Source organism: Bactrocera dorsalis, chromosome 3 (assembly GCF_023373825.1).
Source record: "Bactrocera dorsalis isolate Fly_Bdor chromosome 3, ASM2337382v1, whole genome shotgun sequence".
Classification (NCBI taxonomy): domain Eukaryota; kingdom Metazoa; phylum Arthropoda; class Insecta; order Diptera; family Tephritidae; genus Bactrocera; species Bactrocera dorsalis.
The window spans coordinates 90652135-90774030 of NC_064305.1; the positions used below are offsets into that span (position 1 = coordinate 90652135).

At 39.5% G+C, this 121896-nt stretch overlaps 14 protein-coding genes and 1 long non-coding RNA gene across 28 annotated transcripts; 8 read left to right on the plus strand and 7 right to left on the minus strand.

The window, feature by feature from the left end:
• Positions 1 to 16390: 16390 nt before the first annotated feature.
• Positions 16391 to 17852, minus strand: LOC105225440 (MIP18 family protein galla-1). Its single transcript, XM_019989952.3, has 4 exons — positions 17342 to 17852; positions 17154 to 17266; positions 16751 to 16901; positions 16391 to 16679 (listed from the first exon to the last, which is right to left on the minus strand). Exons 1-4 carry the CDS (start codon positions 17559 to 17561, stop codon positions 16582 to 16584), a joined length of 582 nt encoding a protein of 193 aa, XP_019845511.1. The 5' UTR covers positions 17562 to 17852; the 3' UTR covers positions 16391 to 16581.
• Positions 17853 to 18266: 414 nt separating this feature from the next.
• LOC105225443 (maternal protein exuperantia) lies at positions 18267 to 24429 on the plus strand. Of its 5 annotated transcripts, XR_007422336.1 has the most exons (7): positions 19362 to 19506; positions 19615 to 19724; positions 19910 to 20155; positions 20629 to 20781; positions 21019 to 21928; positions 22001 to 22295; positions 23156 to 24429. XR_007422336.1 is itself a non-coding variant. In XM_029549865.2 (6 exons), the coding sequence occupies exons 3-6, from the start codon at positions 19973 to 19975 to the stop codon at positions 22240 to 22242; spliced, it is 1488 nt and encodes a 495-aa protein (XP_029405725.1). In that variant the 5' UTR covers positions 18268 to 18433; positions 19615 to 19724; positions 19910 to 19972; the 3' UTR covers positions 22243 to 22952. The 5 variants fall into 5 exon arrangements, 4 of the variants coding, with proteins under 4 accessions (XP_029405726.1, XP_029405725.1, XP_019845506.1 ...); XM_029549865.2 differs by lacking the exons at positions 19362 to 19506; positions 23156 to 24429 and adding an exon at positions 18268 to 18433 and having other exon boundaries at positions 22001 to 22952; XM_019989947.3 differs by lacking the exon at positions 23156 to 24429 and having other exon boundaries at positions 19363 to 19506; positions 22001 to 22952.
• On the minus strand, positions 19047 to 19306 carry LOC125777502 (uncharacterized). The gene is made up of 2 exons (XR_007422337.1): positions 19138 to 19306; positions 19047 to 19086 (listed from the first exon to the last, which is right to left on the minus strand). It is a non-coding gene; the product is annotated as an uncharacterized LOC125777502 (long non-coding RNA).
• A 399-nt stretch (positions 24430 to 24828) lies between the features above and the next one.
• On the plus strand, positions 24829 to 36531 carry LOC105225439 (protein fem-1 homolog B). Of its 2 annotated transcripts, XM_011203896.4 has the most exons (10): positions 30262 to 30376; positions 30459 to 30555; positions 33641 to 33923; positions 33989 to 34341; positions 34416 to 34805; positions 34865 to 35047; positions 35172 to 35401; positions 35471 to 35573; positions 35638 to 35770; positions 35837 to 36531. In XM_011203896.4, the coding sequence occupies exons 1-10, from the start codon at positions 30357 to 30359 to the stop codon at positions 35998 to 36000; spliced, it is 1956 nt and encodes a 651-aa protein (XP_011202198.2). In that variant the 5' UTR covers positions 30262 to 30356; the 3' UTR covers positions 36001 to 36531. The 2 variants fall into 2 exon arrangements, with proteins under 2 accessions (XP_011202197.2, XP_011202198.2); XM_011203895.4 differs by lacking the exons at positions 30262 to 30376; positions 30459 to 30555 and adding an exon at positions 24829 to 25280.
• LOC105225437 (uncharacterized) lies at positions 25643 to 27274 on the minus strand. The gene is made up of 4 exons (XM_011203891.4): positions 27043 to 27274; positions 26380 to 26891; positions 26157 to 26319; positions 25643 to 26086 (listed from the first exon to the last, which is right to left on the minus strand). Exons 2-4 carry the CDS (start codon positions 26884 to 26886, stop codon positions 25905 to 25907), a joined length of 852 nt encoding a protein of 283 aa, XP_011202193.2. The 5' UTR covers positions 26887 to 26891; positions 27043 to 27274; the 3' UTR covers positions 25643 to 25904.
• On the plus strand, positions 27666 to 29754 carry LOC105225438 (uncharacterized). Of its 3 annotated transcripts, none has more exons than XM_011203892.4 (4): positions 27666 to 27779; positions 28547 to 29042; positions 29107 to 29272; positions 29335 to 29754. In XM_011203892.4, exons 2-4 carry the CDS (start codon positions 28551 to 28553, stop codon positions 29559 to 29561), a joined length of 885 nt encoding a protein of 294 aa, XP_011202194.1. In that variant the 5' UTR covers positions 27666 to 27779; positions 28547 to 28550; the 3' UTR covers positions 29562 to 29754. The 3 variants fall into 3 exon arrangements, with proteins under 3 accessions (XP_011202194.1, XP_049308561.1, XP_049308562.1); XM_049452604.1 differs by lacking the exon at positions 27666 to 27779 and adding an exon at positions 27856 to 28364; XM_049452605.1 differs by lacking the exon at positions 27666 to 27779 and adding an exon at positions 27896 to 27913.
• A 302-nt stretch (positions 36532 to 36833) lies between the features above and the next one.
• Positions 36834 to 38259, minus strand: LOC105225436 (uncharacterized). 2 transcript variants are annotated; one of them, XM_029549853.2, is made up of 4 exons: positions 37750 to 38259; positions 37422 to 37643; positions 37316 to 37363; positions 37086 to 37250 (listed from the first exon to the last, which is right to left on the minus strand). In XM_029549853.2, exons 1-4 carry the CDS (start codon positions 37880 to 37882, stop codon positions 37156 to 37158), a joined length of 498 nt encoding a protein of 165 aa, XP_029405713.1. In that variant the 5' UTR covers positions 37883 to 38259; the 3' UTR covers positions 37086 to 37155. The 2 variants fall into 2 exon arrangements, with proteins under 2 accessions (XP_011202191.1, XP_029405713.1); XM_011203889.4 differs by lacking the exon at positions 37316 to 37363 and having other exon boundaries at positions 36834 to 37250; positions 37750 to 38212.
• Positions 38260 to 44150: 5891 nt separating this feature from the next.
• LOC105225435 (uncharacterized) lies at positions 44151 to 86193 on the minus strand. Its single transcript, XM_011203888.4, has 8 exons — positions 84684 to 86193; positions 47377 to 47872; positions 47116 to 47311; positions 46757 to 47042; positions 45979 to 46690; positions 45759 to 45905; positions 45426 to 45511; positions 44151 to 45364 (listed from the first exon to the last, which is right to left on the minus strand). The coding sequence occupies exons 1-8, from the start codon at positions 84716 to 84718 to the stop codon at positions 44833 to 44835; spliced, it is 2490 nt and encodes an 829-aa protein (XP_011202190.2). The 5' UTR covers positions 84719 to 86193; the 3' UTR covers positions 44151 to 44832.
• LOC105225432 (lysozyme) lies at positions 50751 to 54610 on the plus strand. Its single transcript, XM_011203885.4, has 4 exons — positions 50751 to 51351; positions 51517 to 51605; positions 51736 to 51799; positions 54066 to 54610. Exons 1-4 carry the CDS (start codon positions 51201 to 51203, stop codon positions 54197 to 54199), a joined length of 438 nt encoding a protein of 145 aa, XP_011202187.1. The 5' UTR covers positions 50751 to 51200; the 3' UTR covers positions 54200 to 54610.
• Positions 56798 to 67169, plus strand: LOC105225433 (lysozyme c-1). Of its 3 annotated transcripts, none has more exons than XM_049452608.1 (5): positions 56798 to 56943; positions 59003 to 59160; positions 59228 to 59380; positions 59472 to 59620; positions 67149 to 67169. In XM_049452608.1, exons 2-5 carry the CDS (start codon positions 59013 to 59015, stop codon positions 67152 to 67154), a joined length of 456 nt encoding a protein of 151 aa, XP_049308565.1. In that variant the 5' UTR covers positions 56798 to 56943; positions 59003 to 59012; the 3' UTR covers positions 67155 to 67169. The 3 variants fall into 3 exon arrangements, with proteins under 3 accessions (XP_049308565.1, XP_049308564.1, XP_049308563.1); XM_049452607.1 differs by lacking the exon at positions 67149 to 67169 and adding an exon at positions 59699 to 59881; XM_049452606.1 differs by lacking the exon at positions 67149 to 67169 and having other exon boundaries at positions 59472 to 59692.
• On the plus strand, positions 63232 to 67105 carry LOC105225434 (lysozyme-like). The gene is made up of 4 exons (XM_049452610.1): positions 63232 to 63374; positions 66462 to 66619; positions 66687 to 66839; positions 66931 to 67105. Exons 2-4 carry the CDS (start codon positions 66472 to 66474, stop codon positions 67077 to 67079), a joined length of 450 nt encoding a protein of 149 aa, XP_049308567.1. The 5' UTR covers positions 63232 to 63374; positions 66462 to 66471; the 3' UTR covers positions 67080 to 67105.
• A 4183-nt stretch (positions 86194 to 90376) lies between the features above and the next one.
• Positions 90377 to 92285, minus strand: LOC105225431 (DNA methyltransferase 1-associated protein 1). The gene is made up of 7 exons (XM_011203884.4): positions 92041 to 92285; positions 91856 to 91959; positions 91514 to 91799; positions 91117 to 91447; positions 90793 to 91051; positions 90575 to 90729; positions 90377 to 90512 (listed from the first exon to the last, which is right to left on the minus strand). The coding sequence occupies exons 1-7, from the start codon at positions 92136 to 92138 to the stop codon at positions 90423 to 90425; spliced, it is 1323 nt and encodes a 440-aa protein (XP_011202186.1). The 5' UTR covers positions 92139 to 92285; the 3' UTR covers positions 90377 to 90422.
• Positions 92286 to 92423: 138 nt separating this feature from the next.
• Positions 92424 to 110734, plus strand: LOC105225430 (midasin). The gene is made up of 14 exons (XM_011203883.4): positions 92424 to 92696; positions 92762 to 92988; positions 93046 to 94000; positions 94064 to 94227; positions 94286 to 99647; positions 99716 to 99881; positions 99947 to 101781; positions 101845 to 108405; positions 108468 to 108594; positions 108654 to 109122; positions 109188 to 109293; positions 109361 to 109966; positions 110032 to 110109; positions 110182 to 110734. Exons 1-14 carry the CDS (start codon positions 92580 to 92582, stop codon positions 110359 to 110361), a joined length of 16953 nt encoding a protein of 5650 aa, XP_011202185.3. The 5' UTR covers positions 92424 to 92579; the 3' UTR covers positions 110362 to 110734.
• Positions 110674 to 113561, minus strand: LOC105225479 (peptide-N(4)-(N-acetyl-beta-glucosaminyl)asparagine amidase). Of its 2 annotated transcripts, none has more exons than XM_049453784.1 (8): positions 112771 to 113561; positions 112568 to 112707; positions 111974 to 112486; positions 111588 to 111910; positions 111445 to 111529; positions 111283 to 111379; positions 111102 to 111224; positions 110674 to 111032 (listed from the first exon to the last, which is right to left on the minus strand). In XM_049453784.1, exons 1-8 carry the CDS (start codon positions 113228 to 113230, stop codon positions 110743 to 110745), a joined length of 2031 nt encoding a protein of 676 aa, XP_049309741.1. In that variant the 5' UTR covers positions 113231 to 113561; the 3' UTR covers positions 110674 to 110742. The 2 variants fall into 2 exon arrangements, with proteins under 2 accessions (XP_049309741.1, XP_029405717.2); XM_029549857.2 differs by having other exon boundaries at positions 112765 to 113559.
• Positions 113562 to 114151: 590 nt separating this feature from the next.
• Positions 114152 to 117952, plus strand: LOC105225429 (uncharacterized). Of its 3 annotated transcripts, none has more exons than XM_011203881.4 (4): positions 114152 to 114449; positions 114506 to 114609; positions 115530 to 115657; positions 116223 to 117952. In XM_011203881.4, exons 2-4 carry the CDS (start codon positions 114567 to 114569, stop codon positions 116832 to 116834), a joined length of 783 nt encoding a protein of 260 aa, XP_011202183.1. In that variant the 5' UTR covers positions 114152 to 114449; positions 114506 to 114566; the 3' UTR covers positions 116835 to 117952. The 3 variants fall into 3 exon arrangements, with proteins under 3 accessions (XP_011202183.1, XP_011202182.1, XP_049309742.1); XM_011203880.4 differs by having other exon boundaries at positions 114152 to 114435; XM_049453785.1 differs by having other exon boundaries at positions 114152 to 114435; positions 114510 to 114609.
• Positions 117953 to 121896: the final 3944 nt, after the last annotated feature.

The window sequence follows — 121896 nt, forward strand, 5'->3', positions numbered from 1 at the left end:
TTAGTGACAGCGCAGCACAATGGAATGCTGGCAAAGCATATGCTGGCTAGCACTCTACAGCAATGGCGAGGCGAGTGTGTGAGTGAATGCGGCCTCGTGTTTAAAATTGCACGAATATATTTGGGTGAGTGGAGTTTTTGGTGCTTAGCATACAAAGAGACGCGCTGCTAGTTAGAAGTGTAATTTGCTTTCCAAAGTGAAGGACCTTAGAGCATATGACTAGATGAGGTTACTTTAGATTAAGAAGGTTTCTGGCGAATATGGTCCATCCGTTGAGTTTAATTTTCGATGACTCCTTCGAACATTTCTACTGGTAACAAGCGAATGGCACGCGTGATGTTTTGCTCCAAGACCTGAATCGACGCAGGATTATCCGCTTGAATTTAGACTTTATCCCTCCTAAGGAAAAAGTTTAGCGGTGTGAAATCACACGATCTTTGTGGCCAATGGACTGGCCCAAAACGGGAAATTATCTGGTCACCGAAGTGTTCTCTCAATAAATCCACCCATGTAAAAAGTGGTGCCGTCTTGTTGAAACCAAATGCCACCGAGATTACGAGCTTCAATTCCAGGTATCAAATGGTTGGTTATCTTGTCGGGATAACGATGGCTATTAACGGTTACCTCACCGGCATCATTTTTGAAGAAATATGGACCAATAATTCCACCGGCCTACAAACTACATCAAACCGTTGTTTTTTCTGGATGAATGACAGATCTAGACTGTCTTCAGGTTGCTCTTTCGATTTTTTGGAGCATTTTAAGAGCCCATAGAGCGTAGCGATGCCACTTGGGAAGATCGAGCGGCTTCAGTTCTTGAACAAGCTTACGCTTTCAATTTAAGATCTCGACGTAAAATGCGTCAGGTCATTCCATACGTCAGTCCGAGTTGCTGCGAACGGAGCCGAATCGACTCTGCTCGGTCTTCGTGTACACTCTCAGCTACGACTACTATATTTTTTTCACTCCGTGCTGGACGTAGTCTATTCGGTCGAATATTATCACACGACTCACAGGTGATCTGTCAAAAAAAGGCTATTGAAAAAACTATCTCTACTTAGGTCACCCGAAGAAGAGAGATATATTCTTTAAAAAAAATACTTACATTATTTTTATTCGAGATGGTCGCTCACAACCTGTCTTCAATCATAACCCCTCTCTAAACAGATATCGAATCAGCGCAAAATTCACCTTGGATCTCGAAAGACGCAAGTTTTCACTCACTCACTTCATAAAGTTTTGGTGACCCAGTTAAGAATATTCTCAAGCTTTAATTAACACGGATTAATTTTAGCTCGTAACTCAGGTCTCGTGAACCGATTGCAATCTAAAATGTCAACTTCAGCAATAGCCTTGCCGTAGTACACTCTTGTGAAGATTTATTGCCGCTCACAGTTTGTGCGATTTCAATCAGTCACCTGAAGTTTCTCCATTCAAACTTCTGTCACTTTCCTCGCTATGCGAGTGAATATTGAATAGAACACACACATGCGTAATCTCTGTGTTGCGCTTGTGGATTTCTTTGCACACTCGCAATCCATTTAATATATTCGGCAGGTAAAACTTTTTTAATTTCGATTATTTATTGCCAGGCGCGCAAGTTGCAGCCAATCAAATGTGCGTTGGCAGCTGGCAATTGCCGCTCAAGGCAATTCAAGACGGAAATATCACTCGCATGCAAAGATAAACCCGCACACACACACACAGGCACTTGCTCGCTTATGAGTTCACAAATATAAAAATACACTCATGATTTGATGGTTGTGTGTGTGTGAGTGTGTTGTGCCAGGTTGTTTTACTTACCCTATGCACTCTATGTAATTGACGAAATTCGGAACTTTGTTTGTTGTTGACGTTGCATGTAGTTAAATTCGAAATAGCAGCCGAGCAGCTGGGCTTTTGGGAAACTCAGTTTCGCGTTTCTGCCAACAGCTGCCAGGTGATGAAGTGAAGGAACTCAGCTGCGCGAGCTCTTGTGTTTCCGTGTTTTTATTTCGCCCTCATCAACTGAGCCATGAATGGAACTTTGGTGCGCATTACCGGCAAGGAGTTAAGTAGCAGGGTTGCATGTGTGTTTTTGAATATCAAAGTAGCAAAGCGCCCGTTACACTTACATTAGTACTGCGATGCATGAAGCGTTATTGAAAGAAACTGCATCTGCAGTTGTTCTAATACAAATTCATTATACTTGACTATCCGCCAGGCTGGCAATATACAAAAGACTGAATTCGTTAACTTAGATTAAGAATTAAAGCTGATCGCCCCGACGGAGACCACGGGAATTTTACTTGGATCTTTGTATACCGATCCAATGTGATTCCAAAAAAGCTCCAAACCCTCATACAACGACAAGCTACTTTGAGTCTTTCACAAATCTGCTGAGGCTGGTGATTACGATTTCGGCCATGACCCCATGGCATGATTCTAGCTAATTTGCTGGATTTGCGGGATGACTGAAGATATGACTTTCTAAGTGTTTCTAGCTTACTTTGGCGAAAACTGGTTAGTGTAGGTTATGAGGTCGTTACTGATTAGAATCACACTTGGACAGCTTAGAACTTCGGTCCCTTGTGATACCAAAAGACTCCTATATACTGGATCATAAACCCCTTAGTTTAGATTAGATAAGTAAGTGAGGATTGCACCGCGAGGGTCTCTTGTGCCCTTTTTTAAGTCTCATCGTCTCAACTAGCCGCAGCAAATTGATAAGTTCCAATGTATTGCTAGGTGCTATTAAAGCGATGGGCCTTAATCCTTCGCCTACAGACTGCTGTGCAGTCCTTTAGCAGGTGTTCTGATGTTTCAGAATCTAAGTTGCAGATCCGGCAATTTGCACAACAATCTAGGTCCATGTTAAATAAGTGCTTCTTGAGCTTACAGTGGCCAGTGTAGAAGACGACAAGTGGCCTGAGTTTTTTGCTTGGGAGTTTGATTCCATATTTAATATTCTTTATGGTGTAGAGTCCAACCGCAATGAAAGGTTCCGGTCCTACCAAGTTGGAGGATGCTGCAGAGCGGGCAAGTTCATCAGCCAGGTCATTCCTGGCTATATCTTTGTGACTTGGCACCCAAATAAGGTTCACTTGGTTATGTTCTGATAAACTATTCAGTCGTTTTATACACTCCTCCACTAAAGCGATTTGACTGCCCTTATAGGTATGGAGAGCTTTGTGCGTGGTCCTGCGACCTCTGCGTCTGTACCCTCCAACATTTTCGAGCCGTCCGTGTACCACTTCATTGTATTGTGTGCGCATGGCACCCGACATGAAGACGCTGGCAAGTCTTTGCAGCTTCGATAGTTGAAGTCCTACCGACGTCTGTGTCTCCATAAGTGAGAATCCTAGGTTTATACCCTCAGGACTTACCAGCAAGCCGATTGCACATCAACAGTGCTTTCATGGCCTTGACCATGATGGTCATGTCAACATGCTGCTTCCACCGCCACGTGGAATCCAACTTGAGACCAAGACATTTAACCATATTAGTCATCTCTATCTCTCTGTCCCGGAATGTTAGGTTCCTGAGGCCAGGCAGAACTCTGCGCCTCGTAAACGGGACGATGGTCGTCTTCAAGAGGTTGAGGTTTAGTCCACAAGTCCCTTATAAGTCGAGAAAGCGCTTTGAACCTGTCGCAAATCTCGGATCTCGGACCTCTTGTGATCTACTCTGAAAAGTATTTTCTATAGCGCTAACGATGCAGGGTTGAGTAGCAGTATCAAAGCGCATGAAGCCAAAGGAGCTACTAAATGATTTTCGATGGATGACATTGAAGTAAAATATAAGGAACAAAATTGAAGTTACCAAAATATGAAAAATAATAATAAAGAATGTTGAAGAAAATATTGAGAAAAGGACTGTTCATTCAGTTGAGGTGATTGCGGTTTCATTAGTTTTATTATCATCACTTAATTCTAGAGATCCCTAAAGAAAAAGAAGTTTTTGAAGAAGAGAAAGCTATTGAAAATAAAAGTTGTGATACTTCATTGCATTTCAGCACAATTCAAAGCGGTATACACACGCGTGATTTCTATAGGCGGGCTAATGATTGTGCTCTGTGCTGATTAGCCACTACTTGCAACAGCTCAATATTTCCCACTCATTAATAAGCCTGCCACATTCATACGATTGCCAATATAGGAGATCATACACATACACATACACCTATAGTATTACTGAATATAGGGCCGAAACTTTGTTGCAGAGTAAATCCCCTGCATGTGGGGGCTCCCCACTCTCATGTGCTTTATAACAAATCGCGAATTACCATGACCTAATTAGCATAATTGAGTTGATGATTTCACCATAGCTCATTGAGTTCAATTCTTCGTTAATTGACAGCACACATTCCACCGCCGTTGGCATTACGGTTCATGGCCGCATTCATTGATCAACGGAGCCATGTTCAAGTTCATGCTTCAAAGGGCCCACTTAATAGGCTTTGCCGAGAGAGAACATTCAGGGGCAACTTGAACAAGTCGAGATTTTTCCATGGCACGCTTTGTGTTTTTGTGGCCGCAGGGTGATTTTTTAAGAGCTTGATAACTTTTTTTAAAAAAAAAACGCATAAAATTTGCAAAATCTCATCGGTTCTTTATTTGAAACGTTAGATTGGTTCATGACATTTACTTTTTGAAGATAATTTCATTTAAATGTTGACCGCGGCTGCGTCTTAGGTGGTCCATTCGGAAAGTCCAATTTTGGGCAACTTTTTCGAGCATTTCGGCCGGAATAGCCCGAATTTCTTCGGAAATGTTGTCTTCCAAAGCTGGAATAGTTGCTGGCTTATTTCTGTAGACTTTAGACTTGACGTAGCCCCACAAAAAATAGTCTAAAGGCGTTAAATCGCATGATCTTGGTGGCCAACTTACGGGTCCATTTCTTGAGATGAATTGTTGTCCGAAGTTTTCCCTCAAAATGGCCATAGAATCGCGAGCTGTGTGGCATGTAGCGCCATCTTGTTGAAACCACATGTCAACCAAGTTCAGTTCTTCCATTTTTGGCAACAAAAAGTTTGTTAGCATCGAACGATAGCGATCGCCATTCACCGTAACGTTGCGTCCAACAGCATCTTTGAAAAAATACGGTCCAATGATTCCACCAGCGTACAAACCACACCAAACAGTGCATTTTTCGGGATGCATGGGCAGTTCTTGAACGGCTTCTGGTTGCTCTTCACCCCAAATGCGGCAATTTTGCTTATTTACGTAGCCATTCAACCAGAACGTAACCAGGACGTAAAGCGCGAAACACATTTCGAACCGAACACTGATTTTGGTAATAAAATTCAATGATTTGCAAGCGTTGCTCGTTAGTAAGTCTATTCATGATGAAATGTCAAAGCATACTGAGCATCTTTCTCTTTGACACCATGTCTGAAATCCCACGTGATCTGTCAAATACTAATGCATGAAAATCCTAACCTCAAAAAAATCACCCGTTATATGAGAATAGCTGTGCACAAACAACGAGCACACGAGCAGAAATGCGCCACTTGCACATGTTCGCATCTGGTTCCATTTCAAAAACTACTGCCTAAATATTAATATTTAATTATTTGCTGCAGTTTGCGCAGAATTTTGTAATCATAATTCTCACTCGGCAAAGTCATTAACTGTCGGGCACTATTTTAAAATTAAAATTAGATTTCAAATTCGGAAACTATTTTGCAAGAATGTGGAATGATAGTGCGCAAATGGAAAGTGCGAGAGCAAGACGAAATATCTCCTGTCATAAACAAACAGTCCTCGCACTCGCGACTAGACTCCCACGTCACTGTTGACAGTCATAATTTTGAAGTCGTAGATAATTTCGTCGATCTTGGAACCAAACAGCAACGTCAGCCTCGAAATCCAACGCAGAATAACTCTTGCCAACAGGCGCTACTTCGGACCGAGTAGGCAATTGAGAAGTAAAGGCCTCTCTCGGTGAACAAAAAACACACTCTTATAAGTCCCTCATGTTTCTCCGTCCTGCTATATGGCGCAGAGGCTTGGACGATGACAACATCTGAGGAGTCCGCGCTGCGAGTTTTCGATAGAAAGGTTCTGTAGAAGATTTATGGTCCTTTGAGCGTTGGCTACGGCGAAAATTACATTTGATGGAACGATGAGCTGTACGAGATATACGACGACATTGATATAGTTTAGCAAATTAAAGAACAGCGGCTACGCTGACCAAGTCATGTTGTCCGAATGGACGAAACCACTCCAGCTCTGAAAGTATTCGACGCAGTACCCGCCGGGGGAATCAGAGTAAGAAGATGACCTCCGTTCCGTTGTAGGGACCAGATGGAGAAGAACCTGTCTTCGCTTGAAATCTCAAATTGGGGCACCTTGCGAAAAGAAGAAACGATTAGGGCGCGGTTGTTGACTCGGATATACTGTCTATGTCAGTAAAGAAGAAGAAGAAAAACCATACTCGTGACATTTTCCATTGAAAAGTTTCAGTATTTTACACTTTCTCTTAAAGCCAGGGGCTTAAAGAACACGAATGCTGTGCAAAACACGGTGTTTTAAGCTGGTCATTGTTGGCGGGCCAAACGAGTTGGCGTGTGGTTGACCCACTTGCAAATACCCAAATGCAAGAGCAAATGACCGAACAGCCGACGACGAAGTGGCCAATCCGAAAGGGATAAATGCACATTACGGTACTTCCGAATTGCAATCGTGTTAAATTGCACAATAAGTTATTATGCTGGCATTCTGCTAGTGTTAATAAGCGGCAAGGAGGTGTGTGACGGCAGCGAAAGCAAATAACGGCAACGTTGCCGAAAGGCAATGTGCTTAACGACGTTACAATACAATAAAGCAACAAATAACCTTATAGGAATTGTGTCAACAGCAGCAACAACAACAACAACAATGGCGAGTGCAACACAAAAGCCAAGCCGTTTTGCGAGAACAATGTGTGCCATGCGCGATTATGTATGTATGTGTGTATGTAGTATGGATGCGCGTATGTCGGTATGTAAGGGTGCAATCGCAGGCATGGCTGTAAATACATACACATACATATATGTATATGAATTCCCAGCATTTCTCGCATACATATGGTACATGTGTACATTTGTTGCCATTACGCCCTTTGTTCTCGCCGCTGTTGTTGTTGTAATTCGCACTGTTATTATTACAATATTATTGGCATTGTCCGCGCAGCGCAACCTCAGCGCCCATTTCCCCACTTAACGCACACACGCACACATGCGAGTTTTATATAATGCATACATATGTATATATACATGTGTTTGTGAGTGTATTGCAGTGACTCTGAATGGCGCCGAATTGAATGACCGGAAATTGCCACAAGCGACACTTGACTCCTTAATTCCGAATCTCGAACACGCACACACATACATGCGACAAAATTAATTCTGCTGCGCTGCTGTCATTATGTCGTCCGCTTGAAAATGTAAATGCGAGAACGACAGAAAATTGCCGCACTTCATTTTTGCTCACGCAACTTTGGTTAGCACTCGTCGGCCTAGCTGCCGCTCAAGCAACGCACTTTATTTTAATGTCCTCAAGCATATTTACTCTCCTGCTTATTGCACAGCTCAAGGTAGTCATACATCGGCTCACACATGCGCCCACATTTGTTAATTCTTTATGTGTTTGAGTTAATTTTCTTTATTGCTGTCTCAGCAAGAGGTGAGCGCCACAGCAACAATAACAACAACAGCGACAGTAATGCCACAGCTTGCCGAATTTACACTTTTCACGCTTCCTGCCACGTTTCACAAATGCGGCTACAAGCAATTATTGTTGGAATCGGTTAATGCTGGCAAATGAGAACGAATTTTAATAATAACGGTATAAAGTGTGCAATTACCGTTTGTAAGAATACAAAAAGGTGCACTCGGAAACCGCCTAGGACTAATTCCCAGGCCAAAACTCTCCTTTTCTGTATTTAGTCGCTGTAACTAGCGACATCCGGTCCGATTTTTCCATTTCTCGAGCTCTGTTGGTGTTGCTGGTGTCCGGTGTTGCCAGCATGAATAATCCGCTTGCGTTAATCAATGAACAAACATTAATTTGACTTGATTTTTCTACATGCGCTGGACAGGTGGCTACATCGATAACTTCGTGGGTTGGTCTGCTGAAAAGGGAGTCGCGTGAGCGGCAGACGCCACGCGGCCGCACTTAGTCCATAATTAGACCCATTGTGCTATTGGGTGGGAAGCAAATTTAGCCTTAACCAGCAACTCAGTGTATTTTGTAAAAACCGGATTCTTTTCCACCCCGGCTGCCCAATGTCCCTTAAGTTTGAATATTGGGAACCGTGGAATGTGTCTCCCCTCAACTGTCAGAAAGCAGAATGTTCCATCATCCTCCACGCATGCTCTGCATTCTGCCGAATTCACTTTTCCCTTTCTCTTGAAGTAGGTTCTATGGTTAGGTGCCCTGTGATGACCCCAACGATGTTACTAAGCTTCCTTTTGCCTAGAAGTAAGAGCTTTTTGGAATGTCCACCATCAACACCATCCCAAAGTAACTTTGCAGTATGACCTATGTTGCCTGTGTTCCAAGACTTGAGGTATTCCTCTAGGGTTCACTGCTTCAAACAACCCTTGAAGGAGCTGGATGGTCTGCGGCAGCTTAGAGAAATATCTCCATCTACGTAGTAACGCTGTGTCTGGCTCCAATGGGCTAAAATTATAAACCGGCTGGTCATAAGCATTGCCTCACACTTCATTTGGATGTGTATTGATCTCTAAAGTCTTTGTTGAGGTACTAATTTTCATTGCGCTCGTAATCCTCAACATCGACGACTTAAATTCGAGTTCTTTCGATCCATTGAATGGTGGTGCGCAACAAATGTTAGTGTCAGTAGAGAGCAAGAAAAACTGGAAACTTATGGACCACATGATATTACCCAAGGATTGATTAGTATTGACAGTTTGTCTTATCCCTTGGGTTTCGCTCCAAGAGAAGAATACATTCGAAGACATGGACTATCCTAATCGTTTACTCGAATATCTTAAAGTCAGACTAAGTACTAAACTCTGCAAACCATATTATAGCCTCGGCTATATTGCCACCTGTACAATCGTCATGTATGAACAAGAACAAGCCAAAGGCGTCGCTGGTGCTAAAGCATCGCTGTAACTTTCACACTGCTCAGCGGCATACCGCCAGTTTAAAGAGAGCCATGAAGCGGATATAATAAAACTACTCAGCTGCCTCAATTTTTATTGCGCAGAATAAACCAACTTTAGATGGCGTTGTGTGCGTGGGACTTGCCAAATCTCCCAGTAGAGTAAAGTTGAACTGGTAATTTCACTGAATGATTCAAAGACCAGGACCAACATGGCAAAATAAAAGTTTATACAGATTTTCAAGCCTTATTCTATGTAGCTGCTCTTCCTTTTCTGAGCATCTTTCGAGCTGGTCTTTCCAGGATCTTATAGCTTGTAACTGAGTCTCAGAAGTGTCATGTGGGTTTTCAAATTTAATTGGATGTCTGATACCGACATTATTTGATTGGCCATCTCTACCAAAAAGAGTAAGAAAATCATGAAAAAGAGCATGAAATGACTTCTTTGGAATTCTACCGAATTTCAATCTGTCCGAACCATTATCAGACCAGGTAACCAGCTCCACTTCCACCTGCTGTTGGGGTAAGCGTGATTCTTCGCTTAACAATTCTGCTTCTTAGCGCAGCATATGTCGCATAACTTGTGACTTGTGGCGGGTGACGGCGATGGCGACGGCGTCGTGGCATTTTCAGTTTCGCCGACTAAACGTGTTTCGCCCATTGTTCTCCGTTTGGCCGCCTGGGCGCACGTGTGCCTGCAATTACACTTAACTGTTATTGTTTCGCGTACTCATTGCTTTGTCGCTGCTTCTGCTGCCGCTGCAGTTGATTTAACTATTGTTGTTAGTATTATTGCCGTGAGTAGTCGCTTTAATTACTTGTGTCCCATTGTAATTGTTAACTCTTGCTCTCCTTTGCAGGCAGTTTCATTTCCGGCGCTTTTTGACTTTTAATGGCATGTTTATTTACTTTTTTCTCTATTTTTCACAGTGTCCGGACGTCCGCCGCCGCCCTGCTGGTCACACACCTGTCCCGGCGCTTGTCAGAATTATGGCGTTTAAAATGTGAAAATGCGAAGAATGCTGAATTGCCGTGGAGGTTGTCGATCCGCTGAGCGCCATTGTCGCGAAACAAGCAGACCAACGGGCAGACCGACAGACAGGCAGTCGGGGAGACAGGCTAAAAGACATGGTAATAAAGCTTTTCATAATAAGAAATGCTCAGCGGAAATGAGCCAGATGGAAACTATGTTGTGATAAATGAAGAAGAAACAGGTGGTAGGAAGCCTTAAAGCGTTGCAATTGATAAGCAGGTGGAAATTAGAATGACCATATTGTGCACAGAATTGTGCGAGATTCATTTCAAGCTCACGGCACTCACTTCGAGGTATCACAGCAGTATGATGAAGTCTTCTTCCAATTGTTATTAGTGCGTTAGTTCCTCTAGAAGAGATCACAAGCCGCATCTTTATATGCCACCATCCTCCTCCTTCCAACAGATTTATAAATGAAAGGAAGGACCAATTATTACTTTTCTGAGTCTACAGGGTTTTGTCTGGAAAGTAATTGTACTGAATCGATATAAAAAAATTTATTAAACCAACCGTAATAATTCCTTGAAAACTTTCAAAATAGACTCCTTCCGCGTCGATGCAGCGCTGCCAGCGCGTTTTTCAAGCATTTAAGGCACCACGGAAGGCATTCTCCGGAATAGCCTTGAGAGCCGAGGTGTATGCTGCTTGGATCCCCTTTCATCGGCCTTTGCAGACAAGGAAACAAAAAAGTTGGAGGGGGGTTGGACAAATCTGGACTCTAGGGTGGCTCAATGCTAGGGTGGCTGCGGAAGCATCGAGATGCCGGCCTTAGTTAGGTAGCTGTTCACAAGAGAGGCGATGGGAGCCACGGCGTTGTCATGGTGCAATTTCCAATCGGCTGCGATGTCTAGTCGGACCCGATTGAAAAGAAACCTTGATATCACAGCGATTCGCCAAAGATGCTGAGTCCCGACGTACGGAAAAAGTCAAAACATTTTTTCTCGACAACAACTCTTGGAACTATGGGTTCAATCCGAAAATAGTTACCTGCCTTCTCTCAGGTCAGCAGACAGCAGATGCTAAGAAATGAAGGAGGTAGAGGCAGCAACGGTCAGCTCGGAGGTACACTCGAACTGACTGTTGCGCACACACACAGCGAGTACAAAAGGTCATTTAAACATTTAGAGCAAAAAAACGGTAAAAACTAGGTTTAAGTGTCTTCAACGGTACTAAGTGCTTTCACACACTCACACACACACACCGATGCAGAGGTGTATGCTGCGCGCCATTAGGAAACGAGAAAAAGCTGAAACTGTGTGCCCAACTCTGTGTAAGGAAAAAGCTGCAACGGTGTTGCGCACAATAGGAATACAATGAAGTGCACGAAAGAGTGCAAAGAAAGGGGCACAAAAAGCACCATATGCTTGCGCTGCTGCACTCATTACGCTAATTGGCGTAGCAATCAGAACGATCCGTGTTCTTCGCTGCCACTTCGAACGGCCGCTTTGATGTCGGCACTGTTTTTGCCCCCTTCGCCGCGGTGTCGCTGTGTCGCGCCAATACTCGATTAGGATGTGTACACGCTGCCATCCTGTGCGCCCAGAAGTGTGCCTCATTTATGCGAAGCATCGACATTTTTTAGTTGCTACACATTTTTTATTTCCTTTAACCAATAATTTCTTTGCCGTTTGGATGAAGTGCCATTACAGTCCACGTTCCTTTGCGAGCCCTTTCGTTCGCCGGCCAGCCGCACTGACTTGCCGTGGTGGAGCGCCTGTGTCCAGGCTACTTCATCGAAGCACACACACGCGCGCGTTCGCGGAGAGGCGTAACTGCGTTGTAATAACGAGCCCAATAGCCTTGAGTCTTCGACGAAGGACATCGCGCATAACTCGTGTCAAGTAAGGGAAGTGTCATAAAGTGGAAGAAACGAGTTGGTAAAACTAAAAAGTGCATTGAATATGCAAAATTGAAATAACAAACGATGCACAGTTAGTTAGGGCTACTTCTGTGTAGGTGTGTTTGCATATAGCAGCTCAAATGAACCGGTCCATTAATAGTCGCTGGCCCCTCTTCCACTTACCTATGAAGGCACTCAGTAGCACACACAGTCTCTTTAGGTACATGTGTCCATTTATGCTTCCGTATACACTAGGTAAAGTGTGGAGAATGAGAAGGAGCGCCACCTTGAGCCCGAATGAGTTGTCAAATCATCAAAGCGGTAAATTTGCATTAAATGTCTTGATTATTATTTTCAATGGAAAATGTTATCGCTAATAGATCTAACATAAATTCTATGGAAAAACAGTGTTTCCTAGTAGAAATAGTTGAGATTTCTGCAAAGCTTTTTGGGGCAACCAAAAGCAATTAGAAAACAAGTCTCTATCGAGCCCTGCTTCATCCAACCAATCCAAATTATAAACTCTGAGGAAAAAATAGTAAGACTTTGTTCATAACTTTAAAATTCTTAATCAATTCTTTAGAATCCATGCCGTCCTTCTCAAAGTAATCCCTCTTGGACCAATGTTTTTTCCAATCTTCGAAACAATTGTTAAAGTCAACTTCCGGAATAGCGTTCAATGCGTGTGGCGATTTACGTCTTCAATTGACCCAAAACGTTTTCTGAGGAACTGTTGTTTGAGTTTGCTGAATAGTCACAAGAAGATAAATCCGGCGAACACGGTCGTTGTTACAAGATATTAGTAGAAAAAGTGACGAAAAACTCACAAAGAATCAACGCAGTATGCGACTTGCTTTATCGTGGTGCAAAACCCAAGAGTTTTTGGCCCATATTTCCGGCCTATTTTTGCGAATAGCTTCGTGCAAGAGACGCACAACACTCAAATAGTACTTGTATTCCTTGTTGACAGCTTGGCTGGTCGGGACTAATGCGGTTTACACCACACCTCGATAATCGAAGAAAACTGTCAACATAACCTTGCCTTTTGACCTGCTTTGAAAGACTATTTTCCGCTTCGGTCCACTTTTGCCACGATATTCGGCCGATTGATGGTATTTTTTCGGGTCTTAAGCATAGATTAAGAGTTTCGTCGTTAACGAGTTGAATAATTTGTACGAATCAAAAAAAACTCACTCACGACAACATTCTGAACCTTTCGGGACTAGAAAGACCATACCTGTAATCTCAAAAACTCACATACTAAACACCATCCAAAAATTTTCTACAATAAGGTTCACATCCTCAATTTGGATATTACAAGTGTAGCCAGGTCCTTCTTCACCTGGTCTTTCCAACGAAGTGGAGGTCTTCCTCTTTGGTTTTTGTTCGTCGAGAGAGGACTTTACTTCTCAATTGCCTACCCAGTCCGAAGTAGCACCTGTTGGCAAGAGTTATTGTGCTTTGAATTTCGAGGCTGACATTGTTGTTTGTGTTAATGCTGTTTCCAGGATAGACGAAAATATCTACGACATCGAAGTTATGGCTGGCAACGGTGACGTAGAAGCTATGTCAAGAGGACGACGACAGTTTGATATCAAGAGATATTCCGTCTTTCTCTCGTACTACAACATTCAGATGGTTCTACTAAAGCTCTATCTACTCTAGTGAATTACGCAACTGTTTAACATTTTTCTAAACTTTCTAACCCCCAGATCATAAGAACTCGCATAAATTTCACTCCCCTCATTCCACAGGTCTTACTCCCAGTGCTTTCACAACATTGAGGGAAGAATAGACACACGCCCTATAATTCGTGAGAATGCCCAAAAATGAACACATGATTATCATAATTTGCTGCTCGTTTTCGCTATAAGTTATGACCGTCGGAGCCAAGCTGGTTTCAAATTGCTTACACTCCAAAGTATCGAAGGAAACACACGCGCAACGAGAAGAAATATTGTTACGCACTTAACTGCAATTGTTTTGTCTCGATTAATTCATGTTCTTGCAACCAGTTCGTGCGGTCTAGCCATTGACAGAGTTTTTCCCGGAATCCATTTACCGCTAACTCATACATGGCTGGCTTTGCACTATCCTTTGATTATGTTAAAAGCTTTCGGTAAAAATTTCTTCGGCATATTTGTACCGTTGCGGCGCTTCCTTTTTCATTTAAATACAGTTCCACAACCATTTGTAATATTCATTATTTCTCGTGCATTTCTTATTACTTTTACTGTTATTTGTATCGTGATAGTTTCGTGTGCAAAAGAATATTGCCAGCGACTTCAATTGCTAAATCGCTACAATTTGATTGTATGCATATGTGCATGTACATATCTATGTAGAAATGCACTTTCTACTGTCCATTTTGGAGGTTTTGTAAACCCGTTCACTGTACAGAAGGAGGCTTGCAATAATATGCCCAGAGGGCCACGACGAGATCTTTGCTCAGGTTACTCCTAACATAGTAATAGAAGTTATTCGAGCCACGCACTCACATGAGCTCTGATGAATTCCAGGATCTTGCTAAGCGCCTGTGAAGCAATAAGCTTCCTATTCGGATATAGATCCAAGTGCCTTATTCCAGCGACTCCAGTTTGCTGCGTAATCAAGAAGGAGGTACTCCAGAGCTTCTGACTCTTGGTCGCTGAACCGGCAGCGATTTAATCTCGTAAGATGGGATGGATTTGGGTGTCGCCTGCAGGCAATTATTTCAGCGATCTAGCCCTGTTTGGATCAATAAGTAGTAAAATTCATCGCCGTCATACAATGGTAGGCTCAGGAAACTTCCTGTTCCAACGGGGTCGGATTAAAGGAAGAAGGGTGTCAGATGTGTAGGGTTAACAGAGCATACAAAGAGGTGGCTAATGTCATGCGAGGACTCATTACACGCTGGACATATGTTGAATATATCAAGGTCTTTTCTGGATAAGTAGGAGCTTAACCTGCTAGATTATCCAGAACGAAGCTGCGCAAGGGTCACTCTCGTTTCTAGCGGCAACTCGAGCTCTTCGTATGCAATGGATCACCCATTTAGACTCCAAGTATGCCATTCACTGAGAGCGAGTCAAGTTAAGGTCAAGTCTGCCTTCTTCCGTCCAATTTGTGAATATGGTCGCTGCGGATTTAGTGGAGGAGAGTGTTAAGTTCCGTGCAGCCAGAAAGCGTGAAAGGACGGAGAGATAGCCGATTACGTTTAAGCACATGCCATCGATTCCATTGCCCGACGTCAACAGCGTACGAGGGGATTGAAATTCTTTCTGGTGGTTGCAAGAGTTTCGGGATATAGAAATTAAACAGGGGGGAGAACACCACTCTGTGGAATCTCTTCTGTAATTCGTCTCAGTTTGGAGTTTTTACCACGAAATAGTACGGATGGATGATGACCGCTCAGGTAGTTCTGGCTTTTGACAAGTACAACGCTACGAGGATTGTGTTCTCGCAGGGTGGTTTTCGGTTAAGGGCATGAACTATCTGTGCGTTTATGACGCTAAGTGCTGTGGTCGGGAGTAGCAAGGCCTCAAGTGTCATCACAATTGGAAGAGGAGGACGATTGGACTCCCCCTTGTCGACGGGTTTTCCAGGTTTCAGTAGTGGGACCACTCAACCGATTTTCCACACATCGGGTATTTAAAGAGTCAGCGACAGGTTGAGAATCTTGTTGTCAATAGCACTCTAAACCTCCTCATTGGTGAAAGTAAGTCAAACTTGGTAGTGTGTAAGGTATATACTAAGTATTTCACCATCTAAATATGTACTTATGTATGCTCGTGATAACAACTATAGCAAGTGTGAAAGCAACCACAGATATATATCTACATAATATGTACAAACATATGATATAGTATTCCGAAAACTATTTTCAAAGATAATTATTGCATGTTGTTGGTGTCCGGCAAGTATGTATGGAGTTAGATACTCGAACAATACAAATATATTGATCCACCAAGCATACACGCATAAACATACATATGTACATATATGCTATAGGCAATATATAATATATTGAAAGCCGGCCATATTGGAACTGCACACGAACCGCTCTTATCAGTTGGGACGTAAACAAATGGCCATATCGACAGCACAGATACTGAAATGTCGACTACAATATAAACAATGTTGAGCTAAGAGCTGATTTATAAGCAGCTCGTGCCAAAACTTATGTATGTACATACATTAACACACGTGTATATAAACATATGCGATAACTTCAAAATGTATGAGTGACTAGATTTTCATACTAGCGTGCCTAAGAATTATGAGGTATTAAGTATATTAAAAGAACTCTTTGTCAGTTTGCGCTTTTTGTATGCCTACTACATTGATAAACTAATTAGTACATACATTCGTACATATGTATGAACCAACAATATGAAAAAAAATGCAACCGAAAAGGAATTACAACTAAACATAAAAGCACAAAATTTTGACTCCAAAGACAGATTAACAATAACCAGCTTTTGAACGCAGTATATTAAAAAATTGTATGTACATATAAAATATAAATATATACATTTTGTGAATCCTAATTACTTTGTGTTAGATTTCTTACTTTAAATAACCGTATTACACACTACATTAATTTTATTTCTGAGTTTAGTTTTTAAGTCCTTCTTCATTCTTCTTCTTTTATACAATTTTCCACTAGTTCCCGCAAATTTGGATTTTCCATAGCGGCAGCAATGCGCTCCTTATCGTTTATTTGCTTATTTACTAAAAAGAAACAGAATTAATTACTTTGAAGCATTCTTCATAATATTAAAGCAAAACGTGTGTTTAATTACTTTCATCCTCTGTTGTATGCGCGCCCTTCTTAATGTATATGTCCAGCTTAATATTATGAGGCAAACTGCGTTCGACTTTAACGCGGATGCATAGTCCAATGAGTGTGGCCAAAGAGCAATGTGGCACAGTGGGATTAAATTCAATGCGAACCTGTGAAAAGAAAAACTTATTAACACTCCAAAATAAAGAGAAATATGGTAGTGAGCGGATAGATGTTTAAATAAAAGTAACACTTTCACTAAGCATTTATTCAAATTTACACTTTAAGCGTTAAAGCAACGGTAATCATCAACGATATAAAAAATGTATATATGTATGTACGTATGTATGTATACTTACATACATATATCTAAATAATTCTTTAAATTTTATATATGCCATAAAATGCGGTTTTAAACATACCACAGATACATTTGATTTTGTTGACGGCTGCACGATGATCCCTTCTTCATAGACTACGTTCAGGTCTTCTAGTGTACATGGCTTTTCTGGATCTCTTATTGTCCGAAGGACATCTAAAAAAACACTCAATTATTGTAAACATCTGCACAAAAAAAAAATTATATATTTTTTTCCCCTAAAATGCTTACCATATACAGTTTCTTGCAAATCATTTGCGTTTTTATAGCCCAACTCTTGCAGCAACGCATCTTCTCCAATTGGTATGGGTTCATTGCCCAAAGACATTTGATTCGTTTTTTGTGCGAGCATATTGTCTACTGTGCGGGCTGTTGAAGAGTTCGAAAGCATTGTACTGCTGCCGCTTCCCGAGTCCGTCTCCGATAGTTTTCGTCTGATGAAAGACAACATTATCTATTTGTGCCAATCAACAAATATTTGAGCCAATCGCTAATGTTCTGCTCAGCCGCGTTTGCTTATCTTTTTCACGCTCAGCGTTCGTTATTCGTTATTGTCACTTATGCAAATATAACTCACTAAATAAAAGTGTATATAAAGACAATAGTTAAGTAAATATTAGACTATCAAAGATTACAAAAATTTCGCTTATTTTGTACTATGTGCAAACAAGTTTTTATCCAAATAGTTTTGTTTTATGTTATTAAATAACTCCTGATTTCAGCTTTTATCACCAAATGTCACATCACAACAAAACGGTGATAGCGATGGTAAGCACAACAAAAGTAATAAGGCAGTTGGCTAAAGAAAGAAAGAGATTATTTCACCTTTTCACCACATTCATGGCCTTCTGAAAAAGTTGCCACACCACTGAATGAAAAACTCTGTATTTATGAATAGCAATGCTCAATTTTGATTGAGAATTTGTAGAAAATGAAGTTAATAGCAAAAGAAATATCGCTCACAAGAAATCATTGCGATATTACTATGAATTTTGTGTATATAAAATTGTTTTTGGTTAATATTTACTCTCACCTTTGCGAAATGTCTCTGAAAATTCTGCATTTAGAGAAAGGTATACATCAGTTGTAGATATTGCCATATCCACAATTGCTTCCAATTTTCCTCTTATCAGTTGAGAGAGTATGGTGCGCAGCCGTTTCTAGAATAAATTTGTTGTCTTTTTAGAGTTTTTACCTTTTTGGTTATTGCATCGTGGCCTAGAAACGCATGCAATAGGACATTACATTTAAAAGTGATCATTAAGATTATTTCAGATAAAAATAAGGCATTTTGCAAATTTCAAGCAATTTAGCCATATCAAGGTGGGTATTTAGTGGTAATCCCAATAGTAAGGAACTGTGGTAATAGAAATATAACACCAAATCTGCAGTGAACAACTAGTATTATAATGTTATTCTCACGATGTTCATAATTTCGTATCTACAACTGCTTAGAATTATTTCATATAAGGCATTAATACCATCTTGGGCCGTTAGAACCTTGCACTGGAGTTCATTTGTGTAATATATACATATATACAAACTTCTTTTATTTATTGACGTGGTTAGATATATGTAACTCTTCTTACATCCCTATGACTTGCACTCATTCAGGGAGTCGAGATTATTGGTGCAATTTTGGAGAGTAAACCCATAATCGAACTATATCGTTTGGAGAAGAGCGGACGGCTAAATGACAAGATTGGCTCAAGTTGATATTACAACAACGTAAGCAACATAATTCTGTTTGTCCGATCAACCGGGAAATGCACCGTTTTGAGTGAGGTTTTTAATTCTTATGTAATTATAAACAGTATTCGCAGTAAAACTCTCCACCACAAATACCCGCTTTAATCCTTTATTATACCCTGAACAGGGTATGTATATTAAATCCTCCTTATCGTTTTTTTTCTCCATTGCCCATTTGTCGGAATCGCCAAGATCGGGCAACTATTTCTACCATATAACACCATGTCCTAGGGAAAACTTTTTTATTTAACTAGATATTTTCGCTAAAATTGGCTTACATTAAAGTAATGGTAGAACCTCCGTAGGAATTGTTTAGATGCGACCATTATAGCATACAGCTGCCATACAAACTGACCGATCAAAATCGGTTCTCTAGAGACTTTTCGGTGAAACCGAAGCTAACTCTTTTTCTTGTTTTCTTCAAAGAAACAGCTAATTCACTTCGTCTGTTCAGTAGGTACATCTTTTTTGTTGCGATTTTCAACAAAGCTAACTGATAACGAACTCATAAAACGCACTTCCAACGGCTGCATCCGAGTTCCACTAGTTTATTTGATAATTGGAATTCAAACTGCGCAGACCGCAAGCAATATCGAAGTTTAACCAATATTAAAATTCTACCATTGGAATTTTATTCATTATAGCAAGTATACTTTAGTATTTAAATAAAAAAATAAGTTTTGCAATTCTATTCAAATTTTGTGAGTTTTTAGAAAAATACTTGTTAAATTCTGATTCACTTTGTACATTCACAGGATTAATTGTCTTTCGTGAGGTGCTAACATCGAAATTTAAAAAATTTCAATTCAGTTCGTTCAGAAAAGTTCGTTTTGTTAGCAGAGAAAAAGGAGTTCAGCTGCTTCAGGTAAAATGAAAAAGCCCATTAAAATAAACGGTATATAACAAAATATGCAAAGCTGTTCAGGCGAAAATATTTGCAATTAAAAAAATTAAAAGTAATTTTAGTTTTTTTTTTTGAATTTTGATTTAATATTTTTAGACGATCTGACGACAGCAGTTATTAGATTATTCTATGTATTTCTATTTCAGCGCATTTAACTATTCGAATTAGTCCGATTTCGCTTGGATTGTTTTTATTGGAAATTTTGCAAAATGGTCGCTTCATTAAATGCTTGCCAGAACGGCATAGTAAATTCCGCAGCCGAGGGCGCCGCTAATGGAGTAATCACCAATGGCACAGTCAATGCAACCAATGTGAGCAAGACTTTGGCTAAGGGCAAGTACACTTTGGTGGGAATCGATATTGACACAACGGGACGTCGTCTCATCGATGAAGTAAGTATTCATCATAAGAATATGTACTTCAAATAAAATAAATTTCAAGAATTCCCACAAAGACATATTTGAGGTAAAACTCGGTCACACAGTGATTCGATAAAAAAAAACTAATATTTGAATCGTGCTGTTCATATTTGTTGTGATTTTAACTCCTCATATCTGCACAATATTTTGTTTTAAAGTGGAGGAATCGAAACACAAGATTATTTTGCTTCGGTTTTGCTCCTAATCCGTTTTACTGTTATAAATTCATGAACTTCTAGAAGGTCCATTATTGTTTGTGTAATTATAACTGATTTTTTTTTTGTTTCTTTTCCACTTGAACTTTGTTTTCCAATTTTATACTTGTTGTATTTTTGTTGCCTTGACTAGAAGTCAATGACCTTTGTCTTTTTTTTCATTTTTTTTTTTGAACAGGATTAAAATATCTAAATAGATATGAAAATAATGTTTTTTTTATTTCTCCCTAGATTGTCCAGTTGGCCGCATATACCCCAAAAGATCATTTTGAACAATATATTATGCCATACATGAACTTGAATCCTGCCGCTCGTCAACGTCATCAAGTGCGTGTGATCTCAATCGGATTCTATCGTATGCTGAAATCAATGCAAACATATAAGGTAAGGTTGGAAAAATTTAAATTGCTTATTTTTGTTAGTGTAAATAAGAATGTGAATACAGAGGGCAATTAAATATAAAAGAAATCGTCTCAAGTCACTATCATTATCGTTTGAAAATTTTTTTTTTTTTATTTTGTGAAATTTAAGAATTTCTTTAATGTTGAATATGTTATCTATAGTTTGTTATAATATTTTTTTAGTATTGAGTAATTAATTTTCAACTTCGGCTTTGCACAGATTATCAAGTCCAAATCGGAAATCGCTGCCTTGAAAGATTTTCTTGATTGGCTAGAAGCGCTTAAAGCCAAAGATGCAGCATCGCAAGGTATCATTCTAGTCTATCATGAGGAACGCAAATTCATTCCATATATGATTTTGGAATCGCTTAAAAAGTACAATCTGCTGGATAGATTCCTCAACACTGTCAAATCTTTCGCTAACGGTTTTAATTTGGCCAAAAACAATGCCAACGAATCATTGCAACACTATACATTGCGCAAACTGTCCAAAGTCCTGAGCGCCAAAACACTCGAGATAAATAATAATGCTTCCGAAGGCGAAGCAAACCACAATATAAGCTCAACGACTGTGACAGCCGAGAGTCAGAGCCCCCAAAAGTCGTTGAATAAGGGTGCACCAGCACAAGAGCGTGAGTTGTTTGACGGCAATGCTAGTGTGCGTGCTAAATTGGCATATGAAGTAGCACTGCAGTTGAGCAACCACGAACAAAAGTTGCCCATTGATTCGTCTGCTGCATTGGAGCAAATGCTCACCGCCTTGCAAACGTATGCACAACCCATCGAATGCGATTTGAATGAACTACAGACACAAAATGAGAATTTAGAGCGTCAAAATTCATTCCGACCGGTGTTTTTGAACTACTTCAAAACCACACTCTACCATCGGGTGCGTGCTGTCAAATTTCGCATTATACTTGCCGAACAGCGCTACGACCTGCAAACACTGAATGCAATTTGGAGTGAGAAACAGAAAGAGGGTCTCTCCGAAATACTGCAAGTCATTGAGGAGCTCAAGGCAGAAGATAAGGCGGAGTTGGCCGATTTATTTGACAGTTACTTCGATCCAGCAAAAACGACTATTAAGCCGATTGTTAAGAACAATAATCGTCGCCGAAATAGACGCGGAGGTTGTACCCAAATCACTTTCATTTACTTGTATTTATGTAAAATAAACTTCTTTATACACTATTTCTTTTTAGTACGCAACATTAAAAACGACGGTAGCAATAGTGCTCGACCATGTAGCGAACAAGGCGCAGGCGGCGACAAACAAGTCGCAGCCGGCTTGCTGCCCGATTCCACAACTAAGTCTTCATCTCCGCCTAACGGTGGCAAGCCTCAGCGCGGTAAGCGTAACCCCCGCTCCCGTAATAACTCCTTAAAAGCACAGCTACAAAGCGCCGTCGACACAAACAACATAACGGCAGCAGTAACCAATTAAGCATCAATGTTGATAGAAATGAATTCTACACAGACGCTGTTGCAACAAAAAAAGTAATGTTTTCTAATAGTATATTTAACCAGCGTATGTTTAGACATATATAATAAACATATGTATTATTGACCGTTAAGATATCAGAAATATTTACTAATGTGAATTAGAGTTTGATGATTTTATATTTATCTTTTTTAATACATTTATGCATTATATTAGATTATCCATACATACATACATTATACATTTATATTTGGCAGCATAAGAAAAAAGGAAAAAACGTAAAAATTTGCTTAACGCTTGCAGCTACAATACACAATTGTAGATAACGTTTAAACAAATGATTACTGAAGTTAATTATATAATTACATTAGTTTTTTCCTTTGCCTGCTATTAGTACAATATTAACTTGTTAATGTATTATCACGCTTTTGTCAAGACTAAACATTTGCCTTGTAGTTTCACGAAAGTTGAAAAAAACAAAAGAAAAAAATTATATAACAAAATGTTAGCTATTCTAGTTTGACATCTTATAGAATTCTAAAAGAATTCAAAAACTTGTTAACTTATTTGCACAAATCGGAATTTTGAATTTTAAAAGGTGCCTTGAAATTTGTTTTATTAATCTTAAAATATTATTTATATTTACATTATTTTGAAGTCCATGTAAGAAATGTACACAAGAAATATACAAACTAGTACTTTTTCAAACCCAATTTATTTTTACTTTTACATACATACATACATACAAACATGTCGGTAAATCTGCTTAGTAAATTATACAAATTGTAGAACCATTATAAAGCTTGACCCTTAGTTAATATTCAACAAGTATAAAGAGTTCTATTAGCAAATGTAGAACTAGACATTTGGTAAAATATATTTTTCGGCTTTTAAATTCAAATAACTCTCTTTCCAGTTTTCGCTCAAATTTAATACCAAAAAAAGCTTCATGTGCAACAAATATTTGATTGGTGCATTGCAGTTTGTGTTAAATTGAAAAATATCAACTCACTAAATATAATCGAGGAGTTACGAGGAAGTAAATAGAAGAGAGTCGGTTCCGTAAACTCCTTGCACAAAATTTCTGTGAATAAAAAAATTTAAAATGTGTGTTTAGGTTAATCACAAAATTTTTACGAAAAAATGAAATGAAAGAAGCTCGACTTTTGAAATGCAGCAACATCTCATATATATTGAGTTCGTGAGATTTATGCTTTCAATGCCAGTGAAAAGGATAGATTTGCCGCAGCAATGCAAGTGAAATTATTGAAATAAATATTGAATTTATATACATATAAATATATGTGATCGTCCAAAGAAACGTGATCAAATCGAAGTAAGATAAGAGCAACCATTTGGTCGCGCTTTGAATTCAACATACATATACCGTCTAATCGAGTCGCAGCAAGCAGTTGCCTATCATCTATGCCTGCTCAGTATCGTTAAGCCACCAGCTGTGGAGATGGGAGAATATTTTCGTTTTTAGTTTAATACAGACCTCATTTAGTTGAAAAACGGGAGGAACCAAAAATACGACTGATTTATTGTTAAAACATATAGCAAATATTATTGAGAACAATTATAGGTAGTTACCATATAATTATTACTTTTACGCTTACAAGATTGTTCGAAAATCAAGGAATCTCGAAGCTGATTCTTACAAGACCTACTCAAATCCTTCAGTAGAACCATATCGGCACACGCCAGATTCCACTTACATTTTACTTCAAATGAGCTTCATACACGAAAATTAAAAGAAATAACAAAAACAACTAAACTGTTTACCTCAACTTAAAAATAAAAATAAGTAATTGCTAAAATAGAAAATGATGAAATAAACAAACTTGTATAGATCAGATCCCTCACGCAAGCGCCAATAGCAACATAATTTCTAAATAATAGGCATAGCCGATTCGCATGTGCCTTTATTGTTCTTGTATTTGCATTGAAATGCATATGAAACGCAAATGCACACAATTATTTTTGCACACACTGAAATGTTATTGCATTTCCCCACATAATTTTCTTTATGCGTACAACAAAAAACTGCCCGAGTTCTAATTAAAAAAAAAATAAATATTCGTAAATTTTTTTGTATTGTTTCTGTTTAAAAAGCAAATTTGATGATACTTTGTTGTGACTTCTTGTACATTATTTGAAATAAAAATTCAAAAATCAGTTTTAATCAAAGCCTTTCTCTTACATACATACATACATATGTCTAAAGCAAGTTCCTTCTGCCGTGTATGGTTCAGATGTGACCATTGGGGGTTGGGGCGATTACATCGCGATAGGTTTGAGTAGGATATACTATGGAGGTAACACAAGCTATTTACTACTGCTGCCTTCAAAATAATTATTATAAAACATATTTACTCCTTGATAAATGTGTATTAGGGCATATCATTTTATACGGATAAAGAAATTATAATTATACACGCACATATATAAACAATTACAAGTTTGTAACGTAAACAATTTTATTGGGGCTCTAATACATTTGTAGCATACTGAAAATTTTAATTATTTTGACGTATTGGCAACTCTACTTCTGGTCAGCTGAGCTAGTTCTGTGAATATTTTCCCGAACTTTGCCAGTTTCCAAACAGCTGCGGTCGGAAAATCATTGTGAAAACTAATAGGAAGGAATGGGTGGGAGTATGCAAAAAGGCATATAAAAAGTGCGTGTAATTTATATTATATAGCAATAAAAACGCAATATATATCAAAGTGCTAACCTATGCAAAAAGAAAGAAAAAATAAGAAATAGTGCTTATAATCGGAATTTTTATTTTGGTGTTATTGGTCTAATAAAAACCAAGTGATCATAATTTTCTATGTGTAACGAAGTGCGTGCATTGTCGATCGCTATGATGGAAGAACTAGCTGAAGAAGTACAGCTCCATTTTCCGGGGGAGAAAGTTAATGCGCCTCTACTTATAACTATTTACTACGCCGCCAGATTGGATCATGCCAAACGGCTGTTAGCTGCCACAAATGATATACACAATAAAGAGCTGGTCAATTATTTAGTAAATTTGGTGAGCAATATTCTTATTACACTTGTATTTCGTGAGTTTGTATTTGACTACGTAAAAGTGATAATCAAAGACAAATAAACAGATCTATCGCGCTAGCTATTTAACATAATTTTAATAATATTAGGCATAAGTGGTATGACAAAGAGGTATTGTGCGCCTATAAAAGAATTTTTCAAAGCATTGCTCACTTATTTATAATTAGAGTATTGTTTTCATAAATTTCACTTACTTTTTAATTTTTTCTTCAATTTCAAAACAATACTGTTATAAGAAGTTAGCAAAGATCAGTTAGATTCAACACTGCATCATCGAATTGTTGAATATCACAATTTAAAAAATATGTATTACAAAAAATATGTACATATATAAATGCATTTTATTTTTAAAGCGTATCCAGTCATCCAATATAAATAAGATTATCAAAACATCACATCACACAAATGTAGTGTGCGCTTATTTATAAATTAAAATAGTGGACAATATTTTATATAAATTATACGTAATATTTAAAATCAGGTAAGTTTGATTGTTATTTTGTAAAAAAAATGTGTGCAACATATACATATATTTTTGCTTTGGCAAGACTGAATATATATACAGATATAATATATGTTTCGACGTTTTTTATTCGTCATCCATGGACTCTTGTACAACTTCAACTTCTTGTGCCTCAATTGGTTTTTCTTGAAGTTTTCGCTCTTTTAGTGCAGCTTTACGCCTTTGATCGCGTACGTATTTAAAGAAACGCATGGTTCGTTCAATGAAAAATTCCGCATCCATGTGTTGAAACCGTTGTAAAAATATTTCTGCAATGAGATTGGTGGTAAATAAAACATAATTTTATTAAATAATAATTATTGGTAACCGTCCACACACCTTTGAAAATATCTGTAAATATGTAGTCTTTGATTGCACGTTTGTCCCGACCAGTTCCTCTATATGAATAGTGGTGAGCAGCATCATTATGGAAGATATTACGCCAAGTTTGTATAACATACTTTTCCGGCTCCTTAAAGTTGCCCTGCATTAATTCCACTCGCTATATAGATAAGTCTGAGTTATTTTAAGGTAATAGTAATATTGTGTTAGATATACTTACCAGCTGGTCGCGTTGATCTTCGTCGTTTCTTAAAAGTATATTCCAGTCTTCAAACTGCTGCGCATCTCTAAATGGTTGTGTGGGCATAACTCTAGCTTGTATGTTAAAAAAATCCAAAACCGGTCGGGCTGTGGCTACCATTAAACCCGGCTCAACCCTCTCCACTTCATTTTTCTTTGTTTTCGCTTTTGAATCGGTACACTTCTTTAACTTCTTCGATTGTAAGCTTTCAGTTTCCGTGTCACTAATGCTAATATCAACTGTATATGTAGACTTTTTACTACATTGAGCCTTGTCTGATTCTAATACCTTTAATGCTTCATCTGAGGGTAATGAATCCTTTGTTTCGGAATTACCTACCAACACATCTATAACTTCACGTCTCAGTCCAACTATTTCTTTTCGTAATCGATGAAATAATTTTTCAAAACTTATGCGCATTGATAAAATCTCCTCCATAACATCATCACAACAGTTACAGCGTGGTGTATCACTTGTAATAGACATTTCAACTGAAAAGTAAAAAAAAACCTCTAATTAAAAACTCAGCATTAAGGGTATAGCATTTATATGTAAATAAGTGCGTTCGTACATATACTTCTGTACATACTTATATTAGGTATTGTAATGTACGCTCAACATTACGCATAAACTTATACTCACTATTCTGTTATGAACCTTTTCTACAGATGTAATCGCTAATAATTAGATTGTTATTTATATATAATGAAAATGATTTCAATAATATGCACTTGTTGTAACAAAATTATATATATTTGCTGTTTGGCGCACAATATTTACTTTAGGAACCCGCTCAAAATCTCCACACGTTTTTGTTTAGTCTCTCACGGTTTCCCTACACATTCGGTCGTTTTCGTATTCTTCTTCCATTCATTCTATTTTGCAAACAATCGCGTTGCCATCTACCTATAATGCAATATTTTCTATGACCTTTGCCTTTATGCTGAATAATGTGCTAGAAGGATTTTGAACTTCAGTATCCGCAAACTTATACAAATTTCTTTATTTTTTTGATAATTATCGTCTATATATCATCTTTTGATACATATATTTTTGAATGAAAACGAGAAACAATCCTATGTATCTGCGTTCTTTTTCGCAAATATATATATAGATATATTTTAATTGTATAAATATATATTATAAACAAGTTAGTTTAATTATGAGAAATTATATGCATGAAATAGTGAAAAATTATCTCAGTACGACATTACAGCTGGTTTTTTATTTAATCGTTACGTTATAGTTGGCAACGCTTATGTTGCCGACAGAACGCGTGAAAAGGGAATGAGAACTAGAAGTACATGTCAGTTTTCATAAGTCATTAGAAAATACTGAAGAAAAACAGACTACTTCGTATATTCACAATCAATACTGAGGTTGTATACAAAAGAAAATAATACTGATCCCATAATAAGTGAAAAGAAATAGATTTTTAACTAGTTGGTAAATTGGGAATTTGGGAATAAGTGGTTGTAAAAAAACTACTGAAATTACTTTTCTTCGGTAAAATGTAGGATGTTCGAACTCGTACTTTTGTGTATATTTTATACGAAAATATGCTGATAGGAGCATTTATGAATTTAAAAATGTGATTGATATAATTTGCGAATTAGATAATCTTCTAAAAGACGATAAATTTACAACATATAATTAAAAGCTGGGGTTTTATTGAATTGAATATGTATGCATACATAGAAGAACACCCAAGTGCATGTGCATTGTGCATATGTAGAAATATACAAACTATTCTAATATATACATACGTATGTATATTCTCATATATGTGTTTTATATTAAAAAGAAAATGTGTGATGAGAGTGCGGCTATTGGTGTTCCACTCTCACAATGCCGGTGTAAAGACCACTACTGCTCTTCATTTGTGCCTATATGGTTTAAGAAGAACTTAGTAATAGAGTGTGTTTAAATTTAGACAAGTTTAAAATATTATGAAAAAATTGAGAGTAATAGTTTTCGTAAATTCAAATTAGTTTCCTATTAAGAAAATTTCCTTTGTTCTAATAACACTTCTTTAATATCAAATATTACTTTGTTTAATGCAAATACAATTATTTATGATTACATGCAAAATGGAAGGAATGCTTATAATATTAATTTATTAACAATTGCTAAATTATATAAATAGAAAAATGCCAAGATCAAGCGGAAATCCACGCTGCAAGTGTTGCGATGAAGTTATGGAAGAGCTTTTGACTATGCGTCAATCTTTTGAGAAACTTTTCCACCGATTAACAAAACAAATTGTGGATTTGAGGCGCGAGGTTACTGAAGGTTTAGGCTCTGCCTCCAGTGGCACAGCTTTGAAAAGGGAAAGCAGTTGTAGTCCGACGATATCCTCACCGCCGTCGAAATTTAAGCGATATGATAACAGTGAAAGCGAAACTGAGTGTATTAAATTGAAAACTGACAAAAAGTCCTCCAGATCGAAAAACTTGCAAAGGAATAAAGATGAACTTAAGGATCCCGTCGAGGTTAAAACTGTTAACAAAGTTAGTCGTCCTATATTGGACTTTTTTAATATACAGGCTCCAGTGATGCCTACACAGCCATTCAAAACAGCGCAACAATTTGAGGATTGGAATGCTATTTTCAAAGAAGATGAAGATCAGTGTGATCAATTGGTGTGTGGTGGCAAATTTTCATTCAAAGTAATTATGTTTATACTTAGTAAAATTAACATTACAGAGAGTTGAGCTACTCCAAGGGCATTTTGATGAACCAGACAAATATATCAAACATATATGGCGTAGTATTTTCAAAAACGAGGCTGCTGAGTGTTACTCCTACAGGGGTAACGGTCGCTGCAAAAAACGGGCCATTAAAAATTATATATTTACAGATATATTCCGAGGTATTTATATAAAATGCTATTCATTGATGTTATGATCCCAAAAAGTGCTCCTTTTTTCGTAGAATGCTTCCTTCAGCGTTTCCATCACATGGACGCGGTATTTTTCATGGAACGTACAATGCTCTTTTTTAACTACGTTCACAATCATATGAGAAAAAATTTACGAAATCAGCAAAAACGGCTTGAAATTACAAAGGCTAATAAGCAAACCGAAGAACCAATGGAAAACGAAACAACAATGCCAGAAGAGCAAAGCTTCAATGGATATGAAGGAACGATGTTACAATAGTAAATAAGAATCTGAATGGCAATTTTGATAAGATTATAGTTATGCGGGATACATATATATATATATATAGAGCTCAGAACTTACAAAGATATAAATATATTTTACAATATACATATAAGCATGTATGTGGATAGTTTTTATTACATTTGGGTATACTCTTCAAAATTAATAAAAGGTGAAAAATATAACACAATTTGTATTTTTTGTTATTTAACTCTGTGGGTTTGTACATTATAAACGGTTATACTTATCATTGTTTTCCTTTGGATATCTTTACGAAAAAGCGACACGCGCTCCAGAAATTCACACTTTTAGGTATGCGTACGTGCCGAAGCTAATGCTTTGCTCTCTCGTGTACTCACAGCGCGGTAAAAAATAACATATCAGCTGTCCGTTTAAGGTTACACGAGCCAATTCTGAATTTTCCACCCCTGAGTGGTACCCTCTGACGTCCTTTCGAGTCATATTAATAGATGTATGCATTCTCAAAGCTGAGTGCCACTAAGCATATATTGACGTGTGTTTGTAGCAGATGGGGTATGCCACAAGGGACGCATGCAAAATAAGGGAGAGTGCGCTTTGTGTGGCTAGCTCAGGATAAAGCATATGTTGTGGCAAAAGGACTCGTCAAATTCACTTATACAAACACTAGGTGTGTGTATATTTTTTCGAGCGCACGCTCACAAAATGTTATTGAATTTTCCCAACTCCATGAAGGATATGCGTAGACTAAAACAGTTGGCTTTTTATCCTTGTGCCGTAGTGTGACATTCTTGTACGAACGGAACGAAGAAAATGAATTCAGAGCGAATACGGTACTAAAACTAATTTGTAGTGTATAAATAAAATCGACATGAAGCTATAATGTTTATTTCTTAATTAAAATTGCAATTTTAGAACGCGCAAACGTTTATTTGAGTCGGCTTGGCCGGGTGCGAAATTTTGGAGGGGCACTAGTACGACTCCCATTTCATCCTACATTTCATATCCTGCGGTGAGTTTTTTGCACAAAAAGTTATTGCTATTGAATGACTTTAATAAAATTGGTTGCATTCAAGTATTTCCACTTTCTGAGTTAAACATAATATTATTGTCGTGACATACATACGTGTATGTATGTATGTATGTTTTAAATTTTCCTTTTAGGTGTTTCCGCAATTAGTAAATTATCATCTCGATAATAATCTTACAAATTCGAATTTTTAGTTAAATATTTATGTATTATGCGGGTTGTGTTTAAAACATACATACCTTCAAATCAGCTGAGTTTAATGTTTGTAACTAAAAAAAAAAACAAAATACAATAATAACAAATGACAACCCGGATTTTTATCCAGTCAAGGACTGTCGACTCTACATAATTCTACCGCTGCAACAACAAAGACAACAACAACAAAAAATATAACCGTGACTCGTATATAAAATGTTATGTATATGTATGTGTCTGTGTAATTAATTATTATATACATATGTACATATACACTATACAATACTGTCGTGTTAATAAACACATTCGAAAATATTCGCTTAGCGATGTATCCATAACAGATTCCGGATTTATTATCTGCACAAGACATTATCAAAAATATCCGGAAACTGTTCATGCCCGGCACATTCGAAATATATGTTATATGTATGTGTGTGTGTTCATTTTGTACTTGCATTCCGTTGCAGAGAATTGGTGAGTTGCCGTTTATTGTACGCTCGCAAATTAGTAAATAAATTCACTAAAACTAAATAAATCACAAAAGAGTGAAAACAAAGAACGAAAAAACATTGTTTGTGTCCGCTGTTATTCCCATACGCTGCAGCTTTTCTTGTATTTTCCGCCTGCAAAGCTTGAGGCAAAATAACTGACAAGGAAGTCAACTTTTTTGGAATAATGAAAATCACTTAAGCTCAACTTTTTTAATGATTTCTATACTGTTTTTTTTATACTTCGAAGACACTTTAAACACACCGTTACGAGCTGTTTCGATGTGTATCTGGTTTCCTGCCCGTGGCTTTGTCCATCTAGTGACGTACTAGGCCTTTAGTTAAGATGTGGATATGAAATTTTTTACACGCCCTTTTCTCTCCAGAAAGCTGCTCACTTGTCGGAACCACCGATATCGGACCATCATAGGTTGTTGGACAACTATAAGTTACCATACAAACTTATGGATCAAAATTAAATCCTGGTACGAACATTTTTTTTATTTGACAAGATACCTTCAGACAATTTGAGATGAATTATTTGTAAGGCCGAACAAATTGTTCAGATCGGACAACTATGGTGCAAATACGTATATCTAGGCCAATAAGCCGATTAATTATGATAAGTTTAATATTTGCAGGAACAATAGAGCATCCGCTATGATACGGAAAGTACTTTGAAATTACTATTAATAAAGGTGTTTTTGTTGTAATACATTAAAATGTCCGCTTAAGAGACCATTCGAGGGCACACCGTAACCTTGACCGAAGTGTTCCGTTAAAGTGGCTGTTTTGACAGGTTAGATGCTGCGTAGCTGACAAGAAATGTAAGATCTAAATTTAGAGCTCATTGAACATTGCAGTTTGTTGACCCATACCTACATATATGTATGCTTAAATTTTGTAAATCATTACCCCGGCCTAAGCAAGATGAGAAAGGAAGGTGATGTGTAATATATTAACAAACAGCTGCGGTCAAAATAATAGAAGTGAAACAAGTCAAAGTCCACTGTTTTGAGGAAAATACTGAGAAAAGAGATAATTTAGCTATGGTAAATAAAAATGGCTATATTTGGTTTATATCTATCCAGCTGATGTTAGAGTACCTGATTTCCGTCTTATTTTAAATCGTGGATTTATAGTTATAAAACTTTTGGTTCTACTATTATTATGACCATAGCTGTATAAATATTTATGTATGTATGTACATATGTAAATTGGTGAATCATTAAATACATATGTACATATGTGTGCAAGGTCCAATATTGCCTTTGGAGCTATAATGTCCATTTCTCGCCTACACACGACAAAGAGATGCAGCCATCACATATAAAAATGTATGTCAGAGAATGTACTACATATGTACATACATACACATAAGACACAATTTGCTGGTCATTGAGACCTATTCCTATGAATTCATGCGCCGCTACCGTGAGGGCGATTATGAAAGAAAGCTGAAAGATATTTCTTAGCCATTTGGCCGAAAGGCGGCGTGTCTGCTTTGTTTATCTCTTGTAACTGTAAAGAGCGGCGAGGGAAAAGCTAGAGCATAGACCTTGACCATGATTTTGCATTCTCATGTTTAATTTTATTTGAAATTTGAATATTTGCATATATTTTATATATGTATGCATATAGTAACGGTTTCTTCTAGTTAATCCTACTTGTGTGGAATTTCTATTCCATATCATTGACGGATTTTTAATTCAATGGATGCCATCTCATTATTTTCTTAAGATAAAGCTTTCATCAGAAAACCCTCTTTCCTCCACTTCTATTTGGTATGGTAAAGACAGAAAGTATGGGAACTTCTGAAGGCTCCTAAAGACAAACCGGGTCAAAGCCCATAACAATCATGAAAAATATACAATATTTTTTATAATAATTTTTATATCACGAAGACGAATGATAATTAAGAAATGGAAATATGCTTTTCTTAACATTCCCAATTTGATGAGATTTTCCTGTACGTGCATGTGTGTGTATGTAAAAAAATAAAATTTCATATTATTTATGTTTTGCAAAAATAAAAATTTGCGATGATTTGTTGCATGCTCACACCTACATACCTACATACATTAATATTCTTTGTTTACTTTTCTTAATAAAATTCGCACTTAATTTCGTGTGTTTCGGCCGAAAACTGCGTGCTAGCCGAAGAACGACGGAATTTGTTTGAAATGTCGTCGTAACTCTCTGTTTATAGTGTAAATTCTTACGGCAATTTGCGTATATGTATATGTATGTAAATACGTTGCGGGCGATTGCCTTGTAGATTAACGTACATATTTACAAATATATGTACATATGTACATATGAAATTCCGCTTGTTTGTATGCACCTTTGCAATAAAATGCATGCCTTTCGCTTTACCTTTACAGAAATTCGATGAAGTCGATGGGCAGTCGGTTACACCCCTCACCATGGCGGCCATGATGGGCAATGTGACGTTCGTGAAGACGCTACTCACGCAGTTCGACATCGATTTGGAGCGCGAGTGCACCGTCGTCTTCGATGGGCTGCTGGTCTATGGCGCAACCGCGCTCTGGGTCGCCGCGGGCATGGGCCACATGCAAGTGGTGAAGATGTTAGTGCAGCGCGGTGCCGATGTTAATCACAACACAAAGGCGCAATCGTCACCACTTCGTGCCGCATGCTATGAAGGTGAGTTGACCAAACCAAATGTTAAAATTCTACCGTTACACATTTTAACTGTGGCACCTTTTCAGGACGCCTGGATATCGTTAAATATCTAATTGAACATGGCGCCGATGTGAACTTGGCCAACACCTACAACAACACATCTATTATGATTGCCGCCTACAAGGGGCACGCCCATGTTGTGGACACACTGCTGAAGAACGGCGCTAATCCGAATGAGCAAGCGCTTTGTGGCGCCACCGCACTGCATTACGCCGCCGAGTGCGGCCACCTGGACGTGTGTCGCCTGTTGCTCGACCACGGCGCTCGCATGCAAAAGAACGAGCACGGACTGACGCCCGTTCTGCAAGCCGCCGAACGGACACACGAAGCGGTAGTGGAAATGTTCATATCACGACCGGGACTAATGACCAAAGAGGAGGTGTGTGTGCGCTCGCGCAAAATTGTTGGTTTTGTATACAATTAATCATGTCATGTCTTAATTTGTCGTCACAGATAATAACGGCAATCGAGTTGATGGGTGCCTCATTTGCCAACGATAAGGATAATTACAACGTCACGAAAGCCTATCAGCACATGATGCGTGCTATGGAAATGCGCTATGAGGACGAACAGAAGGTGATACGAAAGCGCGTCATGGCGCCGGTGCCGGCCTATGACGATTGGTTCGAAACGGAGAACATACCAGAGCTACAGGCTATACGACTGAATCATCATTCGATACATATGGAGGCGTTGACGATACGAGAGCGCATTTTAGGCAAACACTATCCGGATCTGCCGCAGCCGATCGTGTATCGTGGCGCTGTAATGGCCGATCAAGGACGTTTTGCACAGTGCCAAGTGCTCTGGAATTATGCTATCGATCTGCGCATGATCAACAATGTAAGCGCTCACATATTGGCTTCAATCTCTTTACACACCTAATTTGCATGTATTTCTAGGTTTCAGTGGAACGCGACTTGCTGCGCTTTGCTCAGCTATTCTCACAAATTTTGCGCTTGGAGAAACAAACATTGGATCTTTCGCTGGTTTTGTCGGTGTTAGTGAAGTGTCAGCAGGAAATAGAGAATAATAAATACAAAATAGCGCATCCGGGACCGAAGGATGTGCCGCAGATGTTGGCGGTAAAAGCTCAATCTTGCCCTCTCTCTCCTCATCCATTTCTTTCTCTCTCCTTATCTCTATCTCTTCTCATCTCTCTCTCTCTTTCTTTTCCTTGTAATGCAAAAATCTCTTTTTCGGTTTTAGGATCAAAACGAACAGAATGTCGTCACTGCCCTCTACCTCATCAAGATCATCACGAAACTGTTAGCGCACACCAATATCGACATAGAACGAAATCAAATCGAACAATTATACTCAACGATATTGAAATTCATTAAATGCGATACTCGCCTGGCAGACGGCCAGACTCTATTACATTTGGCTGTGAATGGCGTAACGCCGGTTGATGATTTCTACACAAGTGATATATGCCGGTAAATGCCACACTCTGCAGCATCTTCTCCTCATTATATGTAATTAAAATGTTATGTTTACTCTGCTAGCTTTCCTTGCTTCCGCACTGCATTGCTGCTGGTCCATGTTGGCGCCTCCGTTACAGCTGTGGACCGTGACCGCAATACACCCCTGCATACGCTCGTCTCAAGTGTAAGTTTAGGCAACTATTTTCCACATTCTGAACTGTGTACAACTTTTCTCTGCAAATTTACAGATCCAGTCCCCACGCGACAATCCCCACGTACTAGTGCAGGCCGAAAAGATTGTGAAGCTCTTCGTGGACGCCGGCGCACACTTGGACGCGGTGAACGCGAATGGCTTGACGCCAGCAAGAGTCGGTAATGCAGGTAAACAAGGCTGTGCAATGCGAAATATATCAAACTGCAATTAATGCTCTTGTCTAACTATTGCAGCTGGCATTAGTAATCTGATACTAAGCTACCAGAATTCGTTAACCTCCCTGAAATGCATCGCCTCACGTTGCATCGCCTTCCACAAGCTCAAATATCAGGGTTTCATACCGAAGGCTTTGGAAGCCTTCATACAAATGCACAGTGCCGAAAAGTTTTGTGCGTAAACGCGTTGCCATTTTCGATTTGCGGAGAGTTGTGTTGAGTAGCGTGAGCGGCGTGTGGCAGTGGAAACGTGCGGCCTGATATTACACTATCAACTTCCTTTCTGTATATTGTAATTTTGTATATTTGAGATCGAATATTTATTTTAGTTATTAAAAATGCTAGGCGCTAGTTAGCTAACAAACAATAACGGTATTGAACGACGAGTACGCAATACATATTTAATAGCCAATTGAATTGAATTGAATTTCATGCTTGGGAAGTTATGAGATATCTAATATGTATTTGATATTATTGTGGTACAAAACTTGTTCGCCAAAAATAAGTTTTTAAATAAATTTTGTTTGAGATAATGCAACCAAATATTGTACATTAAAAATGTGGACTGAAAAGTTTAATTGTAAATACATGCATACATACATAAATACTAATTAAAAAACGACCGAAAGCGAAGTCTCCAAATGGACACGACTTAAGTCTCCTAATGGATAAAGATGATAAAAATAAATAAAAAAAAAATATTTTACAAGCGACCGCCACTCTTTCATTTACATGTATTTCGCTTGCTAAGTTAATACAAATGTTTGGTACTGACATAAGTTAGGTTAGGTCGCATTTGAGTTACCCAAAAACTCTTCAAAGGTGGTTCGCTAGATCCTTATCGATCGATGGCGCGTTTTAGGTACTTAAGTGTGTATGGGAAATAAAAACTCAGAATTTTTGCAAAATAACCTCAAAATAAATGGTACCGAATATTCGATTTTTTTAAATTGCTTTTAACTCCCCTTCTTCGCACCCTTTATACACAGCGCGACAATTAAAAACAGAGGTCACGTAAAGTGGCTCTTAGAGGGACAATAAAGACTTCGTAACCATTTATTATATATATATATATGTATGTATTTAAACCACGTTTGACATTTATAAAAATTAAACTTGTATTATATTAAGTATAAAATCACAGCTGAAAGTTCTATGTACAGGCATGTGTACGTATGTGTATGTACATATTATACGATGTATATGCAGGCACATGAACCACTCGTTCCAGATTCGCACCACACTCAGAGGCAGCCCACAAGTTTGTCGGTTGAACACTTTGTCCCGCCAGTGAAAGCGAAAACGGAGGAGAGAGCAGCGCGGCGGACGGGTGGCGCTTAAATATTCGCGTCGCTCACTTTGCTCGCGCTTTGGTGTACTTTGGGATACACCTCCGGTTGGCGCATAACTTCCTCATACGAAGGCGGTGGCGCTGTAAAAGAGAAAGTTGAGGAAATTGAATTTGGCTTGTTGCATTGCTACTTTTGTTTGCTTTACTTTCCACGCGTGAGTTAACTTGTGTTTGTGCGTGTTGTGTGCAATTATCTGTAAATGCATACTTTTAGGCGTCGTGCCTTGTTCGAGCATGAGTTTTCATAATTACCATTGATGATGTACTCCTCGTCGTGCATATACGCCGGATTCACAACCGCATCTGTGGGATATGTGGTTTCTATGGTGCGCTCGTCGGGCAGTGCCGAGCGTTGCGAGCGATTCGAATGCCTGCGCAAGCTGTTACTCTGCTGATGATATGAGTCCAAATACTGTTCTTCGTTATCCATTTCGTCCGGTGGCAATTCTATGATGTGCACCGAGGGACGACGACCTAGCAAATATTTGGAGGAGTCGAGTCAGTAGAGCAACATTAAACGGGTTTATAGATAATACTTTAATGTGTGTGTGTGTGTGGGTGAGTGGAACCCAAAACTCACCCGCCGCTATTGCGTCCGTGTAGTGCTCGGTGAAGGCGAGATGTGGTGTGATCGACTTTTTGCACTTGAGAAACAACACAATCAGTATCCAGCCGAGTATCAAGAAGAGATACACGAAACCCAGCATACTCATAGAAGAACAATGTGTGTGGCCAACACTGTCTCTATTCTTTCTAAAATTTCAAAAACACTTTCTATGCTACTTTTTTGAGATTGCAACGGCACAAAATGAATTTCGCTATTTAAGTGTGCGCTAAACCACTGAAAGTCGAAATGGTCGCCCATAGAGCCATAGAGTTCGGACGGTGGTTTGTTGGTGATTTTTAATGGCCACCAGTCAAAATTATTAAGTGAAAATCGATAATTGGCAAAGTTATTTGGCGCGCGCGACATGCAGCGACATTGTTGTGGCTACGCTAGAATCGTGACACGAACTGAGCTGACCACGCTGCCGTACGCAAGGATATTTGGCTTGGCCAGCGCCTCCCGAGCGCTACTCGCGTCAGCTGCCATAGTCACTAACTAGGCTACGCTGATAGCCTTGTGTGGCCACAACAATAAAAAATGCGAAGAAAAATTAAACAAATAACTGTACAAATGCACACACACATAGCAACAAATGCGCGTGGGCTTATGCTTATGTCAATGGTTCCTTCAGCCGAATGTGGGAGTGCTGCTTACATACTATTTATATAATATATATATATATATGCATGTATGTATGTATGTATGTTTGTATGTATGTAAGTAGGTGGAAATGTCCATAATTGCGTGCGACATGTGAAGTGCCGCTAATCGCATTTAAATGCTCAGTTATGTGTGTGTGTAATGTGCCAATCGCGCGGCACGAGGATAGCCTGCTTGTGGTTTCCTTGAAATGAGCGCACCCACAAACTGACAAACTCACCCATGAGCATGTGAGCATTGGCTTGGCTTTCCCAGACATTTGCATTTACATTTTTAAAATTAGCAAATTACCTTTGAAATGGAAATTGAACTGGCGGCAATGAGAGCACTTTCACTTTTCATTTCTGTGTGTGAAGCATAAATAAATACTCGTGTATGTATGTATGTCAGTTGAGTTAACATTTTAGGGCAATTTAATAGTTCGAATTTCGAAATATGTAGTTCGCCTGGTCTCCCAGAACCACTTTTAAATGTATGTACGAGTAGTGTCTGTTAGGAAACCTAGGTGTTGGCTTTGTAGGAGGAGGCTTAAAGCAGACAAAAGCCAAAAAGAGTCCTAATAGTTCACGATATCCAAATTTCTTATTGAGAAATCAAATATGAGAAAAAGTTGCCAGTTAGAGACAATTTCCTGAAATTCAATCATAAAGTGGGCATGGAAGGGTTTACTCCCTTTAGAATGTTGCTCATAAAATTCAACAGTTCGAAAATAGTACACGCCCCTGCAGAGTGGGCATAATTTATTTAATATCATAACCATTTAGAAAACGATCGAATGTGCTGTCACAGAATTAGTTTTGGCTTTTTATCGCGCCTACTTTACCCTGACGAAATGATGATGCCGCTATGCTATGACGTCACCAGTTTTGGTTGCTTTCGTAATGCTTGGATGACCCTCCCACACATACCGTATGCACACCTACTTATTCTAAATTCATTTAAAGGGTGATCCAAGTAGAGGTATCTTTTACAACGTTTACAAATCCTTCAACTTTATTACGAAAATTCAAGTTCTATAAAGAATGTTTTTTGCGCGTGCCCTCAACTTAGAGCCAACATAATCGGCCTACTCAGCATACTATTCGCAACACCATCACCCATCTTGAGACCCAGCATACATTATTGGATAATATTCGATCGAATAGACCACGTTCAGCACGCAGTGAAGAAAATATACCAGCCGTAGCTGTGAGCCTACACGAAGGCCGTGAAGAATCGATTCGGCACCGTTTGCAGCAACTCGGACTGAAGTATGGAACGACTCTTTCACATTACACGACGAAATCTTAAATTGAAATCGTAAAAAATACAGCTTGTACAAGAAATGAAGCTGCTCGACCTTGCTAAGCTACATCGATTCGCTCTATGGGCTCTTGAAAAGTTCCAAGAAGATCCGACGTTTTCAAGCCAAATTTTGTTCAGCGATGAGGCTCATTTCTGGCTGAATGAGTATATAAACAAGCCAAATTGCCGCATTTGGGACGAAGCGCAACCTTAGCAGATTCAAGAGCTGCCATTTTATCCAGAAAAAACAACAGTTTAATGTGGTTTGTGAGCCTATGGAATTATCGGATTATATTTCTTCATTTGGAAGAGATAATCTTAAAAAACTAAATTACAAAGAATGTTCTTTCGAATGATAATAAACATTCCTCATTAAACTTGAAGTTTCTGTGTTTTTTTCTTTAAGAAAGAAAGAAACCTCGAAATGGATCACCCTTTATGTACACAAACAAGTACTTTATCACAAAGACGAGTGCATTTAGGCAATTGTTACGTCCAGTGAACGGGAAAGCAAACTAAAGAAAATTTGTATTATTTATCAATAAATTGATGGGTCAGAGGGCACTCATACTATACCTCCCCTGACCCCGATATCCCTGTCCCCTCTATGGTCATCGTAACGTTTGCTTGCTTTTATTCTCAATTCTTTTCTGCGCTGTTAAATATTCAAACGTCACATCCTAACACCAAAGAATTAGAGCAATAACTGTGAAAAATGTGAAAAAGGTAAACATGCATTAGAGTATTAATTATAGACATTAACGGTACTTTGTGAATATCACATTTGACGTATGTAGCCCTTTTTAGTGTATACAAGTTTCTTGCCTTGTATGTGTCGATGTATTTCTTTGGTTATAAAGTTGTGTTCTCTTGATCGGAGACAATATTTTTTAATAATGGGGAGAACTGAAAATGACATGATGGTTCATTATTACCGTTATATAAAGAAAACTTAATATTTGTAAATAATTACAATATATTGTGAAAAGATGATAGTACCCTTTTCCATCGGGTCTTTCCAACGGAGTGAAGGTCTACCTTTGCTTCCGTCGGCAGGTACTGCGTCGAATACTCTCAGAGCTGGAGTGTTTTCATTCATTCGGTGACCTAGCTAGCGTAGGCGCTATCTTTTAATTAGCAGAACTATGCCAATGTCGTCGTATATCTCATAGAGCCCATCGAATACGAATTCTTCTACAGAACCTTTCTCTCGAAAACTTTTAACACCGACTCATCAGATCTCGTCATCGTCCATGTCTCTGCACCATGTAGGAGGACGGGAATAATGAGTGACTTATAAAGTTTGGTTTGTTGTCTTCGACTTCGAAGGAATGTCTGCTTACAGTGGTGTGGGAGCCTAGATGCGAGGGCGATGACTGTTTGTTTGATGACAGGAGATATTTGGCTTGCCATCGTTCTCTAAATTCAGACATAGCGGAATAAAGATAGCTGCTTTTCGTGTTGTCAAAAGCATCTTTAAAATCGGCGAAAAGGTGGTGTGTGTCGATCCTCTTTTCACGGATCTTTTCCAAGATTTGGCGAATGGTGAACATCTGGTCAGTAGAAAATTTTCCATGCCTAAAGCTACACTGATAAGGTCCAATCAGTTTCTTGACGGTGGGCTTTAATCGTTCACATAATACGCTCGATAGAGCCTTATATGCGATGTTGGGGAGGCTTATCCCACTGTAGCTTACCCTTCCTCCTCCTTTTTTGTGGATTATGTAGAGCATACTTAAATTCCAATCATTGGGCACGCTTTCGTCCGACCATATTTTATAAAGAAGCTCGTATTTGAATAGCTCAGCCGCCAACCCATCAACCCCGCCGCTTTGTTGTTCTTCAGCGCTTTTGATCACCTAAAGAGAGGCTTAAATATATCGTATGTACTATATCTTTCTATTGAATTTATGAAAGTTGTTGTTCCATTTGACACTTTTCACTTCGACTATACTGCTTATGTATAACCAGAAAAGGACTAGGATTGTTTCAAACTGTCTTTAAAGAGCCAATCGAAAGTTTGACTAAAATAAAATCATTGCTGCAATTTTACGACATTTTTCATTTGACTTTAATATTTCCACTTTAAAATGATGCGATGACTAGCGAATGACGTGCGTTTATAAATTAATCATGCCGACGGCGCAAGCATTCCGCGGGTCAATGACTTGCCATCACCGCTATTTGAATAGGTGAAAAATCTAAATTTTTTATTGAGTTAAATGAAAAATAAATCCGTTTGTCTGAAACAAATAATAATTATATAATTGGCACCTTCATCGGAGAGCACACATAATATATTATTTGTTCGAATACGCTGCGGTGGTGGCAAGAATCGGAAAACTATCACCAATAAATAAACAACGAAAGGACGAAGTGAAAAATTGATTAGCGTGTAATCAATCGATAGCCTGACGATTGAACTAATATCTTTCGAGCCACTACGCCTATATGTATATGTGCAGGTAGGTATCCATGTGTATTTGAATGGAGTGGGTTTGTTGCTAACCTCTATTATATTTTGAAAATGCAGTCGCTGGCAACGTTAGTTACGTTAATAACAAGAATTTATAACTAATTTAATCACTGCCAGCAATTAAATCAGTTTTATTTATTTTTACATATTTGATGTATAGTTAACCGCGCTCACTAAGGTGTATATCATATACATATATACCAACTTAGAAAAAAATATTTCGACGAATGGGTTTCCACGCGAAATTTAAATTAAAAAGTCTGACCATTTTTTGCCCACAGTGCTTGTAGGTTAACTGGATGTCATTATAAAACCTACTTATCAGAAAAATGATATCAAGCCTCGATTACCAAGACTATTAAGTTTATTAAAATATTGCACTCATTTTGATAGACAAACTACTATGAGCAAAATTTATTAATCTGTGTCGTCCGCCTCAAAGTAATCCATATTGTCCGCAATACACTTGTGTTAGCGTTGTTTCAATCCTCGAAACAGTTGTTAAAAGCATTTCCTTGAATAGCCTTCAATGCGCGTAACAATTCACATTTAATGACTTCAATTGACTCAAAACAGTTTCCATGAAGCAGTCGTTTGAGTTCGCTAAATAGACAGAAGTCATACGGAGCTAAATCAGGCGAATACGGTGGTTGCGGCAAGATATTGATTGTAATTTTCTCGGCCCATATTTTCGGCCTCTTTTTACCAATAGCTGCGCGCAAGAGACGCACAACACTCAAATAGTATTCTTTTCTGACCGTTTGGTCGGTCGGAAGAAATTCGGAGTACACCTCACCTCAATAATCGAAGGAAATTGTCAACATAACCTTGAGTTTTGATGTGGGTTTTTCGGCGTCGGCTCACCGTTGCCACGATATTCGGCCGATTGATCGTCTGTTTGTGGATCTTAAGCATAGATCCAGGACTCATCGCTGGTATAATATGTTTAATGACTTCCTAATAGTCGGAATGCATTGGTTCACAGACGTTAATGCGGTGCTGTTTTTCGAAAAAATTTAGTGTTTTTGGAGCCAATCGTGCATTTACTTTTCTTAAGTCCAAATGTTCTTTCAAAATGGTTTCTACTGATCCTTTAAATATTCCAACGATGCCAGTACGATCTCTGATTGTTAATTGTCAATTCTCAAGCACCAATTCATTTATTTTTCAGTTGATGCTGCTCGCCGTTTTGGACGTGGTTCCTCGTCAAGGAGTGAGTAATAACTCGACGACAAATGATCCGATCGGTATCTAATTTTCTGCATGTACAGGGTTTCTCCGGAAAGTAATAAGACTGAGTCGGTTTAAAAAAAATATTAAACCAAATGTTACAATTCTTTAAAAACTTTCAAAATAGGATCCTTCTGTGTTGAAGCAGCGCTGCTAGCACGATTTCCAAGCATTGAAGGCATTATCCGGAATATCCTCGGGAAATGCTTGCCTTTCATCGTCCTTTTAAGGCAAGGAAACAAAAAAGTCCGGGAGGGCTACATTTGGACTGTAGCGACTGCGGAAACGTTGGGATGCCGGCCTTGGTTAGGTAGCTGTTCACAAAAAAGGCGGTGTGAGCCGGGGTCTTCTCGTGGTGCAACCTCCAATAGAATGCGATGTCTTATTGGACCGATTGATCCTTCGTTTGAATCTCTTGCCGACTTAAACGTAAAACTTGGCGTTGACGGTTTTTCCAGGGGAAATAAAGTCTTGGTGGACGATGTCTTTGATGTCAAAAAAGACGTGGTGCTACTCTAATTTGTTTATTGATTTTCAATTAATGAAAGAAATATATCACTTTATCTATTCTTTTAATAAAACTATTTGGTGAATTTAGGAAGTAAGGAATTTAATTGATTTAATTGAAATTAGTTTGAATCCAAAATGGTAGTAATGTAACCAATCAGCTATGACTACCTTCAATTGACCTTTTAATGAGATCTTAATTTTTGTGTATTTTGAAATAAATGCTCGCGCTTCGCTTTTGATAAATAAATATTTTCATTTATTCAAACAATTAGTGGTAGTGTGTTAATAAATTAGTTAATATATTTATATGCGTATGTATGTATGAGTATGTGCTAATCAAATAAACAAAATTACATCGGAAACATTTAGTTTAAAAAGTTATGAACGTGAGAGGCTAACTTAGGACTTAAACAACTAATAAATTAGAATGTGAGTACAGGAAAGGACTATCAACTATGGCACAAGGAATCGAAAAATGCACAATATATAATCAATCCGAGCAGGTCTACTGTGCTCTTTAACCAGGAGAGGACTTAACCTAGAAAAGTAAAAATCGAATGCACTACAGCTACAAGATTACTATAAAAGAGGAATTAACAATTTGTTTATATTTGGCTTAGGTGCTATAGTGTTAACTTTACAACTAGAAAATCGCTTGAAAATGAAAAAAACCGTACTTTAATGCATTGGTACAAAGATTGTACTATCACAAGAGTTGCTGATCCTTAACTATAATAGGTAGCAGCAACTCACAATATTTTCGGATCCACAGGTATATAACGTATATGTATGTACAAAAGTATATACACATATATTTCATAGGGACCGAATCCACGCGATGAACAAATTGGTGGTGAGAGTTGGATGTATTATAATGGAACATCGATCGGGGTTCCTCAAAGACTGGTCGTGGCCTGCAACTTTAAATAGCGCGTGCCATTTTCAGCATCTGCTAGGCGCGCTATATGCTCCGAGGCGGCATAGCAGGTGGTTGCAGTCGGAGTGCTCGGCCGGCTGTTGCTCGAACCTTGTCGTATGCGTGTGGCGCCCCATATAAGTACCACCACCGATGTTACGAGTATGCCAACGCCCAAGCCGGGCAGGAAACTCTTATTCAGCGAATCCAAAAAGCTATATGTATGCTGCGGTGTTGTTTGTTGTGACTGACTTGCCTCTTCGTATATTGCATTGTGATTTCGTTTAGAATTCGTGAAATTCTCATCCATTTTATGCGCGACAATGGGTGCATAACTGGTTTCGCTGTCGCTATATGTGGGCAGCCCCGTTCTGTATGGACGCCTTTGGTATTGGCGTACTTCTGGCACCGAGCCCGGGCTGCTAAGTTGTAGTTTTGTAATGTTGGAGCAGCCTACATTCAGATCGGCATCGTGGTTTTGCTCCTGCACCATAACTAGGCAAAAACGGTAACTGTACGGAATAAAAAATTGCTTTAGTTAACTGATTATTTCCTTATTTGATTGCTTATTACCTTTCTCCGATTTCCAAGGAAGAGCTATCCGGTACTATAACACTGACAGTGTTCTGACCATTCAGCACCTTGCTCTCACAATGGATCTGCAAAAAAAATTGTGTTTCTGATCAGGACAAGTATTTTTAACATATAATAATATAATAGAGACGACTCATTCAATTTAGAAAAAGTGTTATTAATCTTGGGGAATAATTACAGATTTTCCAAGGAAATGAGGTTACCAGCTGCCCTTTGTGGGAACAAAGCTTAAAGGATTTTATTTCAATTCATGAAACCTGATTTCGAATGCTTTAGTAAGTTTTGAGAGATACAATTTTACAGATAACCTACCGGTGAGTTATCGATCAGTATTTCGTTGATATTCTCTTCTTTATAGACAAAGATGGCATCACACATATAGTCGTTCTTGCTCAGGTTAAGTATCCAGGTTAGTATCAGCCCGTAATCGGCTGAGAAATGCAGTTCGTGTAGTACAATCTGCAAAAGAAAGGATATATGAATGTATGTATAGTATATAACGTATTTTGGCGACGGCTCTCTCGTGACTTACCTCTTCGGAAAGATCTTTAATGTGTGTGGTATGGTTTTGTCTCGTTATCGCCTCCAACTGCTCGATTATGTTGGCATTATCCTTTTCCACATTGTCCATTTCGCAGTTTAAAGTTTCCAATGGCACTTGTATGAGAGGTGCGCCCTCCAGGCGAGGCGGCGTCACGCAAGTAGCGCTTATTAAATCGCCCGCTTGTATTTTGGTCACCTGCAACCACTCGGCGAATGAGCGTATAGTGCAATCACAGGACAGAGGATTGTCTTGCATGGAGAGGCTCTTCAATTCGCGTGCGCCATCCAAAGCATTTTTCGCAACGATAGAAATGTCATTGCCGGCTAAACGCAAGACTTGTAGGGAGGGTAGCGGTGTGATCAGATCAGAGGTGAGAGCACGCAGAAAGTTATGTGTAAGATCGAGTGTTGTGAGGCGTGTCAGATGTTGCAGTGAGGCGCTGGAAATAGCGACAATGCCATTGAAACTGAGATCCAGATTTTCTAAGTTACCGAGTCCGTAAAAGGCGTGATCTTGTAGCACGTCAATTTGATTATGACGCAGCGAGAGACTAGTGAGGCCAGAAAAATTTTGCAAAGCTTTGTTCTGGATGCTTTTAATGAGATTACGATTTAACTCCAATGATTCAAGGCTTCGCAAGCCGGGCAAGGTGGAGGCAGTTAATGGGCCATTCAGATTATTGGCGGAGAGATCAAGTTGTCTGTTTAAAGAAATTTGTTACAGTCAAGCGTAATTTATAATACTCGTATTGGTGTGTAAAGTTTACCGTAAGTTATAGCAGGCGGTTAGTGCCTTCAGGCTTGTTGGATAATCTCCCAGACGGTTGCCACCCAATTTCAATACTTCCAATTTCCTTAAATTCATAAAGGTACGTTGTGATATACTGGATATTTGGTTATTGCTCAGCTCAAGATAGACGAGATTAGACAGTCCGGCAAAATCTGAAGTGCCCAAAGCTTTAATTTTGTTATTGGACAAATCTAAACGTTCGAGTGCTGTTAGTGTGGATATCGAATTCCATGGAACACTTAAGAGCGCATTTGCTGGTAGTCCTACAAGTTGAAGCGATTTTATATATAATCGGAGTTAAACAGAAAATAGTAGAAGTAAGTGTTGGGGACTCACCTAAGGCTTGTAGAGGTCCTTTTATGCCCAGAAACGCCGATTTATGGACGCGCTTTATTTCGCCGGATGAAATTACCAAACCATACAGCGATATGCCTTCGAAAATCTTCGCATCACTCAAGAAGGTGACATTCCGCAAGGAACAATCCAGTAGCGAGATGGTATAGGGAGAAACCCTCAAATTGCTCGCAAGCACCTGAAGTATTTAAAAATGTACATATATTGAGTCTGCTGAAATTTCTAAAACACCGCTCATCTTACCGTTAAACCATGCAAATCGCCGGTACAACGCAGTGTATGCGGCAGGTCACAACCGCATTCCAGGCTGCGCGAGCTCGTGACGTTCGGACACTTCCACTCCACACTGGGATCGTAAACGGGTATGGCGGATATTTCTCCTGCCTTTCGTCGCTTCGGCAAGCTCTTGTTGAAAAGCTTTCCCGTCGTCTTTATGGCTGGCGGTGGATGCGGTATCATAGACGCCGGTGTGGGCTTTAAGGATGGACCGCCACCAGCTAACATTATTGCATTGGACATGGCATCATCAGTGTTGCTGCGGTTCGCCATTGTTCTAGCGGGTGTCATATATGGGGAACTCTTCGTCAGCAGTGTGATTGTTGTAAGCGATGATGTCGGGTACATGGCTGGCGCAACTGTGGTTGTTGCTGTATCGACACGCAAATTATGCAAATCATTGCCAAACGCCGCACTGATTGAAGCGATGAAGATTAAAGTGATAAATTGTTGTGAATGTGGGCTGGAATCAAGAAAAGAAAGCGTGGATGCATAAACATTAAAATACTTCCTTATTACATACATATGTGACTAATAACAAGGCATCATTAAGAGCACATGTGATGGCGAAGTGACAAATAATTCATTCTAATGTGTGTATGTGCGTATGTTTGTGCCGCTTTTCTGGCGTGTGAACTCAATTACCGTAATCATAACAAATTTAGTCACATTTTGATTCAGTCGCACATTTATGAACTCAATTCTTCAACTAAGAAAATTATGTTAAACTAAAATGACTTGCTAAGTGTTCATTATGTCAGTAAAAAGCTAGATAAGCTGGCGTCTATTAGCTTGTTAGCTCGAGCTTCCACACACACACACACATACATAATTTGTGATGAGAATATGTACATGCATATGTATGTTCTTGGGAAATTCCATAAGGCAGGAAAGCAGCCTAAGCACTTTTATACCTAAATTTCGGAGACTGTACTGAGAATCTCCGAAATTTAGGCACAAATGTTCATAGGTTGCTTTGCACGCTAATATTCGACACGTAATGAGGCTATGTGGGATCCATATTTTACTTCTCTGTGGACTGCCTACGACTCGGTGCTGGCTGAAGAGACCATAACATAATATAATAATCGGTCTGTACAGGTAAAACCCAGGCTCGAGAGAAAGATCCATCAAATACCTAGCAGGCTTGAATTAATTCATTATTGATAGAATTTTCAGCAAGAAAACACCAATGGTAGCCGAAGCTGCGAAATATTTATTTTATTACATTTCTTCCATTCTCGATTTAGTCTTCCATTTCAGTAGTGTTACTTTCAAACTAAAATTTCTTTAAACAGTTATTAATAGAGATGAGTGACTCTTCAACTGTGTTGCTTTCATTTCACCTTTCAACGATTTTTTTAATATTGAATCAATGGCATGACATTTCAATATACATATAGAACGTATACAGGGTTTGTCTGGAAAGTAATAGGACTGAGTAGATTTAAAAAAATGTACCTAACCAACCATTACAATTCTTCAAAAACTTTCAAAATATGCGTCGATGCCGCGCTGCCAGCGCGATTTCCAACCATTGAAGGCGTCGCGGAAAGCATTCTCCGGAATATACTTGAGAGCCGAGGTGTATGCTGCTTGGATCCTCTCTGTCATTTCAAAATTTCATCAGCGTTTTCAAGGACAAAGAAAAGTCCGCGGGGGCCACATCTAGGCTGTAGGGTGGCTGCGGAAGCGTTTTGATGCCGGCCCTTGTTAGGTAGCTGTTCACACGAAAGGCGGTGTGAACCGGGGCGTTGTCGTGGTGCAACTTCCAATCGGCTGCGATGTCTTCTCGGACCCGATTGACCTTTTGTATGAGTCTATTGAGGACTTCTACGTAACACTTGGCGGCGTTGGTTTGTTCAAGAGGAACATGACGATGCCTTTGATGACAAAAAAGACAATGGTCATTGTTTTCACTTTGGATTTGCTCATTCTACTCTTTTTTGATCTTCATCAGCGACCTCTTCCCGGCCCTCCAAAAAGGTCTAGTGCCTCCGAAACACACTACTTCTTGTTAAAGCAACATCTGGGTAAACCTGCTTGATCATGTTAAACGTCTCTCTAGCTGATTTACCGAGTTTCACACAGAATTAACGAGAAGAGAGAAACGCGTCGCGCGAAAATGTTTGTCCTGGCTCTCCAGGTGCTCGGAGACAACTGAGCAGCCGCCCCTTTGATAAAAACGTCCTCTTCCGAATCCAATCGGTCCGCACACGCTCCGAAGTAGAGTCGCGGCGGAACAAAAGCAATCCTATTACTTTCCGGGCAAACCCTGTATATACATGTGAAGTAGTATGTGCATTGAAGACTTAGAAATTCTCATGATTTTCCATTGCATTATGGTTTTTGGGTCAAGACGGAAAACGTCAACAATTTGACACATAAAAACAGAATGATTGTCAGATGCATAACAAACAGGCAAAATAACTGCATTAGATGCAAACCAATTTGCCAATTAGTGACATTAAACCTGACTTGACGGAAAATAGTTTCCATTTGAATCGAAAAAAGCTATTACACGCTAAGTTTTAATTTCGGATCGGCGTATTTTTATACTTTGGATTATAATTTGAGTCAGAAAACAGTTCTTCTTGTAGAAATACTTTATGTTCTTTCCATGGTTGATGCTATAACGGACCAGCTAATATTAGTCGAATCTTCAGAAGGCCGTCGTCGGTCGTGTCAGGTTGGAGTTCCTAAAACACTATTGTTCGTTTATTTCTTTAGGAGGACCTCCTTCAACTGAATTAGACGTTTCAATGTTTATCGAGGGCAAATTCTTGGTAGTGAAATTTTATACATAATCCCAAAGCTTGTTCGTGCTGCCATTTACACGCTTCGTTGTTCCAGTGTTAAGGCGAAAACGAAAGTGAGTCTCTAGTGACTTCGAGAACACATACAATTGAAAGTTAAGTTCTTCTAAGCCCCATGCATTCGCGTGTGTCTATTATTTAATTCATAACTTTATCGCTGCCATCACCTCCATTCAAATCCAATTATGTTTATTTTTACCGCCTTCGATGTCGTCGTGATTACTGTCTGCGATCGTACGCTATCGCGGCACGGCTGCTGAAGAAGTTGACTTTATGCTAATGATTCAGAGCAGTGCCAGCACACGAAACGAGCATTGATTAGTCGAAATGGATGCATGCACGAAAAGTGGCAAATTATGTGGCGACACCGGCGGAGCATCGGAGCATCGCGAAAAGTGGAAAATTTACAATTGCCACAGCATGCGCGGCATATCCCGCGACGGAGGTGACGCTGTGACGCTGCAGTGCGCAGTGGTCCGGCCCCCGAGGCTTTAAAAACCTTAATTCCTCTGGCTGTTCGACAGTAGTGCGGTAACACTGAAGCGTGGAGCTTATTTAACTGTGGAAGCTGTGGAAAGTGAACGCATACATTCGCAATCCTTTAGCGCGGCCTAGATGCATAGCAAGGTGATCGCAATCCTTACACACATCCTCAAGGCTATACGCAGTTCAAACGCATATTTGCAAAGCACCGTGTATTAGGGAACGCGAATATCGCATACAAGTGTTTATATAAGTGCATACGCAACAACAACTTGTGTTTCCAGGAATCAAAGAATTAATTAACCTGGAGTTATTTTAGTCTGACCGCAAGCAGTGCAATAAATTCATAGTGTTGACTTTGTATAATTATTTCGAATTTCAATTACAATTACTGGCGCACACACACAAACGTGGAAATTATTTTTAAACGGTTCTAGGAACCGCCGTTCTTATCAGCTTTTTACACGCATTTCACTATACGGAAAATACAAAATGCGCTTCAAATCGAAAATAGCGATTTTGAGTCTGTCGGTGGTGTTGAGCTGTTGTCTGTGGACGCACAGTGAAGCAAAAATGCTGACGCGTTGCCAACTGGCCAAGGAATTGTTGGCACACGATTTCCCACGAAGCTATCTCTCGAATTGTGAGTATTTGAGTTTAGGAAAGCAACTTTTTTTTTAGTGTTGTGATTTAAGTTCATAATATGATAATCCGCCTTCGATTATAAAATTATAAAGTGGATTAAACGAGATTATTTCTTCGATTAAAATAATGAAAAAGTATTCAAGTTTCATTTCTTGTTTGTTAGGGGTGTGTCTGGTGGAGAATGAAAGCGGCCGAAGTACTTCAAAAGTTATGCAATTAGCTAATCACAGCGTGAGCTATGGACTTTTTCAGGTTAGTTGTGTTCCTATAAGGCGCTTCAATTTATCTGTGCTAGGAGTTCCTTTCGTTTGACAAGCCATCGTCTAGTGAAACAGTTAGAATAACATATTTTTTTTCTTTTATTTTTTGCTCTATTTTTTAGATAAACAATAAAAATTGGTGTCGGAAAGGTCGAAAGGGTGGAATATGTAATATAAAATGTGAAGGTAAGTTGTATGCTATAAAAATTTATCAATATCTACAATTTGAGAGTTATATCTAGAGAATCCTTTCTTTGGAACTCTCCTTGGAAGGCGATTTTGCAAAAAGATCACTCACTTGCTCTCACTTAGTTCACTAGGCGTCATAATCTTTATATTACAGGATAATATCTCTTTATTTGCTGAAAAGCATTATTTTCACTCAATACTCTATGTCAGCTACTTAGAGAAGTGGTAAGATTGTTGAGACCTTAAGTGAGCGTAAACTGTAATTAAGTTGTTCAAATTTAAATTACGAAAATGATATTTATGAATAGTTACTAGGAGAAGTATTCACTTTTATTTACAAATTACAAGGTGAAGTCAGATCCTTACACATTAGCCCACATATACTATATACCATCTTAAACATATAATGACCCGTCCCCGTCTGGGATTAATGTCAAAGGACTAACTACAGTTTTTCTAAAGAAGTTATTTTACAGAAATTAGTCGCTAGCGAATTAAACCTCCTAATTTTTAACTCTCTAAATTCATCGAGACTATTAAATAATCATCGATCCCGCCTCACTCTCAATGAAATTAACTCAAATAGTCCGAATACTTCACAATATGCTACAATTGTCGGTATATGATTTCACACATAACAAACCGTTATCTACATTTCTAGCAAATAATTTGCAGCAAGAAATTGTCGCAAGCTTTAATTATCATCCCTCTAATTTGTTTAACATATTTATGTTTGTGAATGCAACGAACGTTCTGCCTCGACTTCGAACGTGCCTGCCGATGAAGCTGACGCAAATCAGTGTTTTCCGATCTCTCGTTTAATTTCATGAATATTTGTATACCCCGAACAAGGTATAAACGGGCCAAGTAATAAGTAACAATCAGCAGGAAACTTCGAGGACATACATTTATATTAATTTTTTTTCTCATATAAAAAATTCAATGTTTTATTCTAATTTTTATACCCCGTCCAGGGTATATTAAGTTTGTCACGAAGTTTGTAACACCCAGAAGGAAGCGTCGGAGACCCTATAAAGTATATAAGTATTAAAATGATCAGTATGTTGAGTTGAGTCGTTTTAGCCATGTCCGTCTGTATATATACGAACTAGTCCCTCAGTTTTTAAGATATCGTTTTGAAATTTTGCAAACGTCACTTCCTCTTCAAGAAGCTGCTCATATGTCGGAACTGCCGATATCGGACCACTATAATATGTAGCTGCCATACAAACTGAATGATCGGAATCAAGTTCTTGTAAGGAAAACTTTCACATTTGACGTGATATCTTCACTTAAGGTAAAAATATGATCTCTGAAAATATTGTTCGGATCGGATTTCTATAGCATATAGCTTTCATACAAACTGAACACGTAGTTACTAAAAGAAATGCACCTGTGAAGGGTATATCTGCTTCGGTGAAGCCGAAGTTAATATTTCACCTTGTTTACTGTTACAAACATACACTATAAACAAAGAAATTCTGAAATTTTTTGAATAAATAAATTGCGACGTCATTTCCGGTGACCCTTCGAAATAAGATACGCCCGGGTTGGAAGGATAACTCAATACAGGAACGTATAAGTGAAAGAATACGTATTTTAGTTAAAACCTTAACTCAGAACTTGGAAAAAGGAATAAAACAAAATTTGGATTTTTACAAAAAAATGGAAAATTTTATATTAATTTTTTTTTCAAATAGTAGTAATCGAAAAAAAATCTTCGTTCAAGTCTTTAAGAATTGCATCTTCTCATGAAGATCGGTTTGAGTAGTTCTCGAGAAATCTTTGCAACCGACTTCGAAAACACGGTTTCGAGAAAACCGCGTTGCTTAGCTAGCCTCGAGCGCACAGGTTCTCAAAGCTGTATCTTCGAAACTATTACTTGGATAAACTTGAAAATTAGGAAAATATTCTAATATTGTTGTAGAATTTAATAAGACAATAAAAAAGTTCGGTTTTTTGAAACCCGTAAACCCATATAACCCCTTAAGTACACCAATTTTAAACTAAAATTTCGTTAATTATTATTGCAAATAAAACCACTGCTTAAAAGCTTCGAAAAATGCAAGAAAGGCGCATTTTGTTTACATTTACCTATATGCCATAAATAAACATGCCATTAAGATTGCCTTATCTCACCAATATACGGGCACAAGTTTTTTAATTTCAATTATTAAACTCTTAATGACTATACAAACACGATTATATATTGTAATTCAGGTTCAATTAATTGTTGCTTGATTTATTTATATCTTTTCTATAGATTTTTTGAACGATGAAATCTCCGATGATTCCCGCTGTGCCATGCAGATTTTCAACAGGCACGGCTTTCAGGCTTGGCCCGGTTGGGTCAATAAGTGCCGTGGACGTACGCTGCCCGACGTCTCCAGGTGCTGAGTCCACCTCTTACATCTATTTGCCATTATGCGCATCTGTTGCTGCTGAAGGAAATTAGAAAGCGCCTCTAGTGACTCTTGCGAAAAGCTGCAGCTCAGCAAGGACCTCTAAGGCCAGAATTGGAGTGCATACCAGCACATAGCATAAACATACATATATAATGAGAAATAATGACTTTTTATACAAACAAACGATTTACCCTTAAGCTTCACATGGCATACAAATCAAGCACATCAATTGTTTTCGAATTTGCGTTGAAGAAAGCGCTTACAAATTTACACATACAAAGATACAAACATACATATGTACGTAAATAGTGATTATGCTAAGGAAAAATATTAAATTATTTCTAAGTTTTATAAATTCGATTTTAAGTAGCGGAAATTGGCTCAATAAATTATATCACAAATAAACACACATCACACATCTATAATTTTTTTATTTTAAACTATTTGGTAGAGAAAAAGCCACACTGTGCGTTATTAAAAAGGCAATTTGATAATGTCAGTGGAACAGTAGCTCAAAAATAATTTTAATTACTTTTGATTTTTATCTTTAATACCCTCAACCAGAATTAAAAAAAAAAATATATATATACATATACTATTAATAAATAATATCAATAAGGTGCGCAAAACACAGGCATTTATAAAAATAAAAACAGTCAAATATATACAAATATGCGCTGAACACTTCGCTCCACGCTCATTGGTATGCAGAGGAGTCCTCAACTTACAATTTCCGCTTTAGTGCATTTATTGTTTTTGTTTTGCAAATATGGCAATCTCTTATCATTGTGGTTGATAAGATGAACATTGAAACGATAAAAAGACTTTATCACAGCGAAGTATTTGAGCAATCTCTTGAAACTTGCAACGCTGATAAACAAAATTTTAAAGTCAATATCTAAACAAACACACATGCATATGTATATACAAGTTGTTCTTAAAATTTTAAGCGCTTGATTTGCATACATACACACACACACCTATTATTTGTATTAATTTCGGCGTTTTCGCGTCACTTATGTTTTGAAACCCCATTTCAGGAACCAACTTTACTTCGAAACAGCTGTCACCCACGCTCGAAATAGCTGCCATTAACATATGTATATACAAGTACAAGTTTATTTGTATATACTCTAAATGTGTGCACGGCTCATCGGTAGTTTGAGAGAGCGTTTTGAATACAAAATGCTTTAAAAGTTGTGCTTAGCCGCAGTCTAATGAGAAATTATATGCTAATTGTACTCGAATCATGGCAGTGGGTTTCTTGCGTTACCCTACAACCGGTATAATAATATAATCCAGTAATAATACCAGTATCTGTGAAGGAGTGTATATGTCTCAGTAGCTTATAATTTGACTTTTATCAAATTGCCGAGGCATACTTTCACTTTTTACTGGCAGTTTCAAGTCCTCGAATAGATGGCAGTGTCGAAGCATTACCAAAAATCGTATGAAAGGACGGAAAGACTAAAGGAAAACTAGAAAAAACGGTTCTCTTGCACCAAATGTATAATTCACAAATACAAAAGATTCCTATCAAAAACTTTGAACGGTCAACTTTCAGCTTTCTTTACTCGATCGGATAAATTTTTCGGAGATTGCACCGGTTACTTTAAGCAATAACCCATGTAAAATTTCGTGAAGATTTCTCGTCAAATGAGATGATTTTTAATACAAGCACTAGATTCCGATCGTTCAGTTTGTATGGCAGCTGTATGCTGTAATGGTCCGATATTTGTCATTCCGACAATTGGGCAGCTTCATGGATACGAAATTATGAGTGCAAAATTTCAGACCGATATTCCGAGAACTGAGGGACTTGTTCGTATATAAACAGAAGAACGGACCGATGGACGGGCGGACATGGTTAAACCGACTTAGCCAGTCACGCTAATCGTTTATATACTATATACACATCAATCAAGTTTTATCAATGTGGTTAATCAATATATAGTACACTTTATAGGATAAATGTCAGAGATCTTTTAAGTATTACAAACATCTTGCCAAACTTAATACATCCTGTTCAAGGTATAAAAAGGCTTCTCAGTACCCTTTTATGTAAGTTTCGACTATAGCGTGCTTCAGCAGTGTCCTATGCCAGCAGGAATTAATAAACGAACACTCACACGTACAAAGACACAAAGTTACCAATACACCTTCTGGCGCTTGTCGCTCACATAGTAAACAGAACAGTGTGTTCAAAATAAAGAACACAACAAAAACAAAAGACCAAAACATGTTTCATTCACGATTTAGTTACCGCTTTGGGATCATTAAGCGCACATCGCTTCAGTTAGCCGCACGATCGGTTCGTCGCTTGTCGCTATCTTCAGAGACACTTTTGTTGTTGGCATTGTTGCGCGCGCACAAAGCAAAACTAATTAAAAGTGAACACGAAACCATGTAAACAACAATAACAAACGCCAACTAATTAATAAATCATCTTCGAATTCAAACTAACAACTAAATAATCGCATCTAATCAAAGTCGCGCTTCGCAAAGTGCAACAACAATTGTATTAACATATATATGCAAAGATTATTTTGTAAATATTTTGAAGGAATTTCGCCGAAAATTGTGTTATTGTAGTTGTCACGCGTTTAAGTGTTAAGACGAAATCGTGCTTTATATTTAGAATAAGCACTCTGTGTTAAGCCAGCGCTCACCTGTTGCCTCTCTGTGTGTGTAAGTGTGCGTTGGGGCGCATGTGAGATTATCGAGCGGCTTTATTAAGTAAGCACTTTCACCTGTCCGCAGCTCCTAATATTATAAATAGTAAATATTACGTCTTACACACACGCACACACTCACACACTTGCATCCATATAAACAATCACCAAATTAGACACACACAAACATGCACACGCTCATTAAGAACAAGCCGGCGAAGAGAAATTAAAGATTAGCACTAATTAAAGATTGCACATAATTGCGTTTCGCTCGTCAAACTGATTTGCCTGCTCGTTCTTCGGATTTATGCGCGCGTCGTTTGTTTTGGCTTACATTGGTGTTGTTATTTGTGTTTGACCTTGAATTATTTTCTGTTTGTTACTTGTGTTTTTGCTGATTTTCAGTTACGTAGAACTATGTACATATGTATATTAATTCTGTTCCGATCAATTGGGGTAGCCTATAAAACTTGTCAGTCTCCCATAGATTCCGTGATTTGCCTACATTAAGGTAAACAGCTGACATTGTGGGGGCTTCACAGCGCAAAGATACTGTTCGGCAGTCGCCCTACTAAGCTTATATACACACATACATACATATGTACGAGACTGCGGGTGGTTTACGTGAAGTCTCGGTAGTGTACAACATTTAGTCATAAAGTGGGTGGGTTTTTAGCGTTAAATTCAATTTTTAAGCCGAGTGAACTAATTTGAACAATTGACAGTTAGTAAACCTTTTTACTTATTTATTAAAATTTGGAAAAAATAAATTAATATATAATTTAACTGACAGCTGTAAAGTAGAGGTCTCAAAAAACTGGCTTGTGACCATTCCTACGATTTCAACCGAGCTATCTGAAATCCAAAAAACTTATTATTCTAGAATAACGTCTGGAAATACGGGAAAGTTGGAAAACAAAATTCATGAAGTGACGATTGATAGAAAACAAAAAGAATTTTGTACCAATTTTTTTAAATCGTTTGGTTTTTTAAGTAGTCAAAATTGGGATATGGATAGTTCTGTAAACGGTTCAGTCGAGAAAAACGCGTTTACAGTTTCGCGAGCTGGTCGAACTAGTTTGGATGACGGTTTAGCAAAATATCTACATATATCTCCAAAAATAATAAAAATTTTAAAAAGCCTGTGACATATTCTTGCATATTAAAAAACAGCCTTTTCAACAAATTCTTTCTCATATAAAAAATTAAACATTTATTTAGAATTTTTTATTGTTACAAACATACATTAATAGAGAAATTCTGAAATTTTTGGAAAAAATATTTTAAACTCGGTCATTGCGATGCAGGATAACTCTTTACAGGATCATCTAATACTCAAAACTTGGACGAAGGAAAAAAAACTGATTGCTGGACTTTGGCAGACATTTTTACAGAAAAATTAAAATTTCGCAATTTTATTTTTCAAAGAGTAGTAATCGAAAAAAAAAATCTTTCGTCCAAGTCTTTAAGAATTATATCCCAAAGACCTGTATAAAATTTCATGAAGATCGGCTTGAGTTCTCGAGAAATCTTACCAACCGACTTCAAGAACACAGTATCGAGAGAAATGCGCTTAAAGACAGCGCACTTAGCCTAGCTAGCAAAAGTTCTCAAGGCCGTATCTCCGAAAAAATATTTGTAGAATTTAATAAAACAATAAAAAACCAATTTTTGAACCCCTTAAACCCATGTAACCCCTTAAAATTTGAAAATATAAAAAAAAAGGATTTCTTGAGAAGAATTTATTGAGATATGCTTGTATATATTTTTAAGAGAGATATAGAAGTGAATTTTTTTTAGCTATGAAATTTTATAAATAGTGAAACATATTTTGCAAGGGTTACTAAAAGCGCAAATGGCATTTCTTGTTATCAGCTGAGACTTATTTTTGGAGCTGAAGCCACCATAGCTGTTACTCTATGTACATAATTCTCTTCGAATTATGATAAGTCTTTTCATGTCTGGCATACGACGGGAGGTTTGACAAAAGCTTTAATCCTAATTGAAACCGCCTTGAGGTCCTTAAACCACAGAAAAATTATTATATAAAATTCCTGCCCCAATCAACTACAGTTATCTCTAACAGTATTATTGTGCCTTATGCCATACAATATTCCTTACAGAGACTTAAATATGGCTCGCCTTACTTTGCTGTTAGCCCCACTGCTGCTGAGCTGTCTTCTGTTGAACTCTCGTGTGGATGCTAAAGAATACATGCGTTGCCAGTTGGCGAAAGAGCTTTTGCTAAAATACGGTATCAACAAAACGTTTCTCTCCAACTGTAAGTATCATTATTCACAGGCAACAAATACAATTAGATTTCATTGAACTATTTTCCGCTGCGACAGGGATTTGCTTGATCGAGCACGAGAGCAATAGGAGCACCAAAGTGGTGAAACGAAATCCTAACGGCAGCGCCAGTTACGGACTCTTCCAGATAAGCAGCAAGGAATGGTGTCGAGTTAGTCGCAAAGGTGGCCTTTGCGATAAGAAATGTGAAGGTAAGCCGGCTGCTCACATACATACATAAGTATAATTACTTTCAATACTCGCCGTGAACTTGACTAATTTTGAGTTTGAACTCAAACACAGACTTCCTTGATGACAACATAGACGACGATGTGGTGTGTGCGAAGCGAATATTCGAACGTGATGGCTTCAAAAATTGGCCCGGCTGGAGTGCATCGTGCCGCAACACCCAGAACCTGCCAAATCTCGGCCTGGCGTGCAACATACAGACAGTGAGACCGACCCGATCATTGAGACTTAATCAGAAATCTAATTATTATATTATTGTATGAAATTTTAATATTAAATAGGTGTAAACGATAGTGGAACCGGGTGGAGTGTAGATTTTGTAACTAACAGCAAAATGCTACACACACATACTCGTATACCATTGGCAACGCTACTTACTGAATAAAATTACAGGAAGGGATGAACAAAATATTTTTGGAAAAAAATTTAGAAATCAAATACATACATATAGTGTTTACAATAGATTTATTTTGAATTCTCTTTTGATGTTAACTTAGTAGTTCTAGGAATTCTAGTGGTGTTAAAAGTGATAAGTTGATCTTGTGAATTTCGTTCCAAAATTTAAAAAATATATTTGTTTTACTCTGAATTCGGTAATTTAAGTTTGGGACGAAGTCCATGGCCGTCTGTCGGCATATATTTTGTTGTTGTAGCGGAAGAAAGCATTCCTGACGTAATTTCCAGGCATGATGCCGACTTGACATTCCTTGGCCAGATAAAAATTCGGGTCCGTTCCGTTTACAAGCCAAACAAAATCCGGATTGAAATCTTTTTATACCTTTAATGCTATAGTTTCCAGGTGAATGGAGGGTATTCTAGCTTCGCAACCCAAATCTATTGTATTTCTTTTGTTTTACCTAACTAAAAGCAGACAAGTCAGCGAATAATTCCTGCATATATTGAGCCAGGGGTGCTCAAATGGAAAATTTATTATTTAAAATTACAAAATTTTATATTTGATTAAATTCTAATTCAGTTAGACTACAAAAAAAAATATAATATATGGATGTTTAAGGAAGTTCCAACAGAACAAAGTTCTTCTGAAGGCCGAAAGTGTTGCGGAGCAATCTTCAAATTTCTCTGTTTGAACTTCTGCCGCCAAAAAGCGCCTCAAAGCAAATCCAAAACATTAAATATGTTTCTATTCCACATAAGTAGATATATATATACGTACATATACATATATATAAAGAATGTTTTCGTATATAGTTACTAAGGCTTATCAAAACAATTCATAATTAGCAAGTTGTGGAAGTTCAGAGAAGTGGAAAGAATGAGTCGGGCAAAGAAGGTAAGAAATAGTTACTTCAGTGATTTCACTTTTCGAAATATCATTCATTAAGATATACTACTCAACTGTTGTTGTTTTTGCTGTTAGTTTAGTAAACAGCGGCGATAATTGGCCATAATGAAGCCAAAGCCACCGACAAGCGAACACCAAAGGAGTCTGTGAGAAAACCAAAGGCGTTAAAAGTGCCATTTTATTTGTCGATTATTATCGATTATATATTATATACAATATCTAAGTATTATTGAACATATTTTATATATGTAAGTAGTACATATAGCAATTTTTCAAAAATACATATGTGAAAAACGTAAAAATAAAAAGGAAGTACTTAACGGGTTACATGGGTTTACGGGTTTAAACAAATCGATTTTTTGTATTCTTCTTCTTCTTAATTGGTGTAGACACCATGCGATTAACATATATACAGGTACAAGTTTATTTGTATATACTTTAAGTGTGTGCACGGCTCATCGGGTGTTTGAGAGAGCGTTTTGAATACAAAATGCTTTAAAAGTTGTGCTTAGCCACAGTCTAATGAGAAATAATATGCTAATTGTACTCGAATTATGACAGTGGGTTTCTTGCGTTACCCTACAACCGGTATAATAATATAATAACCTGTACCTATGTAGGAGTGTATATGTCTCAGTAGCTAATAATATAAGTTTTCTCAAGTTTCTGAGGCATCTTTTTTTTTGCTGGCAGTTTCAAGTCCTCGAATAGGTGGCAGTGTCGAATCATTACCAAAAATCGTATGAAAGACTAAAAAAAAACTAGAAAAAAAAAAACGGTACGGTTGCACCAAAGGTATAATTTACAAATACAAAAGATTCCTTACAAGACCTTTGACTGGTCAGCTATACGCTTTCTTTACTCGATCGGATAAATTTTTTCGGAGATTGCACCGGTTTCTTTAAGCAATAACTCATGCAAAATTTCCTGAAGATTTCTCGCCAAATGAGATGATTTTCAATAAAACCACTAGATTCCGATCGTTCAGTTTGTATGGCAGCTGTATGCTATAATGGTCCGATATTTATCATTCCGACAATTGAGCAGCTTCGTGGTGACGAAAGGATGAGTGCAAAACTTCAGAACAATATCCCGAGAACTGAGGGACTTGTTCGTATATATGTATACACAAGGACGGATCGGTGGACTGGCAGACATGGTTAAACCGACTTCGCCAGTCACGCTAATCGTTTATATACTATATACACATCAATCAAGTTTTATCAATGTGGTTAATCAATATATAGTACACTTTATAGGATCTCTGACATTTTCTTTTAAGTATTATAAACATCGTGCATCGTACAAACTTAATTCATCCTGTTCAAGGTATAAAAATACTTCTCAGTACCCGTTTATAACTATAAGTTTCGGCTATAGCGTGCTTCGGCAGTGTCCTATGCCAGCAGGAATTAATAAACGAACACACACACGCACATAGGTTACCAATACACCTTCTGGCGCTTGTCGCTCACATTGCAAACAGAACAGTGTGTTCAAAATAAGGAACACAACAGAAACAAAAAACCAAAACATTTTCCATTCACGATTTAGTTACCGCTTTGGGATCATTAAGGGGTTAGGGGTAGTCAGAGGCACGAAAAAATGACAATTTTCAGTATTTTTTTGCTATTAAATCGTTTTATTTTACAAAAGTAGTAATATGGCATTATTATAGAATGTGTTGACTTGAAGTCACGAAAATTTCAAAAAAAAATGAATTTCCAAAGTTATAGTTGTAAGTCCTTGGAGATTCATCTAAAATCAATCGGACAAAAAAAATTAGTTTTATAAATAGATAATCCTAGGCCTGATCGAAGAATTTTTGTTTTTTTTTCAAAAATTAGTAAAATAGCGGCCGCAAGAATTTTTTTCTAAATTTTTGGGGAAAAATCAACAGTTAATTGGTCTTAAAAAATCGAAACTTTTGAAAAAATAAAAATCCTTCGATCAGATCTACTGAGCGGTTTTCGAGTTACAGTTGTCACCAGTACAAAAAACATAGTTTTGAGAAAAACGCTTTTAAAGTTTCACACTAGCGCTTTGAAGTGAACGAGTTCCCTTTGTTATTTGTCGAATAACTCAAAAACTAATTATCGGATCAACGTGAAATTTTCAGATAACATTTTTAAAATATTACACTTAACGAAAATGCAAAAAAAATTATTTTTTTGAAAATTCTGACTACCCCTAACCCCTTAAGCGTACATCGCTTCAGTTAGTCGCACGATCGGTTCGTCGCTTGTCGCTATCTTCAGAGGCACTTTTGTTGTTGGCATTGTTGCGCGCGCACAAAGCAAAACTAATTAAAAGTGAACACGAAACCATGTAAACAACAATAACAAACGCCAACTAATTAATAAATCATCGAATTCAAACTAACAACTAAATAATCGCATCTAATCAAAGTCGCGCTTCGCAAAGTGCAACAACAATTGTATTAACATATATATGCAAAGATTATTTTCTAAATATTTTGAAAGAATTTCGCCAAAATTGTGTTATTGTAGTTGCCGCGCGTTTAAGTGTTAAGACGAAATCGTGCTTTATATTTAGAATAAGCACTCTGTGTTAAGCCAGCGCTCACCTGTTGCCTCTCTGTGTGTGTAAGTGTGCGTTGGGGCGCACGTGAGATTATCGAGCGGCTTTATTAAGTAAGCACTTTCACCTGTCCGCAGCTCGTAATAATAAATAGTAAATATTACGTCTTACACACACACACTCACGCACTTGCATCCATACAAACAATCCCTTCCAACCATCAGCGGGTAAAAAACTAGATAATAAGTGGGTAACATGGGGGTAAACGTGGGGATAAACATATAGAGTGTGTCTTAGGCCGAGCGAATATTTAACCCACTCACGTACATACGTATACATATATACAACAAAAAATAACCCGAAAATGTGCGTTGGTGTTAGTGCTAGAGAAAAAATGTGTAGTTGTATTGAAATATTTGTCACAAGCGGGTAGCTGCTACACGCTCATTAAGATCAAGCCGGCGAAGAGAAATTAAAGATTAGCACTAATTAAAGATTGCACATAATTGCGTTTCGCTCGTCAAACTGATTTGCCTGCTCGTTCTTCGGATTTATGTGCGCGTCGTTTGTTCTGGCTTATATTGGTGTTGTTGTATGTGCTTGACCTTGAATTATTTTGTGTTTGCTACTTGTGTTTTTGCTGATTTTCAGTTTCATATAAACATGTACATATATACATATGTATATTAATTCTGTTCCGATCAATTCGGGGTAGCCGATAAAACTTGTCAGTCTCCCATAGATTCCGTGATTTGCCTACATTAAGGTAAACAGCTGACAATGTGGGGCTTCACAGCGCAAAGGTATTGTTCGGCAGTCGCCCTACTTAGCTGACATACATACATAAGTACTCGACTGCAATGCTTGTGCGGCTTACGTGAAGTCTCGACAGTCTACAACAGTTAATCATAAAGTGGGTTGGTTTTTAGCGCTAAATCCAGTTTCCGAGTCGAGTGAACTAATTAATTTTCCTATAAAACTCATTTTATGCTAACGATTCTTCGATATTTTCTTTAAATATCACAGATTTGTGGTTGTTGTTATATGTAAAATGCATGACTCTCAGCGAGTTTGGAAGAAAACTGAGGAAACCGCAGTTGGCAGTCTTAAATCCGTTGCGATCGGATTCGCATTATTTTCTCTATCTACAGATTAAAGTGTAATTGAACAACTAATCAGGTGCAGAAGGCTCACCTCGGTCCTTGATAGCTCAATCAATATACTTATAACTCTATTATATCTATCTCTATTGTATTCTAGTCTAGAGAATTTAACAAGAAATGCAGGAAAAAATAATTAAATATATAATTTAAAAAAATTCCAGCTGATAAAGTGGCGGTCTCAAAAACTGGTTCTCTGACCATTCCCGAGCCATCTGAAATTCAAAAAAATATTCTGAAATAATGTCTGGAAATACGGGAAAGTTGGAAAACAAAATTCATGGAGTGGCAATTGCTAGAAAACAAATACAATTTTATACCACTTTTTTTGAGTTATTCGTATTTTTAAAAGTAGTGAGAATTAAAATTTAGGGATATGGATAGTTTCTAACAATATCAAGACAATCGGCTCAGTCGAGAAAAACGCGTTTACAGTTTGGCGAGCTGATCGAACTAGTTTGGCTGCCGGGTCAGCAAAATATCTATATCTTCAAAAATAATTTGAGTTTTAAAAAGCCGCTTGTAGACATATTCACACATAGTTATGGTGTTACATGGGTTTCCTCGGGTAAAAAATGTCTTTTTTCAACAATTTGTTCCTCATTTAAAAAATGAAATATTTTATTACAATTTTTTATTGTTACAAACATACACTAGTAACAAAGTAACTCAGAAATTTTGGAAAAAAATAATTTAAATTCGGCCATTGCGATGCCGTTTCCGATGACCCCTCGGAAAAAAGATGCGTCCGCGTTGGGAGGATAACTCCTTACAGGAGCATTTAAAGTGAAAAAATACGTGTTTTACTTAAAACCTTAACTCTGACAAAGTAAAAATACTGAAAAGTGAATTTTTGGCACACATTTTCAAAAAAAAAATAAAATTTCAGTGAAAATTTCGAAACATCTTTTTTTCAAATAGTAGCTATCGAAAAAATCTTTCGTCCAAGTCTTTAAGAATTGTATCTCAAAGACCTATGTAAAATTTTATGAAGATCGGTTAAGTAATTCTCGAGAAATCTTGCCAACCGACTTCAAAAACATAGTTTCGAGAAAAACTCGTTCAAAGACGGTGCACTTAGCCTGTGCTCGAGCGCACAAGTTCTCAAAGCTGTGTCTTCGAAACTATTATTTGCTTGAATATTTAGGACAATAGACGAAGAAAATCAATTTTTTGAAACTCGTTATTCATGTAACCCCTTAAACTTTGAAAATATAAAAAAAATAATCGATTTTGGTCAATTTTTATAATATCCTTTTAACCCTACTTTGTTCTTTAGTGCTGAGATCGCATTTAGTGGTTCAATAAGTCAAATTTTATGGGCACCCCGGCCAAAGAACATCTCCTTGGCTCTAAGGTGTGCTAATGACGTATCCAACAAAGATAATATGCTTAAATAAATGTGTGAGTTTCATGAGAGTATATATTCAAAATTTTAATTGTTGACTTTAGAATTAGCTTATCTACAAAAAGTACTTATCTGAAAATAATATTGTGTGGATTTCCTAAAATTGTTTACTCTCGACAAGATACTTACTAAAATCATTCTGAGAATTCACCGGTTAAGTTTTTGGTTTTTTTTTGTGATGAGTACTAAAGTTTATATGTTCGTTTGTATCAAGGCTCTAAGTTCAACAATCTAAAATATTTTTCCTAATTTATTGAGATGTGCTTGCACATATATTTAAGAAAAAATAGAAGTGAATTTTTCTGGCTATGTAATTTTATATATAGTGAAACATAGTTTTGCTACGGTTAGTGAGAGCGCAAAGGGCTTTTCTTGTTACCACCTGAGACTTATTTTTGATGCTGCAGCCACAATAGTTTTTATTCTACATAATTCTCTTCGAATCATGATAAGTTTTTTCTATGTCAGGCATACGGGGGGAGGTTTGACAAAAGCAGTAATTGTAATTAAAATCGATTTGAGGTTCCTAAACAACAAATAAATAAATAGATCATATAAAAGTCCAGCCCTGACCATCTACAGTTATTCCTAACAACATTATTGTGCCTTATGTCAGTCAATATTCCTTACAGAGACTTAAAAATGGCTCGCCTTGCTTTGCTGTTAGCCGCACTGCTGCTGAGCTGTCTTCTGCTGAGCTATCGTATGGATGCTAAAGAATACATGCGTTGCCAGTTGACGAGAGAGCTTTTGCTAAAATACGGTATCAACAAAACGTTTCTCTCCAACTGTAAGTATCATTATTCACAGACAACAAATACAATTATATTTCATTGAAATATTTTCCGCTGCGACAGGGATTTGCTTGATCGAGCACGAGAGCAATAGGAGCACCAAAGTGTTGAAACGAAATCCTAACGGCAGTCGCAGTTACGGACTCTTCCAGATAAACAGCAAGGAATGGTGTCGCGTTAGTCGCAAAGGTGGCCTTTGCGGTAATAAATGTGAAGGTAAGGCGGCTGCTCACATACATACATAAGTATAATTACTTTCAATACTCGCCGTGAACTTGACTAATTTTGAGTATGAACTCAAACACAGACTTCCTTGATGACAACATAGACGACGATGTGGCGTGTGCGAAGCGAATATTCCAACGTGATGGCTTCAAAAATTGGCCCGGCTGGAGTGCATCGTGCCGCAATCCCCAGAACCTGCCGAACCTCCGCCTGGCGTGCAAATACAGATAGTGAGACCGACCCGAGCATAGAGACTTATCTAATTATTATATTATTGTATGAAATTTTAATATTAACGAGGTGTAAACGATAGTGGGAACGGGGTTTAGGAATCAAATATATACATATAGTGTCTGCAATAACTTTATTTTGAATTCTCCTTTGATGTTAACTTAATAGTTCTTGGAATTATAGTAGTGTTAAAAGTGATAAGTTGATCTTTTGAATTTCGTTTCAAAATTTAAAAAAATATATATTTTTTTACACTGCATTCGGTATTTTAAGTTTGGGACGAAGTCCTGCCGCCGAAAAGCGTCTCAAAGCAAATCAGAAACATTAAATATTTTTATTGTTTCACATAAATAGATATATATACACATAGATACATATGTATATACATATACATACATATATATATAAAGAATATTTTCGTATATAGTTACTAAGGCTTATCAAAACAATTCATAATTAGCAAGTTGTGGAAGTTCAGAGCAGTGGAAATAATGAGTGGGGCAAAGAAGGTAAGAAATAGTTACTTCAGTGATTTCACTTTTCGAAATATCATTCATTAAGATATACTACTCAACTGTTGTTGTTTTTGCTGTTAGTTTAGTAAACAGCGGCGATAATTGGCCATAATGAAGCCAAAGCCACCGACAAGCGAACAGCAAAGGAGTCTGTGAGAAAACCAAAGGCGTTAAAAGTGCCTTTTTATTGAGTATTTAAGTTTAATTTAACATATTTATGATATATGTATATGTAAGTAGTACATTAAGCTTTTTTTTCAAATAAAAAAAGGTAAAAACGTGAAAAATCTAAAAGAAAGTAAGTTAAGGGGTTACATGAGTTTACGGGTTCCAACAAATCGAACGGTTTTTTTTGCTTTATTACATGCAACAACACCTGTAGAATATTGTCCTAAATTTTCAAGTTGATCCGAGTAATAGTTGCGGAGATAGAGCCGTGAGAACTTATTCGCTCGAAGCTAGCTAAGCTAAGTGCGCCGTCTTTAAACGCCTTTTTCTAGAAAGCGTGTTTTTGAAGTCGGTTGGAAAGATTTCTCAAGCCGATCTTTATGAGAAGATAAAATTCTTAAAGACTTGAACGAACATTTTTTTCGATTACTAATATTTTAAAATCAAATTTAGCGAAATTTTCAATGAAATTTTAAATTTTTTGTCAAAATTTCAGTCAAAAATTCAATAATCAGCTTTTTCCGAGTTAAGGTTTTAATTAAAACACGAATTTTTTCATTTTATGATTCTGTAAGGCGTTATCTTGCAAACGCGGCGGCACCTTTTTTCCGATTTCACCGAAAATGGCATTTAAAATGTTTTTTCCAAAAATTTCAGATTTTTTTTGTATGTTTTGAAATGGATATCGTTTTAGAATATGTTGTAACAATAAAAAATTCTAGTAAAATATTTCATTGTTCATATGAGAATAAAATTATTGAAAAAGGAGGAAATCCATGTAACCGCGTAAAGGCGAAATTAAGGACTCAAATTTTCATGCAAAATTTTTTCTCAACATAAGAAATAAAACTTCATGAATCTACGAAGAAAAAAATGATGTAAATGAAACACTTTAATGAGTACAAATTATATTTCAGGTACAATCCAAACTCATTACTTAATTTACATATACATACACTGACTTGAAAGTTATCAAAGAAGACCAGTAGACGTCGTCGCATCCACCACTTTACTTATATCTTCCCTTCATCTCTCAAATTTTCATACACTCTTCACCCAAAGCATTAGGTAATATAAAGAAGAGAGGCCTCAACTGTAACGATCTACATTTCAAAGCAGTTTTTTTAAGCTTTCTTCATAAGAATTCATTTCCTATTTTGCTCGCGGGTAAAGCAACTTCGTGCGATCACCAACGCTTACACCTTGGCTCAGAGCACAGCGTAAAATAAAACAAACGAACGGCGCATTATACAACAAGTAACCATAAATGTCAACCGTGGGCGTTCTCAACATGGCCCGAGGAACTCACAACTATTGGAACGACAACAAGCGCAAACGCAAACGCAATCAAAGCGATCTGCGAAACAATGCAGAATACACCAAATGTTTATACACATTGGTATGTACATATATACGCGTACATATACATATATATATATGTGCTTGTGAATGTGCGTGCGTGAAATAAAAGTTTACTCTCAATTGCGTTTTTATCTGTGCATGGGCGCAGGTTGGCTGTTGGCTGTTGGCTGTCTGCCTACCTTCCTGCCGGCGCTGGCATGTTGGCTCCGCGGCCAGCTGACAGCCTACGGTCTTTGTCTGCTGTCTGGTGTCTGCCACCAATTTTCATTTCTGCCATGCCAACCGAAATAAAGCCGCAAAGTTGGTTTGGCGCGCGCAATGAAAGAGTCATAAACAAAAACAAAAATAAATACGTTTTCAATTGGCTCGGCGATGTGGTTGACATGCATGGGCGTCGGTGCAGTGCGCGCAGAATCGACAAAGAAACGTCCGTCAAACGTCCTCGCAAGCGGCAAAAAGACCAGAGTGTCAGCAGTCAATCTGCGATTGCGTAGGAAAACGAGCCGAAATGTATGTATGTGTCTGCTACAAATACAACAACACATAAGTACATAAGATGCGAGTATATTCATATGTATATGTGTGTACGCTTACATTTCCATAAATACGAAGTCTGCAAGAAATCCACCAGTGAATATATAAATATCTATTTCAATTCTTTGGATTCGCGCTTTTGGCTCACAACAACCACCGAGGAGTGTGTTCCACATATTTACGAGAATTCACACACATCTATGTCGTATGTATGCAGTTATTTCCTGTTTGCAAGCAACGCTGCAGCTTCGAATTTCGAATCACCCAGATGAGCACAAGGAAAGTGCGAAGGCGTTCGGTGCTTTGTAAGCTGTGGTTTCGGTGAATCACCCACCGCAAATGCAAATTTTTATTGCTAAATTGTCATTTGTACCCGCGGGCGTTTTAAATTGCATGTAGAAATATAATATGGCTGCATACCTGACTCGGATGACTATATGTAGGTTGTGATTGGGAATATTCGAGGGCAAAGGAAGTCGGATATGCACTTTATCTCGTTTCGTATTATATACGGAGCAGTAAAACTTAATTAAATGAAATATTGAGGATATCGAGATCTTAAAGTAATTATGTTATTTATACAAATTGCAGAATAATAACAATGCACAGTGGATTGGAGTACAGCTGCAACAGTTTTGATTCAATCTGACTGTCAGCCTCGGGAACCATCTAACTCGCTTCAGATCTTTTTGAGATCTAATAAGCTGACGATTAATAATTTCTATCAGATTGATCTCCAAAAATCAATGTTCGAAACGATCACGACGCGCATTGACTTGTACTTTCCCTTTCACAGAGGTTATGTCGAATAAAGTGCTAAAATCATTATTTCAATCGGTTTTTAATGAAATTATTTGTTTCTGTGAAAATACATCGGATGCCATTTCCAGTAACGTGCCGGTCTTGAGCAGCACGGAAGAAGTACGGTCCAAAGACGCCGCCTGCCCCATATACCGCATCAAATCGTATTTTTTTCGTGATGCAATGGTAACTCATGAAGTGCGTGTGGATTGATGCCTGACCAATAACGCATATTTTGCTTCTTGACAAAGCCATTCAGCTAGAAATGAGCGTCAGATGATTTGTTGAAGATGATTTTTCGATGAATATCCGGATCATTTTCACATTGTTGCTCAGCCCAATTCACAAACATACTACAACGATTATGGTGGTCAAGCGGCTTCAGCTCTTATTTCAATTTGATCTTGTAATGATGATCTTTTCACAAAATTTGGTACAACAATGTCACAGAGATGGCACGGGAACATTTTCACCTGTGTCTGTGGATTCAAAATTTTTCTACTAGACGACCATTAATTGGATATAGCGCTCTTAAAGTTGAGGCCCACTGACTTTGAATTTCGGTAGTAAATTTTAATAATTTTGACTAGTTGTTGGATCGTATGTACGTATATCTTTCCATGGTGAAATGGCTTACTGAAAATAAATGTCAATTCGTCAACGTTCCGTAGCGTTTCCATTGAAAACCCTGTTAGTTGCTATAAAAAATGTTCTTGGGAAGGGTACTAGCTTCAACGCAGCCAAAGTGAAGGTTTTTCCTTGTTTTTTTTTTTTTAATTTTTAATTTTTTATCACTAAAAACAAAAGCACTTGTATTAGTATTATTTTCAAAAAAATTTGAAAAACAATACATTTTCTTTCTTTACGTTAAAAAATACTGGTATTATTATGTAATATGTGAGTCTAATAAAACATTAGATTTAAGAACGAAACCTCTTGAAATTTTAACACACTTTTCAAATGTTAAACGTACATATATATGTATGTTTATTTATGTGTATGTATGCATAATTGTATGTAGGTATGTACATACATATATGTTTGTATGTATGTATATTTGTATGAACAATTAAGCTTTTGTTCGCAGTTTCAAACACAATTTTGTAACTTTTAAAGTTTAGCCATAGTATTTATAGTATTAAGAGTGTAAGATATATTTACATATAAATTTGTATAAGGTAATGTAAATATGTATGCTGTGGATAAACACACATGTACATTTTATAATTTAGGCGCTTAAAAGCGAACATAACAAGATTGCTTGTTTGAACGTGTGTGGGACGCACACACGCCTTCGCAAAGTAAATTGTAACTGTAAGGTAGGCGAGAGCAATGAAGGCATGCATAAACACATACAACAATGATCTTCGCGCAAATAGAGAAAATCAACGAAAAGTCTCTAATTGAGCAAAGGTTAGGGAACGTCGGCACAGAAGTACAGTTATGAATCCATTTCTATAAAACTGTGTTTATGATATCTTCAATATACTTATGTTCGTATTTTTGCGCACTGAAGGCGTGCTGATGACTGACTAGAAATATGGCAACAGCTTCGATGGCGCTGCATGCCACTTCCAAAACAAAAAAAAAAAACAACAACGATGCTGCGAGGCCTCGCAACTGCAAAACAGATGGTATCGTTGCGATATGATAATGAAGCCGCCGACGCCACGACTGTGACAGCAAATGTTCAAAACCTTAATTTGCTTAGTTTCACTGCACCAACAACAATAACAATTTGGTATGAATGAATTTATATAGCTTTGCCGATTTGGCGGCGAACTCACTTTAACTGGTTTTTGTTGACAGTTTTTTATATATTTAAGTACATGTTGCAAAATGTTTCGATGAATTTATTTGAAAATAACATAGAAGAGCAAAACGTGTTGAACTGCTAAAATAGCGGTTAAATTATAATTATTTTTGCAAGCTGTGCATCTTAAGCCTCAGGCGGGCAACGGCTTGTGCTGCAAGCCCCTCAGTGCTTGGTTTAGCGATTTTCGAAATTGTGCCACGCATAGTTTTATAATTATTTTTAAAATTTATTTATATAAAGCACATTTGAAACCTATTTTTACAAAAATCCAATTTCATTCCTTGAGAGTCGAGTCAATTCTCCGATGCTTACTTGCGTTCTTGGACCTACCTTTGGACCTCCAGTGAATCTGCCAACAGAACTTGTGCGTTTACAATATCTTTCTGGCTCATCTGAACTACGCCCCGTCAGCTAGATATAGATGTTATCTTGTCATTTCCTCCTTTATTGCCCACCTTTTGCCAGACTGAGATTGAAGGATCTCGATAGACACATCTTTGGCGAACTTACCGAAGTTGGTATTGATATTAACCGCCTTATTTTGAGTGCAGAATCATTGCGAATGTAAGAAAAGACACACATTGATTCGGTCTTATCAAAAACACAAGCCTACGAGTAGTACGAAGCCTTCAAAGACGGTTGATAGATCATTGAAAACATGCCTTGTTCTGGGCTACTTACCACCTCTTTAATTGATGAAAATATTAAAAAAGTGAAGGATATGGCGCTTAAAAATCATCAGGCAAGTATTAGAGAGATGGAAAGAGAGCTCTACATCTCTCTCGAGTCCGTTCGAATGATTTTGGTGGATTTTTTGTCACAATAAAATGCATTCTTGCTCAGCTCGTCCCGATATAGCTGCTTTTTTTCAAAAATAGTACGATTGTGACCGAAAGCTAAAAACGCAATGAGTACCATCGATCGACCACCGTATTCACCTGATTTGGCTCCGTGTGATTTTTCTCTTTTTCTTCAAACTGAAATTGCCGCTCTGCAGAATCCATTTTCAGTCGAAGAGATAAAACCAAACTCGCTGAAGGCCATCTCAAAACGTCCTTATGAAAAGTGTTTCGGGGATTGGAAAAATCGTTCGCTTAAGTGTATTACACCTGAGGATTACTTTGAAGGCGACAAAAGGAATATTAAAGAATAATTAAATATTTTGCATTTTTTTCCACAATTTCCGGATACTTTTTTGTCACAATATATGTTCGTTGCTACATTTTATAGCATTTCCACGCTCAAATATAAAATATTTGAAGGAAATCCATTCTAAAACACACAGCTATGCTCTAGAAGTCACAAATAATTGTCTGGTTTCATTTTGTTCACATTTGGCTTAAAAGTATTTATGGCACTCAGGCTCAAAGCATTGTAATGCATATGCATGACGCTGTGCATTTCCGTTGCACAAGTGCACTTCCGTTTCATATGCAATTCAACACTTTTGTGCCGCAATGACAACATGTAACCCAACAATTTTGATGCTACCGTTTAGTGTTTGTTGTTGCTACTATATAAATATTTGTATTGTATGGCAGCAAAGAGTGCTATAAATCAGAGCGTAACCAGCTTAAATGGTAGCAAGTGGTTCCGACAGACTGCATCCACTCACCCCACACATACAGATACACATACATAAATACAACGGCTCATTCCATAAATCATAACAGCTGCCCCCCATATATGCAAGTAAGTGTGACAAATTTATGAAATCTACGAAGTACGCACTTAAAAGCGCCTCCAGAGGAACTAAAGTGTATGTGCGCTCCACTGTTAAGCCCTGAGCGGATGTGTAAAATATTTGAATAATAATAAAAATTACCAAAAATTGATTTCTGTAATAGTCTGACGCTTCCTCTGGCAATTAATGTGCACAAACATACACACACTTGCTTGCGGATAGCTCCGGAATAATGCATTAGCGCGTCGTGCATTGACACCTTGGACTTAAAATTTTATTGCGCATAAAATGTTTCCTATTCGTATTGAAATTTCTAACAACTCGCGCCCAACACCCATCCCTCCAATCGGTGCATCGACCCATTGACTGACGACTATCGACGATTGTCACGGTGCTTGCATGCACACTCTGCCTCCCTTGGGCACCTGTTTCATTTGGCTGGTGCGTTAGTTATTGTTGTTGTTGTTTTCGTATTTTCAGCAACAGTTTTTGAAACGTTTGAGTGCGCTTAATTTCCGGTTGCAGCGCCACGCTTTGTTACTATCAACAATGTTCTGTCATTTGTACTTATTTTGTATGTACTTTTGGCTCTTTGTAAGTGTATATGCTATACACTGGCATATTTATGTATGTAAATACAAACATCTGTTGTTGTTTTTGTTTTTTTAAATTGTTGTATTGTTTATTCATTTGACTGTTCTGTTTGTGGTTTATTGTTATAGCCAAGTGAATTATGTACAGGTAGAAGTTCCAACCGCATAAACGACAACAGAGCCCACTAACCAACAAGCGACCCTGTAGGAATATTTTATAGTTGACTATAACTTCGATGCTAACTTACTTATCACTATTTGAGTGGGTCTGTGGTTCATGCTCTTGCTTCAGATCAGTCAGTTTGAGCAGCGGGTTTGAGGTTTGATATTACAACTTTTGATACTAGTTGAGAACTAGTCTTATTTGTAGTGGTCCTAGTGCTTGATATTATTAATTCTTTAAACTAGTTCAAAACTAGTCTTGTTTCTATTGGTTATAGTGTTTGGCCTAAGTCACAGATTTGTTTGAAGAGTACACTTTAAATTTTTCGATCTTTGTCGAGGAGATTTTCGACTCTCATATAGTTAAAAATAAAAAAAAAATGGTTGCGAATAAAACATCGTATAGGGTCTCTCCATAGGTTAATAGAAGATTTAACTCCGAATAATTACCACAGGTGTGTCATAGGTCCGAGGCAGTAACAACAATATACAAAACGACTATTTCAGTAGAAAGCATCGGAGAATTTGCAAGACTAAATCTTCTTCTTGGATGACATCGAAACACTATACATTAGTTAATTAAATCGTATTCTAGGCTAGAAAGGTCTCTTCAGCTTAAACATTTTGGTACTGGAACAACCATAGAATCTACAACGAAGCTACAAGTATAACCTCTAAAGAAAGCTTAGTTTTCAAATTCAAATTATTTATTTTCCGATTTAAAAGTTTACTAAAGTACTAATAATATGCCGCTAGAACAGTTTAGTAACAGCTGCAGCGGCAACAAATGCTCAGTCACAACAAATATACGCAGACAGTTCTGAGTTTCGACACCATTCATTCCATCTGCGCGACATAAATTGCGACGCCTTAATTACGAATTTCAAAGACAGGCAACATTAAAGCCCCAGATCTCACAATTAATTATTCCATTCCTCTGAATTGCTGAAAAGTCAGCAACAGCGCATAGCTTCCAACAACTTTTTTTATACTTTTTAATAAATATTTCGACTTAACGGCAATTCTACGGAGCAAAACGAGTGAAAAACAATTTACGAGTGAGTAACAACCGATGAACGATCCATATTTGGCCAGCAGCGTGAGTATTTGCAGTTGCACTTAACTAACGGTGACACCACCACGAATACGCTGGCATTAAAAGTCGCCACGCAAGCGCCAGCATTTGCCAACAATAATAACAACAACTGTTGCGATTGTCGTTTTTCCCTAAAATGGTGAAAATCTCTGAAAATCAATGCGCATTTTTCGAATTCGAGCGAAGTTGTGAAAATGACTTGAGTGTTTTTGTGTGTGAAACGGTTTTAATCCGAGAGTTGTGTTTGGCGTTGCTGGTCCAGCGAGCTTAACAAATTATCTGGGGAAAATTGTCATGTACCAAACTTTTTATGAAATTCCAAGAAGCTGTGTTCATATAACTTTTTCTCACGACTACCGGAGCTGGTGGGCTGAAAATTTTTCACTTTCCGTATGTTTTCAGAGTTTACACGAAGTAAAGAGATTTAAAATTGGTCCACAGCCCGACCATGAAGAAGTTCGAATAGTGATTGCCCGCCTGAAGAACAACAAAGCGGCGGGGCAGATGGATTGTCGGCCGAGCTATTCAAACACGGCGGCGAAGAACTGATAAAGCATAAGCTTCTTTATAAAATATAAACCGACGAAAGCATGCCATATGCTGATTGGACTTTGTCAGTGTGGCTTTAGGCCTCACCAAATCTCGATAAGCCGAGTTTTAAGAAACTACTAAGGAAGGTAATCATTACTTTAAAGTAAAGCCTGACTCCCAACGAAGTACTATACAAAATCAAAAAGGTATGGATTGAGAAAAGAGAAAGCTATACCTTATCTAAATGACCTGAACCTGACCTGGTTCAATTTCCCTGCTGTTAAAGGCACAATACCTGATAAAATAAAAGTAAAATCGGCTGAAAGTCAACCAACCATTTCTAATTCACTGAATTGGAAAATTCGCACATGTCTAAAAAATTTTACACTGCCGAGAAAGAAAAGCGTAGATTTTCATTTTACACGCGTTAATGAAGCCGCTCATAATCGTGCTCATGTCGATAACGTCGGCTCGATAGTAAAAGTTCGTATTGCTTTCATTATTTTAATTCAATGAAAATTTAGCAATAAACATAAGTTGCATGAAAATCACTGACGTACTAGAAAATTAGGAGCAAGCAAAAAACAACAACATCGCCTAACAGCAACATACAGCAACATACGACTGACGCGCGGACAACAGCTGCTGTCTCGGCTGTGGCCTCGGGTAATTTTCACTTCGCTCATTATTTGTACTGTGTGCGCTACATAGGCAAGAAGCAGCAGAAGAAGTTAAATCTTACTTTTGAATAAATACATAAAATCAGCGCAAATATTGTGAGCGCACAAAAAGACCAAACAATACCAAGCCAACAAAGCCAAATCGTCTTTGCCTTCGCCTGCTTTCATTCAGCAATTACAATGCGAGTGCACGCAGCGCTTAAAGCGAAAGAAGTGAGAAACTGCTGTGGCCGCGTGAGGGTACAACAATGGATTGACCGACAAAAATCGCAAATACTCACGTATGCATGTGAAGTGTACTCCACGTAGAGTCAGAGAGTGGTCCAAAAATAAAAGTAAATATAAATATACATGGGAGAATCATACTGTATACTCGAACTCTAAGCATCCGAGTACTCTAGATCACTTCCATAACTGCTCTGTGCGGAACTAATGAGGTATTTGTGGAACATTACTTTCGAGACCAATTTTTTGTATTAAATGAAAACCTTTAGGATATCTATAAAATAAAATATTTATATTAAATTACTATATATCGGATCGTCATTAAAGCACGATTAATGATCGCGTAGCAAAAGATGAGTGTGGAAACAAAAAGCTGGTCCACTACCGCACTACAAAGGAGCATTTTGTGGGCTACTCTAACAAAAATATTTAGGGTTCGCCAACATCGTGGCGTCCGAACATCAATGTCAAACATACACACACTCAATCGTATTTTCATTCATCCATTGGTTTTGTTATCGCAGTTGCTTTAAAATTATATTTGCCGCTCTTCAATGGGACTACCTTTCGTCCTCTACGCCGTTTTCATGGGCTGCTTGTGAAGAAATAATTGAATTTTAAGTGTTTTGTCATTTGAGTGAGGGAAAAGGGATTTTTCGTTGTGCAGGAGGAATGAATATGTGAGTGTGCTGGACTGCACTGGTATGCAAAATGCCTTGCACTGATGGAACATTTTCGCTGACTCGAGGTTCGGAATATTTAAATGAAATGCAACGAAATGATGTAGCGGTCGTATTTGTTTTTGTTGTGAGCCTTTGTTTCATTAAGACGGAAGTGGACGTATGTGCATACATACAAAGAGGATTTTGTTTTCTATAAGAAGGTACGAAAATATAAGCAAGAAATACATATATTATGAATGAATTAGGAATAAGTGAATGAGTTTCCAATACTGGACGGATGTTCTTAGATATTCCATTCATTCATTTATATATTCCATCGCGCATTTAAATAGATTTTTGTATTTTTGGGAAAAGTGTAATAAAATCATTATGCTATTTTTGCGATAAGTCTCGTCCCAAACTATAACATTGGAAAATTCCCAAGTCAAATATCTGTACTATCAAAGTCCACTGTGCAAATTAAAAAAAGTTTATTCTCTTTACCTGAGTTTGGCAGTTTCCGATTTTAAAAGTTCATCCGGCACATTACCATATTTAAGTAAGATTTGGGTTTTAGAAAGCTGTGTCCACAGCAATGTTGGAAACTTTTCAGAGTATTTGCGAATTTATTTCAAAATCTCATTAGTGTTTGTTTAAAAATTTTGTGCACTTCACTAGTTGAAGGAAAAAATTTGTGAAGAAATACCGGGTTTGCAGAAGAAAAAAATCTTTTTTCATCAGGACAATGCACCGCTGGATATACTGGAATTTTTTACACAACCTTCTTAAATATAAATATTTTTAAGGTAATGATGGAAGAAAGTAAGTTTTGGCAATCATTTCTACTTCTTAAGCCATGCTGAAGTGAAATTTTTTCCACAAAAATCTATTTTTTTTTTTGAAAGCCGCCATTTTGTAAAAAATCAAATTTTTAACTAGTTCATCAATACCTTTATTCATCTATAATAATAATTATTTTTTATTTTTGGGTTGGATTTTCTGGTCACCTTTTTTCCTAGGAACCCTTAGAAATCGGCTGCAAGATCAAGGAAATCCAAATTTTTTAACATGAATCGGCAATTATTAAAGTACCATGCATGAAATTCTGTAAATTTATATATTTTTTTATATATAAATATTTATCAAATAAATGCCTCTTCCAAAAATAAATTAAAAAATAATCTAGTTTTTTATTTGCTAAACCGAACAATAGATAAATCACCTTTAGAATATGTCATAGGATAAACTTTTCCATTAATCCGTTAATATTAAGTACAATAAAACTAATTTTCAATAGATATTTTCATTTTCTAATGAATTTTAGACATCGAACTTCGAAGTTAATTCAAAGCAAACACAATTAAGTATGCAGATTAATGACGAAATAAAATAAATACACAATTTGCCTTCGCCTACACATTTCCGATACGCATACCAGCCTCTGAACACATGCATACATACATACACGTGTGTGTGTGGAAGTGTCGCTTGACAGTTGTAAAATATATTTTTGGTGGAGGCGTACGCCATCAACCGCGTAACCAGTTTCAAGCATTTAATTTGATTTTCTCTTAAACTAATGCGAGCGTGTTTGTTTTTGTTTGTATTTTTTAGCTAAATTCATTGCAAGTGAAAATGCTGTAAAATGCAACATTTTTGATTTAATGCTGGCAACGCCAGTGAAAACAGATCAGCGCGAACATTTAACAGCCGTTGAAGAGGCAGTTGAAGTGATTGGTAAGCCAGCGCTTTCGTACGCCACATCGCCATTAAAAGTCTGAAAAGTGCAAGCATTAAGCATGATTTGCATAAGGCGCTCTGCCGTTCTGCCGCTCAGTAATCAGTTGATTTTAATTTTCGAAATTTAAAACTCAAGTTCAAAACCCACACAGCGCGTGTACAGCCGGGGCGCGGCGCTGCGGCGGTGGTGGCGGTCTATTAGAGTTGGCGTTTTGGTTGGCGCAGTGCGTTGGTGTGATGGCGTTGTTAATTGGAGGATTTCGAAAGCGTTGCTGATGTACTGCCATTGTTGGCCGTGTTGATGATGTTGACGCCGTTGTTGTTGTTGTATGTACAAATACGTGTTGGTGTCTGCTTTTAGCAGCGACTGTTGCTGTTTGCGCCGTTGTTTGTTGTGCGCTTGTTGATGGCGCGTTGTAGGCGTTCGTCAGCCGCCAGATTGGATATGACATGTCGGTGTTACGTGTTGCCACATATGCAGATACAGGGTGTACACCAGTCGCTTGAAACTTCATTGCTCAGAAGCCAGCGCAACTTTTATGAATGTTTTTGCAGTCACACACACTTTTCCGCTGCCGTGCGCGTGCCCATGCCACAATTCAAAAGTCATTTCATTAAATTAGTCGCTTACAAAAGCTTGAGTGCCAGCTATTAAGTGTCACCCACGGCGGCGCGCTGTGACTGGCAATTCCTGCCTTCGAGGAAACTAGAGAGGCGCGCGCGCACACACAATGACCACAGTGCGGTAAGGCGCATGCGCGCACTTGCCACACACGTGCCAGCCGGTACGAGTAGCGCAAGCGTAAGTGAGCGGTTTACAGTCACCTCATGGGGCTTAAATGCAAATGAGCCGATTTATCAAGACAGTCACAAGGGACAGGCGGTAGGAACCCCACAGTGTCTTGTACATCGCTGCCACAAAGAGCGCCACTGCTTTCTTACAATCAGCGTCGGGTTTTTGGGCATTATTTATGACAACTATGATTATTTTTTATACTAAACTGCCGAGGAGTTAGAAAGAGTTAATTTCTCACTTTTTACAGTCTTGGAAGTCTGTTTATGGCCTCTGTTAGAAATTGAAAATGAACTTCAGTTAGCTTCTTCATTCTCTAATCGTCCTCAACTGCGATTGATCGCATATATAGGGTAGTCGAAAAAGTCTTTTCGTATTTTGTTAAATTTAATGGAGCCGAATTAACATTTGCGATTCTTTGCTGAAACGAAATGAAATCGAACCATTTCTGAAGCGAAAAGTGGATTAAATACAACAATAATGTTCGAAAAAGATCATGGCCCAAGCATGGTAAGCCTCGACAAATGGTCACAAAGCCAAAATTGACGCCTCGAAAGGTTATGCTAAGTGTTTGCTGGGATTGGAAACGAATCAACCACTATGAGTTTCCTCAGCCTGCTCGGCCGATTAATTCTACATTTTACTGTCAGCAACTGATGAGATGAAAGCAAGAAATCGAAAAAAACGACCAGAACTGATCAACAGAAAGGGCTTCGTCTTCCATCAGGACAACTCCAGACCACACACATCTTTGATGACTCGGCAAAAAGAGAGAGAGCTTGGCTGGGAAGTTTTGATACATCCACTATGTAGCCCTGACCTTGCACCATTGGACTACCAATTGTTTCGGTCAATACACAGATCCCTTAATGGAGTAAAGTTGGCTTTAAGAGAAGTCTAAAAAATTACTTGTCGCAGTTTTTCGCCGAGAAAACAGAAAAGTTTTACACTGATGGAATAATGTCTCTAGCAGAAAAATGGAAAAAAGTTGTCGCCCAAATTGGTACATATTTGGTTCATCAAAGTTCATTATAAATATAAAAAAATAAGTTGAAGTTTGATTAGAAATACGAAAAGACTTTATCGACTACCCGATAAAACGACTCTGAGAGGAAAAGTTTACTTTGATTGTAAAGTTGATGAGGCTTCAGAGCACTTTTTGCATTCCAATGAGTAATGTTTTGATGAACGTTGTCACACAGCTGTTTTTAAAGGAAGTTTCAAATTAGCTCGGCGAAGAAAAACTTGTTCAATAACTTCAGATCTTGCTTCGGTCAAGGTTGGAGCCACTTAATACACCACGAGGCTGGCACTTGTCTAGGGCCAACATAAAGCAAATTTTATTTAAAATACAAATGTATTTACTATATGCGATTAATAATATGTAAAGTTGTCTACAGCGTTTATTACTCACTTCCGCTTTAGGGATTTGCTTTCGAGAAAACGAAACGAAACTTTGCATTTTGCTAATTGGCGCTTGTCTAGTCGCCCCTCCATCGGAATGGTGCAGAGTACATGCATTTTTTGTGTTTTCCGTTTTTGCCACCTTCAATTTCGCCATTGCGAAAGCGGCTAAGAACGCGCTAATTATGAGTAAAAACTGTCTGAACTTGTTGTTTGTTGTCAGCGCCCAACAACACACACTCCCAGGCGTAGGTTGAATAAACTCGCCACTCTGACTCAGATTGCTATTTTTGCGCCAAGCTTCCCAATCGTCTACATGTACATATTGTATGTATGTGTGTCAGAGCGTGTGTCTGTCCATTGCTGTTGAATCTGCTAACTGACAAGCGTGGACCATTTCGTCTGGGTTCCATTGCGCTATTCAATTTGAAATGTAAATCCACTGCAGCACAAAAGACTTAGTCAGCGGCTGAAGCATTAATATACCAACAAACGATATATATTAGTATATACATACACACACACATATGTATGTGTTAAGTGTTTGAGCGCACATTTATATTGAGGAATGACGCTCAAGTTCGCTGTTGTGGCTTTGAGCGTCTGCAATTAGCATTCGGCCGGCATACGAACAATAACAACAACAGGGGCCTAACGCAAACTTATATGGAGCACTGCCAGCGACGTGTAGCATCGGAGAACAACAAGAATTGGGGCTCACGGCGTGTTAGTATTGGAAAAATGTGAAAGGTCATTATGAGGTGTGATTCTCTGTAGCTTGTAAGCACTCTTCCGCTGTTACGGTTACTTTCTTCATGTTCTTCATTCTATTTTACGGTGTTTGTTTTCACTCGAACGCCACGAGTTACACCGAACGCTAACGAATGAAGCGCATTATGGACCACACAGCCGCACAGCCTCGGCCACAGCCGGAGCCGGAGCCGCAGCAAATGACAAATATTTAGCTTAATCTAGCCCAAAAAAAAACCTGCGCAGCGCTCGTCAAGCTCAAGTGGTTATGTGCCAACACTGGTACCAACGCTGTGAACGAGTGAAGGCAAACCTGCTGCACGGCCACCAACCGCCGTCGTCAGCGGCTGCGACACAGCAATAAACGAATTTGAGAAATAATTAAAAAAAATTAGTGTTGGCCTCATGTGGGCGTTCAGGTGGGTAGATATGGTGAGCTGGTGAGCTGGTGAGCTCGTAAAGCGCTGGCTGCTGTTGCCACTTTTTTCTTCATTTCTTGAGCAAATACAAAGCGCTCGACGCGCACAAAAGACTTAAGGCACAAACGCCGTCGCGCCGTGTGCGAGCGAAAGACTAAAGCGGGGAGGAGGGGGGATAAGTCAGCGGCATGTTGTCATTCGACAAAAACGAAAATAATGGCTTTCAGTAGCCCATAAAAAGTTGAGAATCCGAAAAACAAGCGAATATGAAGGCCAAAGCATAATATGATAATATTGTTGCGCCGCACAAACGCGCTCTGTGTATGTATGTGTGTGTAAACACATGTAAATGTTTGAACCAACAATTAGATGGAATCTGTTATTACTCTCAATGTAGCTCCCAACGCTGCACAAAATTGAAGCTGCCAAATAATAATTAAAAATATTGAAGAATCACTTTGTGTTTGTGCTTTGCGGGAAATCCCTTAAGAAGCTGCTTAATTAATTAACTTCTCAGTCATAATTAAGTCAAAATCGTTCCGATTTTTTCAAAAGCAACACATATTGCTTAAAATAATAATAATATCAATTAAAATTTGTTAATTGTGTGAACTTTTATTTTCTTTAAATGCCAGAATTATAGAAGGGTTTCATATATTGATGTACTCTGGATCTGCTTTTATGAAAAATATTGCTGTATGATCGAACTTTTGTCTGTACAGTGTCTCAATATTTCCCAAAAACTCGGCTATCGCTTGAATTTGCACAAATAACGCATTAAAAAATAATTTAATTCTCATTTAAAGAACTTTTTTTATTCTGTATTTCTGAAAATACGAAAACCAAATTTTTAAGGCGGTCTTCAGTATAGATTTTTAAAAATATTTAAAACTTTTTTTCTATATTTCGGTAGCTTAGATATTCAAAAACATCTCCCTAAAAGGATTTTCCGAAATTCAAATTATTTCCGAAGTTAAAGCCGTTTTAGTGGCGAGGCAACCGAACAAATTAGAGCGCTTTTTGCAAATTTATTTGAAATTTGGCATGAATATTCTTTAAATATCTCTCTATCACATCAATCAACAAAAAATGTTACTTTTTTGCACTGCGTGATGGCGGTGATGTGATTCCTGTCCATGTTGATCCAAGGGCTTTGAGTCTGTTTCTTTAAATTGCTGGGCAATCTTGAATCAAGTGCCCTGGAGTTTCCGGTTTCAAGTCGCAAAATCGGCAGTTTGAAGAGACTATGCCCATGTTGGACAAGTGTTTCTTGAGACTACAGTGCCCAGTATAAAGCGCGACAAGTTGACGGAACTTATCTCGATGGAGGTTTATTATATCTCTAAATCTTGCTAGGTTGTAACATTTTAATAGTAAATAGTAATCATGTTAGGCACAGAAATTGCATCACGAGTCAGGCTCGTGGAAATACGTCAAGGGGTTAAAGAGCAACAATTTTGCGCAAATATTATATTATGATAACCTACGGAATAAGCACATATACACAGCGTTATTGAAATATCAGTCTGCGGTCTTTATTAATCATCGCTTTAAGCGACTGCAATCGAGTCTACCTCGCATAGCAACATGAAAACCCCAAAAATAAGCATAAATAGATACACATCGGTCACCAGCTACGGCCGCTTATAAAAGCGTTGACTTCACTTACCTCAAAGGAGCCGGTGCTCGGATGTCAGCCGCCATGCCTGCAGCTACCTTAGGCCGCCAGGGGTACGCTCGGAGCAATTGGACTTGACTTGGCACTTCACTTTCTCAGCCGAACGACGCGCAGCCTTGTCCACAGCGCGGCTTATCTACGCGCACTGCAAACACTTTTGTGTGTGAAAGGCAAACAGCGAATTCGGAAAACTCTATTGAGTGCTTAGGTGACACAGAGCAAACAACAGCAACAAAAATAACAACAACAACACAGCTAGAAGACCACAAAGCAAATGCTAGTCACAGAACTGTAAGGTGTGTGGTGAGTGTAAGGTGGTTGGGTGTGTGTGTGTGTATTACGGACGTGTTGTTTATTCACTCGGAGCGATTTGTAAGCGTGATAAGCATCTTATCTGCGACTCAAATGCGCACGTTTATCTCCGTTACGCCGAACACTTCCCTATTTGCGCAACGCTTGTATGTGCGTGTGTGTGTGTTTGTGTGTGGTACGGCTGAATGCACTTGCGTTGTTGCGTCGTTTTGTGCGACTGCTCCTTTCACACGGCGGCGCGGTGCGGAAGCGGGTAGGCGGGGTTCCAATTGCTCTTACTTTTCGGCAGGTAAATGCGCTTTGCTTTGTCAATGAATGAACGATTATGTCACGCTGTTTACCGAACTATTACTTTACTGCCTTTCGCAGAGGTCTGTCTGTGTGTGTGTTTTTTATCTTTGTGCTCCTTTTGCCTTTGCGCTCTACGTCTGTTTGATCACTCAGCTAGAAGGCACTGCTACTGATTCATTCATGGAAATTTCAATTGTGGTTGCACCAGCACACTCACATTCAGCTGTGTCTGTGTGTTATTAGAACAATGGGCCGGAAACGGATGCCCGTCTGCAATGCAACTGAATAAATAATTGATTTTTTTAATTTTTACTTTATTTTTATTTCTTTTGCCGTGTATCCTGTCGCGCCGTGTCAACAGGCAATGTCTGCCTGTTTTGCTTTCAACTTTTTGTTTCTTGCCTTCAAGGCGTTCAAGAAGACTCCTCAGAAGGTTTGTGTTGTCACGCACGAAGCAACAATTAATGACCGGACTATTTTTTTTCTATTTCGAAGCAACTTTTTTGGGTTTGGTGGCAATTGCACTTTGAGTTTAACTATTATCTAGTAGTTTTGTGGCCGACAATTCCACTATTCGCAAAACTGGCTTTCGAAAAAATTATCGCCAAAATGCTCTCTCCAGTATACAAAAGACTTAAGCCACGAACCCGCTGACTTTACACTGAAACCACCGTGGGTTTTATGAATTTCTCAAAAATTGCAGCGCGAACTGCATTTGTCACACAAAATGATTGAGACACAAATCCCAAAAATGCACACAAAATATTCACCGCGACCAACAACAATTTGAGATCTTCCGATTTCATTGACTCGACAGCGCGGAAACCAAAACTCAACTGAGCACACCAACAGCCAACATGTGGGCTTGGACCGCGCGCCGACGTCGGTTGTGTTGATTCGCCTACATGCACACCGCGGCCGACTGCCGACTGCTGCTTGCTGGCTAGTGGTTGCTATTTGGTGGTTGATTGTTGGCGTTTGGCTGGCTGACTGGCTGTCGACAGCTGTTGTAGATTGCAACAACCACTGCGTGCTTGGCTGACGGCACGATCATTAAGCAGGAGTGCCGTTGTTGTTGCTGCTTTTGTTGGCGAACGTAAACCTACGCGCGCGCCTCAATGAATTCATTCACAAAAACAGACGCACTCAACCGGTAAGCCCCGCTGCGCCGCACACACGGCATCGCACAAAACTACTCACAACATGTTCGAGCGTCCGTCCGTCCGGTGTATTGGTGCGCGCTGGCTCTCACCTGGCGCACTCGACGCCTGTGTAGGCTGAGTTGGCTGAAAGCACCGGGTTAGCACACAAATTTATGAGCGAACAAGCTGGCCGCAATGAGCTAATGCCTCCACATATGCATGTATGTATGTATGAGTATGTGCGTGTGTGTATTTATAACTAAATTTGTGCTAATCTTAGCATTATTGGCGAATTAAGTATCGGCGGCGTATTGTGTTACAAAGTAGGCAAGAGCCTTTTCATTTCGCCATTCTTATTAGAAGCGCTAATGTGTCGCCCATTCAAGTGGGTGAAGTGAGAGCTCGCCTTTATTTGCATTCATTTGCACATTGTGGCAGTTCGCAGATCATTCACTGGCTAAATGTGCTAATTTATCGCTGAATTAGTGAAGAATTTTGTTCTTCATTCAAATACATAGACATATATATAAGTATATATGTAAAGATATGCTTTAATCCTTCGCTGACTTCGTGCAAAAGCTTTGCTTGAGTTAATTGAGCGACTGTGAATTGGTGACTGCCTCACACCGCCGCAAGCACTTTTATGCAAATTGAAATTGAAATGTGTGTGCGCATGCGCCGCCCTTTGTTCACAAATTTTTGCGGTTGCTGCGGTTTCCTTGGGCCCCAACCATGCCAAGGCGGTGTGGCCGCTTAAAACACAAGTCGGTTGCATATGAATCTTACATTTTAGCAGAGCTCTAGTACAGTGTTTTCAATAATTAAGTGTTTTAGAGGAATACCTTGGAAGGTTAGAGCTTCCTACAGTCTGAAATTAGTTACTGAAGTATATGGTCTGGAGAAGTATTGGAAACAACTCCTGAGCAAGCGCCAAGCCAAGTTGCTAATGGGTGGTTACAACCTTCGAAGGGAAACTCAGGCTACTTGTTGCCTTCTACACTGGCCATTCTAACCTCAAGAATGAAATTGTGCGAATTGTCGGTTCTCAGACTTGGAGTCTGAAACTCCAGAACACCTGCTAATTGACTGAACAGCAGTTTGTAGGGGCTGGCTAAAGAACCTTGGATCTATGTTTCCAAATAGGGATCACATCGCCTTAATAGCACATAGTAGTATATTGGAATTTATTAATGCTGGGGCTAGGTGAGTCGCTGTGACTTAGGAGAGGGCATAATAGACTCTAGGTCGCGGTGCGATCCTCATTTACTTAACTAATCTAATCTAAATGTAATCTAAAAAATTATGCTGGAAAAATCAAGTTTCTAATTCCTAATTTCCTCTAAGACAAAGATTGAAATGAGTTGATTGATATCCGCTGCGTTAGGCTCTTTTGACATCGGTTAACTGTGGACCTCTGAACTTTACTAAGCAGACGCTGGTCAACAACTAAATTCTGGGCGACTGGGAGATCATTTCAACCCATTGCTTCTACTAAACTACTTGGTCTCAGTAAAGTTTATCTTGCCGCAATTGCAGGAATCTTTACTGGTGATTGCTTGGAAGCATCCAGGCGCGTTCTCTTTCATTGTTCAGCTTTTCCAAAGAATATCAACTTTAGTATTGAGCTGTTTAGTCGAACAGACTGAAACCCTTATCGTCGTCTTGCTCGGATTCCGACTCCTCCTTTTTGTCTTCCTCCTTCTTTTCGACAGCAGCGTCAGAGGCAACAACAGCAGGTTGAAACATCCCGGTAGTCTAAGTTTCGGCGTACCTGTCGAAATAACCGGATTTGGTATCAGCTGCCGCAACAAATTTGTTGAAGGTTCAAAGCGTAAAGTGCCGATTTTTGAGAGTCTTTGCAATCAATACTTAGGTACCATAATGGAGCGAAGTTCTCAGTCGTCCACGTGGAATCGGTTTTTAGATCGGCCTTCTGAACTAAACCAACCTGTCACATAAAGTCAAAAGGATCCGGTATTTCACTTGTCCAATACCTCCCTGTTGTTGTTGTTATAATAACGGGTACTTAGTTCCCATTGGCCCAAGAAACGTGCTGTTTGGACGGGGTCGGACCAAAGGGAGAGGGGTGTTAGATGAATGGGGTTGTTGGGGCATACAGAGACTCATTGCACGCAGGACATATATTAAATATGTCGGGGTCTATTCTAGATAAGTAGAAGTTTAACCTGTTACAGTATCCAGAACGAAGCGGCGCAAGGATTACTCTCGTTTCTCGCGGCAACTCGTGCTCTACGTCTACGTTGGGTGGTGGTTTGACTCCAAGTACGCCATTAACTGGAAGGGAATCGATGAAGATGTTGATGGCTCCACTGTGAACTAAGCAGCGTAACTTGTCGATTAAAGTAACTCGCGTACTTCTTCGGGTCCAACGAATTCCCGAAACTTATTGGATAAATAGCTTACATGGTTATTGGGCTGACATTACAAACCTGACGAAGTCGTTATAGAGAAGTATTAACATATTATACAAATTGGTACAGTTTGTAGGTTATAGAAGTTCGTTACAAGGGAAATGTTCCGACTATATAACATACGATCGAGTACTAAAATTAGCGATCTATTGCAATTCGAGCTCGGTCCATGTAAATGAAAGGATCGCGAAATGTATGAAAAGGTATTTATACTCATATTGTAAAACTAGGTTAAAATAGGTGATATGAGTGAGCCTATAATATGCACCGTAACTAAGTGCTTCTCCACTTTTCACGGCAGTATACTTTTATTGCTTGCTGTCGTAAACGCCTGCTTGCAGCTATATACATATAGTTGAAAGAAGCCGACTTCGGTGACGCGTCTCAATGAAGTTATGTTGTGTGTACTTCCACATGCACATGTACAAACAGTCCATGTTTACACAAGTGCATGCGCGTCAAAGCCAGAAGCCGTCTCGACGTCGCAACGCTGCCGCAGGTCCGACTTCGTGCGCTATCGCTTTGGGACAATGCGAACTAGCGATCAACGATACAAAACAAATGTGAACTTTCATAATAGACAGCAACAACAACACTAAAACAATGCATATGGCAGTCGCGAATTCTAAAACAAGCTTCATCACAACTACAGTTATATAAGTTAAGACTGACACACATATGTTTACATTTATATATGTGTTAAGTGAGAGGACAGCCAAGGTGACGGTGACAGACTGAAATATCCGATACATACCTACAAGAACGAGGACTGGCGGTCGAGCTACTGCCGTAATCAGTAGCTTAAATAGCGAAAAATGTAGGATGAACAAGTAGCACACACACACACACGCATACACAGTAACGATTTGGTACATTCATACGTTATGTTACCAACAACAAAAGACAATATTGTCGTCATGCTGCTGGAAATTTGAAGGCACACATAATTGAGGCCTTGAAATAGCAGCTTGATGTTTAGTATTTCTATTCTACATACTTTTCGCACTCTCGCGTCAAGTGGCACAATCACTCCATATATGACGCCTTTGACCGACAAAGTGTTCCTTATATGTACGCACGGCGAACGGGTTGGCGAGACATGCAGCTCTCAAATCCCATTTCTCCCTGGCTATTTAACAACAACAATAGGCCAATAAAGAAAAGCTTCTACTGCCTACAACGCTAGCGCTGTTTAATAGAACAAATAAAGAAGTGGCTTCACACACACGCTTGCCGCGCAGTCGCATACCCACGACAGCGAATGTGTGCAACCGACTCAAATGGGCAGAAGTTCCAAGCTTGTTTATTTGACTTTCCCATTCTCAACACAATACTCATCTTTGCCGCTTCTCACCTTTGTAGGCGTTCGATAAATACAATTTGCCAACGCTTATGAGCGTTAACGAGTTGACAAATACTGGCGATAAAGCGTTCGTCCGACGCAAGAAAATATTTCTGATAGAACAAACTTTTTTTTAGATTTAATTTCAACTAGCCGTTGTTCATTTATCTTATGATTGCAAATTACATAAAAATTGTTGTTTATTAGAAAACTATGCATTTGTGCTGGCCGAGGTACCAGGCTCAATTATTTCTTCTTTAATAGGTTCGGCGGGTATTAGAGACGGTGGAATGTTTAGAGTCTGCAAAAAATTTATTTAAAAATCTTTCCTATTATGCAAAAATAGTTGTACTGGTAGCTCACCTTTCCCGGACATGCTGCTTCATACTGATGCTTTAAGCTTTCCATTTCATAAACACATGTGGACAAGGCTGTCCTTAATTCGCACAGCAGAACCATGTCGGAGCGCAGTTCATTGAATGCGTTACATATTTCCTCGGTTGGCGGCGGCGAGGGATCTGCAATTAATAATTTGTATAAGTTCAACGAAGCTAAATAAATGTAGCAGAAAAATTACTCACCGACTTTAAACTCTTGTATGGCTTGTTCCAAAGCTTTTACCTTACGCTGACCGATGTTTGCTGGCAGTTTCATTTTCTGGGAGCGCAAAGAAACACCCGATCCACGTAGGTCTGAGAACTTTATGCCACTGCCTCCTATTTCTATAGCATTTACGACAGAATCAACCTTCGAGGGACGCGGCTGATGATGCAGTTTTTTCTTAACAAGTTTCTTTTCATATTTGCGTGCGCTCTGCACATTGGTGGCAACATCACTTTGCTAGTGTGATTATGGATTTTTCAAAATGAATTACTAGGAAAATGTTTATACACAAATATTCGTACCTGATCCGCCTGTGAGATGAGTTTTTGTAGATCTTGTGTTTTGCGCTCGCGCTCCTTCTTGCGTGCTTCGATCTTCTTAAGCTCATTCAAGAGCATTTGCTCTTCCTCTACTTGTTGGGTAGTTCGCTCAAATAATTTTTTCAGTTGATCCTTGCGCTTCCTTTCGTGTTCTGCATCAAAAGCATATGATTTTTTGTCACTATTCTGGCCCTTGGCTTTGGCGAGCAGACCTACTACTTCATAGTAGCGCTCTTTCAGATCTTCCACAGATTTAACGCCATGCTGTGCACGATCCCAACGATCAGCCATTACGATAAACCGCAGATCAAAACTAAAATTTGTTTAAAAGAAATATATATATTTTTTTTATTTGAAATATAATTTATTTCAACCTCACCGTTTAGCCAAATCGAACAGATGATCGGTTTGTGCTTTGTTCCACTTTTGTACGTTCGTGCGCAAGTGTGTGTTATACTCTGTCATGGTGTAGGTGGGTATTTGAAGCTGCTTATTGAATTTAGCAAAGGGATAATCTTTTTGATCGTCTGTGGTACGACGCCAATGATGGAATACAGCGCCGTCTGTGCGTGCTGGATTATTGAAAGGAGCCCATTCCCACTTGCGCACTTTTTTCATTCCCAAACGAGCTTTCGCTTGCTTGTAACCCGCTCCAATACCAAGTGCTACAAAATTATTTCATGCTGAATGGGTTTTGGGTAAAAATTAATAAATAATATACCAGTGTCTGTTGGTAAAAGTGGTGGAGCATCTTTGTTGTCATTGTAGAGCAGAGCGAATACTTCGCGGTGCATACCCTCTGGGCGTTTGGAAACTCCTTTAGCTCTGCAGTTGTTTGGGTTGAAATGTTGCATTATTAATATTAATTAAATATAATTATATTGTTTACAGCGATTATAAACTTACTTTTCAAAGTTCCGCCGTTTCTGCACCAGAAATGATTCACGAGTCACTTCAGGCGTATTCGCCCGCTCGATGTCTAAAATATCACGTACATCTGCCATTCTGCAATTGTTCTAACAACTGCCTTCGATAGAAAAAAACAATATTCCACAAATAAATTATAAATTTCGCACTATCCACTAAATATTCTAAATTTGTTTATGTGAAATGCTCAGAGGAGAAAAATGTTTATTTGGTAGAATGACAGATGCATGCAACTGTCAAGTTAAGGCGATGCCAGACGTTACGTTTTGGTGCGCAGGCAAAATTCAGGTTCCAATTGTAAAGAAGCGACACTGGCACTACACGTGTTTGAGAAGCCGCATGTTTTCGTTGATTTGGCTGTGAGCGGTGTGAATTAAAGTGCGTGGTTAAAATTATTGTTATTTCATTAAAATAATCCCAATTTTTTTACAAATTGTGCATAAAAGTGTGCAAGAGTGCCTTAGAAAGTAAAATCAACAAAAATTTGAGTGAATACATTGTAGTACAACGATTTTTCAATGGATTTATCTGTAAACAAAATACGGCGCTCCATAGAACAGTTGCGCGAATATTTGCAGTCGTCGCAGCAATCAGCTGATGACGACAGAGCGCTGCTCGGGTTTTTAAATACAAATGTAAACAATAACAAATCGTTTGTTTACATGTGCATTAACACGCTATTTGCTTGTTTGACTTTTAGGATCCCGGTGAAAAAGACGTGGACGCGCTCTTCAATTATTTAAGTGAGCATATATTGGAACCACGCTGGACTGCAGCTATTGCTACTACGTTTGAAAACGTTCTCTTGTTGTTAATCACACGCAGCATACCATACGATGAGCACATCGACGAAAGCAATTACGAGACATATCAGAAAAAATGTATTGCGTTGGCCACCATGATGCGCCTATCCGTTGACACAAATCGGTAAATATTGAATACATATTTTTTTTGCGTGTTGCACTCACTTTGCTTTTTCAACAGCTATGCCATCAGTTACTTTCGAAACAAACCCGCACCCTTCGAATGCTCACAACTGACCGAAGGAACTTCGTCCACCAAACGCTGCAGGAATAATTCTAAAATAACTCCAGTTGACATCGTGAAATGTTGCTATAATTTGTTGTGTGCGAATCCAGTATTTTTCAAAGATCTATGGAATTGGTCTGTTTTCCTTGAACACTTCGTTGACTCAAAGCAGAGTGATTTGTACCAACTGTATTGTAACCAAATTATTGCAGTACTGACAAATATGAGTGCCTCACAGCTACAAACTATGAACGCGCAAATCTCGCCGGCTGCGCTTTTGCAATTTGATGAAGAACAAAATTTAAGACCTACTACGAAATCGAGTAGTTTTTTTGAAGACTCCAAACCGGATAAGACAATTACACTAAAAATAAATTCGCATTTAGTCACGGACATGGAGGGTGTTCTTTTGCCCATTTTCAATAAAGACAACTATGAGTTTTATTCAACTAATGACGGTCTGCACGATAACATCGTGAAAGTTGATTCTACTAAAGTTAATTTACGAAGCATTGCTTTGGGAATTGCCTCGGCAAAAGCTATATGTCTCTCGGGTCCAGTAGGCTGTGGAAAGACTACACTTGTCGAATATTTGGCGCGCAAAACGGGACGAACTTGCCCGAAACCTAGTGAAATCGAGCAGAGAAAAATTGAAAATTCTGGAAATCAACATATAAATAACGGCGGTATCACAAACGGAAACGATAAAGTGCCTGTCGGAAATAAAAGAAAACATGATTCTGACGTTGTGAACGACTTTGAGCAAAGTCTTGACGCTAACGGTATTAACTCGAACGGGTTTTTACGCATACAACTGGGCGATCAAACGGATAGCAAAATGCTTTTGGGTCAATATCGCTGCACTGACGTTCCCGGTGAATTCGTTTGGCTGCCCGGTGTGCTAACGCAGGTAATATAAAACCCCAAAAATATCTACTTATATCGAAATATTTAAAAATTTTTAAAATTTTAGGCCGTTATGAATGGGTATTGGCTGCTTTTGGAAGACTTGGACTCAGCAACACAGGATACTTACACGATTTTGAGTAGCCTACTGGAAAATAATTACTTGAGCGTGCCTGGTTTCCGTGACTGCGTCAAAATCGAACCCGGCTTCCAGTTATTTGTAACCGTACGGTATGTAACTTCCTTTCAGTTTCCAAGCGGGAAATTTTAATAACTCAAATTTATTTAGTACAAACAAATCTTTGACAAGCGCTGGACAGAAGTCATTATTTGCCCTTTTGGAAAAATATCTATACACAATAAATATTCTGCCACTTTCACGTAATGAACTCTGCAAAGTGGTTAGCACGAATTATCCTAAACTAGCGACAGTAGCTAATCGCATAGTCGATGTGTTTCTTACGTTCTCCAGTGGTGATCACGCAGCAGCCGATAATTTGCGTCAACAAGAATCTGCTGATAAAGCCGACACCACCGAAAAATATGTCGCTTTGCCGTTTGAGCAAGTATCGCTCTCAGCTATTCCAAACTCCGGCCGTTTGGTGTCCACACGCGATCTCATCAAGCTATGCCAGCGCTCGAACCCTGTATTCTCTGTGACTAGCATGGAATGTGCTTATTTCGTCTTCCAAAATGCTGTCGATGTTTTCTGCTCTTATCTGCCGCAGGGCCAAAAAAAAACCAAACTTATCGTCAGCATCGGTGCCAAATTGGGTATTATTCAGTCCCGTTGTGAATATTTTGCAAACGATTACAAACCTGAAGTGTTTGTGAATAGCAATAGAATAAAGGTTGGTCGCACCGAACTACATGCGAGACCACTGGAAGAAGCATTTAGAGGGGATATAGATGAATTGGAGGAAGAAGAAACGAACGGTGATGAACCACTGGCGATTAAGCGACAGAAGTTGAACGACGATGATGATAATGCACTCACTACTATAAAGCGCACGCTACAAGCGTCAAAGAATGCCACATTCTCATTTACCAGAATGGCATCGTGTATATTGGAGCGCATCGCCGTTTGCGTGTCGCATGCCGAACCCGTATTGCTCGTCGGCGAAACCGGTGTGGGTAAAACATCCTCTGTGCAGTACTTGGCCCAGCGTACGTACCACAAACTGGTTGTGGTCAATATGAATAACCAATCGGACGTATCCGATCTCATTGGCGGCTTCAAACCGGTCGATCTAACATATGTCATGACACCGCTGCGCTGTGAGTTCGATGCACTCTTCCGCGCCACCTTCAACGTTGACAAAAATCAAACATTCCTGCACAAAATGGAGATCTGCTATAACCAAGGCAATCACTTGGTTATAGTTAAACTAATGTTAACAATTATCAATTCAGTATTCGGCAAGGCTGAACGCAATGAGCTGCGACCAAAGGATATCGAGAGTCTGCCGCGTTGGCAAAAACTAAAAGTTAACGTGCTCAAACTGCTTACGCAGCTGAATAAGTCAATAAACATTTCGTTTGCTTTCATACCGGGTTCGCTAGTGAATTGCATCAAGAACGGCGATTGGATATTGTTGGACGAAATAAATTTGGCCTCAGCTGAGATGCTCGAGTGTCTGTCGACCATTTTGGAGCCCGATGGTTCGGTGGTGCTGCTGGAGCGTGGTGACTTTACGCCGGTAAAACGGCATCCCGACTTTCGCATATTCGCTTGCATGAACCCCAACACAGATGTGGGCAAGAAAGATTTGCCGGTGGGCATACGCAATCGTTTCACAGAATTTTTCGTCGATGAACTGACCACAGATGTCGATCTAACTTTGCTCATAAGCGACTATTTGAAAACCACTGGCATTCAACGTAAGAGTGTTGCAAGTTTGGTGCAATTATACAAGAAACTGAAGTTGTTGTCGAAGCTTGAGTTGAATGATGGCCTTGGCAACCGGCCAGTATTTTCTTTGCGTACTCTGTGTCGCTCGCTGCGCATCTGCGCGAAAAACTTGTGCGGCTCTGTGGAACGTAATCTGTACGAGAGCTTTTGCATGAGCTTCCTTACACAATTAGACCCGGTTTCACACAATGTGGTCCTACACCTGATACAACAAGCGCTCTTGAGCAACGTCAAAGCTGTATTAAACCAAAGCATACCGAAACCGGGTGAGAATTATCTGAATTTTGAAGGCTACTGGATACAGCAAGGCCCCAAAGAGCCGGAGGAGTACAACAGTTACATTTTGACAAAAAGCGTTAAAGAGAACTTGCGTGATTTGGCGCGTATCATCTCGATTGGTAAACTCCCGGTGCTGTTGCAGGGTCCTACGAGTGCGGGTAAAACCAGTTTGATTGACTACGTGGCAAGGCGTAGTGGTAACCACTGCCTCCGTATCAACAATCATGAGCACACCGATCTGCAGGAATATATTGGTACATATGTCGCTGACGCCACAGGTAAATTGAGCTTCAAGGAGGGTGTGCTAGTGCAGGCCATGCGCAATGGCTATTGGATCATATTGGATGAGCTAAACTTGGCTTCCACCGACATTTTGGAAGCTTTGAATCGTGTACTGGACGACAATCGCGAGCTCTTCATACCCGAAACGCAGACTTTGGTCAAGGCGCATCCAAACTTCATGCTGTTCGCCACACAGAATCCGCCCGGTTTGTATGGTGGTCGTAAAACTTTGTCGCGCGCCTTCAAAAATCGTTTTATCGAACTACACTTCTCGGATATACCACGCGAAGAGCTGGAGATTATTTTAGAGAAACGCTGCTTAATACCATCATCGTACGCCAAAAAGATGGTAATGTGCATGTCCGATCTGCAGAAGAATCGCAAGACCACCACTAAAAATGTATTCACTCTGCGCGATCTTTTCCGCTGGGGCAACCGTTACACCTTTGCTGACAAGCAGCTACTACAGGATACGCAGTATGACTGGAACCAGCATCTCGTTGAGGAGGGTTACTTAGTGCTGTCCGCCAAAGTGCGCACTGACATCGAAATCGAAATAATCGAGGAGACTTTATACAAAAACTTCCGCAAGCGCGTGGATCTCTCCCGTCTCTTCGACGCACAGTCCAGTGCGGAGACATGCTCGGCAGTGACGCGCAATATTATTGACGCAATAAGAGCGTATAAGCTGCGTGCCGATATTGTTTGGACACGCAATATGACCCGTATGGCTGTACTGACGGCCAAAGCGCTGCAGTTCAACGAACCCGTGCTGCTTGTCGGCCCCACCGGCTGTGGCAAAACCACCGTGTGTCAGCTGCTGGCCAGCATATGTGGCGTACAATTGCGAATACTCAATTGTCACATGCACACCGAGGGCGCTGATTTCTTGGGCGGCTTGAGACCATGTCGTGAATCGAATGAAGATAGTAACGGTGCCAAGAAGCTCTTTGAATGGGCCGATGGGCCCTTGATTCTGTCTATGCAAGAGGGCTCCTACTTCATGGCTGATGAGATCTCTTTGGCTGAGGACTCAGTACTGGAACGTTTGAATTGCATACTGGAACCTGAGCGCACAGTGCTACTAGCTGAGAAGGGCGGAGTTGGTGAGTCGGATAATCCAGCGGAAATCGCCAAAGATTTTGTTGTACAGGCGAAAGAGGGTTTCCAGTTTCTGGCCACCATGAATCCCGGTGGTGATTTCGGCAAGAAGGAGCTTTCTCCTGCTTTGCGTAATCGTTTCACTGAAATCTGGTGTTTGCCTTCTGACACCAAAGAGGATTTGATACAAATCGCCAGCAACTGCATGCTGGAAAGCGTACAAATGGCATCGAACACAAGCAAAGAAGAGATTACGAAAATTGCCAGCTACCTTGTGGAAGTAGTGCTGTACATGCGTAACGTTGTTGAGAAATTTAGGTACTCTATACGTGACATATTGGCCTGGGCAAACTATATTGCCAGCAATGCGCACTTAACATTTGCGGAGAAAGCCATTTTTGGCTTAGAAACAATTTTCCTAGATGCCTTGGAACTCTTGCCACACGAGTCCTTGGTGAAGGTTGAGTTACTCCGGAGGCAGATTGTGGAATTTGCCATCAAAGAGGCTGCGCTCATTTTAAACGAAAAATTCACCTTCGACGATTTGACAGAAAAGCGCGGCACGGAAGTGGTGCACACCTTCGAAAAATTCGGTATCAAGCCTTTCTTTATATCCACCAACAGCGACTCCAATATCGGCGCAAGCAAGAACTTTTTATTCGAAGCGCCCACCACCAAACAAAACCTATTTCGTTTGCTCTCGGCGCTTTCCCTGCGAAAACCGATACTGCTGGAGGGGCCCCCAGGCGTTGGCAAGACTTCTACTGTGGAGAGCATAGCTGCCGCAATTGGCTATCGCATTGTGCGTATAAATCTCTGCGAACACACAGATTTGGCGGATCTATTTGGCACGGATCTGCCAGCCGAAGACAATATCCTGGACGCTGCCGTAATAGAAGGCAGTGCTGATGACAAAGCTGGGTTTGCAGGTGCGTTCGTATGGCGCGACGGTCCATTATTGGCCGCGTTGAAGGCCGATAACACCTGGATTTTGCTGGATGAACTGAACTTGGCGCCGCAATCGGTGCTGGAGGGTCTCAATGCGATACTCGATCATCGTGGTGAGGTTTACATACCCGAATTGAATAAAACCTTTATACTGAATAAACAGACGCGCGTTTTCGCCTGCCAGAATCCACTCAAACAAGGCGGTGGCCGCAAAGGGTTGCCACAATCTTTTCTAAATCGTTTCAACAAAGTCTACCTACGCAAACTCACCACGCAAGATCTACTATTCGTTGTGAATGGTAAATACGAAGCATATTTCGAGAAACTTCGTGCGCGTTTCGCCAAACTGCTCACCAACTGTAACATCGGCGGCGAAACCAATCTATTTGACTTATACCAAACAATATCGAAGGATAAGCTTTCTCTTGAGGCTGCTACTGGAGAAGCCGACGCCGCACCCGTCATCGCATTAGATGTGACCAATAGACTTGTAAAGTTCTCCGAAATACTCGACAACGGCATAGCGGCCTTGGAGTTCGGTTACCGCGGTGGCCCTTTCGAAATAAATCTACGCGACATTCTACGTTGGTGCGATTTGCTGGTGCATCCAGAGACGGGATTCATTTTTCAAGTGGAAAGCTGTTCAGCAGCCACCACTCCTTTGGATCTGTTTCGCAGGAATTTCGACAACTTTCTGTTAACACTGTACGAGCGCATGAAGTTGGTTTACTACCAGCGTATGCGCTGTGACGAGGACAAACGTTTCATACGCAATGCATTCGCCGAAGTATTCGCATGTAATGCCGATCAACTTAACAGCATATCCGAAGATGTCTCGCTCTATTGGACGTCTGAGAAAATCTATTTGAATGACATTGTGCTGGATCGCAGTGGTGATGCGCAGGCGCTGCGCTCGTTGCGTGGCAAAGATTTATGTCCGATTCTGCTGAGCTCTCAGCGCGAGATGTTGAAAAATATGGTGGAGTGTGTGCGCATGGAGAAGCCGGTGCTGCTGTGTGGACCAACCGACACCGGCAAGACGAAGCTGATTGATCTCTTGTGCACGCTCTCGAATCAGGTGTGCAATACGGACACAATAGACGACTCTGTGACGGGCAGTTTCCAACAGGTAACTACCGAAGGGATTGCAGGTATATGTAAGAATGGGATCTAATTAATTTTCCTTTTCATTTTCAGATTGATTTAAACAGACATTTAGAGGAGATATCGCAAAGTGTGGAGGCCGTGCTTGCCTCGCAGCTGCGTTCCATGATACTTGAACGTAAATCAAATGCTTACAAAACCGCTGCCGAGCTGCTACATATTTGGAGTGCATATTCGAAGGAATCCAATGCTAAACTAGGTAAGCATTCAATAGTGTAAATATCTAACGGTACTTTTACTGATTTTTTAAACACCATTTCACAGCCAACAACAATGCCACATCTATGGCGGATGAGCTGGCGAGTTTCCGCAAACGCATACAACGCCTAAATAAAGCCATCACTGCTCTGTTGGAATTCTCAAACGATGCCAGCCCAGAAAATCGTTCGCCATCGTACAAAGACACACTAGCTAAACAGCAAAATCGACTTAACACACTGGAAAACCATGTGCGCAACGCTGACACACTCAACACGGGTGGCTCCTTCGAATGGGTTGACTCCAAAATCGTTAAATCGCTCAAATTCGGGCAATATATTTTGTTGGAGCATGTAAATTTGTGCTCATCCGCAGTTTTAGATCGTCTCAATCCGGTATTCGAGCCGAACGGTAACCTCTTAATATCAGAGAAAGGTGTGTCGGCAAATGAAAGCGCTGAAATTGTTGAGAAAGCGCCGAACTTCCGTGCCTTCCTCACAATCGATCCAAAAAACGGTGAATTGTCACGTGCCATGCGCAACCGATGCGTGGAGCTGGCAATCGCGAAGGACACCTACAGCACGGACGACATGCGCTTGATTGTCTACAAGAACGGAGTGCGCGGCATGGTCGCGATCAACTGCATACTCGACATACACAAACGCTTACTGCAATCGACGCCAATTAACAACTACAACATCACGCATCTCACACAGTTTGCGTTCCTCACCGCCTCGTATGCGCGTATTGGCTACGATATGGAGCGTGCCATCTATGTGAGCGGCATGGAAGTGTATGTGTATTCCGCGAACACTGATCTCATGGGCTACGGTCTGGCGTATTATCAGAATCAGCTGCGCGAGATTGTTTTGGACGAAACCAAGAAATTTGGTTTGCTTGCGCCGGCAGCGGCTGTGGACGAAGATCTTTTGCGTGACATTGTGCTGCCAAGCGATGAGCTGCATGCGCTCTCCTTGATCAAACTCCAAACTGAGCCGCTACGTAGCCTACTCCGTCACGATGAACGCGCGCAAACGGCGCTCGCAGATGTCTTTGCAGAATTCGCCAAGCTCGACTTGATCACAGTGGATCGCCAGCAAATAATTAAGTTCTGCATCTATATGCTATATGAATGCAGCGCTGTAAACGATGTAGAGTTGCGTTATTTGTATTTGGAGAAGCTGCTGGGCGCACACCCAGCTTTGAAAAGTTTATCGAAGTCTCTATATGGCTGCATAAAACATGCCAGCGCGCACTTCGAATCCACCCTTAATGAGCTGCCATGGAACAACAAACTATTTAGGCGCATACGCGCCTACGCCAGCCAACCAGCGAACGTGATAAATCACAAGAGTTTCTGCCTGAGCGCACAACTAGTAGCCAATCTGCTGCTGCTGCCTGTGCCGCAGTCCCACACAGTAAACATCGGTGAGGCAGATGCGCTCAGCTACTCACAAATTGTTGCCGTGGATCCAGTGGCCGATCGTTACGAAAATGTGCTGCTACAGAATCTTTCCAATTTCATGACGAGCCTGCGCGAAGTGCTGAGCGCATCACTAGACTACGCGCACATTGATGTGGAGACGTTCTCGGCACTGGTAACAGCATATTTATGGTATAACCGCTTTCTGAGCATATCTCAGGAGAGATTGGTAGTGAAGAAGGAACTGAACAGGCGTCTGTTGGATAGGCTGGTGTTGCATTTCAAGTGGCTGGAGAAGAACTTGCTACAATTGCTCACCAAGATGCTGCCAAACTACTGCCAATTAAATGCGGATTACAACAACAGCCTGCAGCAAATAAGTAATTATATAGTCAGCATTAAACAGCCGCTCAATTTGATGCGTAAGATCTACAACAAACACCTCACATATTTCCCGCCGTTCTATCAAGAAGAGCAGGTACAGTATTTGTTTCCCTTATAAGTCAATGACATACGTTCCTTATGCATCCCCTACTTTTAGATCGAATTCCACAAGTTGGTTAGACTGTTGGACCAATTACTGATTGTGGTGCCCTCGTATGGCAGTTATTCAACAGAAATTGTGCTAAAGAAGTTTCTGGCGCAGAACTCGGTCAATGCTAGGCGCGCACGCGCCATTGTAAACAAATGCTTGGAGCTGCGCGCCAATGCCAAGGTGAAGCAGATTAATTTGCAACCATCACAGGATGCTCAAATACCCGAGGCGCTGCAGTCCGCTTTGCTGGAGTTCACCAAAAACACAACTGCAAGCAGCGACTGGACCTATGAAGGTTTAGATGAACTCCAGACCGCAATCGATGCGCTTCAAAGTGAGATTCAGTCAATGGAAGAGCTGGAGGTGGCGCGTCAACCGAAAGAATTCGAGCTTCGTTTGCTCTCGCTACGTGAGTTTTATCTGACCAAAGCGTTATGTGGATTCGGCAGTAGCAGTACAGCAGCAGACATGCAAGTCAGTGAGTTTTACTGTGAGGAAATATCTTCGCTAAGTAGCGCTACATGGCATTTAATAAAGACATACAACTCGGGCATCTATAAGCATTTCGAGAAAGTGTGGAGGCGGCTGCTGTCACATATGGAGACTGTAACTAGTGTCGAGGAATTCAAGCAGCTTTTGTCATGCTTAAATGGCGGTTACAAAATCCTAAATTCCTACCACGCCCAACTGCGTAATGCGGCGCACAACATGCAGCTAACGAACCTAGCCACACGTGAGACCTCGACCAATGTGCTGCGCGCTGCGGAGGATATTGACTGTGCCTACTCATATGATGGCTGCAGCTTTCTGAATGTGTTCCTCTCGCTGGTGTTCCAGGAGAACGGCAGCCTGCGTCCAGTGCCACTCAACGAACTGAGCGAATGGCAGGCCACTTTGAAGCAGTTGCAGCAACTACTCTGGCAAAACACCGATATGCTGACAGCGCAAAATAATATTCCACATAACAATTTGCTTGTAGCCCAGGACAGCGCGCGGAAGCTGCTGCACGAGGTGGCGTACGTAAAGAAATTGTGTGAGAGTTTGGAAAATGAGAACTTCAGCGAATACAACGAGAGCTTCCACAAATTGGTGCAGTCGCTTCACGCTGCTCACGACGAAAGTTTGACTATCAAACGTGTCGATAACGCTCCACAACAACAAAATATGTTGCATTATCAGTCCATCCAATATAACGCGTCATTGCTGAGCAGTCTTGTGGGCGCGGTCGAACTCTGTTTGCTGACATTCACGCCGCTCATCGATCCGGTCGAAAAGAATCGCCTGAAGAATCTGTATGTGGTGGAGGATATAAATTGTCTAACCACCATGACAACGGTGTACGATTTTATGCGCATTGTCATGAAATATCAGCACTTCGGCGGTGAAATTTACGACGCTTTCGAGGAGCGCCTGAAGCTGCTGCAAGCCAAACAGCAAAAATTCGCACAAAAGTTGGCATTGCGTCCGTCGGAGTGCCTCTACAGCAAGCTCGTCGACGACATAGCGCACTACCTCAAAACAAATTGCGCACCGCAAGCACTTCTGGGGCTCATACAGAGCGCCCAGAAATCATGGACGCAGCTCACAAGCGGTTTCAATATAAATTCAGCGGCGCAAATACTCAGCAACAGCACGGAAGTACTGAACAGACTCAATTTATGGATCACCAATTCCCAGCGCTTCCTCAATCATACTTTGAAAGCGTACATGGATCACTACCAGGATTTCATACAGCCGCTGCAGTACTCCATTGACCACCTACGCTTCGGTTTCGAGGGCCTTAAAGTTGTGCTAACTCAAGCATGCAGCAACATTTCGCAATTGGAGGGCGCGAAGGTGTATACGAATTTGAACGCCAACGATCGCCTCTCACACGCCTTGGCCAATATAGCCGAGTTCCCGACTGCGCACCACCTAATGGAAGGCGAAGCAAAGACATCAACTCGTGCTTTACTCAAGCAACGATCGTTTATAAATAGCCTGATTAAACAGCTGCCACATAGCGAGCACAGCTACTTCGGGTTGCTCAAAGCCAAGCTCGTCGAGTTGCATAACACCATTGCGATTTCGGCGCACATCAACGAAGCGATCTTCAGCGAGCTGGATTATATTTTCAATGTGTCCAATCAAATATGGCAGGCGGAAGAGGAGCGCAGGCGCGCACAAAAGGCAGAAGAGGAGAGCCTCTATGTAAACAAGACGAAATGCGCCGAAGAAGACGAGGAACTGCTCGAGCTACAAGAGATCGAATCACATTTCCCCACGAATGTGGAAGAGGACTTTGGCGATTTTCTGATCGAAGCCACATTAGAAAAAGTTGTGAAACTGGACAAGAAGTCGAACTTGAAGTCGCAAAAGACGCAAGTGATACGCGACGAAGACTACTCGTTCTTGGCGACACATTTCATCGAACTCATGGAAAACTACACGCACGTCTACTACCACAAACGCGCAGCTGCTGGCGCTGCACAGCAATTGGACTTCGTGGAACCCTTCCAGGCGCGCATGCAAGCATTTGTGCCGTTATATGCGCATTACAAGCGCGGCTTAAACGACTGGATGACTGAGGCCGCATACAACAGCTGCATTTTTGCATTAGCGCTGCAACAACAACAACTTACCAATACAGACGCCGCGCCACTGCTGTCCAGAACGACGCGCAGCTACAATTACTATAAGGACGCCAATATACCAGAAATAATAGGCTGCATGGATCTGCTGAAGGACATTGAGGTGCTTGCGGATGCGCAGCTCGCCTTGTATCCAGAGCATGCCAGCTTGATAGACATCAAGCGCGTGATCGATAGAATACGCACGCTGCCGGCTACGGCGCCAGTTGTGCGCTTTAACACCGGCTTCCAGCTGTTGCGCCAGAAGCTCGCACAGTGGAACGAGGTGGCCCACAAGGGCAATCACATGCGCCAAGAAGAGGTCGCCGTGGCGGAACATGTGCAGCGTTGGATGAAGCTCGAGCTACAATGCTGGCGTAATTGTCTCAACGAAACGAAGGAAAAGATCGAGTCGAATACCCACAAGTACTGGTTCTTCATCTATCAGCTGCTGCAGGAGTATTTGCGCGAACGTGAGCTGAACAGTTCTTATACCGACATTAGAAACGCCGAAAAGCGTTTTGGCGATGGCGAGGTGCTGGACGAGTCCGAGGTGGAGCGGAAGTCCAAAGTCAATGTCAACGATATTGTGCACATACTGCGACAGTTTGTCGAGGCGGCCAATTATGGCGACTTCCACGTGCGCTTGCAACTCTTACAAGCGTTCGAACTCTATTTACACAACGTTGAGAATTTGTCTGTCGACAGCAGCGGCACGGTTGCGGAAGATTGTCGGGCGCTGATTGCCGGTTTGCGCAATCTACAAATCTATTTTGGGCAGTTCGCGCAGGAGATCGAGGAGACTGCGCACAGTATGCGCGTGCCTATAGAGAAGAAGCTGAAGGAGTTGGTTAAGATCGAAAGCTATAACAAGGACTTGTCATACTTCAGCATGCGTAACAATGTGGCACGTGTCCATCGCAATCTCAACAAGTTCCTCAAGGAATACCAACAGCAATTGCAGCAAAAGATTACACCGGTCTTCCAGCCAAAGGATGCCACTGTTAAGGATTACAACTTCGAAAATGATAAGGGACGCGAACTGCGGTACGATACTCGTATTAAATATTACTTGGTGGAAGTCAAGAATTTCATAGCAGCACAAAAGCTCGCCGATAAATATGCTGTGAGCGAAGAGAGTGCTGGCAACGACCTAGTGACCGAAGAACATTCCGAGCAACAGCTTTTAAATAAAGTTGGGCGTCTCTTCAAGACCTCGCGCAACGTCGTCAAGGAGACCGTGAGCAACGCAAGCTTCTCTAGGCTTATAATTGCATTGGATAGCGTGCTCTGTGTGCAGCTGGAACGATGTGATGAGTTGCGCGCGCTCAGCGTGGACCGCTCTAAGGAGCGTCCAAAGCAGCTGCTGGAAGCCAAGCAAATATTGCAGCAAAAGCGCAAAGGACTTACTGATTTGTTTAAGACATTAGCGCAACTCGGCCTTAGCTTCAAAGCCGGTCTAATGGAGCTGTCCTTACGCACGGACTTCACCGAGTTCACATTGCCGCCCTTCTGCATCAAAACAATGCTCGGCGCACGCACCGACAAACGTTTGCACACCAACGTGCTGCACTTGAACGAGAACCTCGATCGTTACTACGCGAAATGTGAGTTCAAGCTGAGGCTGCTGCAAAACATAATGCTGGCGCCACCCTCCGAGCTGGGCCCACCCAACATTGAGCGCATCAAAGGCTTTGCCGTCGACATGTTTCTGCTGGTGCAAAGCCAAAGGCGTCAACTCGCCAACACCAGCAAGCAAATTTACGATCTGGATGTGTTGATGCAGCACATTAAGGAAATCTACGATATTTGTTGCATTGGTGATTCGGCGAAAGCCGTTGATGGTCTTGCTTTCAGTGCCGCTCGCGATAATTACCTGGCGTTGCGTGAGTCTATATCCCGTATGCGCTACGTGATGGAGCAGTTCCTATTGCTTTGGAAATGTGCGCCATCAAGCGCCACCGTTGAGCACTCGGTGCTGACGAAAAGTGAAACCCACTTGTTGCAGAGCTCTCCTTTCTACACAACAATCACGGACAACTGTCATGAGGTGCTCAAAACTGCAAAGTCCACACTTGCCGATATGCTCAGCCATGACAAGGAGTTCCCGAACATCGAGAAAGTAACATCCTACCAGGCCACGCATGGGAAACTGTGCCACTTACTACAACAAATTGTGAACAGTTTGAGAACAGTCTCAGGCGAACCGCTGCCTGTTGCAAAACCGATCGTGGAGCTGCTTGCTTTCGTGGATTCTTGCAACAAACGTTGCTCTATACCCACGAACGACAATGCGCCCACAGATTTAGAAAATTTAGACGCTGTGCTGGAACATATATTACACGACGTACTACTGTCCTTGCAAAAACTTTATAAGAAATACACACAGGCAACCGGTGAAGAGTCCGGGGAGTCGTCGTCGCCCAACAGATCACGTAATGAACTCGAGTTGCAAGAAAAGCACCTAAAGGAGCAACTGCATGCGGCGCTCGAATCTGACTGGCAGGCATTGAATATCGCCAATATTGTCGAGCAACTGTCAAATGTGCTGGTGACGTTGAAACACGCCACTCCGAGTCAGCCGAAATTGGTTTGTGCTCGCAAGCTCACAACACTTATGCCAATACTGGAGCAGTACTATTTGTTGGCCGACTACTATCTCTTCCAGCAGCTGGGCGCGCACAAGGTTTCGGCGAAGATGCTTTCAGTCATGCTGACGGTGTTTGTGGAGATTGGCAGTAAAGGATTCTGCGTGCCACCCGATCTAATGCAAGATGAGGAGGGTCAAGCTAAGGATCAAAAAGATGGGGAAGGTTTTGGTTTGGAAGACGGTACTGGAGAAAAAGACGCCTCAGACAAAATTGAGTCGGAAGATCAGCTGGATGATGCAAAACGCCCAGAAGACCGCAAGGAAGAAGAAGGCAAACAGCCAGAGGACTGCAAACAGGACAAGAGCATCGATGTGAGTGAAGATTTTGATGCCAATGCGCAAGATTTGGAGAAGCCAGAAGACGACGATAGTGGTGAGTCGGAGGATGATGATGAATTGGACAAAGAAATGGGTGAAACTGGTGCGGAGGCTGATAAGTTGGACGATCAAATTTGGGGCGATGACGAAGAGCAGAAAGAAGAGGAAGATGAAGAGAACGAACTAGAAGAAGATCAGGGAAAAGGCACAAAAGATGAAAAGGACACTCACAATGATCTGGATACGAAGAACGATGCTGCCAATGAAAACGATCAAGAAAATGAGGGATTAGATGCAGCTAATGAGGCTACAAATGAGAAACGCAAACAACAAGAGAAAGATATTGACAATATGAAGGAGCCTGAAGTGGATGAAGATCAAGCCAACCCGTACCACAATGAATTAGAAGAACCACCAGAGCCAGAAGAAATGGATTTGGGTGATATGAACATGGATAACGATCAGGAGGAGGGTGAGGAGCGAGAGGGTGAAGAAAACCCCTTTGATATTGATACAATGAAAGAGAATATGGAGATAACAGAAGAGCAGACCAAAGAGGATGAGACTAAAGAAGAAAACGGAGATGACAATGAAACCAAAGCAGACGATAGTGACTCAGAAGATGACGATGGCGACGTCGAACTACGCAAGGAAGAAAAAGGGGAAGAAGACAAACAGGAAGAAGACGCTAAAGAGGAGGAGAACGCTGAGCCAGACACACAGACACGTGGCGAACCGGAGCCCGAGAAACAAGAAGATGAAAAACAAGAAGAAAATGAGGAAGCACGGGCCGAGAAGCCGGAGGAATATGAACAGTCTAAAGACAAAATGAGTAAAGAGGACAATGTGCAATCGGTGCCAGAAACCGAAAATGATGGTACACCGGATCAGGTGCAAAACGAAAATGACCAAGATGTGAAACAAGATCAAAAATTGGACGAACAAGATACCGGTGAAGAGAAAGACGGTGTAGGGCAGGCAGAAAATGATGTAAGTATAAGGAGAACTATGGAAAGGAGAGTTCTTATGTATATTCTTATACTTTTTTACAGACTAATGAAGGCGGTCACCAGGGCATTGCTGAGACTAAAGAAAAAGTAGCGCAGGACGAAAGCGCGAAGGAGCAAAAACCGCAAGAGAAACGTAAACAGGGCAAAACAGATGAAGAACGTACTTTAGGTAATTAAGGAATTGAGGTTTGTGAGAAAGTTTGCATTATTAAAAACTTTAATTTGTAGGTGAGGCGGAGAAAAATAAGCTGAAACAGTTGAAGACAATAGATAAAATGAAAGAGCAACAACCACAGCCGGATGAGGAAGATCATGCAGATGACAAAGAAGCAGATGCAGAAGAATTCCAGCACGTAAAAGATCCCAAGAACAGCGATAAGACAACACTGGACAATGCCACCGAAGAACAATCAAAGAAGATTAAGCATCAAGAAGACGAAGAAAAAGAGGAAGCTACAAATGAAGATGCAGAGAATAATGAGAACCTAGATGAGGAAGAAGAGACTGATAAGCAGGACGATAACGAGCAAAATCTCGAGGAGATGAGTGCGGAGAAGTTTGATCAGAAATCGGACAAACCATCGAAGACCGAACGCAATAAAGAACACACGGAGGAGAAAATAGAAATGGAAGTCGAAGGCGAAGACGTGCCCACCATGACAGTGCCGCGAAGTGACGATACAACGGCACACTGCAAGTGCGTTTCTTAAAAACTTATCTTTTCCTATAATTTTAATATTTATTTACATTTTTGACTTTCAGTAAGGAAATACTACTGGAGCACCTAACACGCAGCGAGGAGTTGAGCACAGCTGAGTTGCTGGAAATGCGCAGGACGTACCAAGAGCAACTGACCGCTAATAAAACAGTAAGTTTGTCCTCGCAAAACCAAAAAAAAAATAGAAATACTGAATTTACTATTAAAACCCCCTTAGTCGCTACCAGTACATGAGGATTACGAGACTTGGCAAACAGTATCGAACCGTATGGCGCAGAACGCGCGCGAATTGTGTGAGCAGCTACGACTCATTTTAGAGCCCACTAAATGCACACGTCTGAAGGGCGACTACCGTACGGGGCGACGCATCAACATGAAGAAAATCATTCCCTACATTGCGTCACAGTTCCGCAAAGACAAAATATGGTTGCGACGCACGAAAGCCGCACAACGTGACTATAAAATTACCATCGCCATCGATGACTCCAAGTCCATGCACCATAACAATTCCAAAACACTCACTCTCGAAGCAATCTCACTGGTTTCGCAAGCGCTGACATTGCTAGAGAGCGGTCGTTTGAGCATTGTGTCCTTCGGCGAATCACCACAAATCATACTCAACCATACGGAGCAATTCGATGGTCCAAAATTGGTGAATGCGCTGAATTTTGCACAGGATAAGACGAAAATTGCCGAATTGCTCGATTTCGTGCGTACCGCAAACACAGAGGAGGCTGCACTGGGCACCGATAATGGACTCTTCGAAAACCTGTTGCTTGTGCTGAGTGATGGACGTAACATTTTCAGTGAGGGACGCGTCAAGGTACGTCTTACTGGTCGACAAAATCGCAATGTTATAAAAAATAATATTGTGTTGTTGTTTTTTAGGTGCGAAATGCGATAAAGTTGGCGCGTCTTCAGCGAATTTTCTTGGTTTATATAATAATTGATAATCCGGAAAATAAGGTTTGTTTTTTTTTCTATATATATATATAGAAACTTGCATTGAGCACTTAACTATTTTGCACTATCTTTCAGGACTCCATTCTTGACATACAAACCATGGAAATGCTTCCCGACAAACGCATCAACATCAAGTCTTACTTGGAGGACTTCCCATTCCCGTATTATGTGATCGTGCGCGACTTAAATCAACTGCCACTCGTGCTAAGCGAGGCTATGCGTCAATGGTTCGAATTGGTGAACAGCGAAATGTGAGGCAGTCACCGCAGAATTCGGCAATTACGTTTACTTAACGGCGTATTGAATGGAGTTTACGCATTTAATTGCGTTTTTGAGAATATGATTAGAGAATTATATATACACATTATAGAACTATTAAGTTTATGCGCAAAACAAAAAAAATAGTGATGAATTAAGGTTATGTTTTTCAGATTGTATCAAATAGAAGTATATATTTATGTTTTCATTTAAAACTTTGACGTTAATATGCTTTGCATTTGACATGCAAGTCACTTATGTTGCACAATTTAAGAAGTGTTTTTGTTTTGCTTGCTCGCGAGCAATTAATTAGGAATCATAATATACATTTTATTATTATGTTAAAATATAATAATTTCTTGCACAAATATATGGAGTTTATATGAAGTTAATTTCTAAATCGAATAGACTCTCAGTCTGGTTTAAACTCTGTCTAAACAGCTGAGCGTGCTGCCAAGCAACATCGCCCTTACCGCCCGATAATACAGCCTTAATTTCGAATACCGACGCACCAATAATGTTCGCACTACCGTTGTCAGAAATCACGTGCACTTCGATGTGCCCTTCGCCAAAGGTTTTGCGCTCGAAACGCAAGTTATATGACGCGATCTTCAAGCCAGCACTACTAAAGTCGAATTTCCAAACGATTTCACCTTCCTCTGCACCTTCTGCAATACCAAGAAATTCACGCAATGCGATTACATGCTTAAAAAAAATCGCGCAAAATAAACACCCACCTTCTCGTGCCAAATACGACATTTTCCAATCGCGCTCCACTTTGCGAAAAATGTTTCTGGATGAAAATTGTGCACTTTGCCACGTCTTGTACGTCTGAAGCACCGTCACATCAGCAGTGCCAACTAAGTTGCATTGCAATTAGGAGGGAACACAATAAATAATTGTAAGCGGTATATTTACCTTTAAGATAGCGCTCATAGATGTCTTTGGCGCAGCTGTAACGCATATTAAACTGCTTGGCGGCTACTTCCGCGTCGGTGGGAGTGAAAACAAATATCTGAAAAGCACAAAAGCAAATCGATGCACTTATAATTAAATACACGTATTATTTAAAATTCTCACATTATTGTATGTGTGTTCGCCACGAGACTGACGCCATGCCAAGCTGCCAGAACTGCGACCTTTCAATTCGCCCTCCGTAGGTTGACTAAAACAAAATCAAACGATATTATGGCCATAAAGTTTGGATAGATGTTTGTGTTTACCGTTGCACTGTCAGTTCAAACAGCTCCAGCATTGCACGTTGGCTCAGAGCCTTAACGCGTTCCGCACTAAGTCCTGCTTGGCGTTTCTTTCGTATAGCTATAATTGTGGCAATCAATTCATTTTCACCACAAAGATGTCGTGTTTTTAGCGTCTGCTTATGATTATTGACGTAACGCCATGTCACATCCTGCATATCGTCACAAGAGTAAGCCAGCACATAGTCAATGGGCCGCTTCCAGCCGTGTTGATACATCAGCGGCGAGTCCACCACATTGTCGGAGGGGTCTACATGCAACCAGCGTGCTTGGGTTTCTGAATATACCTAAAAATATGTGCATTTGTGCAAAGACATGACTTTAATCAAACCTAGGTATTTCTTCCCTACCTCCGTCCACACATGATCAAAGCGCGAATACACAATGCGTGCATCGTATTCCAAACAGCGGCAGAGAAATGTAAAGCAATTGGCGTATTCACCACAGCGACCTTTACGCGACACTAGCAGCTGTGCTACATCATTGTAGCGGTAAAATTTGGTCTCTTGCCCACAACAAAAACTCACTTCAACGCGGATATCGCCTTCGGTTTGTGTGCGCTGCAGCTTACTTTCTTCACTACCACACACACGACAAGGCAACTGATTAACCCATTCAAAGAACTCAGTGTTGAACCAGTTGCACAGTTCCACCACCAGCAGATCCCGTATGCATGGTTCCTTTTCTTTACATTCACCGACAACGATTTGTTCCTGAAAAGCAATTAACTTCTCGCTTGCTTTTTGTGTTAACTCATCGATGGGTATGAGCGCACGCCCAGCTGCTAACAACTTTTCATCCTCATACTGCATAACCGCATCTGATTGCAGTTCCATTGACTGTAGGAAAGCATTATTTGTTTGCTAGCACAAAAAAAAGAGACAAACATTTCAAGTAAATAAACTTCAAAACGAATCGAAAAATGGTTGAGATAAGCCACTTACCAACACACGTGGGAATGTAATGCGCTGTTGATAAGGAGTTGACGTGACAATTGGTCGCAGTGGTTCGCTTTGCCTTTGTTCATTTATTAATGAGGCCATATCGTTGCCATTCACTTTTGGGGTTTCCCGCCCCGCTGCAGCTAAAAATAGAAATATGTATATTAATAACAAAATATGCATTATATAATCTGTATTACTTGTACTTGTGTGCTGTGTGCCCTTAAGCCAAGATTCACGCCTTTCTTGCAAAACGTCCCGATACTGTTGAATGCGTTTCAATGGTACGTCCTGGGGCAGCGTATATTCTGTAGCGTTGCGTTGGAAGCCAATTGCATTAAGCAACTGCGCAATGCCTGCCACCGAGAGTAGTTTCTCTTTAATTGTTTTATTCTCGAGACGTATGGTGCGATATTTGGGATTTGTTGGCTCTTTAAGTACATTTTCAATTAAAACGAGTAGAATGCGCGTCGCTTCGAGATAGGCATCTGCGGAATTTTCAAATGATTGCGACCGTTGGGTTTGTGTAGTTGAGCTATTGCCATTGGTGGATGAGGTAATTGCAGTTGACGATGTATTAGAGGTAGATGCTGTGACAGCGACGGGTGTGTTGTTTGCTGCATTGGGTTCGATTGAGCGTATACACTCAAAATTCACTTCGGACATTTCTTTGTTTTTATTCGTGGAGGCCGCCACGTCTGGTATGAAGAAGCGTGAAGGCAGACAGCAACCGAAGAAGAGTGAGTCAGTTAATAGATGATCCCAAATTTCGTTGTTTTTCTGTATTTACACTGTCAACTACACTCTATGACTGTGTTGGAATTTAATTAAACATTTATAAAATATTTTTAAAGCGTCGCAATTAGTAAAAACGCAATTGTTAAGCCTTTAATTATACATTCACGACCAGACGTAGTAATACAACAATAAATAAATAACGCTTTGTATTTGTGAACTGCGACCTGACAGCAAAGCAAACGCCGATAATGGTCAGCTGTTTTTTGTTTTGAACGCTGTTTATTGATTAATTGGGTATGAAGATGCTGTCGTATGGTGTAAATGTTTTCTTGGTTAGAAATTTACGTTACCGTATTCACATAGAACTTTTTGTTCGCTTTGCGTCAGAAATTTGTTTTGACAGAAGAGTTCGAAGAATGCAAAGCAAGGCGAAGCGAAATGTTGAGAAAATCTCATCTTTTACCCAATTTTTATACTCCTGCAACAATTTGCTATAGAGTATAATAGTTTGGTCCACCTAACGGCTATAAGTATCACTTAAAACTAATCGAGTTAGATATAGGATTAAATACGACATACATATATAATTGCTTGGATTCCGTTCCTTTGATTGACGTTCTTGCCTTTTAACGATTTTTTTTGTAAGGAGTTTTATTAAATGTCAGGAAACACAACTTTTTGAGATATTAAAAATGAATATAACTCTTAAATATTTCAATAACCTAAAACACTGAGTAAAGTAAATAATTTTTATTGAGCTTTTCAGCTCAATATTATTGAAAGCTAAATTAACATCTCGTATATTCTTTGCGTGTGGCAGCGACAAAAACATAAGACCAGAAGGGCACAAATAGCGAAATGCTAGAGAAAAGTGACAGTACAAGTGTTTGTTATGATTATTATTTTTTTGCTCTTTGCTAACAAAGTGTTGTAATGTCGTAGTAAAATAATTATTTGATATACGGGTTTATTAAATATTTCAAAGTTAACATAACCTGCTATAATTTATTGAAAACTGTTCTATATACTCAAACAAATTCTCATTGTTATTAGGCAACGTGATTGCTTCTAAAATTTGTATTTTCAAGGACGAATTCAGGACAAATTAAGAGAATACAACTTGTAGAAGGCGGGTAAATTTTTTTAAGTACAAGCCGCGAAACTACGATTATTTTTGAAAATCTTTAATAAAAAACTTAATAGGAAGATAACTCGACGCTGGTGGAATCAAGTTATTCTATATCAAGAGGAACGCTCATGAAAAATGCGTGGAATTGAAGGCAAAGTGGTGGTGTTGGGTTCACGAGGTAAAATATAATATGATTCATTTTGTAATCAAATATTTGTTATAAAATTTATCTGATCGACCTTTTCCTAAAATCATTATGTTACTGCCTAGAAAGGGTGCAGAAATTCGGTAAACACACCTCGAGAGTAAAGCATTATTGCGTGTGTATTGATATGGGCTGTAAACACCTGAAGAGGCTATATTATATATAATCCACTTTCTTCATGAATTGCCCCAAATACTAAGCGCTGTGCCTATTTCATATAACTACATACATACATACATAAGAGAAACCATAGTGTTGCTGTAGATTTGTCTATTTTATTTCTATTTTAAAATGTAAGCAGATAAAAAAGTCCGCTTATTTTAATATAGGAAACAACTACAATAGACCACAGTCATTCGCATTGTACTTTGATGCTTCAACAACTTATCAGTCATTCTACTTTAGTTACTTATGTATATACCGGTCTTTGTTTATTTTTGCATGTATTTGTTATAGAAAAAAACGCACGTAAGCGTTCAATCCCCTTACGTTGATATGAAATATAGTTTCTAGTATTTGCTGATAACAACATTAGAAAGGTTTAAGCTACGAAAACACGACACAATCGGGAGATGCTTTGGCATTCGCTGAATGCAGTAATTCTAAAGTAATGAATCACAAAAATCACCATTGAAAATGTGCATAAGCATATGTTTATATCAACATTTGGATATGCATATCGCAGAAAATTCCCTTTTATTTCTCGGGGGGTTTTTGATAAAATCTGCAGTTGCTTATTTACATATATATGTACATATATTCAACGTTTCTGAATTGCATTGTTGCAGGAATGAATGGGTTAACTCTTAGTGTCTTCTTATATAAGAGATAGAAAGAAAACGTTACACTTTTATACTTACTATAATTCTAAAATTTTCTCTTGTATTTGCAAGGAGTTGGAAAGACACATTTGATCACAAAATATATAAAAAACACATTGCATAGAGATATTGGTCCCACGATAGCGGCGTCCTTCTTTACGTGCAAGGTGCTTTTGGACGACGTAAAAATCAAATTACAAGTAAGTAGAAACCAATTATATAACCGTTATATATATTTTTCCTTATAAGCATGTGTGTTGAACTCATTATGCTGCACATTATCTGTAGTAATCATCTCTGTACTTGCTCAATCCAAACAGATTATAGTTGGTTTGCAATGACTGAAAAATCATTGGTATGTATGTATGTATGTACTTCAATTTTCATAATGTCTGTCACAAAGCAATAAGCTTAGTAAAACAACAACACAACTATATAATTTGTATTTTATTCTTGCATAAGTATGTATGTATGTATGTATGTATGTACGTACATACGTAAAAATATAAGTAGCACAGACTATGATGAAGCTCGTGCTGAAGTCTACTTTCGCTTGTGAATAACATCATATTTTTACGAGGTTTTTTATTTGCGAAATAACTTGCATGAATCCATATATACTTTACATATGTATGTATATATTTATCAATTGCAGCGATGACTTCAGACATACGTGTGTTGTGTAAGAATATGTTTTCTAGCATTCGATCAACAGCAGTTACAGAATTATGTGCGTTTTATATTAAATACAAATCTCACTTCTAGATCTGGGACACAGCTGGGCAGGAGCGCTTCAAAGCCGTCGCACCAATGTATTATCGCAACGCCAATGCAGCTATTTTAGTTTTCGATTTGACACAACACAAAACATTTGTCGATATCAAAGCGTGGATACAAGAGCTGCACCGCCACGTGCTGGAACCCATGATACTCACACTGGTCGGCAACAAGCTCGATCTGCTAGCACAGCGCACTGTTACACATGACGAAGCCTACTTGTTCGCCTCGTCCATCGGCGCTACCTACTTCGAGGCATCAGCCGAAACGGATCAGGGGCTCGAACAAGTATTCCTCTCTACCGCATTGGGTCTGGTGCGTTTGGCGGATGAGGGTAAGAGTTGTTCATTGCGCCAATTCAATTCGTGTGACTCCATATCAGCCTATACGAACAACAACACCGCCTTAAGCCATACCTGTGCAGCGCTGTCGGCTAAAAACGGCAATGCGGCTTTTCGTTTGCCATACGTAGACATCGGCATACCCGTGGATGGTGATGATGAACGCAAAGTGACGGGCGTGGGCAGACTCGAGACGCCTTCTTGGAGCATTTCACACATAGCGTTCGGTGAGGAGGAGTCTACCAGCTGCTGCTGGTAATCCAGATATTAACAAAAAATTAATTTTGGCGTGTAGCTTTAAAAGGGGCTAACTTTAACAAAGGATAGGTGATTTACTCATATATATATTCTATATTTGCTGAGTATGAATAGTATTTTTAAGGAAGCAAAATGTAAAAAATGTTTCAAATTGTAAAACTAAAAGCAATTATAATGATAATTAGATTAATTCTACAATATACCTGTAAATATTGTAATAAGTTCCACAAGCCGTTGGTGGGCGGTAGTTCGTCGCGTGAGAACGCAAAAGCGCTCGTGACTAAGCTTAGTTGATAAGTTGCGCTACTGCCTACTTTTGTACTGATATTAAATATAAGCGCATTCGTACGAGCCCATTTTGCATGAGGAAGTTTTCTATTCGAAATCAATTATTTCCAAAACGTAATTTATTTTTGTTGAAAATAAACAGTTATTTGAGGAATTGCAGTTGTAGCAGTAATTATTTGCTTACTGAAGGCATTAAGACGCTTTTGTTATTAGCTTTACTGAAATGTTCTAACAAAACAATAACATAATCAAACCAACACATGTACAAACAGACAACAACAACAGAGTATATATTTAAGAGCACCAAGCATCGTCGCAAACAAAAGAGACAAAAGAGACGTAGATCAAAGACGTTGTATTCTCATATTTGTAAAAAATCATTTATTAATGTAAATACATAACACCTAGTACATATACACCGGTACTTATATGCAAGGAGAGAACAGTCAAGCCAAATATATAAAATATAAAAATCACATATTTTGTTTTTAGGGGATAAATAAAGTGGAGTAAATTGCCACTTGAGGAAAAGAAAGATTATTTTTAATTTTTGTATTAAGATTTTGAAATATTTTAAACTGATTTGCGTAGGAAGACAGAAATATAATATTATATTAATTATTCTACGCGCTTCATGATCTTGCAGCTTCATATGTTGGCTGTAATTTTATTGAACAAAGTGAAATGTATTTTCTGATATCATTTGTTGTTTATTGACACCGAGATTTATTGTCAAATGAAATGAATTTACCACTGTCCACATATGTATTTATTATATTTGTACATACATACATGTGCATACATTTCAAAATAAAGATAAAATAATTTGAATTGTTTTACTCAAATTTTCGATTTGGTGCAGAATGCAATAGTTTTGAGGTATGTTGTTGTTGTTGTAGCAGCAAAACCAAATCTGAAGTGATTTGAAGCAATCATGCTGAGTTGACAGTCCTTGGCCGGATAAAGGGCCAGTTACGAAGACCCGTCGGTCGAGAAATTTCGTGATCCCTGTGGTTATATGGGCATTAGTTGTGAATACACTGCTAAGGAACTTGGACGGAAAAGCCCCTAAGCTAGTGGCATATGTGGACGACATTGCCAACTTAATAAGGGGTAGTTGTCTACAGAACATTAACAGTATTATCACTAATAGTATTATCAGCATTGGGCATCGCAAGCGGGTCTTCGGTTGAGCCCGGGGTGGGATCTCTCCCTCTCTCATGCACTAGTGCTACAAAGCTATTGTAAGACAAATTCTGCTATACGGTTCAGTAGTATGGTGGACAGACGTACGGAGACCCACCTACCGGCAGCCAATGGAAAGGGTTCAGAGGCTCGCTGTGCTGCGCATAATGGGAGCTTTATAAACAACTCCAACGGCGGCTCTTGAACAAGTGCTAAAACTGACACCTATAGACCTCTTCGCCGAAAACTGCTTTGCCAAATATGGGGGAAAACTGATTTGTAATGGCGGTTTGGCAAGCACCCACTTTTTGACTCGTTATAGTGTTCAGAGTTTGCTATTGCAAAGGCCACGAAGTCAACATCTACGTAAAAAGTTGAAATTCGCGTTAAGTGTAGGCATCCTAAGGATGACTACTCCTCATGGATCTATTAACAGAACTCCATCTGGCATCGAAAAGGACCAAAACTGGTCTACGCGTTACTCATTGGCCTACCAGACTAATCTGACTGTGCCCTTAAGGCTGAGAAACATCAATTCTTTTGTATTACTTACCGATTCAAACAAGGTTAGATCATAGAAATTCGTAAATTCGAGCTATTTATCATGAAATCGGTTGGTCTGTCCTAGATTACGCAGTCCTAATATAATGGCCTGGATGTAGCGAGCGGCAGCTGAAGATATACAAACATCTCAGAATATTGCGATATGGACTTTCATAGTATGTCTATTGATGTCTTCCATCATACACAATTAAGCCTGCAAGACTTAAGGAACATAATGCACTACTCCCCAAGCAGTTTCTGCTGTGTTCACAGTGTTGCTATTAGTAATTTTTCATTAAATTGTTCCCAGTGAATGGCGTCCTTGGAATCCATAGCAAACAGTGAGCTTGAGTGGCCATGTGGAATTAGAGTGTCCCTCTCGCGATTTCGTTCTAGATAGTATACGAATAGTAGGTTAAACTGCTATTTGTCCAGAATAGACCCTTACATACCAAAAATATGACCTACATGCAAATAATCTATTTGCATTTCTCTTTCCTTTGGTCCAACCCCGTGGAAACAGTCCGTTTCCTGCGTCTATTCCACTTTCCCTAAAATTGGTTTTTGGTTACCGCTACAATAACAACATCAATCCTTTTGCTGAGAAGCTAAATATAGCCTTTCCTACTTCGAAATCATGGAACCATAGAGCAACTAAAAAGGATAGAGCACCAAAATACAATATATTAAAGCGTGAAGTTTATATAAGAGTAATAGATAGTATACTCTAGTTCGTATGCAAACTATTTTAAAGAACACGAAAACTAGTATTCCATAAAATCTGAACTCATGTGCCCATTCCAAGGCAAACCAAAAAAAAAAAAAACGAAAAGCACAAAAAGGAACGAAGTAGTGGGAGTAAAGTATGCTCCACAAACGCTTGTCCAACCCGCAAGTAGTTGAAGAGTAAACGTTTGTGTGCGCTTATGGCACTCCAAGCAGGGCCAATTAAATCGGCATCAAGATCCTCATAAAATTCAGTCAAGTTATGCTGCAGACTTCAACAAAACAAATAAATGTGATAATCTTAAATCGTTTGCCCGCAGCTACAGAACATTAAATGAGACATTTTAGTTTCGCCGTTTTGTCGTGAGTTTGTTTAACTTTCGTGATGAAGCGAGTCAAAGCTAAAATTAGAAAATTCGCAGTCAACTCGCGCTTATTTGGCATACAGTTATGCTTTTAAATAGAAATCAGATTGGAAGACAAAATGGTTATTAGTCTCTTCGCGTTGTAAGGAATCGCCCTTCGGGTGCCAGGGGCTGTAATTTGCTTTCCCAATAGTTTCTTACGGACATTGCCTTTATCAACACTGTTTTTATTTTGTAATAAAAATTTCCTGAAATGAAACGCCTTATATGAAAAATAACCATGGTCAAAACCATAGACTAGTTATATCGTAGCAATTATTTAGAGGATTCCAAGAAAGCGGGTCTACGTTAGCGCATCTTATCCAGCCAAGGACTGTCATTTTGGGTGACCCAACCCCGTTTGGATTAGCAAGATTTAGGTTCCAGTAGAACGCTTCCCCCGGCGGGTACTGCGCTGAATACTTTCTGAGCTGGAGTATTTTCCTCCACACGAACGGCATGACCTAACAAGCGTTGCCGCTGTCTTTTAATTCGCTGAGCTATGTCAATGTCGTCGTATATCTCGTACAGCTTATTGTTCCATCGAACGCGGAGTTCGCTGTGACCAATGCGCAAAGGACCATAAATTTTCCGCAGAAGCTTCCTCTCGAAAACTCGTAACGTCGACTCATCAGATGTTGTCATCGTCCGTGCCTCTGCACCATATAGCAGGACGGGAATAATAAGTGACTTATAAGGTTTGATTTTTGCCTACCCAGTCCGAAGTATCACCTGTTGGCAAGAGTTATTCTGCTTTGGATTTCGAGACTGACATTGTTGTTGCTGTTAATACTGGTTCCAAAACAGACGAAATTATCTACGACTTCGAAGTTATGACTGTCAATAGTGACGCGGGAGCCTAGTCGTGAGTGCGGCGACTGTTCGTTTGATGACAGGAGATATCACTTCCTAACTAACGATCGAGCGGCTGGTCGGTTGTCTCCGAACACCTGGAGAGTCAGAACAAAAATGCAGAGTTCGTTAGAGCAACGGTACTCGATTAAATTCTTTGTGAAACTCTGTAAATCTGAGACAGAGAGCTTTGAGCCTACTTGATCAGGCTTACTCAGTTGTTGCTTTAACAAAAAGTGGTGTGTTTCGGTGGCACTATGCCTTTTTGGAGGGCCGCGAAGAGGTCGCTAATGAAGACCGGAAGAAATCCAAAGTGAAAATGATTTTTATTGTCTTTTGTGACATCAAAGACACCGTTCACCGTGAATTTGTTCCTCCTGGAGAAACCGTCAATAACGGCGGCAAAGAACGGGCGAGGAGCTATTAGTGAGCATACTGCCGAGGAGGGATTTTTTTAGAAGAATTCATAATATCAGACTCGATTATACAAAATCCGATTAGGCTTTACATTATTGACACTTGCCGAGTCATTTTTTGGGTAGCCTAGGGAAGTTTGAAGTGATGTCAAAGAGTTTTTCTAGTTCGATAGAGTTCGATAAATATAAGGTCAGATTTCAAACACTGAGAGAATTGAATACCGCCTGACCCGTTGTTTAGTTTCCATTTTGTATAAAAATAAATATTTTTAACAAGTTCGTCTACGAAAATTCCCTAAATATTTCCCTACTCATATTAAATTTCGGCTGAAACGCGATTTGAGGACAAAGCAGTATGAAAACATTCGCCAATAATGATGCTTGGCTGACTGCATTTGTTGAATGAGCTGGCGAACGCTGGCTGACAGAGAGATTTCCTGAAAATGGCTGGGGGGCAGTGGACGGGCCGTTTTTTGGTGAGGGGGTCTCAAAAGCTTTGGCGACCGACATGACTGCCATTGGTAGTGCGGTACATTTGGTTGTGTGCGTTGCGATGTTATTGACTATCGACGTCAGCGTACCGAGCTTAATCGCCTTTGTACTTACAAGTGTATTGAGCACAACAACTACAATAACAAAGATTAATTCA

What these genes read in the sequence shown, in the direction of transcription:
- LOC105225440 (XM_019989952.3), bottom strand. Translation starts at nt 17,561, where the DNA reads ATGTTGTCTTTCATCAGACGAAAACTATCGGAGACGGACTCGGGAAGC. An exon ending in TTTGCAAGAAACTGTATATG is followed by an intron (nt 17,267 to 17,341) that starts GTAAGCATTTTA and finishes GTGTTTTTTTAG; the next exon opens with ATGTCCTTCGGACAATAAGA. An exon ending in CAAAATCAAATGTATCTGTG is followed by an intron (nt 16,902 to 17,153) that starts GTATGTTTAAAA and finishes TTCTTTTCACAG; the next exon opens with GTTCGCATTGAATTTAATCC.
- LOC105225443 (XM_029549866.2), top strand. Translation starts at nt 19,973, where the DNA reads ATGGTCGCTTCATTAAATGCTTGCCAGAACGGCATAGTAAATTCCGCA. An exon ending in GACGTCGTCTCATCGATGAA is followed by an intron (nt 20,156 to 20,628) that starts GTAAGTATTCAT and finishes ATTTCTCCCTAG; the next exon opens with ATTGTCCAGTTGGCCGCATA. An exon ending in TCGCCGAAATAGACGCGGAG is followed by an intron (nt 21,929 to 22,000) that starts GTTGTACCCAAA and finishes ATTTCTTTTTAG; the next exon opens with TACGCAACATTAAAAACGAC.
- LOC105225439 (XM_011203895.4), top strand. Translation starts at nt 25,077, where the DNA reads ATGTGTAACGAAGTGCGTGCATTGTCGATCGCTATGATGGAAGAACTA. An exon ending in TCAATTATTTAGTAAATTTG is followed by an intron (nt 25,281 to 33,640) that starts GTGAGCAATATT and finishes TTACCTTTACAG; the next exon opens with AAATTCGATGAAGTCGATGG. An exon ending in TACACAAGTGATATATGCCG is followed by an intron (nt 35,402 to 35,470) that starts GTAAATGCCACA and finishes TTACTCTGCTAG; the next exon opens with CTTTCCTTGCTTCCGCACTG.
- LOC105225437 (XM_011203891.4), bottom strand. Translation starts at nt 26,886, where the DNA reads ATGTCTATTACAAGTGATACACCACGCTGTAACTGTTGTGATGATGTT. An exon ending in AAGATCAACGCGACCAGCTG is followed by an intron (nt 26,320 to 26,379) that starts GTAAGTATATCT and finishes TTATCTATATAG; the next exon opens with CGAGTGGAATTAATGCAGGG. An exon ending in ATTTACAGATATTTTCAAAG is followed by an intron (nt 26,087 to 26,156) that starts GTGTGTGGACGG and finishes ATCTCATTGCAG; the next exon opens with AAATATTTTTACAACGGTTT.
- LOC105225438 (XM_011203892.4), top strand. Translation starts at nt 28,551, where the DNA reads ATGCCAAGATCAAGCGGAAATCCACGCTGCAAGTGTTGCGATGAAGTT. An exon ending in AAGATCAGTGTGATCAATTG is followed by an intron (nt 29,043 to 29,106) that starts GTGTGTGGTGGC and finishes TTAACATTACAG; the next exon opens with AGAGTTGAGCTACTCCAAGG. An exon ending in ATTTACAGATATATTCCGAG is followed by an intron (nt 29,273 to 29,334) that starts GTATTTATATAA and finishes CTTTTTTCGTAG; the next exon opens with AATGCTTCCTTCAGCGTTTC.
- LOC105225436 (XM_029549853.2), bottom strand. Translation starts at nt 37,882, where the DNA reads ATGAGTATGCTGGGTTTCGTGTATCTCTTCTTGATACTCGGCTGGATA. An exon ending in CACGGACGCAATAGCGGCGG is followed by an intron (nt 37,644 to 37,749) that starts GTGAGTTTTGGG and finishes AATATTTGCTAG; the next exon opens with GTCGTCGTCCCTCGGTGCAC. An exon ending in AGTTAACTCACGCGTGGAAA is followed by an intron (nt 37,251 to 37,315) that starts GTAAAGCAAACA and finishes TCTCTTTTACAG; the next exon opens with CGCCACCGCCTTCGTATGAG.
- LOC105225432 (XM_011203885.4), top strand. Translation starts at nt 51,201, where the DNA reads ATGCGCTTCAAATCGAAAATAGCGATTTTGAGTCTGTCGGTGGTGTTG. An exon ending in TGAGCTATGGACTTTTTCAG is followed by an intron (nt 51,606 to 51,735) that starts GTTAGTTGTGTT and finishes TCTATTTTTTAG; the next exon opens with ATAAACAATAAAAATTGGTG. An exon ending in ATGTAATATAAAATGTGAAG is followed by an intron (nt 51,800 to 54,065) that starts GTAAGTTGTATG and finishes TCTTTTCTATAG; the next exon opens with ATTTTTTGAACGATGAAATC.
- LOC105225433 (XM_049452606.1), top strand. Translation starts at nt 59,013, where the DNA reads ATGGCTCGCCTTACTTTGCTGTTAGCCCCACTGCTGCTGAGCTGTCTT. An exon ending in CAAAACGTTTCTCTCCAACT is followed by an intron (nt 59,161 to 59,227) that starts GTAAGTATCATT and finishes CCGCTGCGACAG; the next exon opens with GGATTTGCTTGATCGAGCAC. An exon ending in TTGCGATAAGAAATGTGAAG is followed by an intron (nt 59,381 to 59,471) that starts GTAAGCCGGCTG and finishes ACTCAAACACAG; the next exon opens with ACTTCCTTGATGACAACATA.
- LOC105225434 (XM_049452610.1), top strand. Translation starts at nt 66,472, where the DNA reads ATGGCTCGCCTTGCTTTGCTGTTAGCCGCACTGCTGCTGAGCTGTCTT. An exon ending in CAAAACGTTTCTCTCCAACT is followed by an intron (nt 66,620 to 66,686) that starts GTAAGTATCATT and finishes CCGCTGCGACAG; the next exon opens with GGATTTGCTTGATCGAGCAC. An exon ending in TTGCGGTAATAAATGTGAAG is followed by an intron (nt 66,840 to 66,930) that starts GTAAGGCGGCTG and finishes ACTCAAACACAG; the next exon opens with ACTTCCTTGATGACAACATA.
- LOC105225435 (XM_011203888.4), bottom strand. Translation starts at nt 84,718, where the DNA reads ATGGCGGCTGACATCCGAGCACCGGCTCCTTTGAG. An exon ending in TTAAAGATCTTTCCGAAGAG is followed by an intron (nt 45,906 to 45,978) that starts GTAAGTCACGAG and finishes TTTCTTTTGCAG; the next exon opens with ATTGTACTACACGAACTGCA. An exon ending in TCCTTGGAAATCGGAGAAAG is followed by an intron (nt 45,365 to 45,425) that starts GTAATAAGCAAT and finishes TATTCCGTACAG; the next exon opens with TTACCGTTTTTGCCTAGTTA.
- LOC105225431 (XM_011203884.4), bottom strand. Translation starts at nt 92,138, where the DNA reads ATGGCAGATGTACGTGATATTTTAGACATCGAGCGGGCGAATACGCCT. An exon ending in CTGTTCGATTTGGCTAAACG is followed by an intron (nt 91,448 to 91,513) that starts GTGAGGTTGAAA and finishes AACAAATTTTAG; the next exon opens with TTTTGATCTGCGGTTTATCG. An exon ending in AAGCAGCATGTCCGGGAAAG is followed by an intron (nt 90,513 to 90,574) that starts GTGAGCTACCAG and finishes AATTTTTTGCAG; the next exon opens with ACTCTAAACATTCCACCGTC.
- LOC105225430 (XM_011203883.4), top strand. Translation starts at nt 92,580, where the DNA reads ATGGATTTATCTGTAAACAAAATACGGCGCTCCATAGAACAGTTGCGC. An exon ending in TGACGGGCAGTTTCCAACAG is followed by an intron (nt 99,648 to 99,715) that starts GTAACTACCGAA and finishes TTTCATTTTCAG; the next exon opens with ATTGATTTAAACAGACATTT. An exon ending in AACTGACCGCTAATAAAACA is followed by an intron (nt 109,294 to 109,360) that starts GTAAGTTTGTCC and finishes AAACCCCCTTAG; the next exon opens with TCGCTACCAGTACATGAGGA.
- LOC105225479 (XM_029549857.2), bottom strand. Translation starts at nt 113,230, where the DNA reads ATGTCCGAAGTGAATTTTGAGTGTATACGCTCAATCGAACCCAATGCA. An exon ending in CACACAGCACACAAGTACAA is followed by an intron (nt 112,708 to 112,764) that starts GTAATACAGATT and finishes TTCTATTTTTAG; the next exon opens with CTGCAGCGGGGCGGGAAACC. An exon ending in GCGAACACACATACAATAAT is followed by an intron (nt 111,380 to 111,444) that starts GTGAGAATTTTA and finishes TGTGCTTTTCAG; the next exon opens with ATATTTGTTTTCACTCCCAC.
- LOC105225429 (XM_011203881.4), top strand. Translation starts at nt 114,567, where the DNA reads ATGCGTGGAATTGAAGGCAAAGTGGTGGTGTTGGGTTCACGAG. An exon ending in GGTGGTGTTGGGTTCACGAG is followed by an intron (nt 114,610 to 115,529) that starts GTAAAATATAAT and finishes TGTATTTGCAAG; the next exon opens with GAGTTGGAAAGACACATTTG. An exon ending in ACGTAAAAATCAAATTACAA is followed by an intron (nt 115,658 to 116,222) that starts GTAAGTAGAAAC and finishes TCTCACTTCTAG; the next exon opens with ATCTGGGACACAGCTGGGCA.